Source organism: Sarcophilus harrisii, chromosome 2 (genome assembly GCF_902635505.1).
Source record: "Sarcophilus harrisii chromosome 2, mSarHar1.11, whole genome shotgun sequence".
Taxonomy (NCBI): domain Eukaryota; kingdom Metazoa; phylum Chordata; class Mammalia; order Dasyuromorphia; family Dasyuridae; genus Sarcophilus; species Sarcophilus harrisii.
In genome coordinates this window covers 307,648,847-307,793,025 of record NC_045427.1, presented here as the reverse complement: position 1 = coordinate 307,793,025, position 144,179 = coordinate 307,648,847, and the positions used below count along the sequence as shown (strand labels likewise).

The 144,179-nt window shown below is 34.8% G+C and overlaps 2 protein-coding genes across 4 annotated transcripts; both read left to right on the top strand.

The window, feature by feature from the left end:
• Nucleotides 1-4,920: 4,920 nt before the first annotated feature.
• RBM25 (RNA binding motif protein 25) lies at nt 4,921-52,777 on the top strand. Its single transcript, XM_031949297.1, has 20 exons — nt 4,921-5,199; nt 6,346-6,515; nt 17,732-17,852; nt 21,787-21,836; nt 26,240-26,407; nt 26,841-26,898; nt 28,300-28,460; nt 30,798-31,016; nt 32,484-32,537; nt 32,785-32,955; nt 36,485-36,719; nt 41,564-41,781; nt 41,904-41,993; nt 42,931-43,004; nt 44,099-44,249; nt 45,145-45,469; nt 46,013-46,287; nt 47,181-47,279; nt 49,643-49,690; nt 51,031-52,777. The coding sequence occupies exons 2-20, from the start codon at nt 6,513-6,515 to the stop codon at nt 51,121-51,123; spliced, it is 2,613 nt and encodes an 870-aa protein (XP_031805157.1). The 5' UTR covers nt 4,921-5,199; nt 6,346-6,512; the 3' UTR covers nt 51,124-52,777.
• Nucleotides 52,778-65,279: 12,502 nt separating this feature from the next.
• Nucleotides 65,280-143,924, top strand: PSEN1 (presenilin 1). Of its 3 annotated transcripts, none has more exons than XM_023502310.2 (12): nt 65,280-65,396; nt 77,684-77,776; nt 80,188-80,333; nt 95,251-95,507; nt 96,270-96,411; nt 112,922-112,989; nt 114,912-115,132; nt 118,767-118,865; nt 127,243-127,329; nt 128,538-128,714; nt 139,743-139,861; nt 141,775-143,924. In XM_023502310.2, the coding sequence occupies exons 3-12, from the start codon at nt 80,247-80,249 to the stop codon at nt 141,928-141,930; spliced, it is 1,413 nt and encodes a 470-aa protein (XP_023358078.1). In that variant the 5' UTR covers nt 65,280-65,396; nt 77,684-77,776; nt 80,188-80,246; the 3' UTR covers nt 141,931-143,924. The 3 variants fall into 3 exon arrangements, with proteins under 3 accessions (XP_023358078.1, XP_003756315.1, XP_023358081.1); XM_023502313.2 differs by lacking the exon at nt 65,280-65,396 and adding an exon at nt 65,508-65,922; XM_003756267.4 differs by lacking the exon at nt 77,684-77,776.
• The last annotated feature ends 255 nt before the right edge of the window (nt 143,925-144,179 follow it).

The window sequence follows — 144,179 nt, the reverse complement described above, 5'->3', positions numbered from 1 at the left end:
AACCATTACATTGAATTCCCAATCCCTATATTTATGCACACCTGCATTTTTGATTTCCTTCACAAGCTAATTGTACAATAATTCAGAGTCTGATTCTTTTTGTACAGCAAAATAATGTTTTGGTCATGTATACTTATTGTGTATCTAAGTTATATTTTAATATATTTAACATCTACTGGTCATCATGCCATCTGAGGGGGGGTAAGAGGTGAAAAATTGGAACAAGAGGTTTGGCAATTGTTAATCCTGTAAAGTTACCCATGTATATATCCTGTAAATAAAAGGCTATTAAATAAATAAAAAAAAAAGAATAGTGTAGTTCATAGTAGTATACGGAGAATAGTTAGATGGCCAATTTCATTGGAAAATGCAGGAAAAGGAATAATATAAATTAAGACTGGAAAGGTAGATGGAAAGCAGATTGTTGGGGCCTTAAATTCGATAATGCTCTACAGTGTGTGATACAGCCAGATTTGTGTTTCAGGAATATCAGTTTGAAAGCCATGTGGAGGATAATGAGAGAGAGAGACTTTAAATAGGGAAAACAAAATTAGGAAATCCAGAGAAAAGGTGATGAGGATCTGAACTACTAAGGCAGTTTCATGAGTAGACTACGTGGGAGATATGGGGAGGCAGGGAAGGTGAAAAGGAATAAGCATTGACATACTATGCTAAGTGTTTTTAACACATATTTGATCCTCAGAACAATCTTGAGGCAACTGCTATTATTATCACCAATTGACACATAAGAAAATTGAAGAAGACTGATTAAATGCTTTGTAGGGTTACATTACTAAGACCAGATTTGAACTCAGGTCTTCCTGACTCTGGGACCAGTGCTTTATCTGTGCTATCTAGCTATTTTCAAGATTTGGTGAATTATTGGCTATGGAGAGGAATTAGAAGTTGCAAATATGGTGCCATTGTAATAATGGAGATGTTTCTAGGAATAATGGAGATGTTTCTAGGAGGGAACTCATTTCGAGTTTCATTTTAGAAAAGTTGACTGTGAGATGTTGAATGAGATATGCATGTGGAGATTTCCAGGAAGTAGCTGGTAATAAGAGTTAGATTTCAGAAGCGAAGAACTGAATATATAGATTTGGGAGTCATTTATATAACAATGATAACTGAAATGATTATCAAAAGACAAAGACCATATAGAAGAGGGAATAGTTTTGGGGAACACAGGGTTAGAAAGAAGAATATAATGGCGCAATCAGACAAGTAGAAGAACCAAGCCAAGAGAATATCTAGAACAATTTTGATAAATGCATTTAAATATAATTGGTTTCTTTTGTAATTTTATGCATTTTATCAATTTAAACATATTTTGAAGAGGGGGGGGGATCCATAGGTTTCACTGGCAATTCATGATACAAAAAGGTTAAAAACTGATCTAGTAGGAAGTACTCAACAGTATCAAAAAAAAAAAAAAAAAAAAAAGATCAATAAGGAAAAAGTTAGAAAAGATCACTGAAAAACCATAGAATTTAAAAGTACAAGGGATCTCAGAAGCCATTTAAGTACCAACACTGAAAAGGAGTCTCCCCAAAAGCACAAGTGACAAGAAGTCATTCAGTCTTTCACAGAAGTATGTTAAGGAGGAGGTATCTAGGACCATTTTCAAGGAAGGCCATTCAACTTTTGGACAGCTCTAATTGTTAGAACATGAAGGTAAATTTGCCCCCAAGTAACTTCCATCTATTCTAAAGTCTGTCCTCTGAGGCCAAACTGAACAAACTTTGTGAAAAGTACTTTTTCTACAAAGCAGCCTTTCAAATACTGTACTTGAAGATTACCATCATGTCCCCACTAGCTTTTTCTCTTTTCCAGGCTAAACTTTAATTAAACCTCCTGTGAAAAGGATATTTACCATTCTGTTTGCCCTCCTCTGTATTTTCTTTAATTTATCTATATCTTTCCTCAATCATGGTACCCAAAACTGGACAAAATCCTCTAGATATGATCTCACTATGGCAGAGTACAGAGGGGTCATCACATCCTAATTCCTAAAAATTACTCTTCTCTTCATATAGCTCAAGAATGCATTAGCTTTTTTTAGTTGCCTCATTACATTGCTGGCTCATACTGAATTTGTAACTCATGAAAATCCCCAGATCTTTTTCAAAGTGCTGCATAGTCATCTCTTTCCTATTCTGTACCCATGTTGTTTTATTTTTAAGAAGTTGCCTGTTGATGCTGCAAAGGATTTTCAATAGAAACAGGATGGAAGCTAGATTACATGGGGAAGAGTGGGTGAAGAGAAGAGAATATAAGATTAGCAGGGAAGAGAAAGGATTATATATAGCACAGATATTATGAAAGAATGGCAAGGTCATGAAAATGCTAAGGAAGATTTAAATTAGGGAAGGCATTAGGGGAAGAAAGAGTTTGTAAAGGAAGAGACTTATCAATGGAGTAGGCAGAAGGGGAATATTTTAACAATTGCCAAAATAATTTTTATGAATTACAAGTCTTACCCCCATTTTTAAAAATCACACCATCTTCAACAATTATCAGTGGATCTTCCTTGACTCTAAATGCAAATTGTTTATATTGGCATTCGTAGTGCAGGTAATCTATAAGTCTAACCATCCAAAATCATTATTCTTTGCATATTCTAAGTTCCAGATGGTATGATCTACTTGTTCTTCATTCCCCAAACCTAATATTCATTTAGCTATTTACCATGCCTACAAAGTAGCCCCTCCTTAAGTCTGTCTCTTAGAATATCTAGAGATATGTTTCACATTCTTGTCAAACTATCAAATAAATGTATTTACTCCTTGAGTAAATGTAAACTCCTTGAGATCAGGAACTACTTTTTGTTTTATCTCTGTATCCCTATTATCAGCGAGTGCCACATACTAAGCAGATTCTTAGTAAATGTTCTTTGAATTGAATTAGATCAAAGATATAAGCAGTAATTGTTGTTTGGTTGTTTCTGTCATTTCTAACTCTCTTAAGATCCTTTTTTTTTTTTTTTTTGATAAAGATCCTCAAATGGTTTGTCATTTTTTTTAATCTACTCATTTTACAGCTGAGGAAACTAAGGCAAACAGAGTGATGTGACTTGTCCAGGATCACACAACAAATAAGTGTTTGTGGCCAAATTTGAACTCAGGAATATGAGTCTCTCTGACTCCAGGGTTGGTACTCTATCCACTACGCCACCTAGCTTCCTACAAATGACAATAGCTAGCATATATGTAGTAGTACATTTAAGATACGCAAAGGACTTTATATGTTATCTCACTTGGTTTTTACAAAACTATTAAGGAATATAGTTATCCCCATTTTATAACTGAGAAACAGTTTGGCTCAGTTCAGATGATGAGACAAAAGTGCTAGTTCAACACCCTCTCAAAAAGAATGTAAGGGAGGGGTAGAAACCACATTCATCAAGGTAGTGAGTAGAACTGCTAAAATCTGAACTAGGTCCTCCATTTCCATTGTACCACTATGCAACAGGATCAAAGGAATTGAGACTTTGAAGAGATCTTAGATGTTGGCTGTATTTATGGGTAAAAGGGAGAGCTAATCAATTCAAATAAATAAAAAATGTTTTCCCATCCTCAAAGTACTAAATAAGTACCAACTATGATTAATCTTCTTAGAGTTGGAGAAAACTCAAGAGAAAAGTTAACTAGGTAGAGCACAGGATTTGAGCCAGGCCTGACAAATATTAATCAGCATGATAAGGAGAGGTGTCTGGAAGGTGTGACATCAACATCAGCTAAAAGAAATGATAATATTTATCTTGGAGAAGAGATTTGGATTAGGACTCGGGGATAGGAGGAATTTTCTTCAAGGATTTCTTGACACTGGGGAGTGGAACCAAGAAGCGATAGATCAGCAGAAAACCTGGAGTTGTGACTGAAAATTTCCTGGTAATTACTTTTAAATATCCTAGTCTCTCATTCTCTATTCACTCCCCCCTAACCTATCGGCATAGTCTATTTTGAGTGACGTTTAGTAGGACAGTTCACATTCCGGTTCTATGTAGATTGATGAAAGAAATAAAGCCAGTAGAGAGTAGGAAGCAACACTACCAAGGAAAATGTCCGCTCTCTTTGCCCCTCAAGAAAGAGACAAAGAATTGACAAATCTTAAGCAAATATCACCATTGCGGTAGATGTAATTGATCTTTTAATTAAAACACTTACTAGCTGTCTGAACCAGGGAAAGTTACATTTAATTCTTCAGTCACCTAGGCAACTCCCTAATTAGACTAGGGATCTTGTCTATAATGGGAGAGAGCGCACAGAGAAATTACAAGTCCGGCTTACTACCACCTCCCCCTCCCCCCAACCCCCCAAGAGCTCAGTCATTAGTTCAACACCGGAGCCTACTTGTTGGCCTATGGTACAAGCGTATGTACTTCTCCGGACCCGGCCCTCCGGCCAGTACGGACAGGCCTCCCACAGCTGACCAAGGCCTCTAAGACCCCTTTCAGCTTTGATCCCAAAGTTGCACTACTTCCCCCTACGCTCTTTCTTTCTTTCTTTTCACCAACCACAACCTGGGGTAATTACTTCTGGTAGAAGGAACATCTCAGAGTAGCCAAGGCTTTGAGTTCGGGTTGGGATCGCCGGCTCTTGGAGTTCAGTCTTGGGAGTTATCGGCAAGCCCCCTTGGGAATAGTGTCCCAGGGGCTATAAGAGAGCGCTGCTTTTGGAAAAGGAGTCCGAATTTCGCGGAAATACTCAACGGCCCGGGTAGGGCCCAATGTCACGCGTAGAAAAGAGAATCCTTCAACAGTTGATCCCTCCAGCCACTTTGACCTCAAGATGGCGTCAAGCCGTCGCAAACGTCAATCGGCCCCAAGCAAAGATGGCGGCGAGAGACGGAAGTTACCGCCCCCTAGATCCGGGTCTTTCTAGCTTTCCCAGGCTTCTCTATGATTATCCGCCTCCTGCGTGGTGAGGCGCCGCTCAACGGAGGCGACTCTTGAAGACGCTGTTCTCTATGGTTCCCGCCTCCAATTCTTTTGGGCCGCAGTGCACGCCGGCCTAGCGGAGGACGTCCGAGAGCACCCCGCGCAGCGCGGCTGGCTCTGCGGCCTATGCGAACAGGCCGGCGCCTCGGTATCAATCACACGGGCGAACGGCGCGCAGAAACCTCGGGACCGGTCGCGGCCACTCGTAATTCGGAGTCCTAGAGGCCGCAAAGACGGTACCATTTTCTCAGCGGCGGGTGAGTGGGCTCCGCGGAGCGCACGGAAGGGGAGGGGAGCTGAACAGAGCGGAGCGAGGCGGGCTGGGCCCGGCCCTGGGAAGGGAGGCAGGAAGGCGGGCGGCGGCGGCGGGTGTCGGAAATGGCCCGGGGATAGGAGAGTAGACGGGCACCAGATAGTCGTCTCTATCTCTACCACCTTAAGCTAGCGGCTTCGCCTCGGGCCACACAGCCCCTGTGGAGACCCTAACCCTCCTCGCAGGGTCTTGCAGCCCACTTGGCCTGGTGCTGCCCGGCCTCGCCGCCGAGGGCCCGGCTGCCCTGCCACGAGGAGATAGGTAGGCAGGCGAACCCCCCACCCTGTTCTCCCCCTCCTCTCCCTCTTCCCCACCCCCGCCCCTCAGCTTGCCCCACACACGCCCTTGCACAGTGTATGCCCGCTGCTACCAACGGACTCCCCTCCCTGTGTTTCTCAGTCAGGGATCTGAACCCCACCCCCATCTTGCCACCTCCTCCCCTTCGTCCCCCCCCTTCCGCATAATAATATTTCTCCCTCCCCCACCTCATCTCTTTCCCCGAACACATACAGTGATCCCGAGCAGGGCCTTGTACGAGCCATCAGAGTTGATTTTGATTTGACAGAGTTCTACCCTTTAAACTTGATCCTATCTACCATTCATTCGAGACACCTGCCATTCTCCAAAATGTCCTGGTGTTTCTCCTTCCTTGCCCCCTCCTGCCCAAAAATCCCCCCTCCCCTTTTCCTCTCACCACCTCCCTTGTCTCCTTTCTTTGGTCAGGAGTCTAGTGTGACATCTTTAAATATTTAAGGCATATATGTATATCTACATATAGGTGTCAGTCAATATTAAGTGCCTACTATGTGCCAGGCACGGTGCTAAGTCCTGGGGAGACCAAGAGAGGCAAAAGGCAGAACCTGCTCTAGGAGCTGGCAGACTAACGGGGAGATAACCTGCAAACAACTGAGATGATTAGCTCTGAAGTGGTGGAATTTAGATGTATCACGTGGAAATTTTGGGCAGAGTGTGAGGTGGACACCAGAAGCCAAGAAGTGCTTACCTCTTGGGCTTGTTTTCTTAGAATCTTAGAATTTTAGGCTTGGAAGGGACCTTAGACATCATCTAGTCCAACCTCTTCATTTTACAGATGAGGAAACAGAGGCCCAGAGAGGCAAGTGGCTTGCCCAACATCATGCAGCTAGTTAGTGGCAGAGCTGAGACTAGAGGCTAGATCTGCTGACTCTGTCTGCTCTTTCCACTACACCAGCTCCTGGACCTGACTGCCACAGTAGGATGAAGTAATATGAATAAAACATGGTAATATCAAGTAGTTGTTAACATGGGAGGGGACTTCTTTCAATAGAAAATAATCAATGGAGGGTTTTTGCAAACATTATCTTGACATTTTGAGTTTTTAAAAGGTTATATTGAAAGATAATTTAAGCCTCTCTCTGCTTCCCTCCCAAGAGAATTCATTAGGTTATCTAGTCCTATCTTCTACCATTCAGTTACAACATACTCTATTATCACCTTGTTATCCTTAAGTATCTCCAAGAAAGAACATAATTTTATTATATTCTTGACAACTCAATTGGTAGCCTAAACAGACTTTTAAAAAATAAATTTGACATCCTTTATTTACACAATTGAAATTTATCATTGCTGAACTTTAATTAATGGTTTTGTGTCTTTGTTAATGTTGCTTTTTGGTCGGGAGAGGGAGCAAAGGATAGAGATCAGTTTCTTTTTTTTTTTTTTTTTTTTTCCAATTTAGTTGGTAATTTTTTTTAGTAATTAGTCATTTGCTTGACCATGGAGACAGAATCAAAAATGAAGTATTTCCCTTTCTTTAGTAAATTTATATGTATCAGCTAAATGTATGGAACTTATGCTAATTTCTGGAGATTGAGAGGTGAAAATGGAATACTACTTTTTCTCAGTGAGCTTTTTAAGAAAAACTTGTATGGAGATAAGTATAGTTTTTAAAAATTGTATAAAATAAAGTAGGGTAGAAGGCCATCTGGGGGAGCAGTGAAAGAGGGGTGAGAGGATTAGAGGATGAGAGCAACCCAGTCCTTTCCTGTGAAAAGCGGCTTGTAAAGAAAACCATGTATTTTGTGTGTGTGTGTTAGGAGTGGAGGGGTTGGTGGTGAGGGATTGCTGTGAGAAAGGAGTGCATTTCAGTTAGTGCAAACTTAGGACACTGAAGGTGAAAAATCTGATGAACTATAGGAAACTGGTCAGTAGAATGTTTGAAAGGGAGCACTGTGTAAGAAGACCTGAAAGTTAGGAAGTGGCTAAGTGGGTTGATCTAAAATGCCAGTGTACCAGAGGCAGCAGGGTTTAACCAGGAGAGAAGATGAGAAGATTCAGCATGTTCACATAAGCAGACATAAGGAAATTTGAGGGGGAAATAGTGATTTGAGGGGAAGGGAAGGATTATTTGTATAGGAAGTGGGCAGCTCAGCTGAGCTTAAGCACTAGTATGAAAAATGATCTGAGGTCGTCTAGTATGAATTTTGAGATCTGGAGATGAGAGTGTATTCCAAGAATGAGGGATGGTTTACACAAATACAACAGATCATATGTTGAATTTCGGGAACAAACAACTAATATTCCAATTTGGTTCAAGCATAGAGTGCACAGAAAAGGAGAAATGTGAAATAAGGCTTGAAAGACAGATTGGACTGAGATAATAGAGGTTATAATGCCAGACTGAAGAGTTTGAATTTTATTTCAGGTGAAAAGGGTAAATGATTTGGACTCTGAATGATTTGAACAGTGAAGTGACATGGTTAGGTCTCTGATTTACAAAAAAATTTTTGGCAGCATTGTTGGGAGATGAATTAGAAAGAGTACAAACTAGAAATAGACCTACTATGATGTTGTTGCTGTAGTCCAAGAGAGGTGGTAAAGACCTGAATAGAATAGAGGTGGAGTCATCAATTGGCTATTGGTGGAATATAGGGAATGAGAGAGGGAAGATATAGGGATTATTCTGAGGTCTTGAATTTATGTGATCTGAAGGATTGATAACACTTGACAGAAATAGGGAAGTTTAAAGAGGGGCAGCTTAAGGAAGAAAGATGACAAATTCTGTTTTGGACATACTGAGCTAGAGATTTCCTTGAGATATATCCCAAGTGGAGATGTCTAGGAGGTAGTTGATAATGTAGAACTAGTATTCAGGAGAGGACTTTGGAATCATTCTAGGAACCATAGGAACTTGGGACACTACCAAAGGAGAGAATAGAGAAGACCCAAAACGGTCTTAGAGGCATCCATATTAGGAACTGAGAGTTGGATGATAGAAAAAGGAGGCAGAAAAGCAGTTGCTGAATAGACAGAAACCAAAGTTAGAGTGAATGTCTAGGATCTACAGTGTAATAGGCTTTAGAGACTTTCAAGAGGAACAGGATTGAATATATTTTTATTCTGAACTTAAGAACATCAAATAAAATGAACTTTTATGTATACAAAGTAGAATAGAAAGGACTGGACATGAAATCTTGAATATCTGTTATATACAACTTTTCCTTATATTTATTAATATCGAGATATCAACTTCAATAGGTAACTTTCAAAATTATCTTGACTATCTGTATTTGATTCTGAATTTTCCTTCTCTTTTCTGTGCATTAAAAAATAACCCTTCAATGATTCTTCTTTTTGGGGGGGAAGTGGGGTAATTTGTCTCTAATATTTGGGGGAAAATCCCTTTTAACGAATCTATCATCAAGCAAAACAAATTTCTACATTGGCTTTGTTCACAAATAATTTGTCATTGCACATCTCTGTTAGAAGGTGGGCAATATATTCATCATTAGCCGCTGGAATTGCACTTGGTTCACATTGATCAGAGTTTATAAGTCTTGTGTCATTATTGTATAAAATGTCTTTCTTCTCATTTCATTTGGCATTAGTTAATACAGGTCTTCCCAGATTTCTCTGAAACTGCCCCTTTTGTCAGTTCTTATGGTACAATATTCCATTACATTGAAAACCACAACTTGTTATTCTATTTACCGAATGATGAATTCCATTAGTTTCCAATTCTTTGCCATTACATTTAAATGTGTGTGTGCTTAATAAATAAATAAATGTGTGTGTGTGTGTGTGTGTGTGTGTGTGTGTGTGTGTGTGTGTGTGTGTTTTAGATGGGTCCTTTTTCTTTTTCTTGATCTCTACTGTTGGGTCAGAGTTTGTCAAACTGTGGGTCAAATGCAGTATTTGCTGACTTTGGGTGCATATTTCCAAATTGCTTTCTAGAACATTTGGAGCAATTCATGATGCTAGTGCATCTGTGTACCTGTTTTTATGCAGCTACTCCAACATCTATCATTTCCTTTCCTTATCATTACCATTCTCATGAGTGAAAGGTAGAATCTCAGTGTTGTTTTAATTTACTTTTAATAGTGATTTGGATTGTTGTTGTTTGATATTGCAGTTAATATAGGTTGAATTTCTTTGAGAACCTATCTGTTCATAGAGAATCAGATTCAGCAATTAAGAAATTGGTAACCATGGAGAGAGCAGTTTCAATAAGTAGGATAGGAAACCTGATTAAGGAGTTCACAAGTATAAGTGGGAAGAGAGGAGTTGAGTCTGGAACATTCGGAGTATTGGATTTGGAGTCAGAAGACCTGAATTCACATCCCAGTTCTAATATTTAATGCTTGTGTGAACTTTGGCAAGTCCTCTAACCCCTATTCATCTGTAAAGAGAAGCACTTGGACCAGGTGACCTGCACAGTCTCTTCCAATTCTAAATCTGTGATCATAAGTGAGGATAGCAAGAGTAGTTTGCTTTCTTAGCAGCTTGGCCCATGAGAGGATTGCCTTTGTTGTAACTATATTAAAGAAAGTGTGAAAGAACAGGTGAAGATGTTGAGGTTTTGAGGTATGGCATGGATGTAGTGAAGTTGAATGGCCTTGGCTTTTTTCAGTAAAGGAAAGGAAAGAAAGAAACCAAGCAACTACATATTGCTATAAGCTATTATCTCCTATGATACAAATCCTGGGAGGTAGGTGCTATCATCCCCATTTTACAGTTGAGGAAACTGAGATTACAACTTGCTCCAGGATCACACAGCTGCTAAGTGTCTGTGGCTGGATATAGATTCAGTACTTCTGACTTGAGGGCCAACCCTCTAGCCACTACAAGTGCCTTTAAACAAAGTGGAAAGCCAGATAAGGTAAGGATATGAGCAAGCAGATTTGGAACTAGAAGGATAGAGCCTTATATGTGATCTAGCCCCCTAGTTTTAATTTTTCCTTTAAAAAATTAATCCAGTTTTCTATCAGGCATTTTTGAACATACTTTTCTTTATAATAGAAAACGAATTAAACAGAATCTACCTGATGCAGTGAATATGTAACATTTTATACCCATAGCATTTCACCTTCACCAAAAAGGAAATGCTTCCTCATTTCTTTTACCAAGAATATTATTATTTTATTAATAATAATTAATATATTTATTATTATTCATTTTCATTTAGTATTTGGCTTCATTTTAGTTTGTTATTATTGTTGTAGAACCTTCTGGTTCTGTTTACAACACTTTTATTTCTAAGTTTATTATCTCTTTCTCTCCCTTGCCCAGCAAACCATTCCTTGTAACAGATTTTAAAAATAATGGGGAAAATAAAAGCTGTTTAGTAAAATCAGTCACTAAATAATGGGTGTTGAACAATATATGCAATATTCCATAAGCTTAATCCCTTACTTCTTTAATAAAGAAGAATTACTTTTTTTTTAGCAACTTTTTTTCCAGGGCCAAATTTGTTCATTATAATTATAGTTCTGAGCTTTCCCCCATCCCTCTTTAAACTGTTATTTTCTTGATTCTGTTTAATTTAGTTAATGTGGCTTTCCCCTTTTCTGAATTTTGCATATTCATCATTTTGTAGAGTCCATAGATATTTCATTATAGTTACAGACTGCAATTTCAACCCCTCTCTTTTTAGTTCATAGAATCTTAGATATAGATCTGAAAGGGGTTTCCAAGGCCATGGTTTTCAATTCCTTCATTTACAGATAGAGAAACTAAGGCCCAGGGAGAAGTGACTTGCTTTGGGTAATTAGTGGGAGAGATAGTCTTTCATTACAGTTTACTGGAGAGTTTTGAAACAGTTGGCTATTGGGATAGAAGATTAGGAATAAAGAGATCATTATAGTGATGGGAATCCATTGAGGATAGCAAACTTTTGTATTGTTAACTGGGGAATATGAAAGGAGAAGGTGAATGGTGGGGGAAACTCAGAAATAAAAATGTATAGGGCCTAAATAGCAATTGAGAATGTTGGGGAAAGGGATTGGAGAGTGAATGATGACATTGCAGTTGTAGATAATGTTTTCTTGGTTCTGCTTATATCATTTTGCATTCGTTCTTATTTATATTCATTACTTTATCCCACAGTAATAGTCAATTACATTCATGTATAATGTGCTTAGCCATTCTAAAATTGATGAGAGAACAGGCTTATGGTAATAGATCTAGATGTGGAAGGCATCTTAAAGTCCTGGATCTAGTCCATTTCTTCATTTTTAAAAAATGAAAACTGAGATGCAGAGAAGAATTTCAAAGATGAGATTTGAAACTCTAGGTCCCCTAGAGCAGAGCTGTGATACTTAGAGCTGAGTTGTAGTAAACCCACAAAATTCCATAGTGCATAGGATCTAGATTACAATGTAGTTGGGAAATGTTTTAACAAAATTAATAAAAATACAATACAATAAAGATAATGTCATTATGCTATCCTTCAAGGGTCCCTTTCTGTTTAAGTTTGACACAGCTGCTCTAGAACAAGGGTATCAAATCTTATCTCAAAAATCCTTGGTGGCCTGTAGTCTTCCTGTAGTGAACTGGGCAAGATTAAAATGTAATTGGGAAATATTTAGCAAAATAAAAATAAATAGAACATAAATAATGTTAATATGTGGTTTTCTAAGCTAGTAGATGCCCTTTAGCAGGGATCCTTATGTATGGTTTAATATTTTTCATTTTTCCCTTCTCTCTTTAATCCCTACTCCCCATTTGATTTTTCATATCACTTAAAAATCTGGCAGATTGCATGTTGATTTAGACAACATTTAGATTATTATTATCTGTGTTCTATTGAATTTTTATTTTGTCATACATTTCCTAGTTAGACTTGAATCTGGTTTGGGCACATCTCAGAGGAGATTTTAGTTGCCTTTACCCTACTTTGTTTCCTATTCTTTGCTATCTGAAAAAGGGTTATTATGCTGGAGTTGTGAACAGATCACCCATTCTGGAGAGCAATTTGGAAATATGCCCAAAGGGCTATCAAACTGGGTATACCCTTTGATTTAGCAGTGTTTCTACTGGACTTTTGTCCCAAAGAAATCTTAAAGGAGGGAAAAGAGATTTATATGTGCAAAAAATGTTTGTGGCAACCCTTTTTGGAGTGGCGAGAAACTGGAAACTGAATGGATGCCCATCAGTTGGAAAACGGCTGAATAACTTATGGTAGATAAATGTTATGGAATATTGTATTAAAAATGATCAAGATGATTTCAGAGAGGCCTGGAGAGACTTACATGAACTGATGCTAAGTGAAATGAGCAAAACCAGGAGATCATTGTACACAGCAACGACAAGACTATATGATAATCATTTCTGATGGACATATCTCATCAACAATGAGGTGATTCAGGCCAGTTCCAATGGTTTTGTGATGAAGAAAGACATCTGTACGTAGAGAGAGGATTGTGGGAACTGACTGTGGACCACAATATAGCATTTTTATTTTTTGTTGTTATTTGCTTGCATTTTGTTTTCTTTTTCATTTTTATTCCCTTTTGGATCTGTTTTTTTCTTGTGCAGCATGATATTTGTGGAAATGTATAGAGGAATTGCACATGTTTAACATATTGGATCAGTTGCTGACTGGGGGAGGGAGGGAAAAAATTAGAACATGGGGTTTTGTAGGATCAAAAATTATACATATATATTTTGCAAATAAAAAGCTGTAATTTAAAAATAAAGGAAAAAAAACACATTTTTAATAGTATAAAGAAAAAATAAATAAAAAGGGCTATTATGAGTGTTATTTGCATGTATCTGTCTTCATATGCAAGAAACCTTTCTGTCATTGATCTCAAAAGATGTATTTCTAGCACTGTGGTCTTTGGGTTAAAGCATAAAGACTTTCCCCTCACTTTCATTTTATATCACAGTCATTTCAAATTTTATTACTCTTCCTTCTCTTGTCCAGCTCTTGTAAGAAGGAATTTTTAAAAAGCAATTTGTAAAACTAAACATATCAACCATGCCTGCCTATTCATTGTTTTATGTCCATAATCCCCTACCCAAAGACCTGGAAGGGAGTTATATATCCGCCTCTCTTTCAGAGTTAAGCTTGGTCAGTCTAATTATAATTAGATGTTTGATTTCTTTCTTTTTTAACGTTATTTCCATTTTCATTATTGTAGTAAAAACTATCTGTATATATCTAGATATAAATATATTTATGTATGTGCCTATTATATAGCTTGTCTACCTTTGTGCTTAGTTCATCTGGGTGTGTGCATGTTTCTCTGAATTGCCAATATTTATAATTTCCTTATGTTGCACTAATATTCCATTATATTTATATGCCACAATTTATTTATCTTTTTTCCAATTGATGGACATTAACTGTGTCCACTTCTGTGTAGCTTATAGTATATGCCTAATAACTGACTCTCTGAGTTAAGTCCACAAACATTTATTAAGCACCTAATGTATATGGATATTATAGTCAAATTTGTTTATTTTTTTAAAAAGCAAATTATTTTCCTGAATGGCAGAACTCACCAATAGTGTATCAGTAGTCTTGTCTTCCTTATGGTGTTTTCAGCAGTTTGCTTTTAAGATTTACTTGTGTGGTTTGTGAAATAAAAGAATTACTCATTCAAATCTGAAGTGCTTTCCTTTTTTTAAGGAAGAAAGATACAATACAAGGAGTTCTAAACATTGTCATATTTAATCTTAGTATACAAAGAAATGTCTATAATGTATATATTTCTTTAGATAATTTAAAGCATTTAATATTCACAAAATTTGACATATATTTAGCATATTTTGAAAATAGAGGTTTTATTAGTTTATTTTCCAGAAATATATATATATATATATCTCTTATCTCTTGAACAATTTCTTACAAGGAAGCTTATTTAAAATTTTGTTTGTCTATGTTTGTTTACTCAGTTTAACAATACAGTGCTTTACATTTGGTATATATTCCTTTGTTGAAGGGACTGATTTGGAATAAATTAGCTTTCATTTTGGTAGGTAATATCTTAATGCTGAGTTTATTATAATATTCTTTTGTGGGAACTAATTGATATCAAATTTAGAATTAATGCTTTACTAAAAACAAAATTTAAACTCAAAAAGACTATATGAGTAACTTTTCTTTTTATTACAAATAATGTATATAATTGTATTTTGTAGGCTAATATATTCTTAATCTTTTTTCATGACTTTAAACTTAGTTTTGTCAGAGTCCAAAATTTAAAAAAAAAATCTATATTGAAATGGATGATTGCCTCCTACTTTAAGATTTTGAAACAAATACTTTGAGGTTAATGGTTTTCATAAATTCATAACTTTAGCTAATTGAAATAAAAATAAATTTTCATAAAAATGCCAAATGAACCAAGATATCCATTTGTTTCATTTTCCTACTATCTCCAGCCTTGAACTTTCTCCTTATGAGATAATCTGCAAGTCCTCTTAGAAGAGCATATTTGATGGCTGTTCTCTTAGAAAATCTTTTTGTGAAATGAAATATCTCTTAAGTTTCAGATTTGGGTTGGGTAAGGGGAATCATTTTTTCTGCAGTTCCCTGAAGTGTACTTGTACCCAATTCCCCGGACCCCAAACAAACAAATGTATATGTTAAAAGCATAATGTTTAAGGGAGAAAAATGACTAAAGGCATAGAGATAAGGTTTCCAAAAAGAAAATACTTGCTTAAGTAATAAGGAGACATTAAAAAAACCTTAACATGAATTACAATCTAAACACCAAGAAAAAGAAAATCTTTGTTTTAGTGTAATTAGTATTGAATGTTGAAGGGAAAAATCTTAAGTGATTTGTTACTTTGAATTTTTAGAAAGATTTGATAAGTTCTATTCCTATATTTTATACTAAGTTAAAAGATGACTATACTTTTTTTTTCCTGACTAGGAGTTGAAAAAAAATATTGATAATGCCAGGAGTTATTAAAATATTGTTGGGAAGAGCAAAGTGATTTATTTTATAGCTATTTCAGTAGCAACCATTTTTAAATGTGAGATACCCACAGCAGGGGCTTTGCCTGTAGAAAAAGTTCAGAAGTATGTACCAAAATTCAGATTTTAAAAGTGGGTATATGTATATATACATGTGTGTGTATTTGTGTATGTGTCTGTGAAGTGACTGCTGTTTTCCAAACTTTCTAAACAAAAATAAGTTGGAATAAAATGGGATTGAGCAGAGAGTTCTAGGAAAAGTGGTAGTTCCAAATGAAAAGGACATTTTTTCTTTATCTTAAATTTTCTTATAGCTATAAATGTCCATGTAGTTTTAATAGGAAGATTTTCATAAATATCTATTCTTAATTCCTCCTGATAGTCAAAACACTTTAGCGGGACCAAAATATATTTTTTGCAGTCAACTATGTGTTAAGCTACAAAGCTGTCTTCTAACCCCTCAGCTTTGTTTTTTAATCCTTTCCTACTAGTCCTGTCTTCTGAATGAAATAAGAAAATAGGAACTTTTATCTTTGTACTTTAAAATGTTTTTGGTTCTTATATTTACTTTATTATTTATTATTATTACTTTATTAAAAGTGCATATATACTTTAAAAATTTTTAAATAATAGATTTTTATTTTCAACATATATGCAAAGATAGTTTTCAACATTCACCCTTGCAAAGCCTTGTTTCAAATTTTTCTCTTTTCCTTAGATAGCAAATAATCCAATATATGTTAAACATGTGCAATATATAATTTCCACAGTTCTTGTTAGACTCTGCTTTTAAGAAAAAAATACATGAAAGCTTAGAGTTGTTGAAATGATACGCTGGGATCAGTTTTAGAGCCAGAGAATAGATGCTACAGGTCATCCCACTTTGTTACAGCTGAGGAACCTGAAACCCAGGCAGCTTACGGACCTGTCCAAGGTTACACTGGTAGTAAGTAGCAGACTCAATGATATTACATCTGAAGCAGTGTTAGTGACCTAGACATATCTAGTAGAATCTTAGAAGGGCCATCCAATTGAACCCAAATCTGAGCAGGAAACCTTTGTAAATTTTAAATAGGGACAGGAACAACTACTTGATAGGTTAAAAAAAATTTGGCCTGTAAATAATAATAATAGTACTTGTATAGCACATGAAGGTTTACACAGTTCTTGACATATATTATTTTATTTAATTCTCACAATCCTGTGAGATAGATGCTATTTTACAGTTATGGAAACTGAGGCTGCATAAAGTTTTTTTTTTTTTTTTTTAATTTAATAGCCTTTTATTTACAGGATATATACATGGGTAACTTTACAGCATTAACAATTGCCAAACCTCTTGTTCCAATTTTTCACCTCTTACCCCCCCACCCCCTCCCCTAGATGGCAGGATGACCAGTAGATGTTAAATATATTAAAATATAAATTAGATACACAATAAGTATACATGCCCAAAACATTATTTTGCTGTACAAAAAGAATCAGACTGAAATATTGTACAATTAGCTTGTGAAGGCAATCAAAAATGCAGGTGTGCATAAATATAGGGATTGGGAATTCAATGTAATGGTTTTTAGTCATCTCCCAGAGTTCTTTTTCTGGGCATAGCTAGTTCAGTTCATTACTGCTCCATTAGAAATGATTTGGTTGATCTCGTTGCTGAGGATGGCCTGGTCCATCAGAACTGGTCATCATATAGTATTGTTGTTGAAGTATATAATGATCTCCTGGTCCCTGCATAAAGTTATGATAGCTTACATTTATATATAGCCCTTACTGTGTTCCAGGCACTATGCTAAGTTCTTTATAAATATTATTTCATTTGGCCTCACATTGACGTAGGAGGTAGTAAGTGCTATTTTTGGCACTATTTTAGATGAGGAAACATACTGAGCAATTATATGATTTCTCCAGAGTCTCATGCTAGGTTCAAGTTCAGAGTTTTCTGAATCCCAAATCCAGTGTTCTCACCCATTCTTGCTTTCCACATAGGTCTATCAGTTACTGAATGACTAACTGCAAAATGCAACTTTTTCGGCTATGATTTTTTGATTTGAATCAGATTTAAAGTTTTACCTATTGATTGTGTTTGAAAATCTGGAACATTTTTTCTTCTTGATTTTGAGCTTAGAATGTATACTAATGTTTTAGAAAAGTATTAAAATGAAAAGAAAAAACATAATTTACTGACACATTTAAGGTGACTTTGGAATAATGTTAATGGAATATGAGGGAAAATAGTTGCAAGTATTTTGAGATTTTTATTTATTTTATTTATTTTTTTTTTAAGATTTCTCCAGTCAGAATGTCTTTCCCTCCTCACTTGAATCGACCTCCTATGGGAATCCCAGCTCTCCCACCAGGTATCCCACCCCCACAGTTTCCTGGATTTCCTCCACCTGTGCCTCCAGGTAAGCTGGTTCTATTATTGTGGAATATTTTTGTGACCATTATAGAACCAATATTTTCTGGAGTGTCAAACTCAAATAAATTTCTGATTTGAATCTGCTGATTTTGAAAGCTTTGTGGTATTTATGTTAATCCAGACTGTTAGAGAGTTTATCAAAAAATGTTTGTGGATTTTTTAACCTCCTCTAGAACATAATTTTATCATAACTTCTAAGAAATTAAAGGCTCATTGTGTCATATTTTAGATAACTACTCCAGACCCTGACAGTAAGATAAAAATAGTTGATAATTAAGACTTTTTTAAATACATGAGAGCTTTCTCTACTAACTTGCATAAAGTTAGTGTTTAGGTAGTACATTTTATTGGATAATTGCAAAACAAAGAATTTAATTGGGTACAGTTCTTTCCCACACAGACCTAGTTTTGAAGTTAGGAGTTATTCTAATTTCTTTATAATTACTAGTTATCTCAACATTTTAGAGAGGTTTTAAATCATATTTTAATTAAGTTGGAATTTTATATAGTTTCCATATGAATGTTTTATTGACAGCTCTGTTGCTTAGCAAACTGATAATGTAACTTGATACCTGTATTCACAAAGCGAGTACAACATGATTTGATGTTAGAAACTCTGCAAATCTGAGATTCAACAGTTATGTACCTTCTCTTAGAAAGCCAACCAGGTTAAGCCTGATCTATTAAAACTGGGGGAGAGGGGAGCAGATTTGAACCATAACTGAATATTTGAACTCTGTTGTATCTCTGTTAGAAGTTAGTGTTGTCTCTTTTGGAAACCAGACTCTGGAAATCAACTCATTTACGTATGTGTAACTGAATAATGTTGTAATCCTCACACGCTTACGTCATCCATTAGATGACCAGTATGCTAAGCAACAACTTTTAGTTTCCCAATATGAACATAAACTACTCCTGGAAGATAATCTTCTTAGCTTATTATCAGTTCCTTCTAGGCCAATCTTCTTACACATGCTTTCTGTTCCCAAGGAAATAAATTTGTTAGTCTAATAATAAATGAAGGTGATATTCAGTATCAGAAATTAACATTAAACATCGAATTAATAGTGTTATATTCAGTTGCACAAATGTATTTAGAGTTAGTTCGTCATTCTTGAGGGCAAAAGTGGAAAATTAAGCAGGAGTTTTCCTAGCTTCATACAACTAGAAAAAAACATGTTTTATCACCTAATTTTTTCATTAACCTAAATTTCAAATCAAAAACAATCATTCCACTTCATCAATAGATTTAGAATGGAAAATATGAAAGATATGGTTTGGTAGGAATGTTTGAGGAACTAAAGGGGAAAAGAAAGGTTAGGGTAAATAGGATGATTGAGACAGTAAACCCTTCAGTGACCCCCTAATTAGTAATTAAAATAGTTCTTTCTGACCTAACCTTATTGGATGGTTTTAATGAAGGATCTAACCATAATGCTCTTAAATAAAATTTTGTACTTGAGGTGTATTTAATATTAATATTCTTCTGGATCGCTTTGTGAAGATGCGTACATATTGAGAATTAGGGCTTTCTGGATGAGTGTTCAGAATCACAGAAAGGTGACCCTTGGGGAATTAGTGTCTTAAGTATCCTTGGTCTAGGTAAATATTCATTCTATATCTTATAATGTTTTTTTTTTTAATGCAAATGAGAAATTTTGAATCTCTTTGAGATGATGAGGAAAAATAAAATTAAGTGTAATGTATTTTTCTGATGAACCCAATACCAATTTAAAAAGGGAGATAGAAGGTAAGTAGGGCATGCTTTTCTTTCAAAGAAAAAAAAAAACTGAACTTCATTTTCTTATACTATGGGTCAGCATACCCCCAAACCAGATGTCCAATTCAAATCCAATAAAGTTAAGTCATTCTTATTTCATTTAAGTAGTAGTAATTCTGTTACATTTCCAATTCCAAGAGGGACAATAATCATTTCTTCTAGGAAACAAATTTTACTTAAGTGGCCTCTATATAGTTATTATCAGCGTTTGCTGTATTCCTAATTAATAGATAAAAATGTGGAAAACTAATATACTAAATTAGTATAAGTCAAAACTGAAGTACCTGATTTGACATGTACAATCAGTATAAAACACTAATAATTGATCTAGTTTAACACTTATATGCAAAAGGTATAAAATATTTAGTTGAAGTATTGAAACATTTCTTAAGGTATTGAAATTGACTTGAGAAGTAGGCACAGTTTCTTTTAATTATTAAATTTTATTTCAAATGAAATGAGTAGGTTCTTGGGGGGAAGACATACACCCTTAATATTTTTAGATTATTAAAAAAGAGGAAATGAATTTTTTTCTTCTGTCTGCTGACATTTTATATTTTATGATGTGATTAAGTATGATGCTTACGTGTTTTTAAAAGAATAATGTTTAAAATCTTGGGATGTAAAGCAATTCTTTTGCTTTTTGTTTTTTTTTTTTTTTTAACTTATGTTTTTGATTGGGGAGTTTAAGATAAGAATTCAGTGCAAAAGTTGGTCTCTAATTTAGGAGTTTTATCTGGAAAATTTTTTCATAAATCATAAAAGCTGCTTTATTTCGTGAATTTTTAAGTCATGCTTTTGAAATGCACTAAAATTTTTATAAAATAGATTAATAAAATATATTATTTCTTATAAAATGTATTAACTTAAGTGAACATAGTCTCTCTTCTATATCTTAATTTCTAGTTGCATTGATAAACATAATACAACAATTTGCACCAAGCTCACATGGAAGTGAATCCTTAATATACTCCTTAATCCATAATCCTTGGTATAAATGGTCAAGGTGAAGGCTTTTAAGATTTTTTAGAAACAGTATTTTTTAAACCTTCCTGAAATTGGATTTAAAGTTTTACTGCTGTCTTGTTTTTTTTTGTGCCAAAACAATTTTCAGTTTAACCCCTCTTTTCTCTCCTTTATAAGAACAACAAAAAATCACTCCAACCAACTACTCTGTAACCCTTTTTGTCAGTATTAGCAACATTAAACATTTTTAGATACTCACTGCATCCCCTCCCTTCTCCAATTTCTCCTAATGTTTCATAATTTAGTCTTTGAAACCAGTATTGGTCATTGTATTACATTTTGTATATATTGCATATTTAGAGTATGGTTAACTTGATGGCTTGCCTAGTAGATGGTTTTAAAAATTGGCCTTTGGAACAATTTATTGTATTGCTAGATCTAATTAAAACTTTTTTGATTTATCAGTAGTCCTTAATTAAAGCTAGCAGTCATCACTTAATAAATTAAGAACAGAAATATCAATACACAGAATTTGTTGATTCCTTATGAATGTTAATCTGTTAATAGACTTGATTTGTCATAACTTTTATAGGCTTAGAAATGCCTTAAACATAGCAAAATCTAAGATTTTCTTTTTTATTAATGGCTTTTAGACTAATCTTTGGTCTTTTGCTTGATTTTTTTTTTTTTCTTGATACCATATACTATATTCTTTTAGTCAGTCCAAATTAATTTCTTAGTGGCCTCTTTTTTTTTTTTTTAATTTAAAAAGAAAATTCTATAAGTACTTTTAACACATAGGTGAGCCCACATTTATAAAATAGGTTGATTTAACCAAACATTAGTTTTGGGGGCTCTGCTGAACCTAGTAAATTGACAATAAAATGCTGAATTTCAATCAATTACTACAAAGAAAACCGCATGTTGTAAAACTGCTTGCTTTAAAATTTTTTGCTGCATGTAATGCCATTTGGATTTGCCTGGTGGTAACTTGCATTAAAAATGATAGTATTTGTATGACTGTTGCCTTTTCATTAGTTATATTTCAAACAATATATAGAATTTTAGTAGTGTGACAATTTTCTGAGTGATATTTTCATTGCATGTAAAAGATAAAGATTTCATTTTCTAAGAATTTTGTAGATATAATACTTTTTCCTCTTCTTTTTTTAAGGGACCCCAATGATTCCTGTACCAATGAGCATTATGACACCTGCTCCAACTGTAAGTATTATTTAAGGAGGAGTAAGAGAGTGCCCTTTTTTAAAAATTAAAAATGTTATTAAATAAGGTTGATTTTTGTTGTGCTTACACATACTTTAAAAATAATTGTCATGTATGATTACTATAATTAATAAATATTGTCAGGTGTGGGCATATATAATGTCTTTTTTTTTCCCTCTTTTTCTTAAAAAAATTTGTTATGATATGGCTCTTTGGGGGGAAGGGAGATGATTACAAAAGGAAATTTAGGCAAGGACAAAAACAAAAGATAACATTTAAAATTTTATTTGAATAAAGAATTAGTATTCTTAACTGAAAGCTGTCATTTGTTTGTATCAATTTATTTAAGTAAGCATAATTTGTGTTTAAGTTATATAATAATAGTTCACTTTTACGTAGTACTTTTAAGGTCTATAGACTTTTATGTATTATTTAATTTAATTTTTATGAACCCTATGAAGTAGTTGCTATTTTACAGATGTGAAAACTGTCTGAGAAAGGTTAAGGGACTTGCCTAGGGTCATAAAGCTAATAAGTAAGTTTTTAAGATGTAAAGCAAATTCAAGATTTGAACTCAGATTTATTTCTGACTTTTTTAATCCAACATTGAACCATCCAGATGCCAAATTGTAAATGCTAGTTAGTGCATGTGTATAAAATAATTCCATAGATGCCTATTGTGTGCTTTGAACAGCAAGTTCTTGGTCCATGAGTGGCTCTCAACCTTTTCTTACTTCACATTTGGAAGTGCAGCTGTGGATGGGAGGGTCTTATTGCACAAAACTCCCAAGAAATTGAAATGAGAAGTTTTTTGTCTTGAATGCTGTTCAACATTTCTCTTCTCCTACCTCCTAACTCCCATTGTGCTTGTCTGTCTTTCTCTCCCTCTTTCCCTTTTCTTTTCCATAGGAACCCATTGTCTTCATGCAGGTCCTTGGTTATCCAAAGCACACATTCACCTATCCTTTACCTTCCCCTTTTCCCCCCTCTAAATTTATTGTTCCAGCTCAGACTTTCCCTTTTCCATTGAGTTCCATGCTCCAAAATTGTTCATCTTTACCACTGTTCCCTTGCCCTAAGTAAGTAAACATTTTCTATCCCTCAAAGCATCTCAATTATGTGAAGATATGAAAAATTTCTCATAACCTATCTACCTTGGCTTAAGTAAAAGGATAGTTGTTTCTTTTTTTCTCCTCATTGACTAGATATCAGCATCCAGAGAGGAAATGGGTAAGGGAAAAAGGGATAAGGAGAGTTTGTGTGCCATAGGTGATATCTTCTGGGAAAAATCTAATTTCCTGTGAATTATGGATCTAGAATTTCAGCAACTTTCTGTTCTGTTAAATTCTTCCTCTTTTCCCCAGTTAATCCCAGAAATCCTTGGCTTGACTAATTATATATAGGCTATTTTATCATTTACACCTTTTTCTTGTACAACAATATCTAGTTAATTAGTAGCTTAACTAATACATTATATTTGATAACGGCTAAATTCTTTTTTTTTAAGTTCATATTTCATAGTTGGTTGCCTGTAGATTATTTCTTTTTTCTTTTTCTTTTCTTTCTTTTTTTTTTTTCCCCAAGGCAATTGGGGTTAAGCGACTTGCCCAGGATTACACAATAGGAAGTGTTAAGTGAAGTGTCTGAGGTCAAATTTGAACTCAGGTCCCCTTGACTTCAGGGCTGGTGCTCTATCCACTGCGCCACCTAACTGTCCCCTTGGAATATTTAAGTCTTAAGTGCTTCACACTATTTTAGGAGTCAGTTTGATTTTTGAACCTACCTCCCCCTCCCCCATTCAAAACAAATAAGAATTTTTTTTCCTTTGTTGACATAAATAAGTCATTTGTTGAAAGCTATAACTTGTCATTTGTTTGATTCAGAAAATAATTGGAGCAGAAAAGGATGAAAATAGCAAAAGCATAAGACACACCATTTGTGAATCTCAGGAATATGTGTACATACTCATCACACTAGGTTCATTTACTCATAATTTAGTATAAATTGTGGCAGTGCAAATTCCAGTTATAATTTTAGCTCCTGATTATAGAGTGCTTCAGTTTCCAAAGCAGTTTCTTTGCCATAGTCCCACGAACAATGGGGTAGTATGAACATTGTTTTCTTCATTTTACAGATAACCTTAACTGAGGCTAAGAATGGTGAAGTGATTTAAATTCATAGGTTGGTAGATTTAGAGCTAGAAGTCACTTTATTTAGTCCAGCCTCTCCTTTTACAGATCAGGAAACTGAGGCCCAAAGAAATTAAGTGTCTTGCCAAGACAGCTAAGTAAGTAGAGAAGCTGGGTTTTAAACCTAAGCTCTTGGATGTCAAATTCAGTGTCTTCCAAGTTTATATGGCTAATAATTGGCTCAGCTGGGCTTTTATTCTAGGTCTTCAGATCCCAGTATTTTTTGTTGGTTCTCACTATGCTGGCTCTCAATAGAGTATCTTCCATGATAGAAACCTGGTCAGAGGTATCAATAAAACTTAGATTAAAAAAAAAAGTCAGTATTTAAAATTGTATAATGATACCTTCTAAAAATGAAAACCCATGTCTGAGTTGAAAATATGTAGTAATGATTTATCAATCAGTAATAATTTATGTTTTATAAAGGGGAAATGGATTAATTTGAATTTTCCTGATGAAAAAAAATAGAATCCTGTTCATTTTGGTGCTATAGGAGTATTGATGATAATTTTGTACTATCCCTTTTGCTTTTTTCCTTTCCTCGGTGCCTGCTTTACTTTTTTCAGGTTTAAGCATTGATTGAACAAATATTATATGTCCACCATCCCATTTTCCTTTAAAATTCTTAGGTAAATCATTCCCAGAATGGATTTTGACTTCATTCTTTTCCTTTCACTTATGTATATCGTTTTATGTATTTCTGTAAGTTGTGATGTGGAAAGCTTCTCTAATTATTAGGCACAGTTTGCTACAGAGTTTTAAACTATTCACTTCTTGGAACAAATCTTCATATTAACATGAATAATAAGAAATCATGTGTACCATTAGTTTCTAATTTATGTCTGAATTATATTCAAAAGTTAATTTTTAAGTGACTTGTTTGGAACTTGGGTCCCATATTCCTAAAGAGACATTGGAAGTGAGGGTAGAGATTCCTCAGCCAGACTTAATAGCTTATGACATAACCAGGCTGTAGTACTAACAATAATAGTTGGAGTTCTGAATCCTGAAAGGAGAAGAGTTCAATAAGGGTTTCATTTTTTCTGAGCATAGAGTCACCTCTAAGCAATATTAGAATAGATTAAGGTTTTCTTTTTGTACCCTCACATTCCTCCTTGTACATACTTTTTCCCTCCTTATTCATGTGCTCAGTATTTTCATACTAGCCTAAACTGTGGCATCCTACCCAGGCTTCTCCATTCTCTAAAAATATACCTTCTTACAAACTCCAGAATTGGTATACACCTTTCCTTCTCTCCTAATTAGTTTCCATTTTCAGTCCACTTCAGGTGTTAATACCTCACACTTATGTCTGTTTTAAGGTTTTATAAAGTGCTTATGTCACTGTACCATTATGAAATAAGTAATGCAAGCATTGTCATTTTAGATATCAATGTTAAAAGGAAAGTAGTCTAAATTAATCCACAGATATGTAAAGTGATTGATGAATATATTGAGTGTCCCTTAATCCTCCCAGATGAAGCAAATCTATACATTTCTATAAGAGATGATTGGTTCCTAGAATTTTAGGCAATGGGAGGGAGGGGGGAAACTAAGGATATTAAGTTCTGCAGTTTGATCCCTTGATCTGTTTTTGCTTTTTGTTTTATGATCTTCTCCCTTCTTCCACTTCAGAAGTTAGAGATTCTCTAAAATCCCCAAGTGCTCCCCTGCAAAGGATTCAAATTTAAAGAGATTTGAGCTGGCAGTGGGAGTGCTGCTTATGAGGCAGGGACCTGACCTGCACCAATCCTTTTTGTGAATTTGGGTCATTTTAAACTTGGGGACTGCTTGTACTGTTTCAATTAAACTCCTGAATTCTCCTGAATTGGTCTACTGTTTGATGAATCATTGGTTTCTCTTTCTGAACTAATAGGAAATTGTGAAAAAAAAATTCTTAATCTTGTGCTTCTTTTTGGGGGGAGGGTCAGAATTAAAAATTAGAGGTATATACAACTTCTGTTGAAAATAACATGCTTGGTTTAATGAAAAATGGAATAAACATTCCATAGAGGTTTTAGGAAGACATTAATTACCTTGTTATAAAACAGTAACTAATAATAACTATAAAAAATAAATTGTTTATATGGTAAATTATACTGCTGAAGCTTTTACATTAGTTCTTGTTAAAACTGGTAAACAGTTGTTTAAAACTGGTAAACAGTTGTTTGAAAGGACAAAACTACATTTTATTGTTTCTTTTCCCCTCTTTAGGTTTTAGTACCCACTGTGTCGATGGTTGGAAAGCATTTGGGAGCCAGAAAAGATCATCCAGGCCTAAAGAACAAAGAAAATGATGAAAACAGTGGCCCCACGACTACCGTTTTTGTTGGCAACATTTCTGAGAAAGCCTCTGATATGCTCATTAGGCAGCTTCTAGCTGTAAGTTGTAAGCTGTAATAGTTAGAGCTTATGTTTATGAACCATTTATATACTCAATTGATCCTCACAACAAGTTTGTGATATAGGTAGTATAACTTTTATTACCATATTATAGAGATTTAGAAAGATTAAATCATTGACGCATGGTCACATAGATTGTATCACAGAAATGGGATATCAGTTTTCTTTAGATTAGTTTTTTTTCCCAATACCTTATTCTTGAAAATGATGATAGTAAAAGTTGTTTAATTTTTATGTCATACTTCTAAACAGTTTTAATAATTAAATACCACATTAATTTAAAATTTGTTGTTTTTACTTTTCTGAAAATTAAGTCTTTGTACTTTTTCTGTTTTTCTTTATTTTAGTTTTATTATATAAACTTTCATTAAAAATCTAATGTTACAAATTTTATTTCTTTTTTTAAATAAAGAAATGTGGTTTAGTTTTGAGCTGGAAGAGAGTTCAAGGTGCATCTGGAAAACTTCAAGGTAGATGAATTTTATTTTATTTTATTTTTTTTGCCTTTGTTATAAGTTAAATGACTAATTCACTTCTTTTGGTATGCTGGATAGATATAATTCTTTATAGGAATTTTCCTCTTTGGCTTGTGATTGGGAAGGGAGTAACTAAGGGTTGGAGCTAGAGGGCAAGGAAAGTGATTACATTCATGTGGAGGCAAAAGAAAAAAAACAAAACAAAAGATTACTTTATTATTTTTGTGGGGTTTTTTGGTATTTTTCTTCCTCTATCAGAAAGTTGTTAAGCAATGCTGGGTTTGAAAAGGTTTTCATGATCAGGATCGAACTGTTGAAGATAAGCAGCAGCCAGAGTTTCTTGGTGCTCTGGAATACACCAAAAGCGAACCAGTTGTCTCTTTGTACTTTTCAGTGGAAATCTAACCATATAAGAGCCCTTTTATTTGATTTTCAAGGGTTCTAGTGATAGTAAAGTTGTTTTACCAGCAAAAAGAAATTTATCTTTTTTTTTTAATCCCATGAAACTCAAGAAATTGAGGAAATAGTAAACATTCTTTGTTTTTAATCAGAATTTTTCATTTTACCTTTTTATTTTCTTTTATTAAAGCTTTTTATTTTTAAAACATGCAAAGATTTCAACATCCACCCTTGCAAAACCTTGTGTTGTGATTTTTTTCCTCCCTCTCTTCCTCCACCCCTTTCCCTAGATTGCAAGTAATCCAATATATGTTAAATTTGTGCAATTCTATAGATATTTCCACAATTGTGCTGCACAAGAAAAATCAGACCAAAAAGGAACAAAATGAGAAAGAAAAAAAATGCAAGCAAACAACAACAAAAACAGTGAAAATACTATGTTGTATTTCATTCAGTCCCCACAGTCCTTTCTGGATGCAGATGGCTCTCTCCATCACAAGACCATTGGAACTGGCCTGAATCATCTCCTTGTTGAAAAGAACCTTTTAAAAAATATGGAGAGAATTTTCCCATTTCTCCATGAGCATTTTAACAGTTTTTTATTTCATTTTTTTCCCAATTGAAAATGTTTATTTTTCTTATGTTTAAACTTCAGTTAGCCCTCAGTTATTAATAATAATGTGGAGAACAGGGATATTATGAATTAAAATCCATAAGTGAAATCAAACCCTCATTTTAGTCATTAAATTCCACTTCCAACTATAATTTTATCAGTGATTAACATAGTAAATCATCTGATTTGAGTTTCTTCTCTCCCTCTGCCCCCTTTCTTTTGGGGGGAAGTGCTAATAAATAATGAAGAGTCCATAAAAGGGATTTATAAGACTGTGAGCATATGCCCATAATGAGTTTGCTTTAATTATGTATAATACTCTTTTAAAAAGGCATTCATTAATACATTGATATTTTCATGTATTCCTTTATATCCATTGTTAGCCTTTGGGTTCTGTGAATATAAAGAGCCTGAATCTACCCTCCGTGCCCTTCGGTTATTACATGATCTTCAGATTGGTGAGAAGAAGCTCCTAGTTAAAGTTGATGCGAAGACTAAGGCACAGTTAGATGAATGGAAAGCGAAGAGGAAAGCGTCCAATGGGGTATGTGTCTCAGTGAGTCACTCCAGTAGGTCAGCTGTCCTGTTTGGAGTGAAATGTTTCTTTTCTTGAAATTTTTATGTAGAGCTTCAATAGGTCATATTGATCTATAGTTATGACGAAAGTACATACTAAAAAAAAAAAGTATGCAGATATTTTAAATATTGTATCCATCCATAGTGGGTGGATGACTTTTGGTTTGCTTGTTCCAGGTTGGGATGAAGGTAGGAAGGGGAGGCTGGACAGTGTTAACTTTCCAGAGAAAAATTGGTACAGACTATTCCAAACAGAACTAATTCAATAAGACATCCTTATAAGTAAGTACGAATTATAATTAAATCTACACAATTAGAAGGAATTGGTCCTCCCTTTTAGAAGTACACAGGTTCTAAAAATGCAAATTGTTGTAGTTGTTATTTATACTTAGTATTACTACTACTTGTCTGACTTAAATTATTAACCTTACCAGGTAAGTAGGTGGAAGACCTATTCAAGGGCATTTAAAGGTACCCTAAGAAGTGGGGATGTTGAGTGTAGGATTTTACTTGAAGATAGGGGGTAAATATCTTTCCTCTAGTCCAAAATTTAAACATCTAGTTCTTCTGTTTTAGTTATTTTGTGATAGTAGATGTGATTCTGTTGTGTGTTCTACCATTTTGGCTACAATCTCTTACCCAGCCTTGTAAACATGTATCTTTTGGCTCACAAAAATTAGCCAACCTGTAAATAATGCTTTAGCTCACTAATCTTTGTATATTACTTGCCCGTTAGGAGTAATATACTTAGTATATATTACTACCATTTTTCCTATTAATCAGCTAAGGAAATAAGAGTGTTCTGCATGGAGCAAGTGGGCTCAGGGTTTCTCCACAGATTTGTCTGTTGTTCTATATCTACTACTAGCTTTTCTCTCAGTCCATGGCATGTGGGAATGAGTTCCTTGTATGACTTAACTAAGGCAAAATGTTGTTTGGTCATGAAAGTATTTGAGCCTAATTTTTAGATTTTCAAAACATCAGCGTATACTATATATAAAACCACGAATCTTAAGGAAATCATTTATTTTTAGATATATTTGAGCAAAGCTAATTACCTGACATTGGAGCCATGTCTATTAGCATACATATAATGACTAAAAATTAGTAAGTTATGAAAGAGGCTCAAGTTATTAGAAAACATGTAGTTTGTATCTTTGTGTTTATCACAACACTTTACATAGATGCTCAGTAAATACTAATCCAATTAATAATCATTATTGATTTTTAGTTATAGATTTAGACCCTCAGCTAGTTACAGCCTTTTGAATGCTGAAGGTAGAATTAAATGGTTCCTGCTTTTTTTTTTTTTTCTTTTTTTAAATCAAATTTATCTTATCAAACTACATGAGAATATGAGTGGTGGAGCATGAGACATTATGATCAAAGTGTTTATTCAGGAACACCATCATGGCTTTTGGTTATAACTTGGAGTTACTGTAAGCCACGAGTGTAAGGCAGATAAATTGCTTTGTACTTTATACTTTTAAGAAACAACAGTACAGTAGACATAATTTGTTTTATGTTTATCCCACTTATCACTTCTTCCTCACCAAGTTTTGAGGATTCTATGACAAATGGAAAATTTAATATTGAGAGCATTCTCCAAATTAATATTTTGAAAACATAACTAATTAAATAAGCATTAATTTTTGTATAACACAAATCAGATTATGTCCTTAACTTGTAGGTTTAAAATTGAAACAAATGCAATTCAAGTGCAAGAGTTTTAGGGACAAGGTTTTTTTTGTTTGTTTGTTTGTTTGTTTTTTTAAATAGAAGGAAATGTGGTGTTAAGTAACTAGGCCTACCTTGAAGAACAACCTTGAAATAACTCCGGAAATATTGATTTATATTGGAGAAACAATAGAATATGTGGATTTTAAAAGTGAAAAGTGAGCTTTAAACAATAGTTTTTCAGAAATATGGAGATTTTGGTTTTTAAAAAAAAAAGCTTTGGAGTTTACCTAACTTTTAAGAAAGAAAACATCGGGAACTGTTGTAGAAGCTTTATTTATTTATTTATTTTTTTAAATACACAAGGTATGTGGATTGATCATATTGAGATTTGATTTTTTTTTTGTGGCAGGCTAGTACCTAGCATTCTTAAGTATTAAAAGGGAAAAGGAGTGGGAAGAAAATGACAAGACGAAAAAATTCCAAACATTAAGCCATATTAAGTCATAGCCTAGTTTTGCTAAGTTGATAACAAATAGTGCTTGCATACAAGGACTCCCAGACAAGTGTTTTGGAGAAAACACTGGGTTTTACCAACTCTTGCTTCAAAATAAATTTCACTTTCTAGGTTGGTGATTTTTCTGAATTTGCCTTGTTTCCCAAGAATGCCAGGCCAGAGACTACAAATGATGACGATGAAGCCTTAGATGAAGAAACAAAAAGAAGAGATCAGATCATTAAAGGGGCCATTGAAGTGTTAATACGGGAATACTCCAGCGAGCTCAATGCCCCCTCCCAGGAATCTGACTCTCACCCCAGGAAGAAGAAAAAGGAAAAGAAGGAGGACGTATGTGTTATTGATTTCGGACAAAACAGATTTATTTCTTCAATTTACTTTTTATGATCTCTGTTATCTTATACAGTTGCTCTAATTTCAAACTTCTGATGGGAAAAGAAACTGACTAGTGTTTATATCAGAATTTAGTAAGCTTTTATTGCTTTATTTCGATAATACCTTGGGAAGTTGGCTTCCTAATTTTTGTGACCACAAATTTCATATTTTTGTCATAGAAATACACCAGCATGGAGGCTTATGCCTATGTATGGGGTCACCCTTCTAGTTCTGTTTTTTTAAAAAAATTGTGTCATGAAGGGTAAACCAATAACTGATAATGTGCAAAGTAAGTTTTTCTGTTATGGGGGCTGGCCCTAAAGATCTTAGAATGGTGATTACCTCACTTTGCCTTATCCCCTTTTCATGGTTGTTTTTTTCTCTGCTCCAAGCGGGAAACCAGGTCTCATTCACTGAGGATCTTCACTCACCTTTAATTTTCAGCTGCCTTTCCTTTAGAAACCTTGCCTCATTCCCCTCCATGGACAATAATGCTGTTGAACATCTATCTAGCTGGAGGAATTTGAAAGAGCAGCGCGAGATGAAACACTCCTCCCCAGGGTCTTGAGTGTCACATCCCTACTTTGTTCTCCACTTCAGTTAGTCTGAGGAATAGGAAATCCAGGTTGAAAAGGAAATATTCAGGTCTTTTCCTACCCTTTTCTTTGGGCATACTGTTGAGAAACGTTGAATGGAAATAACTATTTACATTTATGGGAAATACTTTATATGCATGAATAGTATTTTATGCCATTTTAGAAGCATTGTAAAACCTTTATAATGTGATTATTTACCAAGTCACACTTAAGGTTTATGTTATTCTTTGGATTTCAGTTCCTCACAGATGATCTTGAGCAGTTTTCTATGTGGCTAAATGCCTTCATTTTCCTTGGTCAGTTCTTTCTGATCCAGCCTTAAACAGGGCAGATATAATAGAGAGCTACTAGGCCCTAGTGTGCTGGTCCCTGGGTTCTCTCAAAGACCCAGTGGAAGCGGGACTGTTGGGTTGACTCCCTTAGCACGCCTTCCCTTAATGGGGAGGGAGAAAAATACTCAAAAGCTTCCACAATTTGCTTGGGTTGGGAGGGAAAGAAAGAAAACCTGCCATACGGAAAGAATTATGGGAGAACTTTGCTTATATCAGGACCACTGTTTCCTTGAGGGGGATCAGGAGAAAAAGTTCTGCTTAATTGTTAGTCACTGAGTCCCTCCCTGTTCCATTGAATGAGGGGGGTGGGATTGTGGGAGGGGGAGGTGTGGAGAGTGAGTGAAGTCTTATTTTTTAGTATCAAATAACTTTGACAAGGAAATGATATCACAGCAATACAGTATTGCTTACAGTACAAACATACAGAACATTGTTTTTCAGAGTAGTGTGAACTCTATTTTTAAAAAAAAAAATCTTCGTGGATTTTTCCGCAGATTTTCCGCAGATTTCCAGTGGCCCCACTGATCCCTTATCCACTCATCACCAAGGTTCGTTTACATTGTAGGCTTTGACAATGACTATATTTACTGCTAGTTGCCAGATTTGTGACTCTTGTCCATCTGATTTTTCACTCATTAACATCAGATTGTCAGGTTTGATACTGCAGAAGGGCTTTTTTTTTTCTCTTACAAGACTGGTACAAAACCTCTAACCTTCGACTTTTCTCTTGTCTCTTTGTATTGATGTTGATTGACCTTCATTCTTTTTTTCCCTCCTGTCCCCCTTGTCTTTTAGGAAGATATAAACGCTATAGAAATGGAAGAAGACAAAAGAGACCTGATATCACGAGAGATCAGTAAATTCAGAGACACACACAAGGTAGTATTCTTATTTTTGCAATTGATTCAAACTAGCCTTTTTGCAGAATCCAAAAAGAGAAAAAAAGACCACTTAAAATCAACATTACATTAGAATTCATTAAAAATGCTATTTATATTAGGTCTAGTACATAGTTAGAAAACAAGAATCAAAGAGCAGTACCACATTAAAGTGGTCCTGTACATTTTGTTTAGTTCTTTCAGTAATTTAATGATTGCTCTGCAGTCATTTCACTTTAATATGAATAAAGAATATTTGTTTTCCATAAATTTCAACCTAAACATCAGGTTCAGGATTTATAACAATTCAAGGGGGCAGCAGGATAACATCCACTATAGTGTATTTCTGTGGGCAATTGTGTAGCTTAATCAGAAGAAAACAGTTTGATTTAGAGCTAAATTTAAGGGTTATTATTTACATAGATTTAATTTCAGAGGGGGAAAATTTTAAAAGTAGCTCAGTGGTTACCAGACTTACCAAAATTTAGATGCATGGAAGAACTGTAAATTCCCATAAAGCTAATCTATTCATTGACCCCCACCATTATGATAGAGATCATATGGTGACTAATGCAAGATGAAACTCTCAGCTTGGAAAGTAACAAGGAATAGGATGTAAGTATGAGCTTCTGTTTTTTATTATATTTATGGATGCCCCCTCAGAAAAATATGCAAAGGGGTAACTGGCTTGGAAATGAATATTTGTGTATAGTAAATCCCTTTTATAAGCCTTGCCTACAAAAGCTTCTCAATGTTAGCGCATCTGTGAATGTTTTCTGGTTTTGAAGGTGATGCTTATGGACCATTAAAAGCAAATTCTGCATGAAATGTATTTTAATGTTTAAGTGGTAATATGGTACTAGCTCTTCCCCTAGGACTGAGTAGCCAGTAACTCACCAGTAAAATGTTGATAAGTGTTTTTTTTCTTCACATAGTCATGTTGTGGGTTTTTTTTTTTTTTTTTTTTTTTTCTCTTCAAAATTCAAAGTTGGAATTTGGTGAAATGGTTTAACCCCACAAATCCAAGTCATCTGTTGTGTCGAGCTCTAGCTCACTTTTGTATTACTTCATTCAGTAATTACAACTATGACTAGAAACATGTTATTTTTTTTCTCCCAAAATTAATTTTGGGAATGAAAAAGAGGGGAAATAAGGGTCTTTTTTGGCAAAGTTCAGCATTCAGGTTTGGGGACCAAGTAAGAGTGAAAATGTTATAGAAGTGTGTGTGTGGTTTCCCCTTTCCCTTCCCCTCCCCTTTTTTGTCATCATTGATTTATTCAGTAAGCCCTGTCATGTCAGTAGCATATTAATGCTAAAATCATGTGGTTAAAAAATCAATCTAAAATATATATGCTTCAGAGTTTGAGAAGCTGTCAGGCATATTACTGCCTTAGACATATTTCATTGGGGACTATTTTGGACTTCCAAAAAGATTAAAAAATAGTTGTTCCTTTATTTGGGTGGTATGGTTAAAGGGGTCTTTTGGAACATCAGTGAAAAAGTAATGAGCACAGTGAACCTTTGCATGTTTTGGTATGAGTTTATTAAATAAGCACAGACTGTCAGGGTAATCAGCGTGGCAGGGGGCGTCCATTTACAGCACGGACGAGTCTGAAGAGAACACAAGGTAAGATTGATGATTCTTTTACCTCTCCTTTTCTGTTCCTTTCCTACATCTGTGTTTCTGTTCCTAGCCCCATTTCATTTTTCTCTAGACCTTTTATCTTATAGAAATACACTAGATAAATACCTTTTGTAAATTAGATTTATCTGTTCTTCCATTGGCTTTGCAAGAAGAAAACTTTTGAAATGAGTCCTAAAAAAACTAAGCCTAATTTACATAAGCCAAAAGATACACTAAAGAAAGAATTAGTACACTGAATAAAGTGTGCTTTGAGGAGAAAAATCCAGGAATGCTACCAAAGAAATTACTATTGGAACAGCTAAAATAATCTGTAAGTATTCCTCCTCTCAGTATTTAAACACATTTCTTTATATATAAGTATATGAAGTTGAGGTAAGTTTACTTTCAAAGTTTTCATGTAGTCTAGCCCCATCTTGTAAATTAAGACGATATTAGGAACTTTTAAAGGATGAATTTCCTTGCCCCTTTAAATAGGATTTCAGTTTTGTTTGTCTCTGTCAGCTTTCTGCCATTTTTATTCTCTTCCTTTTGTAATCTCAATGTATTCGGTGCTGGGTTTGCCTGTATTTCACATTAAATACAGGGTAGCACAGTAGCTGGATAGATTGATCCCTTGTGAATTAGCTTTATTTCATAATTCTCTGTCAGTTCTCTGATCCATGGACAAGAGGGAAGAGTGTCTAACAGGTAAGATTGCTTTTTAAAGTTTTAAAATGCTTTACATGATGAAGAAAAGAAAAATGCACATTTGTTGTTGAAGTTTTCATTTCATTGCAGTGGCACTAAACATGGAGCCAAAGGGATAAACGTGGTTTTTTTTTGTTGTTGTTGTTTTTTTTTTTTTGGTTTTGGTTTTGTTTTTTGTTTTTTTTTTTGGTTTTGTTTTTTTTGGTTTTTGTTTTGTTTTGTTTTTGTTTTTTTCCTGTTGGGGTTTTTTTCTGCTGAGTATGTGTAAAAACCGTGTGGTGCACTGGCAATCTGTCAGGTTGACAAACTTTGTCTTTGTTATTTGGTTTATTTGTGAACCATGTACTTGCTCTTCCTCCCAGAAACATAGCTTATAGGCAAGGTTAATCCAGTGTTGGCGGTCCATGTCCTAGCACAGAATCTGTAAGTTAACACACAACAATTGCTTCCAAGGATGGATTTATCATTATCTTGATGTATTTTTATTGTCTTATAGGAATTCTGGGCATAGATATGTTGCTTTGCTTTTTATTTTATTAAATGGAAAAATACAGTTTATAGATATTTCAATAAAACTGTAGCAAATAACCCTTTTTAGCCTTTGTTTGAAATAAGTGATTTCCAACCTTTTTGATACTTTGTGGGCTGTCCATCTTGTAATGGTGGGAATAAAACAGATAATAGTATACAGCTTTTGACTGGATGTAGTTAGATAGCTTTCTGGTGGGTGGGAAGACCAGAGTACAGTAAAGTATTCTGGTTGTTTTGTGTTGGTATTCATGATTTATTTCCATTCTTTTCCAAAGCCCCCACATTACAGTTTTTTTGGGGGGGTTGGGAGTTCTTTGGGATTACTATTTGTATTTTCCAGTTTTCAAACTGCTTTATAGTTATTTGCACAAAATACAGTTGTTAGTCAAGTGATGTGTGATTCATTGTATTTTTGGAGACTTTTGTCTCAAGCTTTGAATCACCATGCTTTTTGTTTGCAGTGTAGCCATTACATACTTATTGAAAGGCCGGCCACACTCATACAATCTCCCAGCATCCAAGGTTGGAGATTGCTGGTCTATTTTAGAGTCTATGCTTTTGCACGAATTCTAGTTTTGTGATTGCTGCACTTTGATTTGTCATTTATAAGATATAAAGTTAACATGTTAAATATCTAATGTTAAAGCACCACTGGTTTTGGTGCATCCATTCCCATTATTGGGCGTTGCGCCGGGAAAAATCTTTTAACTGCAGCTGAAGAATTAATTCTGAAAGTTCTCTTATTGATTTTTAGAAACTGGAAGAAAGAAACAAAAGGAAAAGGGCAAAATTGAAAAACGGAGAAAAGAGAGGAAATGAAAGGGAACAGAAAAGGCGAAACGGGGACGAAAGGAAAAGGGTGACAGAAAGGAGAAGGACGGGGGCCCGGACAGGCGGGATGGGACCAACCGGAAAAAGGGGCCGAGACGGGATAGAGAGAGAGAACCGGACGGGAAAAAAGAACCTAATAAAAGATCGGAGTCGATCACGTGGAAAAGGATTCCTTGCACTGGTGGGGGTTTTTCCTATTAATGAAAAAGAAAGGCACATTGGGTTCATCATCTTTGTTTTAATTTCTTTTCTCTTGTTTATTTAGAGCTTGGGTTAATTATTTCTAAGTCATAGATTTGATCTCCTAAGAGGAGTAGTTAAGTTCACAGCAAAATAAGAGTCTTTTAAAAAAATTTTTTCAATAGTATTTTGTTTTTCCAAATACATGAAAAGATAGTTTTCAACATTTGTTTTTATAAAACTTTGTGTTCCAAATTTTTGTCTTTCCTTTTCTTACATCCTCTCTCCCCAAGACAGCAAGCAATCTGATATAGATTAAATATGTACAGTTCTTTTAAACATATTTCCACGTTTGTCGTGTTGTGTAAGAAAAATCAGACCAGAAGGAAAAAAACCATGAGGAAGAAAAAAATAACAAGAAAAAAAGAGGTGAAAATACTATGCTTCGATCCATACAGTCTCCATATTTTTCTTTCTGGATATGATTGGCATTTTCCATCCCAAGGCTATTGGAATTGCCTTGAATCCCTCCATTTTTTATTTTTTATTTTTTTTAATAGCCTTTTATTTACAGGATATATGCATGGGTAACTTTACAGCATTAACAATTGCCAAACCTCTTGTTCCAATTTTTCACCTCTTACCCCCACCCCCCCTAGATGGCAGGATGACCAGTAGATTTAAATATATTAAAATATAAATTAGATACACAATAAGTATACATGACCAAAACGTTATTTTGCTGTAGAAAAAGAATCAGACTCTGAAATATTGTACAATTAGCTTGTGAAGGCAATCAAAAATGCAGGTGGGCATAAATATAGGGATTGGGAATTCAATGTAATGGTTTTTAGTCATCTCCCAGAGTTCTTTCTCTGGGCGTAGCTGGTTCAGTTCATTACTGCTCCATTGGAAATGATTTGGTTGATCTCGTTGCTGAGGATGGCCTGGTCCATCAGAACTGGTCATCATATAGTATTGTTGTTGAAGCATATAATGATCTCCTGGTCCTGCTCATTTCACTCAGCATCAGTTCGTGTAAGTCTCTCCAGGCCTTTCTGAAATTATCCTGTTGGTCATTTCTTACAGAACAGTAATATTCCATAATATTCATATACCACAATTTATTCAGCCATTCTCCAACTGATGGGCATCCATTCAGTTTCCAGTTTTTAGCCACTACAAAAAGGGCTGCCACAAACATTTGTGCACATACAGGTCCCTTTCCCTTCTTTATAATCTCTTTGGGATATAATCCCAGTAGTAACACTGCTGGATCAAAGGGTATGCACAGTTTGATAACTTTTTGAGCATAGTTCCAAACTACTCTCCAAAATGGTTGGAATCCCTCCATTTTTTAGAGGAGACAAGTGTGTCCCAGTTGATCATCACACAATCTTGTTATTACTGTGTATGGTGTTTTTGATTTTGCAGCAGCAAGATGTATCCTCATATAACCATAAACTCATCTTCAGTCTGACTATATTTTTAAAAAATCATATGTATATAGTTGGTTATAAGATGGATTTAGTCATGCACCATCCCCTCTTGCCCTCTGCAAAAAGCTCAGGGCAGCTGTCACACTGCTGAACAGTTTGTCATGCCTTAGTGATGAAGTGCCTCCTTATTATATATGTGCATCTGTATGTTCACATGTGTATAGATGCACACAAACATATAACTATTTGATAGAATTTGTCTCACTTTTTTTTTTACCATATTCCCAGTGCTTTAATGATCACAAACTGGGGAATAAGCTTTCATCTCAGGTGCTACATTTTAACACAAAATTTTTCTTAAGAGGTGATTAGAACATAGCTAAGTATCTCGTTCTATTTAGGGCACTTGTTACTGGCTTAGCTACTGTTGTTTGTCCTTTGTTCTTAAAGAGGACTATGACATCTGGCAGGTGATGACATGCAAGTGAAGTGGTTAAGTGAGGGAGACCTGTACAGAGCCATCTATTTCACTTTTTCCCTGCATAGCCATCTGAGTCCAGTGGCAAGATATAGATCAAGATGTTTGGAAATGGCCTTGAATGAAATGGGAGACCTTGGCTTTTTTAAGCTAAAGTCTTCAACAGGTCTCAGTTTGATTGAGGCTGCACCCATTCATTGATTAAGGCTAGGTAGAAATGGAGGCAAAGAATACTGTCTTAGCATGTGCTGGTATAAAAATAAAAATAGGTAGGTAAGTATTGGCTCCTGAGGTATTAAATTTGTTATTTTGTAATCATAAATTTTTAAAGCTAAAATGGATCTTAACAGTAATCTATGAGAATTCTTTGTTTCACCAGTAAAGAAGCTGAGAAGTTGACTTACCTAATTTTGGGTATGTGACCACATACATACCTCATTAATGAAAGCCCGGACAAATTTCTTGATTTTTACTTCTGTGCTCTCTTCATTATGATCTCTCATATTCTAATAGCATATTAAAAGAAATTTTTTAAACCTGATTTCAGGGATTTCTGTAAACAGTTAACCCTAAGAAAGTAACTTCTGTGATCCTCTTTCCTTGATAGAAAGTTAATCTTTTTGACAAAAGAACTGAATACTATCCTGTTTAAGTTAATTTAATTCAACAAGCATTTATTAAATGTTTACCTTGTATAATAAGGCAGGAAAAGAGAGGTTAGTTACAGCTGAGCTCCTTTTGTTTCTTTTTCCCACCATCAATAGCAGTTACCTTTCTGTTGATTACAACTCAACACTTCAAGTAGTCCAGTTATCCAATAAATAAAAGTTAAGGTACACAAATCTTTTAAAATGCATAAACCATGTCTAAAAATACCTGTGATCCTGAAATAGGGGGGAATGAAAGTGATTTCTGCTTGTTACATCCCCACTATGTTCACCTTTCCTTTTATACTATAGAGATATCTATTAGCTCTTTTTCCTATATCTGTATGACAACACATGAATTTAAGTGTCTTTAGGTGGATCCAGGTAGTGTCAAAGATGAGTCACTTGAGACTCACAGAGGTACCCTGGATCTTCCTGACATCTGGTCATTTAGCCTCTTTTTCTCATACCCAACTTCATAAGAATAAGAAAGTACTTTTTAACAAGGTACTAATTTTTGACAGGCTTCCAATATGGTAAACAATCTGGTTGTAATTTAAAATTTGTAGTAATTTTTTCTAGTAGCATTAGAAAGAAGTGTCTTCTACCATTTCATTAGTCCAAATTAGTCATTACTGTCATTGTGTAACTTTAAGCTATTGAGTATTTATGAGAAATAATATATAGTTGCTGATTAATTTTTTAAATGCTACTTTTAGAATCTTTGGAAAGCTAGGATTTAAGGAGATCTACAGAACCTTTTAGCTATGTTTTCTGTTTGAGGCATAAGTAGTTCATTTATATAGGAAAGTTGTGATATCTTTCTAGATTTCTATAGTGTTAAAAAAAAAAAAACCTAAATATGTTTACATTTTAAGATATTTTGATTAATTACATACAGGATTAACCAGAACTGCCATCTTCCCATAAGCCATTATTGATGAAATTCTTTTACATTAAACTTAGTTGTTTTGGTATATTAAGTTTATTAAGTTATCTACTTTTGATAATTTAATACCTCATTTGATGGTCAGAATAATTATTAAGGCTATCCTACTGCTACAATGAAGTGTAAAATATAAGATAAACTGAAAGAATGATTATTGGTTTTATTAAATTTCAGGAAGGGGATGGGGCATGTGGTTTGTTTTTATTGTCTGTTTCTGTCTCCTAAAATAGGAGTATGCTGAAGTTTCTTCACTTTTACAATCTGACTTATTGACCATTTAAGTTGCTCATTTCTGCTCTTCTACTCTATGGTTTATATAGAAAATACCATCATTAGACTAATCATTATACTGTCTTCCAAATAAAGAGATATAATAAGTATCATTAGAGAATAGTGAAAAGATGCCTGGATTTAGGTTCTGACAAGATCTTGATTTAGGTTTTTTCTCTGTTCTTTACCAGCTTGGTGAACTTTCAGGCAAGTTATTTCTATTTTCTAAGCCTCCGGTTGATTTGTAAAATTATAGAAATGAAGTAGAGCAGCTGTGTCAAACTCAAATAGAAAACCACAAATTAACAATATCTATAGTTATGTTATAGTCCTAATTATTTTGTAAATGTAAAATTATTTACATTTCCCAATTACATTTTAATCTGGTTCAGGCCACACTCAGAGGGCTGGGAGTTTGACACTTCTGGAGGAGATGATCTCTAATGCCCCATGTAGCTTTGAGTCGTATTATCTTAAATAGAGCTATTATAATACATTATCCAACTGGTTGGGATCTTCCATGTACAGTTTTACTGAGTAAGTTATTTTGTTCTCTTATATACTCTTATCTACTTTTAATGTTTGATGTGAAATTATAATGCAATAGTGTGATAGCTGTTACCTGAGAATCAGGAAAACTTGTGTCTTCAAATCCTTTCCAAGTGATCTTTGACAAATCATTTAATCTCTAAGTGACCAGGCAACTTGGTAAAACTATAAGTTGCAGACTGTTGCAAATTTACATTGTTAGAAGCATTTTTCTCATAGGGATTTCCTTTTCCCTGAATCAGTGAATCAGAGGTCCATACCAAAAATGTCAAGTGAAATTCTTGCAATACCAAGACGAATGCTAATAGAATACTCATATTGATTAGAATATGGTCCAGGAATGTAGCTTTTCCTCAGTATTATTGATGAAGTCAAGTAGTAAAAATAGATTCCATTAGAATTCCACCAGCTGTTTCTCCTAATTTAAACGATTCTACCATCAGGCTAGTTTTTAAAGAAATGAGAATGATTTTTTGTTACATGTTATATAGAGAGAAGAGCAGAGACCGTGAACGAGAACGGGAGCGAGAAAGAGAAAGAGAACGGGAGCGTGAGCGGGAAAGAGAACGGGAACGAGAACGAGAGAGAGAAAGGGAACGAGAGAGAGAAAAAGACAAGAAAAGAGATCGAGAAGAGGATGAAGAAGATGCTTATGAACGGCGAAAGCTGGAAAGAAAATTAAGGGAGAAGGAAGCTGCTTATCAAGAGGTAATGGGAGGAGTGAGGGCACTTTTTTTCTTTCTCTCTGTTGCCAAGGGGCTTACTCTGTCACAGTCAAGGACAAGGTCATTTTTTTTTTTTTCTTTAATACTTCTGACATCTTCCTCTAGCGACTTAAGAATTGGGAGATCAGAGAACGGAAGAAAACTAGAGAATACGAGAAAGAGGCTGAAAGAGAAGAAGAGAGACGACGAGAAATGGTAAGCATCCGTGCCCAAGAACATTAAATAGGAGCTTCTGTGTAGTAAAGATTGATATGCCCATTTGGCACTTTTTATTCATTGTCAGGTTTGAGAAAAAATTCTGGTACAACAAAAGAGTTTGTGTGGTATCTTAGAATTCTTTAACTTCAGATGACACAGTATCCTTTTCTGGCTTTGGAATTGTTCATATCTCTTTTCTGTTTACTTTTTTAATACTGTGTAAAACAGTCATAAAAATAGATGCTGTCCTGTATTTAAAACTCATTTGATAATCTGTAATCCCAAAAGGTTTGTGATACATGGAGCTTTAAAAAGTAAAAGGTTTTAAATTTTAAAAATAAGTTTTAATTTGTTTTACTAATGTATTCCATGTGTTCTTTCTTTACTTTCTTTAATTTTTTCTTTTTATTCTCCTTTTTGGAGAATGTTCTTATAGTAATTCCACTTTGTGTTTCTATCTGTTATAGAGGTGATCCAAAAGTCTTAATGCAGTTTTAAGTTATTGAAGTTCTAAAATAGCTACTTAGATTTTCATAACTTAAACTTGCACTAAGATTTTTGGGACTCCCTTACCTTAAATTCTAGAGAGAGGAATAAGAAATCAAGGTTTAAGTTCTGTTTTATTGATAAAATTAGTGGACTTGGCTTCCAAATGAATCTTTTACAGATGACTTTTGTGTCTAATATTGTATTGTATAGCTAATTCACTATACTTCCAAAGGTCTCCCTCCTCATAAAGTTAGAGTATATATTTAGAAATTATGGGGTGGTATCATACATGATTCTTTTTTTTACTGATTGTCACCTTGTATATTCTGGTCTGACTCAGAATTTAGAAAAATAAATATAATTTATTTCAGTCTTATCAGAACTTTATGATAATTGTAAAGATTTTATTGTATGTGTGTGTGTGTGTGTGGTTTTTATTTTGAAGGCAAAAGAAGCCAAACGGCTAAAAGAATTCTTGGAAGATTATGATGATGACAGGGATGATCCTAAATATTATAGGTAAGTACATTTCTTGAATAAGCTTATAGTTTCATCTATTTAGAAATTAATAAAAATGAGCTTTGTTTCCCCAGGGAAATCTAGGGATGTATACAGACACCTCTGTCGCCAAAGTTTTGAAAAATTTGAGCATAGAAACCATGTGAAAAACTGTTGCCTACCTATGGCGCCTGAAGCAGAATCTTATCCCTATCCATAAAACCAGGGGACTTCCTTCTGTAGCATTGACAGTCATCTTTCCAACCTGTAATTCAGAGTTTTTGACAGATTTCTTAACACGTTTTATTGATGCCTTTTGGTTTTTTATATTACTTGCTGACACTTCAACTAGGAGCATCTCTGATACCGTGTAGAACATTATGTATCTGTGGTCTCCCTGCTTGAAAGGAGGAAGGTGGCAGTCTTCTAACATCCTTAACCTGATTTCTGTTAATCGTAACAAAATGGAACAGTACAAGATTGTATTCCATAATGATATGATGCATTTAAGTTTGATATGCATCATGTTAATTGATGCAGGTAATATTATATGAAAACAAAGGCAGGGATGATATTACAAGATTTGAGTAATTACTTGATTATATACTGTTCCCATTTTTTGTCCTGCATAGCCTAAGGAAAAAATCTTCATCAAATAACGTTTTAAGAATTTTGCTAATAATAAGGTAGCAGGTTTATGGTCGAGACTATTCAAAACTGCTGGTAATTTTCATAGTATTGGTATCGTGCTTTAGAATCAATGAGAGGTAGAATTATGTTATATTCCTAGTCAGTTTGCCAAGAAATGGCCTTTCTCTCATTGATGATTGAAAACCATACTAGATGTTGCTGTCTTCTAACAATTATATGGGCTTATTTTTTTTCTTAATGTAGCTTATCTTTAAGAAGAAATCCTATTCTTGGTGGTACTTTGTTGATGAATATTAATGTATGTTGTGATTCTTTTAGATGTTTTAGGAAATATCAAAGAACTTTTAATCTGTGGCCCTTATTCTCAGGAATATAACTTTTGTTTTTATTTGGAAAATAGGGTTATTTGCTTATTAGCTTTGGAAGAAAAACAACTAAAGCATTGAGACTCTTCTCTTTTATAGGGGTAGTGCACTTCAAAAAAGATTGCGTGACAGGGAGAAAGAAATGGAAGCAGATGAACGAGATAGGAAGAGAGAAAAGGAAGAATTGGAAGAAATAAGACAACGTCTTCTGGCAGAAGGACATCCAGATCCAGATGCAGAGCTTCAAAGAGTAAGAAATAAACTGCAATATTTGAGAAAAGAAATATTTTAAGTGTTCCTTCACTAAGTGAAATCAACCAAGAAAGAATTCAGTTCCTGTTTAACAGCAATGGTGCATGTTGCATTCTTTGCAGTAATTAAAAAAAAAAAAACTATGTAGCACTTTAAGACTTTATAAAATACTTCCCTCTGTGGTAATTAAACTATTACACAGCTCATTTTACAGATGAGGAAATTGAGATTACTGTGTCTTTCATGTCTTAAGTATTTGTTTCTAAAAACTAAGTTAAAAGAAGTTTCTAAAAATTGTCTTTGTAAAATTCACAATGTGATCCACAAAAATCATACTTTTGAAGTGATTTTGCAGAGAAATTTTGAAAACTTCTGTTATTCTTGCAATATCTTTATTTGTCATACTTTTACTGTTTCCTATAAATCATATTATACATATATGATTTATTTTTATCTGTCATATCTGTTGTATTCATTATAGGTAGTTACTCTGTTAACTTTATTCTTGGTAAGCAAGGACTGAGCATGAATAAATCAGTTGAGATATCCTATTATAATGGGTGGATCACTGAATGTAATACTTTTGGTCATTAATTTTCTTTATTTTTTAAAATTTTTACGCCTTAATTTTCTAAATGAAAGTTTGAAAACAGTTGCTTTGTTCTCCTTTCAAAGACAACACACTAAAAACTTTGTTTTGTAACATTTCGTGTAATGCTTGGCATAGTTCTTTGTGCAGCAGAGAAGGTATTCTCACATTATCTAATATAGAAATTATTACTTTTAAAAAATTCTTGCCTTAAATGTTCCATTGTTTGGGGGAGGAAAGAGAATTTGAATTCCAAACTGTTGCAATTCATTCTCATCAATCTATTTTTTACTTGGTTATATAGATGGAACAAGAAGCTGAAAGGCGTAGGCAACCACAAATAAAACAGGAGCCAGAGTCTGAGGAAGAAGAAGAAGAAAAGCAAGAGAAAGAAGAAAAACGGGAAGAGCCCATGGAAGAAGAAGAGGAACCAGAGCAAAAACCTTGTCTTAAACCCACCTTGAGACCCATCAGCTCAGCCCCATCAGTTTCATCTGCTAGTGGCAATGCAACCCCCAATACTCCTGGGGATGAATCTCCCTGTGGTATTATCATCCCCCATGAAAACTCACCTGATCAACAGCAACCTGAGGAACATAGGCCAAAAATAGGATTAAGTCTTAAGCTGGGTATGTTGATATTCTTTTTGATCTCTTAGGATAAAGGATCCAAGAACTTAAGAGTTATCACTGCCACTTCTAAATTTTATCCTAGGCTTATAGAAGTAATTAGTGATTTTTAATTGATTTTTAATCAATTTTTGTGTACATGGGTAAAATGCTTTTCTAATTCACTATTTTCATAATTTTACTTAGGCATCTATATCAAATTCTGAGAAATGAAAAGGGTAATTATCTGGGACTTGTGAATCGCAAATTTTTTCTCAAGAGCAGGACTTCTTAATCTGAGATTTTTGAATATGATGCTTTAAATATTTTGATATAATTGATTTCCTTTGTATTCATGTGTATTTTTTTAATTTGAAAACTGAGAAAGTGTGCATAAACCTCTCCTGATAGCCAGTCCATCTCATAGCTCTGCTGTATTTGGATCTTTCTGTGGGAATTGTGCAGGCTGTTATAATATGCATTATTATTGAGGGAGAGAGAGAGTGGTTTTATAAGGAAGCATTTTTTTCCCGGGAGTTTTACTAAATCATCCTTTTTCTTTAGGTGCTTCTAATAGTCCTGGCCAACCTAATGCTGTAAAGAGAAAGAAGCTCCCTGTGGATAGTGTCTTCAACAAATTTGAGGATGAAGACAGTGATGATGTGCCCCGGAAAAGGAAACTGGTTCCTTTAGATTATGGTGAAGATGATAAAAGTTCCACCAAAGGCACTGTTAACACAGAAGAAAAGCGCAAACATATCAAAAGTCTCATTGAGAAAATTCCGACAGCTAAACCTGAGCTTTTTGCATATCCCCTTGATTGGTCAATTGTAGATTCTGTGAGTTGCAGTTTTATGTTGTTTATATCTGGCATTAATCAGTTAAGGTCTTTGGTTTTGATTAGTGGAATTTGTAGAGAAGTTCATATAGTTCCCATATTAAGTATATGTTTGTGACAAGGTGGTCAGGTAAAATCTAGTAGTTAAGCTTTTCAGTAGTTTTTCCACACCCTGTGAAGGGGAAGTGTATATATTTACATAACCATATCTGTTCTTACTGGGAAGAAAATTAGATAAGAATTTCAGAGATGTAATGTAATGGAAAATTGTGTAGTAAGTGCTTATTCTATGCCAAAAATTGGGACACATGGAAAAGTGTTTCTTTTCTCAAAAAATTCACCTTCTCATTAGTGGACAAAGCATCATTAAGGAAGCTTCAGTTTCATGGCACATGGAAAGACCAAGGAAAGGAGCAAAACCAGAGTATTAGTTCACAACCAATCATTGTTGGGACTGTAATATACACAAAGTGAATAGTGGGTTGGGACTCTGGACTATCTCCAATGAAGGTGCCCCAGGGATAAAGGAAAGCATCTAAGTGTAGTAGGTGTGGACATTGAGGACAGGGAAAGTCAATGCAGTTTGGGACAAGAGAATGGAATAGTTCCCCAGAGTGCATTGCTTCTAATGGGCAGTTATGATGGGCTGAAGCAAGGTACTCAATGAGTAACATTTCACCATTTCACAATACCACTGAGGGAAATGATAGTAAAGTGTATAGTAGTATTTATGATGATTAATTCTTACATAGTTGAATGAAAATCATATAGTTTATGTTGAGATACTATTTTTGTTGTCCCATCTGCTAGTATTTAATCTATCTATTATAAGTGGCATAACAAAGATGAAAATGTTGAAGTGATTCAAATAAACATTATCTCTTTTTAATGCAGACATTAATGGAACGTCGAATTAGACCATGGATTAATAAGAAAATCATAGAATATATAGGTGAAGAAGAAGCCACATTAGTTGATTTTGTTTGTTCTAAGGTTAGTGCTTTATTCTTTCATTCTCATATCAAGATTCCAAGGATCCAAAGTTTGTATTTTGTATGTGATCTTTAAGAATTGCTCTGAGGGGCAACCAGGTGCCACAGTGGAAAGAGTGCCAGCCCTGGTATCAGAAAGTTCTGAGTTCAAATGCAGAGCAGAGACACTTAACGCTTATTAGTTGTGTAACCCTAGGCAAGTCACTTAACTCAAATTATCTCATCCCACAAAAAAAATTTTACTCTAACTGGAAAATTGATCACCTTGAAGTTAACTTAGTGATGTACTTCTCTGAGCTCAGCGAGGCTGCCTTTTCAGCTTCAGTTGTATCTGTCCATGCTTATGCTCTGCTCTTGAGATCTCAGGGTCACCATTGTGTCAAAATAAGGTATTTGATAGCAATATCTGTATGTTTGTTCAATCCTTCTCAGGCCACCAGCCCTCCAATCAGCACACTCAAAAAATGCATTTGCAACTATTTTTGCTATTTTTTTCCCTTGTGGTTTTTCCTTTTTGTATTCTTCTTTCATAACGTGATTAATGTAGAAATATGTTTAGCACAATTCTTCATATATAACTTTTATTAGATTGCTTGCCATCTTGGAGAGGGGAAAAGGAAGGGAGAAAAATATGAAATCTTATAAAAGTTAATGTTGAAAACTTTACTTACGTGTAATTGTGGAAAAAAGATACTATTAAGTGGGGGAAAATTCATGTACTACCAAGACTTAAAGCAAACAGGATGATTGGAGACTAGACTGCCTTGTCTCTTATTTTTGTATGGTGGTGAGGAACAGGAAGCATTGTGTGATTACACCGTAGACCAGGTCTACTTGACATTGCTTGTTGGAATGAAACATGGAAGTATAGTCTCTAATTACAATTGAGAAACATTTTTCACCACAAAAAATGTTTGGGTCTTCTAACACAACATCTGATTATGGGTATATAACTATTCTTTTTTTTGTTTTTAATTAAAGTTTTTCATTTTCAGAACATACTATGTATGGATAAATTTTCAACATTGACTCGTATAAAATCTTGTGTTCCATATTTTCCCCTCCTTCCACCTACCCCCTTCCCTAGCTGGCAAGTAAGCCGATATTTGTTAAAAATGTGTAACTATTCTCTTCAGACAAATGTTACTATTTTTTTCTAAAAAGTTTTTATTTAACAAAAATTCCCCCTGTCCCATCTTAATTTCTATCCTGAGTCCATGTAAATCTTCCTAGGTTTCTTTGAAACTGATGCCTTCATCATTTCTTACGGCACCATAGTAATCCATTCATAAATGATAATTTTTTCAACTTTTATTTGTTTGATGGGCACTCTTGTTAATTTCAAATCCATTGTCCATTGCAAAAACTGCTCAAAATATGTTGTACTCACAGGTCCCTTTTCTCTTTTCTAATTTCTTTGGGATATAGACCTAGTAGTGGTTTCTCTTAAGTTAAACAATCAATAAATGATTTTAAGTATCTGCTACATGCCAGTATTAACCCTGTGCTTAGGGTTAATAAACAGTTTTATTTTGCATCAACAAGATCTGCTTAGTACAATAAAAGCATCATTCTAAAACTGTGAGTAGTGGCATAAGGGGAAGATACTATTATTTTTCCATCTGCCTGTTTAGATCATAAGAGCAAGATGGAGCAAGCCTGGACTTTTATTTTCATCTGTCGGTACTGCAAAATAAAAAATGAAGTTTGTTTTTGTGGTGTGTGTGTGTGTAAATAAATTTTCTGAATTCTGAAATTTCTGAGTAAATAAACTGACTGAAGGAGTCAGTTTCCAAAACACCTAAGAAGACTTATTTGAACAGATTCAGGATAAAGTCAACAGGAAAACAACTGATGGCCTTTATAGTTAAAGAATTACCACCCATTAATTACTTAAGTACCATATCCCCATCTGGAGATTTCTCAGAAACTGGTCTTAATGGCTTAAACATTTTTTATTTTCCTCCAGTTTGTTCAGCTGGAGGTCTTAAGAGCTTAATTTTCTTATGAATAATGTATTTCCTTAAGTATAAATATTTTTAAAATAAGTTTAAATTTATGTTTTTAAAAGTATGCTGTTGTAAGTGGCATTTCAAGGATACTAAGTAAGTGTTCATTACTCATTTCTAGAGACTTCTTAAAATGAAGTATATTCATGTAGGATGTTTTCCTGCATGAATGTTGATTATATTACCATTAAGCCCTGAACTAGAGTCAGATAAGGAGGATAAAATCAAATACCTACAAAGTTAAATTCAGTGGGAAATCATTTAAATTATTTTAGTATTTTTTTAAAACTCATTAATATTATCATCTTTTCCTGTCTTAAAAGTTTTAAGACTAAAGGATTTTTATTTCTTTCAGGTTATGGCTCATAGTTCACCACAAAGTATATTAGATGATGTTGCCATGGTAAGTTGGATTTTCTTATCTATAAATGTTTACTTTTCCCATTTCATTGGTTTCACAAAATTTCCATCTTTGAACACCATGTATATAATGAATTTCACTAATTGTTGACATACATACATCTAAGCTGCTTTAAGATTTGCTGCAAGCATCATTGCATATTACTATATATAGTGAGGAATTTTTTTTTCTTACATGTTAGTTATATTTGATACTAAGGCTGATCAAATTACTGGTCCATTTGGTTCTCTTCAGTTTTAGTCTGCTGTAGTTTAGTCAGTTCTCATTAATTAGTGATATCATTTTTTCTGAGCATGTACTGCTCTTTCTTCAGCTTTCTTTTGACTATTTTACTGCTAAGCAGTATTTCAGGGACAGGGCAAAACAAAGAAAAAATACTAAATTCCATCACATTTGTCTATTCACAGCATCTCTAGAAAAAGTTAAGCTTCACATTTTCTGTTGTATGAATTTTATTCTCAACTTAAATAGTAAAAGTCATTAGGTTGGAAGTATAATTTTATAAAAAAGGAATACCTTTCAACCAGCAGGTAGGAAAAGATAACTATTGTTGGCAAAGATATTTTCTTAAGTCATCAAATGTTCTGTTTCACTCATCTGCCAAATGGAAAATAGCATTTATTTTTTGTGAGTGTTGTGGGAGAGATTAAGAAACTATAAATCAAGAACTTTGAACAAAGGAATCTTTAAGCCAGTTTGGCAATAGTTTCTTCCTCTTTGGATAAGTTTTATAAGCCTTTTTTTGTAACACATACATATTTTTCCTATATATAAATAATTTATAGAGCCATAGCCCCTGTAGACAATTATAATCTGTCAGTGCAAAGAAGGCCCATAGTGCCATAATTCTTAAGTATCTTATTAAAAGTTATTATTGTTAATATCTGTGGGTAGCCCCTATGACATGAGAAAGTTCTCACAAGTCTGCCACCAGAACTTAGGCTCTGACAGGTCCTGCTCTTGGCTGAACTAAGAGTTCAGAAAAAAAAAAGAGGCTTCTTGCCAAGTTGGCCACAGGATAATGAATTTTGAGGACACAACCACTATTAGAGATGATTTATTAACTTATAAATAGATTTCAGTTTGTCTCTATTGAAAGAGTACTCAAAGGAATGAGAGTATAGTTAAAAGTAGTAAAGTATTAAAGTACTGTAGATGATTTATTCTGATGTTAAAGTACTTCTTAGGCAGTTTTCCTTTTTAAGTTATTGCCTGAAAATAAAATATTTCAGTGCATACTCCTTCAAACTTGTGATGGCTATCACTACTGAAGATTGTGATTATTTGTTTTAATCAAATGTTGTGTTTTTTCTCTCCTGTAGGTACTAGATGAAGAAGCAGAAGTTTTTATAGTCAAAATGTGGAGATTATTGATATATGAAACGGAAGCCAAGAAAATTGGTCTTGTGAAGTAAAACTGTTTTTACATTTAGGTTCCATTTCAAATTTTTTCCCCCTTTTCCGCCATTCAAAGGACTTTGAATTTTATCTGTCCTCAAAGACACTTGTGAGATCTGTAATTTTTTTTAATGTAGAAAATGTGAAAAAAAAAAAAATTTGGTCCTCTGCTCTGTTAAGACCCCTTTGTTCTCCCTCGGTTATAGAGTTATCTGAATCCTACATTGGTTCTCTTTATAACTCACCAGGTACAATTACTGGTATGTTTTATAAGCTGCAGCTACTGTACAACGCCTCTCTGATAATCTTGTTCTGCTAATTTGTTCCTTGTAAATATTAAAGTGACTCCCTGGTTCTTTTGCAAAATTGCACTTAATGTTGAATTGTACCTGTTAGAAAACCAAGATAATCATTTTTTATTGCAAGAGTATCAGCCATCTTTTATACCTCCTCCCCATTCCCTTTTTAATTTAAAAACTGATCAAAAATGGCAAGTCCTGTTTAAGGTATAGAATTTAGAATGTAAGAATGTGTCAGGTGGGCAGCCCACTTTTCTCTAAACTATGTATGTGTGGGTGTGAGTGAATGTTTGATTGTCTTCTCCCTCCTCCCCTCCCCCCCATTTGTCTTAGGGGCAGCTGCCTTAAACATTTCGTGATTCAGGATCCTAAAGGGAAAGTAGTGATATTGTGCCAACCTAAATGTCTTGGACAATTGAATTGTCAGTGTCCCAGTGCATGGGATTTTATTATGGTGCAGCATTCTGTTGAACAGGATGGGGTTCCCTTGTTTATCTGGCTCCTTCAGCTTTTCTCTTAAGGGAAAATGAGTCATGCAGAGCTTTTTACATTTCTTTAGGCTGATCATTAATTTCTAGAACACATTATTTTTTACATTCATTGGCTTTAACTATTATAGTTCCATTTAGTATCTCCTTGTAATGACCTCTTTTTTTTTGATTTTTAAAAAATTGTTCTTTTAAAGAAAAAAATTATTTTAAGAAATTTTTTTCTTTAAAAAAACAAAAGTTAAAGCCAATTTCAGTGGCTTTTTGGGAGAAGTAGTACAATAGATTTGGGCATAACAGTTCAGAAAACAACATTTTGGCATCCATTTAATACCATTTTTTGACCACTCTTGATTTTTCTTTTTTGGCCACTCTTGATTCTCTCCACTCCCCACTCCCCCTTTTTTAAATTGTAAGGAGACTATGGCTTACCTTTTTTTTTTTTTTTTTTTTAATACATAAATGGAGATTTAGTTTTACCTCTTCTACATATCCAGGTTAAAAATATGATAATGTGCATAAAAACATACCATGGGCTGTCTTTACTGTAGGACATAACTTAACCAGGGAGTGAAACAGGTTGACCTGTTTAGAAGAGTATAACTGTGACCCTGTTACTAGATTTCTTTCATCTTGAGGGGACATTTGAAAACACTGTTCTTAACAAATGGGAACGTGAAAAGGTTCCACCATGTAAATATTTCAAATATTAAAAATGTATATATTTGATCTGGGGACTCAGATTCTTTTAGAGTCTTGTTAAATAAATGGCATCATGTTATAATTGTGTGGTGCAGACTAGAAAACTTAATTTGAAAATATGGGATGAGTTTTTGTGGGGTTTTCATGAACATTTTATGGGTACTTAGTAAAGATAGAAGCAATACCTTGTTTTGATTGGACCTTCTTTACATGTGTGGAAATGCCTTTATTGTCATAATGATTTAAATTCTGGTTTCTTAAAGAGTGAAAACTTAAGGAAGATAGCCAATATTAATTATTAATTTCAAAATAGGATTTCTAGAAAGGGCCTCTTTTCCTCTCTATTCTTCAACCTTTGTCTCATTTCAGTGATAGAAATTGTTTGGATAATAATTATAACTATATTCTCTTAATTAACACCTCTTTAGACATTATATTGAAGAATTATTTATAGTTCATTGGTCCAGTATGTCAGTTTCAAAATTTTATCTATTATACTTGAAAGATCTTGTTTTTAATTTACTTAAATTTGATTTTCATTTGTATCATTCTATTCCAGTTATTTATCTTTCCTTTCCATACTTACTATATATAATTGCCCTTCTAGAAATGTTTGCTTCATATCCTTTGGAATATTGGGGGGGGGGCAGAAGCTGCACACATGAAAAACATGAAAGATCTAAGGTTTTTAAAACTGATAGTACATAACTGAAAAATTTTAGATAGAAACTTAAGAAAATTTTTTCAAAAAATGTCAACATTAAGAGACATATTTAGAAGTGTTTTTTTAATATATTATTTAACATGCTTTTATTTTGTGTGTGTATTTCATGTTCATTAGTGGGGGGTTTTTGTACTTATTAAGAATTTTTTTTCCAATTACATATAAAGATAATTTTCAACATTCTTTTGGGCGTGGGGCACAAGGCATTTGGGGTTATGTAACTTGCCCAGGGTCACATAGCTAGTAAGTGTTAAGTATTTAAAACTGTATTTGAACTCATGTCCTCTTGACTTCAGAGCTACTGCTCTATTCACTGTGCCATCTAGCTGCCCCCACCGCATTCATTTTTCCAAGATTTTGAGTTCCATATTTCTTTGCCTTTCTCCTCAAGACAGCAAACAGTCTGTTATAGTTACATGTACAATTATTTAATATGCTTTTATAACAGGTACTATTTATTATTTTATTTGACACAGCTTCCAGAGAAACATGCAAGCAATTTCCTAGAAATGGATTGGACTTCCTGGATTATTTTCCCAATTAGAACATGCATTCATCACTTTATCGATTTTTATCATAGTTGTATAATTCCACATGAGGGTTCTGTGAAAGTTACACTGCTTTTAGTTAAGCAGCTGCTATGGGAAATATAGTATAACTTTTCTGCATAATTGTAATTTTTGTCACCAATACCCTTTTCTCTCCTCTCAGCATCTAAAAATGATAATTTTAAATATACAATTTCTGAAAAAGCATATTTTGAAAAATTCCCTCGTATTCCTGGTTGAATTCCCAATGATAGAAACTCTCAAACATTCAAAAGTAACAATATTGAAGTGATTGTTACTGTTACTGAATCAAACTTTACTCTGTAATAGTTCCTTAAAGGAGGGTTTAATGCTATATAAGTTAATATCAAATTTGTTTACTTGTTTTTCATCTCTATTTGTTTCATTTAAAGTCTTCATTAATATCTAGATACTAGTAGTAATTGTGTATGATCATAGGACCATAGATCTAAATTTGGAAGATATCTCAGAGATTATCTAGTCTGGCCTCCTCTTCTTTTTACCAGTATGGGAACTCTGAGGTAGAAGATTGTAACTTTCTTGAGTTCATACAGATCATAAATATTAGAAGTGAAATTTAAATCTAAATCTTCTGACCTCTGAGCTAATGGAGCTTCTGCTATACTTTGCTACTGGCTAGAGGTTTAACTTTAGCTCAATTCAGTTCCCCAAATGGTTTATTTAGTGCCTTTTATTTTCCAGACAATGTTAGCATCTGAGGATAAAAAGACAAAAGTAAATGGAGCCTGTGCCAAATAAAAGATGGAATATAGAGGCTGAGGAATAGTTGCCAGGCTAGTGTGGCCACAAATTTTTTTCCTGCTTTGTGTACTCTGCATTACTTTATACAAGTCTTCTTATGTTTCTCTTGAGTTCTTCATATTTGCCATTCCGTGTGGTATAATGATGTTATTTTACATATACACCATTACTCCCTAGTCGTGCATTTAAGAATCCAATTTTTGCTATTAGAAATAATACTACTTTAAATATTTTCATGTAAGTAGATCATTTTTTTCCTTATATTGTTTCCATGTATGTTCATATAAACCCATTAGTAGGATTGATGAGCCAGAGTTTTGAGAGGTTTGCTAATTTTGCCAAACAAAATTTTACATTTTGATATTATAAATTAAGATGTGGATCAAATTCATTTAAAAATTAATGATTTTTATGAGCCCCTTTCAGGAATTAAGATGCCTGTTGAAATGATAGTGGAAGATTTTAAAAGCCTAATTGAGATGCTATTTTTTAAAAATTATTTTAAAGAAAAGGTTAGTGGTTAACAAATCAAAACTGTTGCTTTAGATTTAAGCTATTAATATTTTAGTTCAGATAGTTTAAAAGCTGTCTACCATTTTCAGCTTCCTCAGTAGTCACACACAAATTTTCATTTTCAAGCAGAATCTTTTTTCAGAACAAGGATAGTCAGTCCTTATTATCTTTAGCATTTGGCACTGTCTACATGATAGGTTTAAAACATTTGTTGAATCAAATTTGTTCCTCTTATACACTCAACCTCTTCTCTGCCTCAGTATCCTCAACCATAAAGTGAGGGTAATAGCACCTACCTCACAGGGCTGTGAAGATCAAATAAAAAAATACTTATAAAGTGCTTAGTATAATGCTTGGCACATGATAGGCAAGTAATAAATGCTTGTTCTCTCTTGCCCTATCCCAAATTTATATCTTCAACTTTCATTGATAAATGATAGCTGGAAGCTAATTATATGTGGTGATTGGCTGATGCCATTTCCTCTAGTACATACCACCGAAATTTAGAGTCAAGATTAAGTGCTGCTTTCAAATAGAAACCAATATGTGGCAACAGCTGTGGAAACTTTCAGAAGGTAATACATCCTAAGAGAAAGATTGTGAATGTGTTGGCTTTTATGCTGCTGTTTTAGATCTTTAGTTTCTTTAAAAAGCTCCATCATTTGTTACTTAAAATGTTACTGAAAGAAGATTAAACTTTAATCTAATTTCAGCATTCTCATTGAATATAGCCTTTGCTAATTTTTTTCCCCAGCAAGCTAACTTTCTCCACTGGTTGGGGATCCAAAGATGTATCCTTGCTCTTAGGAATTGTAATTCCTATGTCTTTCATAGGACAATATGTAATTCCTATGTAATTCATTCTATGTCTTGTAATTAACATAAGTATCAAGAATTAGCTGTATGACCTTTAGAAAGTCACTTCATTTCTCCTATCTGACAAACTTTGGGTTGTCTTAAATGTTTTGGAAAAGTATAAATTTTGGTGTTATTAATGTTTTCCATCAACAAAATATTTTTCTTTCTGCTCTCTTACCTCACCCCCCATGTTTTTTTTTTTTGGGGGGGGATTTCTTAGCAAATATGCATAGTCAAAAGAAATTGCTATTTCTTTAGCATTGTCCAGTGAAGGGGCTGTTTGGTTTTGCATTGTACAGACCAAAATTTTTAGAATGAAGAAATAAAATTGATTAGGTAGGCTAACATGGTTTAAAAGGAATATCTTACTACACTTAACTCCCCTTGCTTTGATTTAATTGCTTGCCAAGTATTTTTTTTTTTTGAATGAATGATAAAATATAGGAAGAAGCATTGAATTGTGAGTCTTAAGTTTGTCTCAGCTCTGCCACTCACAAAACCATTTATAAAATGAGATAGTTGGACTAGATTTATATAGACCTTCCACAAAGTTAACATTCTATAATGAATTTCTCTGCTATCATGCCAGATAGCATGATTTTTAAGCATGCTTAAGATTTTAGCATGAGTCAGTTCCTCAGAACCTGACCCACCATCATGCAAACTGTCTGATTGAGTTATTAGACCTGCAAGATAGTGGATCAAACTCCACCTTCATAAAGTCACCTTTGGGGATTGCATCCTTTGTTCCCAAGTGAGCCCCAGTGAAATTCAGCCAGGAAAAGCTTGACACACTAATTCCTTACCATCTTAAAGACAATAGCACTGACCAAGATTTGATTATTGTAATAATCTTTCCATAACTAGACATAATAATTTAGCAGGAAAACTGAAGGCAACCCCATGGTCAAAGTGGTTCTAATCAGCAAAAAGTCTTATACACTATCATAGTGACTCTTAGTAAATCATTTGTATCCCTCAGTCTTATATTCTAGTAATTGACTTTGTATAGCACTTTATAATGATATTTGATCCTTAAGAATGTACAAAAGTTAATTATGGATCTTTGTAACTAAAGATATTAAGAAGTTACAATAATAGAGTAGAAAACTAGATTAGCATTGAAAACACCTGAATATTCATTCTGTACTGTCTATCACTGCTATGTAGTGATTTGGAGTGGTTTAAGTATCCTTTATGAGGATAGTAGTATTTATCTATCTCAAATATGTACATACTTAACTAAGAGAAATGGAAATTTATAACTGTTAATTTTCACTTGAAAATAAACCACATTTTTTTCTGAATCTAGGATTGTTTTGAGAAAGGCTAATGTCATTTTAAAAAACATCAATTATGACAAATAATAAAAATACTAGTGAGGAGAGTAGCATTTCTTTTTTGTTTATCTTTTCACATCTCAAACCCTATGAGGTCAGGACCTTGAGGCTGGGAAACTTTAATAGTAGGTGTGTGATCTTATTGGTATATGGATTATCTGTGAGAAAATTTCTTTTACAAATGCAAGTGTTACCAGTTATGCATTTATGCATTGTGTATTACTCTTTTCTACATTCTTATGATCATCAAGACTATTCAGCTTTGGCCTTTATCAGGAATGTTTGGAGATCTTCTATTTCATTAAAGGTCCATTCCCCCTCCTTTCCCTGCACTTATGCATCTCTATTCCCACCGCTCTCCAGCTATTCTGCCTTTCCTAAGAGAATAATACTGAGTGTTGCTGGGTAAGTTATTGACTGTAAGACTATATCCTTTGTCTTTTGTAATTTCATATTCCAAGTTCCCTGCTCTTTTATAATGGTGACGTAAATAATTTATGATCCTGATTGCTACTCTTTGGTATTGAATTCTGCCTTTCTGGCTGCTTGTATTTTTTCTATGATGTAGAAGCCTCTGGATTTTGGTTCTGATGTTCTGGGAATTTTCACTTCATAAAAGATCATTAGATTCAGTCTCTATGTCAGCCAAGAAATTCTTCTGGTTCAGAACAACAGAACTTTTTGCTTATTTCTCTGCAGTCTGGAACAGATTTCACTTCATTCCTGACCTGAGCTAAAGTATTGCTGCTTGCTTCTGAACTTCTTTCATACACTATATTCCTATCTAGGAATGACACCATGTGGGTCCTTCTCAGTTTGTCTTGCACTAAGAACTGGATATGAATGACAAAATTTCAAGTTGGCATCTGTCCCCTCCCCAGTATGGGCACTATATGATGCTCCATATAGATCCTTTTGCCCAGGTGCACAGCCTCTCCATATGCACCATTGTTCCACAGAATTAGTGTTCCTGCCTTAACCCAGGTCCCAATGTCAGCAGATTTGTCTCCCTATGCTGACCTGGATTGAGAAAAGAAATCATTGTGACTTTCTGGATTTCCCTATCAGGATTCAGTGCATTTTTTAGGTTGAAAAAATTTTGTGGATAGGTGCTTGGCTACATTGCTTGCTATTCCAACATTTTAATAGCATTTTGATGTTATGTATGTTGATATGAAGAAATTCAGGAATCAGAGGGGGAAAATAGTTTCAGTGAAGGTCAAAGAAGACATTTATTTATTTATCTATCTATCTGTCTATCTATTTATTTGGCTTTTTTGACAGAGCCCATGCCTGGAGAATTTTTTTTACAACATTATCCCTTGCACTCACTAAAGAAGACACTTTTCACTGGAGGATGTTAATAGAGCTAGACAAAGAAAATAAATGAGTTTGGGGAATATCACAAACCTAGCATAGAGATATGCTTTAATAATGATGAACTTAAATTATTTAGACATCCGTTGAAGTTATCGGTTGTTAGACATCTGAGAAGTTACCAAAAATAATTTCTTGATTTGCTTTAGTGATAATTTCATCCTTTAAAAGATCATAGAACCAAAAAGGAGAACTCATTCTGAATATGATTCTCTTTAAATAGGAGTTGATTGCTGGAATGGATAGATGGGAAGCTTCAAGAAATGTGGCTATTCCAACCAGGATGTGGAAATGTGGGTACTGTCTAACTCAAATTTTGGAAAAGCAGGTTTTAAAGGATAGATAGTAGTGATTAGTTGGATCTCATGAATAAAACTGCTTCAAGGGAAGTCAACCCTTGAAAGAAGAGATGCTCAAAAGTAAAATTCTGAAGATTCTATGGGAAACTGTTCCAAAGTGGGGGGAGAGGGAGAGAGGAATTTGAATAAATAAATGAGAATACACAGGGAGTTCCTACCTACTAGCTTAGATTCACTCATTTTATTTAGATGTACAGAAGATGGGAGGCCATGTAACAAATGAAGATGAGTAAGTGACATAAGGAATGTGAAAGCTCAGAATAAGCTGGGTGATCCAAGTATACCAAGAAAGTCTAGCTACATTGTGAGGGGAATCAAGAAGGATAGGATTTTGCTTTGGGATAGATGGGATCATTACTGAGAGGGTAGAGCTGCTTGATTCTTTTGATGCTTCACTGACAAGGGCCTTGACAAGTAAAAAGGCAAAGTAAGAGAAATGAGCAACAAGGAGTTGAAGCCCTTCACCTAGAATTGTTAAAGGAGCATTTAGCAGTCCTAGAATGAATATGAACACCTGGCCCAGATGAAACACAGCTTGGAACGGCAGATATGATCACTGAGTGAGTCATCCATCAGTCATTTGAAAGATCATGGGTGGGACACCTAGTCACTAGAACCATAAACTGACTTCAAATGGAAACTGGGGAACACCCTAAAGTAGATCATTTAAGAGATAAGTGGTGAATATATATATCAGAAGAGGTGATTACAAAGAGCCACCATGGTTTCATCATCGGATCATACCAAATCTTTTTTTAAATGGGTTTATCAAGTATATGAGAATGCCTTGGAAATAGTTTACCAAAATTTTAGCAAAACTCTTGGGAAAGTGCCATGTTATTCTTATGGAGATAGAGAGCTATAGAACAGGAAATGATAATAGGTAGATTCAGAACTGGTTGGATTACTAATTAAGAGTAATGAATGTTTGGCAAAGTGACAGGTGGACTACCTCAGGAATCTGAACTTGACCCTGATTTGTTTGACATTTGAATAATGACTGATAGATAGACTTTTCAATTTAATAGATTACACAAAACTGGGAGGGATACAGGACTCAAAAGGACTTTGACAAAATTTAGGATTTTTTTTTTGGGGGGGGGTCTCTACTGAACAAAATACTAAATTTTAGCTAGATATTAGTGAAAACAAAAACATGTTTCTTTTCTTGAAGTTTACAGATTCCCAGAAATCTACATAATTTAAGACCCTCTGGATTAAAGCGTTGGGCTATATCTAATAAATGATTCAACAGAGATGTAAGGACTCACACTTAGAAAAAAATTCAACTTTACAAGTGTAATGTGTAGTCATGGCCAGATTGCACTTGTTATTAAGATTTTAAAGTACTAGTGAAATGCAAGCTACAATTCGAAAATTCCTAATGCAATTGTAGGCTGCATTAGAAAGGGCATAGCTTCCAGTAGTCTGTCCTGATCAAACTTAATCTAGCATATTGTGTTTGTGTCTTGGTGCCATATTTAAGGATATAGAAAAGGGAGATATGAACTCTGATTATTTGGAGGGATGTCACATGGAAAAGGAATTAGACTTCTGGTAGGCTCTAGAGGGCAGGATCAGTAGCAGTGTGTGTATGTTGCAAAACAAATTGAGTTAATGTCTGGAAAAATTTCCTAGCAAGAATAAATGTCCTAAAATGAAATGGGATTCTTCAAAGTAGTGGGTAATCCTTCAACAGAAATGTTTAAGCAAAACTTATGTTGTAGGATTCTTCAAATATGAGTTGGACTATGGCCTCTGAGGGTCCTTTCAACAAATTCCGTGTGGATACTTATTAGTTATGTGACCCTGGGCATGTCACTTAATCTCGATTGCTTCACCAAAAGTAAATAACATAAAATCAAATCTATGTGGCAATAATTAAAATAGCATTAAAAATAGTGGTACCGTGGAAATTTTCAAACAGAGCCTAAAAGATGACTTGTTGGGTAGTTATAGTGGAGATGCTTTTTGTTAGTTTGGACTAAATGATCACTGATCAACACTGTAAGTACATCTATGAACATTTATTAAGCATCTACTATGTGCCTTGCACTGTGCTAAACCCTGGGAATACAAAGATAAGTTTCTTTAGGAGACGACAGTCTAATGGGGAAGACCACATGCAAACAACTAAGTACAAACAAGGTACATAAAGGTTAATAAGAGTAAAATGGCTCTAGAAATAAGGGGAAATACGAAAAGCCTCCAGTAGAAAGTGGGATTTTAGTTGGGTCTGTAAGGAGTTAGCAAAACCAGTAAACAGCAATAAAAAGGGAGAATAATTCAAGTACACTGGATTAATAATAGTGAAAACATTGGAGCAAGCAGATTGATTATTTTATGTTGGGAATAGGAAGGAAGTAAACATCTGGATTACAGAGTTCATGGAGGGGCATAAATAAACGAAACACCAAGCAGGATTGTACAATTGATCCTGGTGATAGAAGAAACACTGAAGTTTACTGAGTTAAGGGAGTGATCTAGTCACACCTGTGCTTTAGAAAAAAAAAAAAATCACTTCACAGCTGGGTAGGAGTGGAGAAACTTGTGGGAGGCAGACCAACCAATGGATTATTTGAGTAGTTCAGGTATAAGATAATGGGGACCTGCACTAAGATAGTATCAGAGGAGGGGGGCAGCTAGGTAGCACAGTAATGGGGCACTGGCCCTAGAGCCAGAAGGACCTGAGTTCAAGTCTAAACTCAGATACTTAACTCCAGTGACCCTGGAGAAAAGTTAATATACTTGATGGCTTCCTCCTCTTGCCCCTCTTCCTAGCACAATCAGAGATTATTCAAGGGATATTACAAAAGTAAAATTAACAGGCCTTAGTAAGAGATTGGATATGGAGAGAGAGGGAAAGGAGTTAGGAATGACACTGGGTTGGAAACTTTTGTGTCTGGGAGGATAGTGGAATTTTTTTTAAGCTTTCTATTTTCAAAACATACAGAGAGTTTTCAAAATTCACTCTTGTAAAACCTTATGTTCCAATTTTTTTTCCTGCCTTCCTTTCCCCATCCTTTTCTCTAGATCGTTAAGTAATTCAATATATGTTAAATATGTGCTATTCTTCTATACCTATTTCCACAATTATCATGCTACACAAGAAAAATCAAATCAAAAAGAAAAAAATGAGAAAAGAAAAAAATAAACAAAAAAAAGGTGAAAATATTATTTGTGATCCAACTCAGTCCTCACAGCCCTCTCTCTGGGTGCAGATGACTCTCTTCATCACATAACCACTGGAACTGGCCTGACTCATCTGAAAAGAGCCACGTCCATCAGAATTGATCATCGTATAAGCTTCTTGTTGCCATGTGTAATGATCTCCTGGTTCTGCTCATTTCACTTAGCATAAGTTCATGAAAGTTTCTCCAGGTCTTTGTGAAATCATCCTGATGATTGTTTCTTATGGAATGATATTCCATAACATTCATATACCATAACTTATTCAGCCATTCTTCAACTGATGGGCATTCAGATAGTGATACTCTTGATAGTAAAGAGAAATTTCAAAGTAGGGCAGGGTTTTGGGGAAAAGACAGTTTAGTTATGAATATTCTGAGTGTGATGTCTGTGGAACATAACAGTTTGAGATTACTATTAAGTCAGCTGGATATGAGAGTCTGGAGGTTAGTGGAGAATTTAGGTCTGGATTAAGATTTATTACCAGCAGAGATGGAAACTGAATCTATGGGATCGTGATGAAGCCTGAAGTGAAACAGTATAAGGGAAGAAAAAAGGAAACAGGATAAAGAGCTGTAAGATTCTAAGGGCATAATCTGGAAGAAGACTTAGCAAAGGGAGACTGAGGAATGGTCAATTGTAGGGAGAGAACCAGAAGAAAGTCCCAAGGATCAAATTTTGTTATTCTAATGATAATTAGAATATGACACAGAAATGTCATAATTTGTTCAGCCCTTTCCTAACTGCATACATGGACACTTTCTCTTAGATCATTTGGAACATTAGAATAGTGAAAACATTACTGGGTGAAAGAGTGTGCAGTTTAGTTCCATAAATTTTTTCCAGAGTAGTTGACTTGCTTCACAACTCCAGTAGCAGTGCATTAGTGTGTATGTGTTCTCTTTTTCCTTTAAACCCCTGAAACAAGTGGATTCTTTTCTGGGGGGAAGGGTCATTTATTAATCGTAAAAGTTTGAGGAAGAACCATAAAGTTTCCATTTCCACTTGATGTTAAGTGACATTCTGTCTCCTGACTTTTTTCCGATACATTTCTGCTTCTTAGAGGATCTTGACTTTATTCAAAGCTTATTGTGTCATCTCCCTAGCAGAAAACTTTCCTGATTAACAGTGCCACTCCTGTCTCAATGTTTATACAGTTTAAGTTTATACATTATAACCTAGTTATGGCAGTTAACTTTTTGTGTTGTTTTTATTGCCTTGTACCTAGGACTATAATATGTATAAAATATATAATAATAATATTTCTGGATTGGGCTGTTTGAAAAAAAGGGATGAGGAGATAGGGCTTAAAAGAGGTTCAGTAATTTGCCTTGTCTGAGTCTGGCCTCTCCTACTTCACAAACCTAGGGCTCTTTCCACTGCCACAAGGGCAGAAATAGGTCCTGTTGACTGGAGAAAATGCATCAATTCAACAGACTTCAATTATTTGCAAGGTGTTCTAGTTCTTTGAGTTTCTGGACAGTTTCCACTTTCAACTTTTTATCCATATCACTTAGTAGAGTATTGCACACAGTTAAATTGGTCAAACTACTGTCCTTATGGTTCAGGAATATTTTAGCACTGTGTGAGGCTGAGTCTCTATTTTTGTCAAACTACTTTAACATACAAATTATTTTGCTGGTACTTTGCTTCAGAACAACTTAGGCTTGATGAAACAATATTTTGTCCTTCAGTTGTGATTTATTCTTCAATTGTCTGACTTATGACTCCATTTGGGGTTTTCTTGGCAGATACTGGAATGCTTTGACATTTTCTTCTCCACCTGATTTTACAGTTGAAGAAACTGAGGGAAAAGGGGTTTAGTGACTTGCCTAGGATCACACACATAGCTAGTGTCTGAAGTCTTTTTTGAAATCTGGCAAGATGAATTTTCCTGGCCCCAAGCTCAGCACTCTTGTGCCATCTAGTTGTCTGTGAAAGGCTTAGTGTTATAGTTCCTGGCTTAGGATGGGAGACGTGTATAAAAAGGTGCTACCCTGGCCTTTAAAAGTGTGTATTCTTATAGATTGAAATAAGCAGAAAGCACAGAACAATTTATATAAGGACAAAGAATTTTGAAAGACTTAGATCTGATCAATGAAATGACTATAACATTGCATTGAAATTTATGATGGGAGATGAAGCATATTACCTGCTTTCTAGTAGAGAATTGACTCAAAAGTAAAAAAAAAAAAAAAAAAAAAAAGCTTTTGGTGGAAAAAAGTGTGTATTCAGTCCCACACGAAATTATTAAACATCAGCGGAAAAGAAAAGTTTCTAACATATTAATAACTGCCTGTACAATTTAAAGCAGATTATTTCCTAGACAGAAACAAACCTTAGAGCTGAATGATGCATATGGGGGGCTAAATGACTTATCCATGGTCACGCTGACAAAGCTGTAATTCGAATTCAGGCTCTCTGACTCTAAAAAAGCATCTCTCATCCATTTTCAAGGTGCCCCTCGGCACGAAAATGTGCGTGGGGAGGTAGTGGAACGGGGCCGCCCGAGTTCCACGTGAGAATTCCAGCCCGGAACCAACCATTCGCCGAACTTCCCCACTGCACGTCCAAAACTAATATGTAAAAAGGAAAAGGTTGGGCTAAATGACCACCAAGGGCCCCTTGCCCCTGTTTAATTACGGGAGTACCCACAGCCTTTGAAAACATCTATAACTAGACTATAATAGACTAGCAACTCCCCAGGCATCCGCCGCACTCTGAACAAAGGGGAGCAAACGATGGGCGCCGCGGGGCGGAAGGCGGCGGCGGCGGCGGCGGCCTTTCTCTGCATCCAGGTCTAGAAGGCCGGAATGAAAAGGTGGCTTAGGGGATGCCCGCCGGCGGTTTCAGGGCAGGCGTGGCGGGAGGGAGGGAGAATGCGGGACCCAGAATGGCGTCAGGGTAACCCTCAAACACAACGGCCACCCGCCACGTTCCCGCAGGCACTGCGGCCGTGCCGGAAATTACGATAGATAAAGCGGCCGGGAGGCGCCCGGGAACCGGAAGCTACGGCGGCCGGGAGATCCCGTTGGAAACAAAACAAGCGACTCCTGTAGGGCGAGACTCGGGAACTGATTTAACCGAGCTCTCGTTGGAAGGAAGAGTAGGTAGGAGAAGGGAGTAGGGCGGGGAGTCTGAGGGGACTTGAGGGAGTGGCGAGTAGCCTCTGGGGCCGGGGCCAGCCCGAGCAGCCGCTGACCCGGAAAGGGGGTCGTGGCCCGGGGCTCGCACTGCTGTCGCGAAAGGGGTGCCGGGTGTCCGGGCTCGGTGGGGCGGAGAGGTCAGAGTCTCGTTCCCGGGCTGGGGGCAGGTGCCGGAGCACCGGCCGTGTGGGAAGCCCCTGCGTTCGAGGAAGCGGGAAATGTTGATATCAGCCTCGAGAGTCTCTCAGGGAAGAGGAGTAGTCGCCCACCGGCCCGGATGGCGCGAGCCCTCTGGATGGGCCGTCCTTCTGGAGGGGGGGCGGTTTCCGGGGGGAAACCGAGGAAGCTGAAACTTGGCGCTTTGGTTCCGATCTGCAGCTGGTGCAGAACTGCTCTCCTTGCGCCCCCCGTCTCCCCCTGTATCCTTGCTCTTCCCCTGTTCCCGCTCTCACCGCCCCGGCTTGTGCTGCCACCCAACCAGGAAACACAGGTTTATTGCTACTGGTTTAACTGAGTCACCGGGGACGTGTAGGCAATTTAAATTTTACTGTAGTCCAACCGCTGGACTCTGGACTCCTTAAGTCCTCGGGCTTTTTAGAAAAACAAGCGTATTTCATTTTCCTGTAAGGAAGAGCATCGTTGTCAACGAAGCATTTAGATAATACTTTCGTGTGGGGGACGTTGGTGCTGTAACTTTAATGAATATTTTCAGAAGCATAAAGTTTTGGGGGGAGGAAGGGAAACGCTGTGCATTTGTTTCTTTGAACTTAGAAAAGGCATAAGCAAAACATTGTTTTGTTTGTTTTTCCTGCCAAGAAGTTATTGGTGGTTTATAATATTTATATAGTTCTGTACGGTTTGAAAAGGTTACTTCATTTTATCTTCACAACAACCCTGGGAGGCAGGTGAAACCGAGGCAGATAAAGTTAAGTGACTTGCTCAGAAGTCACAGCGTACGAGTCTGAAGCTAGATTTGAACCAAGGTATTTGACTCTCCGAATTTAAATACTATCAACTGCGCCACCTATTTGCCTCCTGATAATTCCTGGATTATAACCTCGGTAGCAAGAATTATTTCTTATATATCTTTGTATCCCTTAGAATTCCTCATGGTATCTTAGGTTGATGCTTAATAAATTGAACCCAAGCCAAGAAAAAAGAAAACTAGAAAAAAATATTTTTTGTATGTGTCAGTCATTATCTCGGTTCCTTTAATGTTCAGTCGTGTCTGACTAGGATCAGACTTTTTTTTTTTTTTTTTTTTTTTTAAATTTAATAGCCTTTTATTTACAGGATATATACATGGGTAACTTTACAGCATTAACAATTGCCAAACCTCTTGTTCCAATTTTTCACCTCTTACTTCCACCCTCCCTAAATGGCAGGATGACCAGTAGATGTTAAATATATTAAAATATAACTTAGATACACAATAAGTATACATGACCAAAACATTATTTTGCTGTACAAAAAGAATCAGACTCTGAATTATTGTACAATTAGCTTGTGAAGGAAATCAAAAATGCAGGTGTGCATAAATATAGGGATTGGGGAATTCAATGTAATGGTTTTAGTCATCTCCCAGAGTTCTTTTTCTGGGCATAGCTGGTTCAGTTCATTACTGCTCCATTAGAAATGATTTGGTTGATCTTGTTGCTGAGGATGGCCTGGTCCATCAGAACTGGTCATCATCTAGTATTGTTGTTGAAGTATATAATGATCTCCTGGTCCTGCTCATTTCACTCAGCATCAGTTCGTGTAAGTCTCTCCAGGCCTTTCTGAAATCATAGGATCAGACTTGAACTTGAGAAGATGAGTTTTCCTGACCCCAGACCGGGTACTACCTGTTTATGTTAACATATATTTAGAGTAAACCAGGAAATATACAGTGAACAAAAAATAATAAAGTTCTCATTTGATTTTTGGCTACTAGTGGTTATATAAAAGACGATTTAGACTAGAAATAAGACCTAGAAAATAGGGTAGTTAAAAAAAAAGGAAACTTAGTGACTTCAACACTAGGTTTGTTGACTCAGCAAAGTTAGCAAATCTTTCCTCATTTCCTCAGAAGAGGAAACAAATTAGGCTTGCTTAATATCATAGAAAATCAGAAGTGACATTATAATCCAGGATTCATGTTTTGAATATTTCTATACTGAATTATGCTATCTGAATTTTCCATTCCATTAGCTTTGTTCCAGGCAAATAGTTCATTAGGGATTATTAATTTCTTTGGATTTAGGTTTTTGTTTTTTTTCCTCAAACTTGTAAAATATTTATAAGACATATGTATTAAAGAAGGTAGGAACCATTGTATATTACCCAAGCCAATTATATAATTTGTTTTAAATGCTGATTTTGTATCCTTGTCAATAAAAACTGAATAAAGAGCCCGTCAAATATAATATGCAGAAGGCTGGCTTTGGCACCAGGTAAACTGGAACTCTAATACACATTGGGTTAAAAAAGAAACTAACTTCACAAATATAAGATGAGAGGTAATAGTAAACAAAAGCTAATAGGAAAAAAGATACTGATGTATTTTATGGGCAAAGTCAGCAGAGGGACATGGTAACTAAGAAACAGTTAAGCTATTTTAGACCACATTAATAGAAACATAGGTCTGGAACAGGAGAAATAGATTGAATTTCCTTTGTGAAATTGGGCAGGTCTTTAAATGACTCCAAACTTGTTCTGAAAACAGACCTTTTTTGCATCACTTTTTCTAATGATGTTGTATCGGTGCAAGTCATGAAATACTAAGTAATTTCTGAAGATTGTAAGTTGAGAATAAACCAAAGGACAATGGAAAATGGCATGAATAGATTTCAGTACACTTATAATATGGAATTTATACAGGAAAAACTGTTTATAAGGTGCCATTAGACAAGTTATGATATGAAAAGATGGGTTGGTTACATAGTGGGCCCCATTTGTATAAAAAAAAAAAAAAAGTAAAGATAACATGAGATTTTTAATACATTGTAGGCAGCATGTGGCAGATTTATACTTCCAATAAAAATTGCACCAGTTGAGCAAACATGTATAGAAGCACCCGGTTGGTGAAGTGGATAAAATGCTGAGCCTAAATCAGACCCGAGTTTAAATCCAGGCTCAGACATTTAGTAGTTATGTATAACATTGAAATAGTTATAACTGTTGCCAAATTTCCTCAACTATAAAATGGGATTATTAATAGCCTCTATCTCCTAGGCTTGTTGTGAAGATAATCTGGCACATAAGATACTATATAAAGACTTTTGTTACTATTAGTTGTATCTGCTTTGTTGAAGGATACTTTCATCAAAATCATAACCTATTAGAGTATAATACCCAGAACAAAGAAGACTACTTTTGATAGTCTGCCCTGGTCCGACGGTCAGACCACTTCTGAGATATGTTCAAGTTTAGAGTCCACATTTTAGGAGACATCGACAAACTTGGAGGATGTTCAGTTGAAACCAGTTAGTTCTGGTGAAATAGCCAGGAACTATGCCAAACAAGGCTCACTTGTGAATAGGCAGTATTTAGCTTGGAGAAGAGAAGACTTACTAGTCAAGATGGGAAAAGAATATGATTTAGCTGATTTCAAATATTTGAAGGGTGGCCTATTGAAGAAAGACTAGATTTGTTTACCTTGGTCCCAAAGATCAGAATTAGAAGCAGGGGGTGGAAACTATAAAGGTAGATTTTAGTTGAACATAAGGAAAAACTTCATACCAATTAAGAGTTGCCCCAGAGAAGGTAATAATTTCTCTATCACTAGAAGTATTTCAAGTAGAAGCTGGATGATGAGGGGGGGATATTATGGAGAAGATTCCTGTTCTGTCTGGATAGACTGAGCAAGATGATCTCTGAAGTTTCTTGTAAGTGTAACATTTTTGGGTTGAGACCAGCTAAGCTAGTTGAGACAATGAATTAGAGTGTTGATCTTGAAATGAGGAAGACCTGGAATCAAATCTTGTCTTGCACACTCTCACTTAATTTTATTCCATCTCAGTTTCCTTATCTATAAAATAAGGATAAGAATAGCACCTATCTCATAGGTTGATTGTGAGGCTCAAATGAAATAATATTTGTAAAATTAACTCCTCATCTTTTCAAATGATCCTACTCCAATCCTCCCTCCTTAAATAAAGTGCCCCCTCTGTCATCTCCTTTCTTTCATTTATTTTTAATCTCTCTCTAACATTGGCTCATTTCCTATTGCCTACACAAATCCCTATGTCTTCTCTATACTGAAAAAATCCTCATTTGATATTTTCATTTCCACTGTCATTCCTTATCTCTTCTTCCTTTTGTAACTAAACTTCTGGACTTCTGGAAAAGGTCATCTGTATTAGATCCCTCTACTTTTTCTCTTCACTGTCTCTCATCCCCACCCTCTCCCATCCAATCTGTTGCCTGGGCTTTGTGTTTCCACCTCTGCCACATTTCTTGACTCTAGGGCAGATCCTGTCGCCTCATGCCTGGATTATTTCAGTAACCTGCTAGTGAGTCTGCCAGCTTCAAGGCCTATTCCAATTTATCTTCTATTCAACCTCTATTCAGATTTTCTTTAAACAAAGGTCCAATCTTTTCTTCCACTCCACAAACACTCGTCTCTCCCCACACTTACCACCCCTTTTACCCTTTCTCTTCTCATACTTTATTCTTTAACACACACTCTTCAATCTAGTGTCACTGCTCTCCTGTCTGTTACACCCTGATAATCTATCTGGATTCCATACATTTTCTCAAATCTCTCATCCCTGAAACGTTCTCCCTCCTCTGCTCTTTACTGCTGACCTCCCTGACTTCTTCAAAGTCCAAATAAAATTTCATCTTCCCCAAGAAACCTTTTCCAGCCTCTCATTTCCAGTGCTTTCCCTCTGTTAATTATTTCCTATTTATCCTGCATGCAGCTTTCTTTGTATGTATTTGCTTGCATCTTGTCTCCCCCATTAGATAAGTTCCTAAAAGTCAGGAATTGTCTTTTTGCCTTTTACTTTTGTATTCCCAGTACTTAGGACAGAACCTGCCACATAGTAGGGACTTGGTTGATTAGTTGATTAGAGCACTTTTAAAACTTTAAAATGCTATGTCAGCGATGATTATTATCATTGGAAGAAAGATATTTAAGTACAAAATAAATTAATTTTCAAAGTGAAAGAACAATGAGTCATTTTATTCAGGTCCAGTGTTTAGTCATGCCAGAAATCTTATGAGATCAATTTGTAGATTTTGTCTCTTCTAGAAATGAAATCTTATCTCTGTTAATGAAGAGGGGGAAAAAAATCCAATAACTGAGAGAAGTATAGCATAAGGTCCTTGAAGTTAGGAACTATTTTCTATTTTGTCTTTGAATCTCTAGAACACAGCACCGTTTTGTTCTGGATCTATGATTTTGTTGGAAAGAAAATTGATGGGAAAGAGACTTTGTGAAAATTTTATTTGTTGAGGCAGATCAGCAATTTTTTAGTAACTTGTAGACTTAGAGAATTGCCCAATATTATTTGTTGTAGTTCAGCCTTGGTTTTCCATAAGGTCCAGAGACATCACAGGGTGATATCTTGACTTGCAATGAAAAGATTTAAATGATCAGCTGTAAGGACACATCAAATATGTATCAGAAATTTTAACCCAGACCATCATTATTCCAAAGAGGGACCTCTGTCCACTATATAATAATGCTTTTTAGTAAGTCTTGATAAATATTTGTAGATTGAAATGAGTAATATGTGAAATTTGGATTTGGGAAATAGGTTCAGCCTAAGAAAATACTTTAATCTCTCACTTTCTTGATTCAATATGTAATAAACATACTTTTTTCTTTTTAAGTTTAATTCCCACCCAACCATCCTCACACCATCCTTATCCCTTATCAATATCTTTTGATGATTTATTCAGTAGAGACAGCTGATTTTTTTTTTTTTTTTTGAAAACACCATAACCTCCTAAATACATCTTTTGGCTTTTTGTTTTTCTTTAGATAAAATGTGGGACCAGAAATGCATATACTTACTAAAAGATGAGGTGTTTTTTGTTGGGGGTTTTTGATCTAGTGATTGATTTAGTTGACCAAATATCTTGAGGAAAAAGAAATGAATGGAAATGAATTGAAGTGTTGTACTAAGTCTCAGAGACCCTAGCAGAAGTCTTGGTTTTCTCACATAGACATGTTTTTCAAATCCTATTTGCCACATGCAAAAGCTCTGCTTTCTAGTAAGCCTTCTTCCTTTTTTCACATTATAACAAAAAGAATGTTATAAATATTACCGTTGCTAATGCCACGTCTGTTGAAATAGTGGGATTTTTGAATGTCCCATTATATGTTATCTAGATGTCTTTTCCTTGTTACTAGATCATAACCAATTTGAGTTTGCCTGCCCTTTTCTTCCTTCTCTTCCTATCAATTTATTTCAGCCCTCTCCCCCCAAAATTGTTGGTTGGTTTTTACTATATTTGATTAAGGATGTACTATTTGCAAACACTGGTTTCCATATAAAGAGAACTTCTATATAAAGAGAAATGTTGGCCTTGAGATAATTGTGTTCTTGACAAAAGGCTTGTTTATAGATCAGTGTTATATGATTAATTCAATTACAAGCATTAAGCACTTCCAACTTGCTAAGCATTAGAAATGCCTATATAAAAATGAGACAGTCCCTGCTCCCAAAGACCTTACATTTTTAAAAGAGGATATAATTCACAGATATCTCAATTCAGGATGTATGTAGAATAAATACATAAGGATTTTTATGGAGTCACTAACATTCTTGAAGAAAGTTCTTGAGTTGAACCTTGAAGGGACTGAGGGTTTCCAAGGGCTGGAGGTGAAGAAAGAAATTATTCTAAACATGGCCCCATGTAAAGACATGGAAGTAGATGTTAGCATGTTGTTTTAGGGGAATAACATATGAGCTAGTTTAGATCATATATATATATATATATATATATATATAGTATTGTGAAATCATTTCCCTTAGATTTGATGATCATTTCTGTGTTCTCAGATGAATTATATGTCTCATAAACATCTTAACCTCAACATGTCTAAAACTAAACCCGTTATCTTTCCTCCCCAAAACACTTCTCCCTTTCTGGACTTCTTTATTACTATCCACTTAGGCTCAAAAGTTTGGTGTCATTCTTGACTCTTCACTCTCTCTTCCCCCTTTATATGCAGTCTGTTGACAAGATTCATTGATTTTTTTATAACAGCTATCAAGTATGCTCCCTTCTTTCCTCTGCTGCCATTCTGGTATAAACCATCATCACTTCACACCTTTTTTGCAATAGCTTATTGTTTGATCATCCTCAAGCCCAGCTATGATCATGCCATATTTATAAAATCCCATTTGGCATTGAGCCCATCTTTACTCTTTTCTCCTTTCCCCTCCCTTTTCCTTAACACCTTTCCCCCCTCCCTGCCAATCTTTCCATTCAATACTCCAGTAACACTGACCCATATGATAATATCCTTTCTTCCAATTCTGGGCATTTTCGTTGACTTGTCCCCTGTGCCTGAAATGCTCTCTCTTCATCTTTATCTTATGGCTTCTTTCAAGTTCCATTTAAAATCCTATCTTTTAGAACAAATCTTTCATGTTCATTCTAGTGCCTTCCCTCTGTTGATTATTTCTATTTATAGCATGTTTGTACAATTTTTTGCATGGAAGCTCTTTGAAAGCAGAAGTTGTATTTTGCCTTTCTGTGTATCCCCAACACTTAACACAGTGCCTTTTGGGCTTATACCTCCTAGGACAGTTATATTTTAACACTGAATAAAATACCTTATAGCAGCAGTTGCACAGGACAAATTCCTCCAACTTAGCAAGCCCTCCTCCCCCTTGGAAAGTTGGGCTCTGTTGTGTGTTAGTGACTTGTGTATGAGTCCTACCTCCTTTCATTTTAAGTGCTACTGATATGGTTCTTAGGGAGGATGTATCTAAGACTCCCTGGCCTTAACAGTGCTGTAGTTCTTGTTTGGGACAATACCCAAATTGACTACTATAGAGATCACTTATAGAAAGCAGAATTATTTATCAGAGTCTTGAAAAACAGACCCCATCCTGGTCTGTGAGCCAAATTTCACAGCAGGATAGGGCCAGAGCCTTGAAAATGCTTACAGCTTTTATACATTTCAGACAAAGAACCTCCAAAATCCTACCCTCTGTATGTTGTGATTAATCACATTGATGAGGTTTAGATTTAGGGTACCCAAATGAAAATAGGATTTTTGGTGATCAGGGAGTTAAATGAGGTCCTGGTCCCACTATCTCTAAAAATAGAGTGTGACAAAAAGAGGCCTTTTTGACTAAAATGCAGATACTCTCCACAGGAAAATACTGCCCACAGCCCAGACCCGGTCTGGGTGCCTAGAGATAGGGTCAGACAAAAGAAGGAATATAGATATTCTTCCCGGAAGAATACTGCACAAACAGCTAAAAACCCAGATTGGTTCTGAGTTCAGTCGCCAAATTATGTCTAGGTTTCAGGGATTTGGTCAGGGAACCAAAATGATAGGTTTAGATTTGGGGTATCCAAATGTAACTAGGGTTTCTGGTGGTCAGGGAGTTAAGTGAGGTCTAGTGGTGGCGCAAGTGTAGAGAGTTCTGAGGATTCCATTTCTGGTGGCACAAGAGTCCCCTGTAAAGGAATTTACAGACCCAAAAACCTAGATTGATAAAAGAGGTTTATTATGGGGATTGGAACTAAGGTTAAGGTGTGGTTAAAGTCTAGTTAAGGAAATAGGTAAGGATAAAAAGAGGAGGGCACTGGAAACAGTATTCCAGTGGGCAGAGACCCTTGGCATGCCAAGCATAGGGCTGCCATGTTTGGAAGCTCTGCAAAGAGAGGGTTTTAGTTTGGCTCCTTTTATAATGAGAGATTTAGCTTAAAAGAGGCCCGTGGGTGGAGATGTGAGAGCCCAGGTTGGTCAGATCCTGTGGGGACTGGGACAAGCCCAGATCTCCTATTGGAATTCAAAGGGGTGCTTTTGATCAGGATTTGTGAATCAAAGGTCCTAGCTTCTTGAATTGATAATGCATCAGCCAAGAGGGGTTGAGAGTAATCTGAATCACAAATCAATTAAAGGATTGAAAGGGTCACAATTGAAAGGATCACAAATCAGTTTCTTAAAGGGACCATAACCCGCTTCATCATAAGCCTGTATTCCCCTATTTGGTCAGTGGAATGCAGTAGATAAGGTGATGTACGGCTTCTTTGGCCATATATATGTTTTTAATCCCTTCTTTGGACAATGGAATGTAGTCCAGGCCTTATCTAAAATCACGTGACTCTGGAGAAGCCTAAACAGGCCTGTAGGCTTGATCTACTTTAGCTAACAGTCTCTGATCAATATGTGCTTAATCTGCAAGTTTTTCACCTTTCCACACATTTTGATGAGAGTAAAACTCTGCTTGATCTGAGTGAGCCCTGTAAAATTATGTAAAATCATCAAAAAAAAAAAAAAATGTCTCCTTTGATTTACAAACCCAAATGCTCTTGCATCCTCTCAGAGCAAGATAAGCTTTCTTGGAGAAAGTCATGACCCCTGCAAGATTTCACATCCACTGGAAAATTCCCTTAGACTCATGTATAAAATGGATTTTCAGAAAATGACTCTTTGCAGATCACTTCTCTCTCTCTTGAGAATGATATGCCTGCCAAGAGAATCCCTCTTGGTGTTTCTTTAACAATAAAGCTTTTTTTACCATAGCCTTTGGGTTTAGTGAATTCCTTCTCCAGAACTGGGGCCTTGGAGAAATCAGAACCTCACCCATTCCTGCCTAACCTCTTCTTTGGTACCCTCATCCCTCATCAGTTCCACAAACAATGCTAGCTGTCAGATAACAATCTCTTAGTTAATAATAATAAAGTTTCTGAGACAATCTAAACCATGGAATTCAACAAAGGGTTGCAACTCATCTCTAAACCATAGAATTGTGTGGGATGCAAAGATCCTAACTCAAATTGACTGCTCAGAGGCATTGTATAAAACAGAAAGTTTCTTTATTTCAATTCTCAAGAGAAGTGGACAGTCCCTTCACCAGAAAGTCTGGAGCAGGGAAAGCCAGTTTTGTAGTAGTAAGGAACATAGTTGTATAAAGGTTTTACAGAAACTATCTGCCCCACCATCTTCTCTTAATCCTTCTAAAATTGTTGGTAAACTCAACCTTTATACAGGTGGGTACCAGGGTATTGGTTAAGCAATAAATATTATTAAGAAAAAAGGGTCTGTTTTCCTTCAAAGATTAATAATCAATTAAGCCAGAGGGACTTGAGGCAAGTAATCAATTAGCTGATAGAGATAGTCAGTTTGGAGATTTCTCTGATATCTCCAGGCTATTAAACAATTGGTCAGGGTTTTCTCATTAAGCAGTTGAGTAAAGGTCCAGGTTATCTCTTAAATGTTTTCTGCTGGAAGAGGAATTTCTTGCTCTTCTCCCAGAGCCTAATGATTAAACAGATCCTTGGTGCTGAGTCTTGAATTACCTAAGGTTATTATTCTGAGAAGTCCTCAGTTTCCCATTTCACTCAGAATTAAGGCCACTCCTCAGTTCTACCTCTTAAACCATAAAATTTCTATTCCTATAGCACCTTACCTCTTCCAGTGTCCCAGGGAGGGTGAAAAGGTGGCAAAGATTACCCAGGTAGTAGGGAACTATCCCAAGAATTGCAAGAATTCCCAAGACCAGGTAGCCTTAGTCAAGGAAAGTTTGCTGAGCGTGGAGCTCCTGATGACCCAACAAACCTTTCTGGGGGCTTAGCATGTTCCAGCTATAGAATAGAAGTAGAATGGGGGGGAGAGGGGGAGTATCTTGACAAGGAGAGGGTGAAGCCAGGGGAGACCAGATTCTCTGTGTATGGGCCACCAAATGTCGAGATTCAAAGGAGATCCCAAAAAGATTGGAGTTCCAGATCAGTGTCAGGAGATGTCTCAAAAGAATTTGGTATCCATCTCTTAAGTCAAGAGGCAAAGTTTATTATAATTTTAACGCCAACTAAAATGGACCAAGTTCCAAAAGAATTTAGCAAAGAACCAGTAACAAGAAGATTTATAGGAATTTATAGGAAAAAGAGAAACCTGGTGCTTCATGTCACTGATATGCTAATTTTATGGCTTAGAGGTGAATTTGAGAAGTGGTCTGGTATGTACCTCATTATTGTCTCAGAAACTTTGTTGTCACTGATCAAGATTTTTATCTGACAATTAGCATTAGCATTGCTTGTGGAACTGTTGCACTCCCAATACCAAGTATCCTTAGGGTTATTGTTACATCTTCCCAAGAACAGCTACACTACATCAGTACTGTGAATTTTACTAGATGAGTCTGCATGGATGAAATTATATTGTAGCATAGATTTCATTATATTTTCTCTAAAACCTATTTGGTTTTTACTCTGTATCCAAACTGGACTATCAGAGACCACGTCTAGAGGGAACTAAGGCACTTTGCTATGCATTCCCTGGAATCATTGAGCCTTGTTCATCCTGGCAATTTTTGGCCTTGCAAAAATTGGGGTAGGGGGGAGGAGGTTTTCTTTGAAAACTACATAATCTAACATATTCTGTCATTATTATTTTGGAAAAGATGTCAGGTGATTATCCTTTTGTTCCATTCATGATTGTCCTGTTCCATTTATTATCTTTGTGACTTTCCAGACCATAATGTGTTTCCCTGGCCACCAACAAAACAAACAATTTGCTTTAATTATGTATTAATTATGTAGTCTTCTCTCATTATAATGTAAACTTCCTGAGAACAGGCCCTGTTACTTGTATGTGTATGCACAGCATTTAGCACTCTGCTTGGAATATAATAAGCTCTTTAAAAAAGCCTCTTCCTTTCCAGTTTTTCTTCCTTTCTTTTTTCTTTCCTTTCTCTCTCCCTCCCTTTCTCATTCATTCATTCACCATATTTCTTAGAACATGCATAGGGATTTTTAAAAGATAATATATTCAGTCACAATGTTCTCTTGATAAATAGTATTATTATTAATTTTAAAATAAGAGCTAAAGGATTTCTGTACCACTAGTAAAGTTACATTCTTTAAAAATTTTTATTTTCATCTCATTTAAAAGTGTCTTATTTTTGTATTACATATATGATATGTACATAAATATACATATATTGGAGTTACATGCTCAAAAATTTTTACTGATAGAGTGAACTAATAAAAAGAGAACATTTTATTTAAAATGCACAATTACTAGACCATCCAACGCAGTAGCTAGTCCTAAATAATTTGTTTTTTATTTACAGATTATTGTATTACTTTAGAATATAGGACCTGTGATTGCATGAGGAAACCCTCTAATATTGCAAGACTTGGAACCAGGTCTACCTGATTCTGAGGTCAGCTTTCTATTTACTACCCCATGCTTCCCATCTTGTATTATTTTAATAATCATAACTTATTTTTATAGTCTGTTAATTAGTTATGTCCTGATAGTTAATACTTAAGTAAACTTGTGATCTGATCAATCTGGGTATATACTGTCTGAATGGATACAGAATGCAGCCTTTTTATCTGATATGATTCTTGTTCATGGCTTTCTATAAATCCACCCAGCATACTGGAGACCTTCTTCTGACTTGTTTAGTATCTTAAGGTATTCCATTGTAGCATTCAGAGTTAGTTAATATTAAGATTTATTGATTTGATATTAAAATAATTATTATTACTATAGGACAAGATATTGCTGGTGATCTATTATTGGAGATTGATACCTACTCTGTGGCCTATTGATTTAGAAGGTGGTCTGGATACTTACTGATTGAGAATCAGTGTTTTGCCCAGTCTCTCAGCCAGGACAGGCAAGCTTTCTATATGCTTGCTTTTCTATATTTAAATTATGCTTGGTTTAAAAGCACAGGTAATATTAAAATTAGTTTCCAACTGGTCGTTGGGTCAGGTAGCATAGAAATATATTTTCAGTTGGCAGGGAAGCTAGTCGAGGACAAAAAAATTGTGATGAATAATCTATATACTAATAACTAAATTTAGTTATTAAGCTAAATGTAATTCTGTCAAATTGTCATATGGAAAAGAACAGCTGCTTTTATGTAGTTTGAGTGGAAAAAAAAGATTGTAGTGATTCCTTATGGTAAGTAAATCCTGGAATTGGGAAATTGTTGAGTGAAATAATTCTCATGTGTATCAAACTTCAGTGGTCAGAGCTCTTTCTTTGAGTTTGCAAACTAGACTTTGCTGGAGCTCCATAAACTTTCCATGACAGATTATTTCTTGTTATGAATAGTCTCTTTACTGATGCAACTCAAAAAGCTTCCACAATTTAAAGAAGGTCATTGAGTTTTGCTGATAATCCTGCATCTAACCTGATAATTGAATTAGTCCTTCTAAACCTACTATGAGGCCCAAGGCTTAGGATTTTTGCAACATAATTTTTTCTTAATCTTGTGTTTTGCTGGCATGATCTTTGAGAATCAGAATTCCTCATCATATTATAATGAAGTATCAAAATAGGATTTTAGTGGAAGATTAAAAATCTTAAAAATGATAGATCCTGTATAAGTAGAATTTCATAATAGTAAATGTCTGGGTGAGTTATATCTTCTCAGTGCCATAAGGAGGCCTCAGAGGGAAATTAGGTTAAAAGTTTCTGATTGGAATGAAAATAAATGGTAAAATCAATTAGAGGAAAATTTGAGTAGTTATCCCTTCCATGTTGTTGTAGGAGTTAAGGGTGATCTGGAAAAATAGTTTAAAATTTTTTGACCTTCCCTTTGTACCAGAGAAGAAGTCTGAATTTTATCTTTTTCTTGTATGGGTTGTTTATAGTAGTAGCTTATGGTCAAATATAAGTCAAATATGGTCAAGTATTTGGTTATTTGGTCTGTCATCAGCAAAATTCCCCCCAAATTCATTTAACGTCTTATACCATGCCATCATATATCAGAACCTCAATGGTAAAAGTCATGATAGCATAGTATAGAGGAAAGAACCTGGGGCACCAGAGAAGACTTGCTTGGCTCTTTCCCTTCTTTAACAGTATGAGTTTATGGAAATCTCACTTCTGCATTTTTTCCCCTCACCTGTCACATGGGAATAATAATATCTTCCTTAGCTCATTGTTGTTAGAAATATCATATGAGATAATAAATGTAAATAAACTTTAAAGATTATTTTTAAAAAGGACACCTATCATGGAACCCAGGTAAAAGAGTAGTTCAAGAGTAAAAATTTACAGCATTGACTCAAGGAGAGAAGACACTTTGATTCTATGTTACTGTTTCTGGTTCTTTAAATAGATAATAGAGATGGGTCCCTAATTAGTTTATTGTAGCTTAAAAAACATTTCTCTAAATATTAGCTTCCTTTACCCTAATTTTACATTCATTAGCCTTCTGATCTTACAAGTTTTATTTTGAATAGACTCATTAATCACCTTCTACTCAAAGTACATTTTTAATTTTATATTAATAGAATAATTTTCTGCTTATTGCCTAATGTTATGAGTATTTGATTAGTATGGGTTTTGATTACCAGGATGAATTGTTCTGCCCTAATTGAACTGATAGAATCCAGTCTGAGAATCTTGGTATAATCTGAAGGTATGCTTCAGGTATCATATATATACAATAGTAAAAAACTCAGTAAATGCATCTAAATAATTTGGGTATATTGAAGAGTACATTTAAATTAAGAAAAAATTTTTAAGGATTACTTTTCTAACATGTAACTTATGCAAGGTGTTTTTAAAGACCTTAACATGTAAGTATATTCTATTTTTTCCCTTTTTCAGCATTGCAAGAGGTTTTGTGTTTTTGTGGGAAAGTGAAGTGTGTCCATAAGGCTGCTCTAATGACGGAGCTATCCGCACCCTTACCCTACTTCCAGAATGCACAGATGACAGAAGATAGCCATATGAGCAATACAGTACGAAGCCAGGTATAGTGAAAAATTTTCCTTTAATTCTTTCAGTTTTTTCTTTCAGTTTTTCAGAAGATTATAAATTCATTTCTCATGTAGGTTTTCACATGCCCTGAAGGAATACAGGGGAAGGAGGAAGCCAATTGCCTGTTACTACCCTTTCTTACAGCTCATGATACTCCAACAGTACAAAATCATAGCCAGTCTTGAGTTATGTGGTGCTATTATTTCTACAGGCCTGCTCTTGTAATCATTGTATGCCATTTTTGTGTCTCCCTGCTTTTGGTTACTTATTCTTTATCCACAAAATTTCAGGACTGAAGCTCTTGATTTCAGGATTGAAGCTCTTGCCATAGGGAGTGCATGGTTTGTGTGACATCTGCTGCTCTAGACTTTGTTCTCCCTAAGATAGTGACTTCAGTTTTAAGGTTTTCTCATTTATAAAACACTGTCTCCCTTTATTTAAATGACATCACAGAACAGTCCCTATGATGAGAGTAGGTATTTCTGCAGCTTTGAGAAAACATTTTACCCGTCCACGTGGTAGCTTCTATCACTACTATAGCTTTAGCAAGATGGCCTTAGGAGGCAATTTAGTCTACAAACTAAGATGGCCTTAGGAGCTGGTTGGAGGTGAAGGATGAATAAATGAGTGAAAAAAACATTTATCAAGTATTTATGTGACACACAGTGTGCAAAGCACCATTGTGCAAAGTACTGTGAATACAGAAATAGAAATTCAAACATTCCGTTTTCTCAAGGAGCTTGCATCCTACTAGGAAGAGATAGCATCTTTTGGAGGAGTATTGGATAGGGAAAGGAATTTTGAGTAAGAAAATAACAGGAATAATGAGTTGATTTATAGAGCCTTTACCAACAGTAATACTATTGTAAAGTAATTTTCTTTAAATACAGAATTTACTATGACTTCCCTACTCAGTAAATGATTTCTCAGTAAATGATAAAAAATAAACATCTCTATTTAACTTTTAAAGCTCTCTGTAACCTGGGCTAACTTTTTTATTTCCCTCTCCACACTCGGTGATCCAGCCAGATATATCTTTCTCTATTCCTTAGATATGACATTCTGTTTTCCTTCCCCTTCTGCCTTTGCTCTGGCTATCTCCCATGTCTGGCATGCGCCCCTCTGCTTACCCTCTCTTTTTTTAAAATGCAACTCAGCACCCTCTTCTGTAGAAAGCCTTTTCTGCCTCTCACTTCTGCCCCTTAATCTGCTAGTGCCTCCTCCCAATTACCTTGTATATATTTGTATTTATTCACTTTATTTGTATATGTTTTTATTTATTCCCTGTTAGAACATAAGTTCTTTTCAAGTAGGGACTTTTCATTCTTTGTACTTGTATAAAGTACAAACCCAAAAATATGAAGTGGGGTCTGTGATATAATGCCCTAGATAAATTTGCATTCACTCAGACCTTAATCAAGCTGGCTGGGATCATGCATGGGAATTCCATGAATAAATGAATTAACTCAGAAAATGGAGAGTGATATATTGCAGACCCTTCTCCTTCCCATACAGAGAGAAGGAGGGAAGAAGTATTAAATAAATGCCAGTGCTTTTCAAATGTGAACCCTTTCAGTTCTCACAGTAATCCTCAGAGTAGGTGCTGTTATTATATCTTATCGTAGGTACTGTATATTTTATGCTTTTTTGTATCTTCCACAGCACCCAGTCCAGTGCTTAGTCAAAAATATCTTGTGACTAATACTGTGGTAATTAAAAGCTTCAATAAAATAACATTTTCTGTGGGAAGGCTATCTAACTTATTCTATTTCGTTCTCATGACATACTGGAAATGGAAGGCATCATCTTTTAAAGCACTAGCCAAAGCTTCCTCCCCTTCTCTCTTAACTTGCCATTTGTTTCCATTCAGTTCAGCAAAAATTTATTAGATATTTGTTACATGCAAAGGACCAGGCTAGGTTCTGGATATACAAAGATGAAATTGGAAATGGGTTATTTTGTGGGGTTAGATACAACATGAACACAGTGTAAATTGAGATGAGGACTATTGGCTGGAACAATTGTAGACGCAGAGATGTAGAAAGTTGTGCTTGAAGTGAACCTTGCATGAAGATTGTGAGAAGGGAACTGCTGTGTTTCACACTTGGGCCTGCCTAAAGACATACATAGAGTCAACAAATGTCGGTGCTAAGTTTAGAGAAGAAGAAGCAAATCATCTAGTAGACTCTGTACTTACAGGTAAGGGAGGCATATAAATGTTTTGATGCTAAAGGCTTTTGCTAGTAGTTTATTTTGAGTATCAGTAACAAGTGTTAACTCATATGAATAGCTTAATAAATAGCCTAATAATAAGTAGCTTAATTTTCCTGGCTTTTGACAAGAAAATAAGAGTAAAGAAGGGACATGATAATGTCACTGAAGTTAAGAACAACTAACTCTCTTTATAGCTTAACTCCAGTATCCGCTGGAAGTTGATAAAGGTGTACTGTATTCCTTATAATTTGATAAGAATAAGAACATAATGAAGGCAAGTGAAGACACGTCTGATCTTGAAATCAGTAAGAACTGGGTTCAAGTATTGCTTCTCACATATATGAGCTTTATGACCATGGGTGATTCACTTACTGACAACTGTCCAGGATTATCAATTAACAGTCATATTGCTGATATGGAGTTACATAGGGTCCACACACTGGGAGATTTCCTACATTGATGCAATCACATATCTGTACCAGCCAACAAACATAGTCAAAACCCCACACAAATCATACATATTACATCCATATTACTGAAGTTTTGCTCTGAAACCTTGTTGTTATGTGAAGGTGACTCTGAGTTCTCAAAGGCTTTACCAAGAGTACATGTTTTTAATGTGTTGGAAATACTTTGAATATGAGCTTAGCAATATGTCTTTCATCAAAGGACAGAGTTGGGAATGCTCATCCTTAGAGGGTTGGCCACTGCGTGATTTATTTTTTCTTTTCTATATTGGGAAGAGAAATATCCACACTGATTTTTGAAACTGAAAAACATACACATGTTCCTTAATGATGTCAACTGTGTTCCACTTTCACCTTTAGAATTTATTGGTTGTCACATGTCCCTAAATAGCTTAATGTAGACCTTGATGGTCCAGAATTAAAGTAAGCCAAACTAAAAAAGCTTGTGCCTTTTTTTTGTTATTGACAAAAAAAAAAATTGTCATAAATAAAAAGTTGAGTGGATATCATATTGATTGTCTTTAAGCCTTCTTACTCTTTCTTTAGGGGACTGCTCTCAATTGACTATTTTTTGTCCTCAATAGTATCTTATTTTTCCAAAAATATGTAAAGATCGTTTTCAACTGTCATTTTTGTAAGACTTTGTGTTCCACGTTTTTTTTCCTTCCTTCCTCCTCTCCTCTTTCCAAAACAGCAAGCAATCTGATGTAGGTTAAACATGTGCTATCCTTTTAAACAAATTTCCATATTTGTCCTGTTGTACAAGAAAAATCAGATTAAAAGGGGAAAAAAATGATAAAGAAAAAAGCAAACAAAAAAAAAAAAAGGTGAAAATACTATGCTTTGACCCCTTTTCAATCTCCATAGTTTTTTCTCTGGCTACAGATGGCATTTTCCATCGTAAGTCTCTCAATTGACAATTAACTTTATTGTATTAGATAATGAATTTGAGTGCTATTGTTGCCATATTAAATGCTGTAGTTGAAATTATTCACTGTAGAAACTATAGTTTCTAACACTTGTGTATGCTGGTGTTAAACCTTTGGCTAAATCTTTTAATTTTTGTTTTCAATCTCCATAGTTTTTTCTCTGGCTACAGATGGCATTTTCCATCGTAAGTCTCTCAATTGACAATTAACTTTATTGTATTAGATAATGAATTTGAGTGCTATTGTTGCCATATTAAATGCTGTAGTTGAAATTATTCACTGTAGAAACTATAGTTTCTAACACTTGTGTATGCTGGTGTTAAACCTTTGGCTAAATCTTTTAATTTTTGTGTAGATCTGCCAGTATGACATGCTTAAAGAACAAGGTGAAAAATCTGTCCCATTGCTTTTGTGTCACCCAGAGTCTCTAACCATCCTTTTTTTTGAATAATAAACAGGTAGGATTTGCCCTCTACCTCCCATAAAGCAGTTTTATGTGGCATGTCTGTGCAGCTTGTAAATAGTTGTTAAGTCTATCTGGAGAGATGGGAGACTAGTAGGTAGAAAGTTTAATGGTTTGATTGTCAAAGAGCAAAGTTTTTTATGTATTTGTTAAGTTATGAAAAAATTAAGATTTTTGGTTCCTGAACTTCTTTATGTATTTGGTTTAAGTACCAGATTTTTTTTGATGAAATGCTTTTTCTGTTGAGACGGTCATGTGATTTCTGTTGGTATGGTTATTGATATACTCAATTATGCTAAGTTTTCCTAATATTGAACCAGTCCTGCATTTATGGTATAAGTCCAGTTTGAGCATAGTGTATTATCCTAGTGATAAATAGCTGCAATCTTTTTGCTAGTATTTTATTTAAGATTTTTGCATCAATATTCATTAGGGAAATTGTTCTATAATTTTGTTTCTCTGCTTTCACTGTACCTTAAATATCAGATATTAAAATAGTCTTGAAAACAAGGACTTAAGGTTTTTCATTTCGTGAGCTGCTTGTCTATTCAGTCAATCAGCCCAGTTTGTATGAATTTATTAAGTACCCTCTATATAAGGGGCACTGTTCTAAACAGTTATGACAACAAAAAAAATATAACCTATTTCTTCAAGGAGTTTATATTCTAATGGGAGAATATATAACACATAAAAAACCTGAAAACTGGGAAGGTATGTTACATGTGAGTGACATGATGGTAGAGAATCTGGATTGCAATCTTATGAGAAATGGAAAGCCCTGGGCACTCTCCTTAAATGGAGGGTCACAAAGGAATTGTCCAGATTCAATCAAAGAAAGGGGCACAGGGACAGAGGATACTTGCAAGGTCTGATTTCCAGAGCTGAAGTATTCTCTGCAGATTTGCAATAATTTTGTTTTCCTATATACTAATATATACATCTGTGATAGCGTATGTAATATTTTCTTTTCAAGGTGCTTGTTTGCTAGATTGAAGCTGTTAGCAGAGAACAGAACAGTTATGTTACATTAGCATTGGCCTCATTATAGGAATATGCACATACTAAAAACCAATTCCCAAACAATACAATTGTACTCCTATCTTCTAAAACTATGGATGGTTGAATAATAGGCTTCAGAAGAAAAAGGTTAGAATACATGTTGGAACTTTTTGAATTGGTACAACCTGATATGTTGTCTTGAGGTATTTTATTTTCACATCGATACAGTAGCAGCTTGGTGGTCCAGTGGATAGAATGCTGGACCTGGAATCAGGAAAATCCAAGTTAAAATCTGGACATTTAATAGATGTGGACCCCTTCCCTTCCCTCCCCTCCGCCCCCCAGTCAAGTCACTTAACCCAATTAGCCTCAGTTTCCTCATTTGTAAATGAATTGGAGAAGGAAATGGCAAACTATTCCAAATCTTTATTAAGAAAACCTTCCAAAGGGGGTTACAAAGGATTGGAAAGGATTAAGCAACAAAATGGGGATAATGATAGATAATATTTAGTTCCCAGAGTTGTTATAAGAATCAGATGAGATTTTTTTTTTTGGCAGCTAAATGGATAAAACATTAGGCTTAAAGACTCATCTTCCTGACTTCATATTTAACCTCAGACACTGCTGTGTGTGACCCTGGGCAAGTTACTTACCCTGTTTACCTCAGTTTCTTCTCCATAAAATTAGCTAGTTGAAGGAAATGGCAAATTACTGTAGTATCATTGCCAAGAAAACCTCAAGTGGAGTAAAAGAATTGGACACTAAACAACAGCAGCAGTAGTAGTCTGAAGTCAGGTATGTTTGTTTTTGTTTATTTTCCTCTCATATTTATGATTTGTCCTCATGGACTATATCAGAGTGAGATAATAAAGGGAAAGTGACTTTAGAAAAGATCTTAAGTTTAAAAATTGAACCCCTGTTTTTGTTACTAATTTTCAACTTTTCTACTTAAATTTTTCAAGTTCTTTTAGGAATAAATTTTAGGTAGCTTGATTTAGTATAGATGAAAGGTTTTTTATCAAAGTGAAAAAAAAAGAAATTCTTCTAGGCATAATCCTGCTTGGGAAACAGATGTTTTCAGTATTTGTCTCTTAAGTCAGTTTACAAAGAATGTGTGTATGCTAACACATGTTTAGCCGTTAATAACTATTTTCCACTAAAATATGTTTGCTTTTTTGTAAACAAAATCCATCTGTTACTTTCTCTTTGAATATGAAACAATGAATTTCCCAAACTTCATTAACTAATTTTTCAGCAAATAAATTATTTTCTTTTAAAAACGAATAATAATGAAATTTAAAACAAAGATAGCTTAATAAAATGAATGGACAGATCTTCTGAGTCTTACCAAACATGTAGTGTTGTTGGTACCCACAGTCCCCTGCTCTTATTTTTCAAACTGGACTTGGATCATTATCCATAATCATAGCATATTCAGTTTCATGTTGTTGTAATTACTCTTTACATTGTTTGTCTTTGGGTTCCTTTTTTATTACTGTTTTTATCTTTTTCTGGTTATACATGAATATTAACTGTGTAAATACACATTTCTTTATGAATCATGTTGAGAGAGAAAAATCAGAACAAAAGTTAAAAACCATGAGAAAGAAGAAGGGGAAAAAAAAAACAGAAAAAAAGAAGTGAACATAGCATGTGTTTACATTAAATTTCCATAGTTCTTTCTGGAGGCAGATGATGTTTTCTAGCCAAAGTTTTTAGGATTGCCTTGGATCACTGAACCACTGAGAAGAGCCAAGTTTTTTTTTTATATTTGATCATCGTACAATCTTGCTATTACTGTGTACAGTGTATTCCTGGTTGTGATTAGGGTTCTTTATTTTAAAAAAAAAATCTTATTTTAGGGAGTGAGGAAAGAAGAAATCATGAGAAATCTTGGAAAATTGAAACAAATAAAAAATATAAAAACAAACATAAGTTTGAATGGTGTATTTGTAAGATGATAACTTTGGAGAGAGAAAATTATGATGGTATTACTCTAAGTCGATTGAATTATAACCAGAGCCCCAATTAATTGCTGAAGGTGATTAAAAATATTATTATTATTTTGTTACAACTATAAATGACTAATTTAGTAATGTCAAAGAGAAAGGAAAAATAAAAAGCCAGGTTCTGAGTAATCTTCAAAGGTATAAGCTACAAATCATAAATGTTAGATCATAGTGATCTTGATAGTTTTGTAGACATTTTAAAACTCAAGACTACACACTGACAATTTGTAAAAGTTCAGTAATGTTTTTAACCAGTTATTTTAATGGCTTAAAAATGTTATCCTTTCCTAAAAGTATAAAAATAGACATTTCAAGAAAGTCTGTCTTTTGCAATCCTGTTGTAAAAAGATTGCTTTTAATGAATAAATGTTTTAAATTTTTCATTTGACATGTCAGGTTTTTATTTAGGATTCTACTCCAGAATAAAGAATATCTCAACTCTAAAGGCTGATCAAACTGTATTCTGTACAGAGAATGTATAAACTTTTTTAAAGATTGATTTAACCCCTACTAAATTCAATTCAAGTAAGCATTTATTAAATGCCTACTACATGCTAGGCATGGAAAGGCAAAAATGAAACAATTCTTCTTTTCAAGGAGGCAAAGCAACATGTGCGCAAATGAGTGAGTGCAAAATATTTAGAAGATAGTTTCAAAGGTTTTTTTTGAGGGGGTAAGGAAAGTACTAACAACTGAAGAAATCAGGAGGGAATTAGCAATTAGGAGCAGCCTGATGTAGAAGAAAGAGGAATGGATTCATTGTCAGAGTATCAAAATCCAAATCCTAGTTCTATTACTTATAACTCCTCCTCTTGGAGTTTTGTTTCACTGCTGTGATCTCATCTTTCTCATCCATAAAATGAGGAAGTTGGGCTACATCACTTGTGGGGTCACTTTCAGTTTTACATCTATGAAGGAAGGGGCACTTGAACTGAATTTTTAAGGAACTAGGGAGTCCAGGAAATGGCCATAAAAAGGGAGAACAGTCTAGTCATGGTGTTTAAGCCTGTTCAAAATCAGGGAACTGACAAATAGAAGGTTGTAATTAGGGAATAGCAGAAGGAGAACCTTGTAGTTGGAAGACAATGTGTGTGAAGGAAGAGGAATGTAAAACTCTATTTGGAAGATAGTATCATAAGCCACCTAATCTAACTCTGGCCCTTTACAGTTGAAGAAACTGAGGCCCTAAAGGTGAAGTGATTTCCTCCAAGCTTGAGAGATGGGGTTTAAAATCAGGTCCTCTGATTCCAGGACCAGTACTTTTTGCACCATACCATAGGCTGGAGCCAAATTTTGAAGGCCTTTAAATGTCAAAGAAATGTATTTTATGTTAGATGCAGTAGGGAACCACAAAACTTCTTGAATAGGATAGTCACAGTATCAGGCCTGTATATAAACATTGTAGAGCATGGTTTAGAGAAAGGAGAGAATTTAGACAAGGAGACAGCTTAGGTCAGGGGTCCTCAAACTTTTTAAATAGGGGGCTAGTTCACTGTCCCTCAGACTGTTGGAGGACTGGACTATAAAAAAAAAAAAAATTTGTTTTATGGGCCTTTATAAAGAAACTTCATAGCCCTGGGTGAGGGGAATAAACGTCCTCAGCTACCACATCTGGCCCGCGGGCTGTAGTTTGAGCACCCCTGGTTAGGTTATTGCTTTGCCCAAGGGAGAAGTGTGAGGGTCTGAACCAAGGCAGTAGCCAAGTGGAAAAGAGGGACAGTTGCTGGAGATGTGGTAGAGAAAAAATTGACACAATTTTGCTACAATTGGTTATGTGGAATGAAGGAGAAGAAAGGGTCAAGGACAGCTCCAAAGTTGAGAATCTGGATGACTTATTGGAAGCATGGTAATGTCATCATCAGCTATAAGGAAATGAAAGAATAGGGAGTACAGAAAAAGTTCTTGACTAATGTTTTGGATGTTTTAAGTTTAAGGTGCTTATGGGATATCTGGGTGAAGATGTCCAGTTGTAGTTAGTGATGTGGGACTAGTGCTCAAGAGAATCGAAGGTGGGATGTGTAAAATATTTGGAAGTCATTGCATATATAACTGTGTAGAGATGGAAACTAATGAAATTGTCATAAAGAGATTGGGGGGAGAAAGAAAAAGGGAGAGAGACAGAATGTACGCTCAGGACAGAGCTCTGGGATATATCTATAGGGTTGTGACATGGATGTTGATTCTGTGAAAAACAGAAGGCTTTCATTTTTATATATAAGAGAAGGAACTTGGAAAAAGTAGTCAAGAAAATCTCGAGAAAAGAGAACATTTGGATTAGAGTTGGAGTGGGGTGGGAAAGGGTAACCACTGGTGTCAGGTACTACAGAGGACAGGAGAGGATTTTAATCAAGTACTGAAGTCAGGTTTCAAGGGGGTTGAGCAGTAGAAGTTGAAAAGGAGGAAGTAATGTGGTTTTGTGGCTTTTTCTAAGAATTTGGTTGTGAATATACATTAAAATAACTTAAAGGGAGGAGAGGATCAAATGAACTTTGTGGATTTTTTCCTAAGGATTGCAATCTGGGCATATTTCTAGGCAAGAGGGAAGGAGCAAGTAGACAAAAATTGAAATTAGGGAGTGGTAGGGTGAAATGGGTCACGTGTTTGGTGATGAGATAGGATCAGATAAATAAAACTTTATCTAAAATCATCAGCTACAATTTAATTACCATAGATTTCTGCTTCTTACAGCATGAGGGCATTGGGACCTTGACTCATGGCGCCTACTCTGTCACTCCTTGCAGCAGAATGAAAAAGGAGTTGAGAAAGGGAACAAAAGTGAATGGTCTTCTTTCATAAGGAAAATAACTAAAACCTTGGACCCTGGGAATCCTGATATCATAAACAAATTTGCCAACAAGATTTAAATCTTCTTCAAATATCTTCTCCCTATCTGAGATGATATCATTTGTGTGATGAGAAGTCATTTATTTTAATTCTAAAATCATTAGAAATGAGTCATTTGTTTCTTTTTACTTATATTTTCAATTTTTGCTCCTGAAATGGTCAATACAGCAACATGGTCTTTGCTCTAAAATCATTGACACTTTTAGTTCTCAGTTACCGTCATTCCTTGAGTGTCAGTACCATCCACGTCTTACTATGTCAGGTTATAACTCTACCACAGGTGACTTTTGCCTCCCATTCATTTATTTCAGGATTTATGTGCTTTTGTTAAGAATAGTAAAGTAATATTTTTTTATTTTACTAGCTTCAGAAATTATAGGGTTTTAAAGTCAATTTAAGATTAAGACTCTACTGCAAAGGGAGAAAAAGGTCATAAAGAAAGTAGCTTGTCTAGTAGTCAGGGTGATTAGGAGCTGTTGTATATAATAAAGATTTCTTTGATAAGAATTTGGCAAGGAAGAGGAGGACAAACAGGCTGGAGCTATCTCATACCATGAGCTCATTGTTTAATTTTGAAGGGATGAGTATACCTCAAAAATTGACAATTACACATGTACATAGGGGGTATATAGTTTTGCTGATTGTCTAGATTTCAATAAATGATGGAGAAAATGTTAATAAAACTGCTTAAACTTTTTTTTTAATTTATTGAATTTATTTATTTATTATTATTATTTTTTATTTAATAGCTTTTTATTTACAGGTTATATGTATGGGTAACTTTACAGCATTAACAATTGCCAAACCTCTTGTTCCAATTTTCCACCTCTTACCCCCCACCCCCTCCTCCAGATGGCAGGATGACCAGTAGATGTTAAATATATTAATATATAAATTAGATACACAATAATTATACATGACCAAACCGTTATTTTGCTGTACAAAAAGAATCAGACTCTGAAATATTGTACAATTAGCTTGTGAAGGAAATCAAAAATGCAGGTGGGCATGAATATAGGGATTGGGAATTCATTGTAATGGTTTTTAGTCATCTCCCAGAGTTCTTTCTCTGGGCGTAAAAACTGCTTAAACTTAAAGTTTTATCATGAGTACATTTTGTCCTCCTTCGAGATCCACTTTTTAAAGACTTACCAGCATATTCCTGAGTATAAGATAAATAAGAATAATAACAAAAAAGATAAAAAAGAAGACAAATGTTCTTGACTTCTCAGGGCTCAAACAACATTCAAGTTGAAGTAAAACAAAGGCAGGAATGCTGGCTTTTCTTTAGGTGGAGGATATTGGGTTTGGGGTGGGGGGAGGGTTTGGGAAATAACTTCTCAGTGACAGTAGTTGCTCTAGAATGGCATGCTTTTTTCTTTGACAGGTTCCCTCCCTTACCAACCTCTACCAACTGGCAGAGGTAGCCGGTTGGTAAATTTCAGTTTCCCAGAATGGAAAAAGGTTTAGAAAAGTGGCTAAAAGGAAGTCTGGGGATCATATTGTTTGGGAATACAACATTGAATAGGAGGAAAAGGTTTTGTCTTTTTTGTTTTTTAAAGGTAAGCTCAACCAATCTTTCCCCATCTAGATCTTTGAAGTAATTTTTGGAGAAGAGGATTATATTAAAAGACTATTAGGAAAGATGTTTAGAGTTTGGAAAATTTGTTCTCTGCCTTTTTCTTCAACTCCCCTGCTCATCTGCAATATGTAATCCCTATCTAATCATGTAAGAAGAGGTTAAGTTTGTATTTCTCATGGGAAACTAGAAAAATGGCCGAGTTTAATTTCCAAGGAATAGTAAGTGTGACTTGGTTTTAGATACTTCTCCCATTTCTTTTTCAAACTAAAGTACAATGTTTGAAGTGGGGGAAAAGAGGAACAGGAGTAGACTTTAAAGTCAGGAAGCTAGGAATTCAAATATTCTCCTAAAATCTTACTAGCTTGGTGACTTTGGGCAAGTGACTCACCTTCTTTGCCTTAGCTTCCTCATCCAGAAAATGAGGCAAGTAGTACTACCTTTCTTATATGTTGTTATCTAGGTTCAAATGAGATAATGTAGATAGAACATTTTTATTTATTTATTTTTTTATTATAGCTTTTTACTTACAAGATATATGCATGGGTAATTTTTCAACATTGACAATTGCAAAACCTTTTGTTCCAATTTTTCCCCTCCTTCCCCCCACTCCCTCCCCCAGATGGCAGGTAGACCAATACATGTTAAATATGTTAAAGTATATGTTAAATACAATATATGTATACATGGCCATATAGTTATTTTGCTGCATGAGAAGATTTGGACTTTGAAATAATGTACAATTAACGTGAAGGAAATCAAAAATGCAGGCAGACAAAAATAAAGGGATTGGGAATGCTATGTAGTGGTTCACACTCATTTCTCAGAGTTCTTTTGCTGAGTGTAGCTGGTTCTATTTATTACTGAACAATTAGAACTGATTTGGTTCATCTCATTGTTGAAGAGAGCCACATCTTTCAGAATTGATCATCATATAGTATTATTGAAGTATATAATCTGGTCCTGCTCATTTCATTTAGCATCAGTTCATGTAAGTCTGTCCAGGCCATTCTGAAATCATCCTGCTGGTAATTTCTTACAGAACATAACATTATTCCATAACATTCATATACCACAATTTATTCAGCCATTCTCCAACTGATGGGCATCCACTCAGTTTCCAGTTTCTGGCTACTACAAAGAGGGCTGCCACAAACATTCTTGCATATACAAGTCCTTTTCCCTTCTTTAAGATTTCTTTGGGGTATAAGCCCAGTAGAAACACTGTTGGATCAAAGGGAACGCACAGTTTGATAACTTTTTGAGCATAATTCCAAATCACTCTCCAGAATAGTTGGATATATTCACAATTCCACCAACAATGTATCAGTGGATAGGACATTTTTATTAAGGAAGTATGTTATGCTAATTATTATTATGGTGCTTATTTCATATTCCCCAAAAGCAAAATTGTAAAACCATTATCCATTATACAATCCCATTCTGTTTAGCTGTATCCAGAATATTAGTCTACAACAATTTTTAATTTCTATTTTAGAAATATTTACCCTTAATATTATTAGGGTAGCATTATAGCATTAAAGATTTATTCCATGTCCTTATATTGTAGGTAATCCCCAGAAGGGTGTGCTAGTAGAGAATAAGCTCTAACACAGTGGATAGAACTTGGGGCCTACATTCATATGCAGCCTCTGACACTAACTTTGTGACTGTGAGCAAGTCACTTAACTTCTTTTTTTTTTGTCTTTTTTTTTTTTTATTATTATTTAATAGCCTTTTATTTACAGATTATATGCATGGGTAACTTTACAGCATTAACAATTGCCAAACCTCTTGTTCCAATTTTTCACCTCTTACCCCCCACCCCCTCCCCTAGATGGCAGGATGATCAGTAGATGTTAAATACATTAAAATATAAATTAGATACACAATAAGTATACATGACCAAAACGTTATTTTGCTGTACAAAAAGAATCAGACTCTGAAATATTGTACAATTACCTTGTGAAGGAAATCAAAAATGCAGGTGGGCATAAATATAGGGATTGGGAATTCAATGTAATGGTTTTTAGTCATCTCCCAGAGTTCTTTCTCTGGGCGTATCTGGTTCAGTTCATTACTGCTCCATTAGAAATGATTTGGTTGATCTCGTTGCTGAGGATGGCCTGATCCATCAGAACTGGTCATCATCTAGTATTGTTGTTGAAGTATATAATGATCTCCTGGTCCTGCTCATTTCACTCAGCATCAGTTCGTGTAAGTCTCTCCAGGCCTTTCTGAAATCATCCTGTTGGTCATTTCTTACAGAACAGTAATATTCCATAATATTCATATACCACAATTTATTCAGCCATTCTCCAACTGATGGGCATCCACTCACTTTCCAGTTTCTAGCCACTACAAAAAGGGCTGCCACAAGCATTCGTGCACATACAGGTCCCTTTCCCTTCTTTATAATCTCTTTGGGATATAAGCCCAGTAGTAACACTACTGGATCAAAGGGTATGCACAGTTTGATAACTTTTTGAGCATAGTTCCAAACTACTCTCCAAAATGGTTGGATTCGTTCACAACTCCACCAACAATGCATCAATGTCCCAGTTTTCCCACATCTCCTCCAACAATCATCATTGTTTTTTCCTGTCATCTTAGCCAATCTGACAAATGGGTCACTTAACTTCTTACCTAAGTTTCTTCATCTGCCTTCCAGGGTTGTGAAACTCTGAATATAGAGAATATTGAGCATAATATAGAATATATGAAAATAGAGAGAATATAGAACATATAAAGCACTTTGTAAACCTTAAAGTATGATTGTTGTTTGTTGTTTTTCAGTTATTTTTTGATTATGTCCAATTATTTGTGACCTCATTTAGGTTTTTTGGTAAAGATTTGATTTGCTGTTTCCTTCTCCAACTCATTTTGCAGATGAGGAAACTGAAGCAAACAGGGTTAAATAATTTACCTAGGGACATATAGTTCTAAATGACTTTGTCTAGGGTAAGTATCTGAGACCAGATTTGAATTCGGGTAAATATCTTATTTCTGAAATATTCTATGATACAACTAAATTTTGTACTGTATTATATAATACCCACCTTGAAAGTGATATAAACAAAATGCTATAGAAGTTATAGGTAAAGTAATAAAGGAAGGCTAAGTGTGCTGAGTAGATTTCATAAGATGAGAATTTCAGTAGACCAGGAACAGGATGGGAAGCATATTTGACCAAAAGAATGGTCTGGGCAGAAATATGAAGAAGAGAGACAACGACATACATGAACAATTTGGGTGAATAATCTAGTTTGGCAAGTCCTAATCTCTTAGAGTTTTCTTATCTTTGATGCTTATTATAATCATTTTGTTAACATTGATTCTTCCAGCTTCATGACCTAAGTTTACTAAGAATGAGTTTTATTGAAAAAGGATTCTTTGTGTTTTTTAGAATGATGGCAGGGAAAGACAACGCCATGAACATAGTGAAAGGCGGCGGCACGGTAACCCTGAGTCAGAGACCAATGGACAACCCCAGGGTGGCACAAGGCAGGTGGTGGAACATGATGATGAAGAAGATGAAGAGTTGACTTTAAAATATGGTGCCAAACATGTGATCATGCTGTTTGTGCCAGTTACACTCTGCATGGTTGTGGTTGTGGCCACTATCAAATCTGTCAGCTTTTATACCCGGAAGGATGGACAATTGTATGTATGATATAATTTATTTTATTATTCTCTAAAACAGGGATGCTTTTTAAAGATTCCATTATCACTTTTAGAGGCCTCCTGTAATAAAGGTGACTTAATTGTAATCTTCCCCTGATGTTCAAAAGCAAATTGTTTCTTGATAAAGGGAAGAGATGTTTTGGATCCCAGTCAAAGAAGGAGGATGGAGAGGCTGTATTGGAAATCTTGAAAATATTTTTGCTAACATTAGTCACTACAAGATTAATCTTTGGAGGAAGTGGCTTGAAAGGAGGATCAATAATTAAATCAAAGGCTAAAACTTGAGAATTTCTGCTATAGAGAATTCTCTATTGCCAAGTAAAATGAATGCCTTGTAATATTATCTCAGTGTTTAATTTAATTTTCAGTCATGAAAACAATTCCTTCTTTTAGAGGTGAAAATCAAGAATTAAAAATGCATTTGATCAACCTTAGCTTGTTTATAGTGTAAATCTATTTGTTTTATTTATCAGCAAGTGAATGAAGACCATTTGATTTAGATTTGTATAGAGAATCCACTAGGTGGAGCCAATACCTTTCTTGAAATCATAACTTTGAAAATCATTTTGCTTGGTAAATATTGTGCTTTAAAAAAATTACTGTAATAGGTGAGTTGGGAAAAATGTTAATTTCTAAAATTAACTGAAAAAATATAGTGTCATTTTGTATCATGGAGGAGGAAGACAGAATTATGGTTTGGGATATATTCTGATATAACAATGAACTTTTATTTTCTTTTAGAATTTATACTCCATTCACTGAAGACACAGAAACTGTAGGACAGAGGGCACTACATTCCATTCTGAATGCTGCCATCATGATCAGTGTTATTGTGGTTATGACTATCCTGTTGGTGGTACTTTATAAATACAGGTGCTATAAGGTGAGTTGAAGAGCATAAAAACCTGGCTTAAATGTCAATGACATTTTTTTTAAATGAGTATTTTCCTTCCAAACTTGCCTATTTGTCTTATGCTCCTCTCCATTTTAGACCAGAAAAAGTCAAGTCATAAATTTTTTTAAAAGCTAATTAAAATTTTTCATTGATAGGTTTTGTTTTTATATCACTCTTATTTTTGAATAGGTTCTTCCTTCCTTAACTGCCCAGCAAACTTATCACTTATAACAAAAAATTAAAAAGAAAAAGGGGAAAAATCATTCCATAAAACTTAACCAGTAGATCAGCGAATCTGACAGCATATCAATCTACTAATACTTGCACTCTCTTAAATATAAGGGATGCAGTTCCATTTTCTCATCTTTTCTTTGAGGCCAACTTTGCACATTATCATTTCAGGAATTCTTCCCTTCTTCCCCCCCAGACTTACTTATTTTGAATGACTTGATTTTTTTTTTCTCAATAGTATTTTATTTTTCTAAATATATGTAAAGATAGTTTTTATTTATTTATTTATTTATTTTTGCTGATTTGTGTGACCCTAGGGTCACACAGGTAGAATGTGTTAAGTGTCTGAGGCTATATTTGAACTCAGGTTCTCCTGACTTCAGGGATGGTACTCAATCTACAATGCTACCTAGCTGCCCCCAAAGATAGTTTTTGACATTAATTTCTGTAGGACTGTGTTCCAAATTTTCTTTTTCCCTTCCCTCCTCCCCTCTGATATAGATTAAACACATACAGTTCTTTTATGCATGTTTCCATATTTGTCATATTGTGCAAGAAAAATTAGACCAAAAGGGAAAAAAACCACAATAAAGAAAAAACAAAAAAATAAAAAAGGTGAAAATAGTGTGCTTTGATCAACATTCCCTCTCCATAGAGGATACCTTTGGCGTTTTCCATCCCAAGTCTAATGGAACTGTCTTGAGATCAGTTGAATTGCTGAGAAGAGCCAAGTCCATTGCAATGTGTTCTTTCCATTTATATTGTTGTCATTGTATATGTTATTTTCACTTCTACATTAGTTCATATAATAAATCTGCTATTCTTCTCCATTGAAATACAATACATTGATCATTTCTTTTTATTATTATTATTTTTTAATTATAGCTTTTTATTGACAAAACATATGCATGGGTAATTTTTCTTTTCTTTTTTTTTTTTTTAAATAATTATAACTTTTTATTGACAGAACCCGTGCCTGGGTAATTTTTTACAACATCCCTTGCATTCACTTCTGTTCCGACTTTTCCCCTCCTTCCCTCCATCCCCTCCCCCAGATGGCAAACAGTCCTATACATGTTAAATATGTCACAGTATTTCCTAGATACAATATATGTGTGCAGCATGGGTAATTTTTCAACATTGACCCTTACAAAAACTTTGGTTCAAACTTTTCCCTTCCTCCCCTCTACCCACCTCCCCTGGATAGCAAGTAGTCCCATACATGTTAAGTATGTTAAAGTACATGTTAAATACAATATATGTATACATATTTATACAGTTGTCTTGCTACACAAGAAAAACCAGATTTAGAAAGAAGGTAAAAATAACCTGGGAAGAAAAACAAAAATGCAAACAATAACAGAAAGAGTGTAAATGCTATGTTATGGTCCACACTCATTTCCCAGTGTTCTTTCGCTGAGTGTAGCTGGTTCTGTTTATTATTGATCAATTGGAACTGAATTGGATCTTCTCATTGTTGAAGAGGGCCACTTCCATCAGAATATATCCTCATATAGTATTGTTGTTGAAGTGTATAGTGATCTCCTGGTTCTGCTCATTTCACTTGGCATCAGTTCATGTAAGTCTCTCCAGGACTCTCTGAAATCATCCTGCTGGTCGTTTCTTGCAGAAAAATAATATTCCATAACATTCATACCACAAATTTCTCAGCCATTCTCCAATTGATGGGCATTCATTCAATTTCCAGTTTCTAGCCACTACAAAAAGGGCTGCCACAAATATTTTTGCACATGTAGGTCCCTTTCCCTTCTTTAGTATTTCTTTGGGATATAAGCCCAGTAGTAACACTGTTGGATCAAAGGGTATGCACAGTTTGACAACTTTTTGAGTATAGTTCCAAATTGCTCTCCAAAATGGTTGGATCCGTTCACAATTCCACCAACAAGGTATCAATGTCCCAGTTTTCCCACATCCCCTCCAAAATTTGTCATTTTCTTTTCCTGTCATCTTAGCCAATCAGAGATGTGTAGTGGTATCTCAGAGTTGTCTTAATTTGCATTTCTCTAATCAATAGTGATTTGGAACACCCTTTCATATAGGTAGAAATAGTTTCAATTTCTTTGTCTGAAAATTGTCTGTTCATATCCTTTGATCATTTATCATTTGGAGAATGGCTTGGTTTCTTATAAATTTGATTCAGTTCTCTATAAATGAGGCCTTTATCAGAACCTTTAACTGTAAAGATGTTTTCCCAGTTTATTGCTTTCCTTCTAATCTTGTCTGCATTAGTTTTGTTTGTACAAAAGTTTTTTAACTTGATCAGATTTACTAAGGGTTTGTCTATTTTGTTGGTTTTTTCATAGAACCAACTCTTAGTTTTATTAATTAATTCAGTAGTTTTTTTACTTTCAATTTTATTGATCTCTCCTTTTATTTTTAGAATTTCAAGTTTAGTGTTTGACTGGGGGTTTTTAATTTGTTCCTTTTTTAGCATTTTTAGTTACAAGCCCAATGTTGTTCTCTTTTTCTATTTTTGCAAGGTAGACCTCAGGATTGAAATTTCCCCTTATTACCCTTTGGCTCATCCACAATTTTTGGTATGATGTCTCATTTTGTTTTCTTGGGTGAAGTTATTAATTATGTCTATGATTTCTGTTTCACCCAATCTTTTTAGTTGGGTTATTTAGTTTCAATTTTTTTTTGGTCTACTTTCCCTGGCTTTTTTGTTAGTGTAATTTTTTATTGGTCTGAAAAGGATGCATTTACTATTTCTTTCCATTTGAGTTTGGGGTTTTTTAATGTCCTTTATGGTCTATTTTGTATAAAGTTCCATGAACTTCTGAAAAGTGTATCCTTTCTGTCCCATTTGTTTCTCGGGGATCTATCATATCTAACTTTTTAATATTCTTTTACCTCTTTGACTTCTTTTTATTTTTTTTGGTTTGTTTTACCTAATTCCCAAGGTTCAAAGGTTGGATCTCCACTATTATAGTTTTTATCTTTTCTTCTTGCAGATCTCTTAATTTCTCTTTTTAAAATTTAGATGCACACCACTTGATCATATATGTTTAATATTTGTTTTCATTATCTATGCTACCCTTTAGCAAAGATATATGCCCTTCCTTATCTCTTTTAATTAGATCAATTTTGTTTTTGTTGATCTGAGATCAGGATGGCTACCCCTGCACTTCACCTGGGCTGTAGTTTTGCTCCATCCTTTTTTATTCTGCATGATCTCCCTGCTTCCAGGTTGTTTCCTTAAAACATTTTGAGGATTCTGGCTTTTAATCCATTCTTTAACCTTCCCTCTTTTGGGGATTTCCCGTTCACATTTATGGTTAAAATTACCAATTCTGTATTACTTACTATCTTCTTCCCCTGTTTTCTTTTCTCCTTCTTTCCCCTTTACCCCCCCCCCAGTATTACTTTGGAGGCATCACCTTTCCCCTCCCTTTTAGTTCCCTCCTCCCCACCTTAGAGTTGCTCCCCCTATCTTCTCCTTTCCCTCCCAGTTTTGTTTCCCCTTCTGACTTATTCCCCTTTTCCTTTTCCCTTCTCCTTTTTAATGAAATGGGAAGTTTTCCTTCTTGAATATGTCAAATTTTTTCTCTTAAAGCCAATTCTGATGGCAGTAAAAATACCCCTATATTCATCCCCCTCCATTCTTTCTCTCAGATTTAAAAGGTTTCCTTTGACTCTTAAATAGATATGTACCCTCACACCCTTTTTCTGGTACAATGTCCTTTTCCTCTAATTTCTGAACAGGGTATACATGTATTTTTACATCTTTGCAAATAAGTTAAAATTTCTTTTCCCTTTTATTTTCTTGGTTCTATATTTGTAGATCAAACTTTTTGTTAAGTTTGGTTTTTCACCAAAAAATGGTGAAATTCACTTTTGTTGAATGACCATCTTCTTCCCTGGAAAAGATGTTCATTCTGGTAAATAAGTTATTTTTTGGTTGCATAGAGTTCCTTAGCCTTTGGAATATCATTTCCAGGCCTTGATCTTTTAATGTGGATGCTGCTAGATCTTGGGTGTCCAAATTGTGGCTCCTCTATATTTAATTGGGTTTTCTACCCACTTGGAGTATTTTTCCTTGTTTGAGGGGTTCTGGCATTTGGCCCTATATTTCTTGTGTTTTGATCGTGAATCCTTTCAATTCTTTTTACCCTCTGTTTCTATGACTTCTGGGCAGTTCTCTTTGATAATTTCCGGAAAATAGTGTACTCTTTTTTTCATCATATTTTCTGGGGGTCCAATAATTCTCAGATTGTCTCTCAGACCTATTTTCCAGGTCTGTTGTTTTCCCCGGAAGGTATTTCACATTTTTCTCCATTGTTTGATTTTTTTGGTTTTTATTTCTTTCTTGTCTCCTGGGTCTGTTCCATTTGCTCATTCTGATTTTTAATATTTTTTCTTCATTCACTTTTTAAATATCTTTTTCTAATTGTAATTTGTTCTATGGAATGTTTTTCCATTTTAATTTATTCTTTAGAAGAGCTATTTTCTGTTTCCATTTTTTCAAGGTTTTTTTCTTTACCATTCTGTCTTTAAATGGGTGGACAATTTCTCCAGACTCTCTTGCCAAGCCTCCCTCTCCTTTTCCCATTTCTTCTAGCTCTCTTGTGAGAGCCTTTTTAATTTCTTCTATGAGATTCATCTGTGCTGAGGAACAGATGATCTCCTGTGGAGATTCACCTGGAGATAATCTGTTTTTAGTCTCCTCAGGGTTTAGAGTCTGCTCTCTGTCCGTATAAAAGCTGTCAATCATTAAGGTCCTTTTTTTTTTTTTTTTTTGATCATTTTGTCAGAGAAGAATCGGAGACAAACTAGCAAAGAAAAAAAAAAGGAAACAAAAACCCAAATGGAATCTGCTTTTTTTTTGGGGGGAGGGGCTGGGTGGTGTTACCGAGCTTCCTCTACAGCCTGCAGGGCAGCAGCAAGGCACTAGCAGGACTGTGCTATGCCTGCGCTTTGAGACTCTGAGAGTGGGCTGAGATGCTGTGGGGGAGGGGTGGCCAGGTCCCGAGAAACTCCAGCTGTTTGGGGGTGAATTCTTCACCCCCGGTGTTTTTAGCTTCTCTGCTGGGCTATTGACTTGCTTCCAGGGCAAAGTATCCAATCCTGTAGCAAAGCTCTCCCCACAGAGACGACTGAGATCACACCCCAACCCCTTCCGGTCTGCTGGGCTGTGAGCTGCCTGCCAAGCTCTCGCTGCTGCTGCCTGCCCTCAGCCTGTGCCCGATCTAAAACCATCCCGCCCTCGAGCAAAAACAGACCTTTCCTGGCAAATCTCAAGGATGTCTCCTCTTGGTAACTATTTGTGGGTTTTTTTTCAGTCAGGCATTAATTCAGAAACTTGTAACGAGATGGATTCTGAGAGAAAATGCGGAGTTTACATAGCTGTGTGCCTCCTTGCTGCCATCTTGGCCGGAAGTCCCTTTTTAACTTGATATAATAAAAATTTCCTATTTTGTGATCAATAATAATCTCTAGTTCTTCTTTGGTCACAAATTCCTTCCTCCTCCACAGATCTGAGAGGTAAACTATCCTGTGTTATTCTAATTTATTTATAATCTCATTCTTTATGTCTAAACCATGAATGTATTTTGATCTTATCTTGGTGTATGTGTTAAGTGTGGGTCAATGTCTAGTTTCTGCCATACTAATTTCCAATTTTCCCAGCAATTTTTGTCAAATAGTGAATTCTTATCTCAAAAGTTGGGGTATTTGGGTTGTCAAACACTAGATTGCTATAGTTATCGACTATTTTGTCCTGTGAATCTAACCTATTCCACTGATTGACTAGTCTATTTCTTAGCCAATACCAAATGGTTTTGGTGACCACTGCTTTATAATATAATTTTAGATCAGATACAGCTAGGCCACCTTCATTTGATTTTTTTTTCATTAGTTCCCTTGAAATTCTTGACCTTTTGTTCTTCCAGATGAATTTTTTTTTGTTATTTTTTCTAGGTCATTAAAATAGTTTCTTGGGAGTCTGATAGGTATAGCACTAAATAAATAGATTAGTTTAGGGATCTTTATTCTCTTGACCAAGAGCACTTAATTTTCTTTCAATTGTTTAGATCTGACTTTATTTGTGTGGAAAGTGTTTTGTGGTTTTGCTCGTAGTTCCTGACTTTTTTTTGGCAGATAGATTCCCAAATATTTTATACTGTTAACACTTCTTTTAAATGGAATTTCTCTTTGTATCTCTTGCTGTTGGATTTTGTTAGTGATGTATAAAAATGCTGATGATTTATGTGGATTTATTTTGTATCCTGCAACTTTGCTAAAGTTGTGGATTATTTCTAATAGCTTTTTAGTAGAATCTCTGGGATTCTCTAAGTATACCATCATATCTACAGAGTGATAATTTGGTTACCTCATTATCTACTCTAATTCCTTTAATTTCTTTTTCATCTTTTATTGCTGAAGCTAGCATTTCTAACACAATATTGAATAGTAATGGTGATAGTGGCAACTTTGTTTCACTCCTGATTTTAGTGGGAATGGTTCCAGTTTATCACCATTACCTATATGTTTACTGATGGTTTTAAATAAATGCTACTGACTATTTTAAGGAAAAAATTGATCATTTCTTATAGCACAGTAATATCCTATTATGTTGATGTGTCACAATTTGTTTAGCCATTCCATAATTAATACATGTCTACTTTGTGTCCAATTCATTGTGTGGACATCATAGTCACCTTCTTAACAGAATTCCTAATTGCTAACCAAACTAGTGGGACCAGCTCACATTTACCAATAGTGTATTATTAGTGTGCTCATCTTCCTGAAGTCCCTATTTTATTTCTATTTGTTCTTTCCCAGTTTTCTGGATGTGAGGTGAAATCTAAAAGTTCTTTTAATTTGTATTTTTCTTTTCCTGTGGTTAGTCTGGAGCAATATTACCCCATGGTTTATATAGTTTGCAATTCTTTTCAGAACTGTTATTCTTAAGTTGACCATTCTACTTTGGGGGGAAAAATAGAGGGTTTTCTCTGTTTCTTGACCTGATTAAGTAGAGGAGATAACTTGACTGAATACTTGTACTTGTCTCTGTATTTGCAGATGAAGAAAATTTAAGAGAGTTGTGGCCTTAGGTTGATTTGGGGAGGGAGGGAACTATCCACATCTTTGCTTCTCAGGCTTTATTTCTGTCTCCTTATGAATTTGCATGTAGTTGTTTGCCTGGAATCAGTCTTTATTTGCATTTCTCGCCTCTTTTTGTAACACTATATCTGAAATATATCCTTTTCTAGTCTTTATGTATTTCATATCTTGATCTTTCTTTGTAATTAAGGCCACTAGATGGGGCAGCAGATAGTCAGGAAGGCCTGAGTTCAAATGTGGCCTCAAAAATCAATGGTATCACCTTGGGCAAATCACTTAGCTTTTACTGGTTTCTGTTTCCTCAACTGTAAAAAGGAGACAATATTAGTGCTTACCTTTCAAGGTTCTTATGAAGATTAAATGTATTTGTAAAATACTTAGCACAGTGCTTAAACACTATGTAAATGCTAGCTATTGCTATTAATTTTAGAATAAAGTTCTCTCTTTTACCTTTTTATGTGTTCTGTGATGTTGAACTTTGGATTTATTTCCTTCTGTTTTAAACATACATGGGTCTTCCTAATGTCTTTCAGGTGGGCTTACTCCATTTCATCATAACTTAGGTCCCTGAACGCTGATTTCCTTTCTTATCTCTCCACAGAAATAATTCCTGTTGAAGTATTTAGTGACTTCTCTTTATAAAATTTTTCTTCTCCTGTCTCTTGATTTTCTGTCTTTGACATTCTCCTCTCTTCCTTGACATCAAGAGAGACTGCTCTTTCTGCCCCTTCTGTTACTACTTGATACCTTCTGTTCTTCCTCTCCTGATGCTGTTTGAGTAGTCTAGATTCCTGGTGGTCTAGAGATTAGCGGCTATAAGAGAGTTATTAAGAATCCCCTTTAAATCGGTTGCAGGTTTAGGAGTGAAAGAATTCACTCATTCCCAACATATTAGTTGGAAAATGAAAGTTTATTGTCAGATAGAAATCAGTTTACCAAGAGCCTGACTTCTATAGTGCCAGATCTATGGAAAATGGAGTTTTGCACTGAGAATACAGTTCTCAGTGGACAGAGGGGTCCTGGCAGTAAAGGGAGCTACCAAGTCCATCTGCAAAAGACCTTAGTTGATGGAAGTTATATATTGAGTGTCTTGCTGGGGGTTGGGAGCAAGTCAGACTCAGCGGGGGCTGAGACAGCCCAAGCAAATCAGACTTAATTGGGGCTAGGACAGCCCAAGTTGGCTCAGACCCAGTGGGTGCTGGGATAGCCTGGATTTCCTATTGGAATTCAAAGGGACGCTTTTTGACCAGGATTTGTAATTGAATCAAAGGCTTTGGCATCTTGGAAAGATAACTTGTCTGGGGAGGATATATCTTAGCCAGGAGGGGCTGAGAATCTGAAAGGGATCACAGATCAATAGGAAATACAGTTTCTTAAAGGGCCCACAACTGGCTTCACTACCTACCTCCCTCTTCTTTTCTCCTACCTATCTGGGAAAATTCCCCCTTGATGTCTTTTATGTTCCTCTTAATACTTCTTCAAATATACTATACTTTTTCATAGTTTGAATTACTAGTTGCTCTTAAATCATCATCTCTAGCCTGGTATCAGCACATTCTCACTCACATGCTCCTTATTCTCTGTAGAAAATCTCTTCTTAGATAGCTGCTAATATCTAAAGTTCAGACTGAGATTGAATTTACTAATCTTTCCTTTCCTCAACTCTTAACCACTTTCCAGTTTCTCAATTATTGTCAGCTAGGAGTCTTAATTAGTTGTTAGTATATATATAGTTATTACTTTATTAGTTATTAGTATATATTTTGTCTATAATAGAACTACTGTTTTGAATACTGGGATACAAAGGCAAAATGAAATGGACTTTACCCTCCAGATATTCATGTTCTACTGAATAGTAAAGATGATAATTTTATTTATTTATTTTAAAAATATTATATAAAACTTTTTATTTTCAAAACACATGCATAGATAGTTTTCAACATTCACCCTTGTAAAACCTTGTGTTCCAATTATTTTTTCTACCTCCCCTTCTTCCTTCCACTCCCTCCCTTAGATAGCAAGTAATCTCTAATGTATGTTAAACATGTGCAAGAATAGCTTAACTTTATGCTTAATTGGGACCATAGACCCTATTCTACCATCAAACTAGTATTTAGAGTGATGTTGCTCTAATCCCTGTATCACTCTTGGATGCTGTGATCTCACAAAAGCCACATATTTCAGTTTTACAAACACTAATTTAGCATATCCCTATCTTACCTTATTCTCATTACATGAGATAAGAGATAATTATATGCAAAAGTACTTTATAAATTATAAGGTACTTTACAAATCTAAGGAATTATTTATTAATAATGAGATCATTGTGGTTTACATGAAATGCCAGGCCAGGCTATAGTCAGCTTCTCTGGGCACCATTAAGTATAAATATTTTATAGCAACATATAAATCATTCCTACCTTCAATCAAGTAATAGATTGGTTTTTAGCATTAGGTGGTCAAAGTGCACTGTAATCTATATACCACTGCATATATGAGTTCCTATGATTTACTGCCCTATATTGATTAAGATGCATTGTTAAGATTAAAATGAAATTGTAGCCTATGCTGAGTATCCAAATAAAATGACCCTCTTATTGGGAAAATAAGGATTGTCCTTAGAGAAATGTATGACTAGAAAAGAAGGTAGTCTAGTCACATAGCATAGGTTGGTTAGACAGTAAGCTCTTTGAGGGCAAAGACTACTTTTTGTTTTTTTCTGAATCTCCAATTCTTAGCATAGCGTCTAACACACAATAGGTGGTTAACAAATGCTTGTTGATTGATTTTTCAAGGATCACTGATAACCCATGTGCACCCGATATCTGTGCATTGTCAAGAGAACAAGAGGAAGGTCTACACAATATGTTGAGTGTCAGATTTACAAAAGAATATAAAAAGGAAGCATATAGTATGATCAGACATGGCTGCATTACAGTCTGGATCATTACAGTATGTTCTCTGTCATTAAGATCACAGGTCTATTGTAGTATTGGGTGAATAAGAATTCCTTGCCATTAAAATAGTATCACCAACTTTCTTGCCTATGGCTATGGGAGACCTGTGAAACTTGTAGATAATTTAAAAATTCATTTATGCTAATCATATTAACCTTTGGTGCTACTATTATAGCTTTTAATTAAAAAAATTTTATTGGCATTTTTTTGTTTTTACATTGTCTTCATTTCCAAAAAATTTCTCTTCCCTCTTTTATCCATTAAGCCATTTCTTGTACCAAAAAATAAAAAAGAAGGAGAAAGTGCAAAATTAAATAGTATATCAAACAGGTCTAATAGACTGCAATATTCCCTTTGTACAAGCCCTTACCTCTACAAATAAGGAAGGAATTTGCTTCTTCTCATTTCTTCTTTAGGGCCAAGTTTATGTCATATCTGTTAAAAAAATTTATTTTACTAATTTTTTGTTTCTTCCCATTAACCCCTTCCCCAATTTCACAACAAAGAAAAATGAAAACTTTCATAACAATTGTGCATAGCCTAGCAAAAACATATTGACCATGTCCAAAAATGTACATCTTGTTCAGCATCTGGCATCCTCTCTGGTAGGACATGAATAGCAGTGTCATACTTTTTTTTTTTTTTTTTTTTTTTTTTTAAGTTGCCAGGTTAAATTTTGGAAGGATAACTAGCGATCCTGAGAGTAGATTATAGGATTTATAGGATTTACAGCTGAGTGAAAATTTAGAAATTGTTCAGTCTGATCTGTTCATTTTGTCAACAAAGAAACTAAAGCTTAAGAAAGTGATTTTATTTGTTTGAAGGTACATGGCTATTATATACCTCATTTGGGATTTCATCCCAGGTTTCCTGATTCCTAGTCCAGTACCTTTTCCTTTAATTCTATTAGTTAACTGAACTGGTTAGTTAAGTTTCATTTCTCTCTGACTTTAGAGCATATATAAATGAAAAGGAAAATGGCCCAAGCAGACTGCAGAGGCGGCTAGGCAGCCAAATAATCCATAAACTGGATTATTAGTCCTTGAACCAACTGAATAATTTTGTTTCTAATAGTGATTTTAATGCTAAGTATATCCTGTTTTTTCTTTTTTCTTTTTTTTTTTAATAGTCTTGCTATTTTAGACCACACATTTTCAGACTTCCTAAAAAAAATTGTATACAGCCAGAAATGCACACTTATTTTATCTTTTTTTTTTTTTTTTTTAAATGTTGGCATCTAAATTTGTTCAGGTTTTATTAAGTAAAATTGACTGGAGAAACAAAACACTGTGGGTAGGATTGTGAAATGAAGTATAAACATTTGAGTCTCTGAAGTTTAGAGACTTGCCATGACCTGTTCTGAAAGTCACCAAATAAAGGCTTGAAAAGGTTTTGTAATGTCCTTGTAAAAGATACAGAACTTAAAAGAATTAAAACAAGTGGAGTATGGAAAAAAACTGATAATATATCCTATGCACTTTGTTACAATTCTGTTCAAATACTTTTTACATACTAAAGTTGCAAAAGTTTATTAATGCAACAATGTTTCTGGGAATACTGTTGAAGGAATGTTAAAATGAATTACTCCTTTGTGTTAGAGTAATGGCTTTTTTTGTGTGAAATCAGAAACAGTGACTACATATCCTATTATGTGGGAAAGCTGAGGGGACTTGACAGGAGTTTAGTTACCTATCTCTGATTCCAAAAGAAAATGTTATGTCATGGACATAAAAGGTTTTGAATTTAGAGGCAGTTAGATGGCACAGTGGATAGAGAACCAGCCCTGAAGTCAGGACAACCTGAGTTCAAATCTGGTCTCAGACACTTAACACTGCCTAGCTTTGTGACCTTGGGCAAGTCACTTAACCCCAATTACCTGAGCAAAAAAAGGGAAAAAAAAGATTTTGAATTTAGATATACTGTCTTCTATTCTTTGTTAAGCTATTATTTACTTTATTATTATTCACATTACTTAAAAATCTTCACTAGGTCATTTAAAGTACTATTATTTCTTTTTATTAGAAACACAGTTGGGGAGCAAAAGTAGTATGATAGATTTTGGGGTCTTAATTACATGTGTTTTTTTGTTTGTTTGTATTTTTAAATTATAATAACTTTTTATTGACACAACCCATGCCAGGGTAATTTTTTTTACAACATTATCCCTTGCACTCACTTCTGTTCCGATTTTTCCCTCCCACCCTCCACACCCTCCCCTAGATGGCAAGCAGTCCTATATATGTTGAATATGTCGTAGTATATCCTAGATACAATATATGTGTGCAGAACCAAACAGTTTTCTTGTTGCACAGGGAGAATTGGATTCAGAAGGTAAAAATAACCCGGGAAGAAAAACAAAAATGCAAACAGTTTACATTCGTTTCCCAGTGTTTTTTTCTTTGGGTGTAGCTACTTCTGTCCATCATTGATCAATTGAAACTGAATTAGGACTCTTTTTCAAAGAAATCCACTTCCATCAGAGTACATCTTCATACAGTATCGTTGTTGACGTATATATTGATCTCTTGGTTCTGCTCATTTCACTTAGCATCAGTTCATTTAAGTCTCTCCAAGCCTTTCTGTATTCATCCTGCTGGTCATTTCTTACATAACAATAATATTCCATAACATTCATATACTACAATTTACCCAACCATTCTCCAATTGATGGGCATCCATTCATTTTCCAGTTTCTAACCACTACAAACAGGGCTGCCACAAACATTTTGGTACATATAGGTCCCTTTCCCTTCTTTAGTATCTCCTTGGGGTATAAGCCCAGTAGTAGCACTGCTGGATCAAAGGGTATGCACAATTTGATAACTTTTTGGGCATAATTCCAGATTGCTCTCCAGAATGGTTGGATTCGTTCACAACTCCACCAACAATGTGTCAGTGTCCTAGTTTTCCTGCATCCCCTCCAACAATCATCATATTTTTTCCTGTCATCTTGGCCAATCTGACAGGTGTGTAGTGGTATCTCAGAGTTGTCTTAATTTGCATTTCTCTGATTAATAATGATTTGGAACACTCTTTCATATGAGTGATAATAGTTTCAATTTCATCATCTGAAAATTTTCTGTTCATATCCTTTGACCATTTGTCAATTGGAGAATGGCTTGGTTTCTTTTTATTTATTTATTTATTTATTTAATAGCCTTTTATTTACAGGATATATGCATGGGTAACTTTACAGCATTAACAATTGCCAAACCTCTTGTTCCAATTTTTCACCTCTTACCCCCCCACTCCCTCCCCTAGATGGCAGGATGACCAGTAGATGTTAAATACATTAAAATATAAATTAGATACACAATAAGTATACATGACCAAAACGTTATTTTGCTGTACAAAAAGAATCAGACTCTGAAATATTGTACAATTAGCTTGTGAAGGAAATCAAAAATGCAGGTGGGCATAAATATAGGGATTGGGAATTCAATGTAATGGTTTTTAGTCATCTCCCAGAGTTCTTTTTCTGGGCATAGCTGGTTCAGTTCATTACTGCTCCATTGGAAATGATTTGGTTGATCTCGTTGCTGAGGATGACCTGGTCCATCAGAACTGGTCATCATATAGTATTGTTGTTGAAGTATATAATGATCTCCTGGTCCTGCTCATTTCACTCAGCATCAGTTCGTGTAAGTCTCTCCAGGCCTTTCTGAAATCATCCTGTTGGTCATTTCTTACAGAACAGTAATATTCCATAATATTCATATACCACAATTTATTCAGCCATTCTCCAACTGATGGACATCCATTCAGTTTCCAGTTTTTAGCCACTACAAAAAGGGCTGGAATGGCTTGGTTTCTTATAAATTAGAATCAGTTCTGTATATATTTTGGAAATGAGGCCTTTATCAGAACCTCTAACTGTGAAGATCTTTTCCCAGTTTGTTGCATCCCTTCTAATCTTGTTTGCATTAGTTTTGTTTGTACAGAAGCTTTTTAATTTGATGTAATCAAAATTTCCTATTTTGTGATCAATAATGATCTCTAGTTCGTCTTTGGTCACAAATTTCTTCTTCCTCCACAAGTCTGAGAGATAAACTATCCTATGTTCCTCTGATTTATTTATAATCTCATTCTTAATGTCTAAATCATGGACCCATTTTGATCTTATTTTGGTATTAATTACATGTTTTAATAACTTTGGGAAGCAGTTTCTCTTTTAGATAATATAGTATGAATCTTTTATTATATAAATATAGGTAAATGAAAATAAAAGTAATTGAAGAAAATTGAGTTTCTGCATTTCATAACAAACATGACTGCTTGACTTGCAGTAAAAATGTCTTCTTCCTTTTAGTTGCATCTCATGGTAATGAAACACTTTTTAAGAGAGGTGGATTTATCAATATAAATCACTTAACACTCCACATGCTTATTAATGTGAATGGTGTTAGAATACATTTAATGTGTGTGCCATTAAGAATTTCAATTGAACTTAATTTTTCGTCAGTGTTTCTAATAAGTTGATGCACTTGTTACTTGGTTTACATCTGAAGATAAGCATAGATGAAAATATTGCCTAAGCATCTCAAGAAAGATTATTTTCTCATAAGATTATGAATTTTGAACTAGAAATACCTTTAGTATATTTCCTTTTATGGAAAAGAAACAGGCCCCCCAAATCCTTTTAGAAATGTTTATTTGTACTTTTAAAAGAGTAGAAGGATTGGTGGCCAATTATTATCATTTTATTGATAATAATTATTACATTAATCAAACTAAAAGTAATAATATAATGGTGTGGAGTAGAAATTGAGGACTGACCTTTGAATCAATCAGAAGGTCCTGAGCTCTGCATCTGCTAATGGAGCTGGCTGTGTGACTTTAGGCAAGTCATTTAATTTCTCAATGCTCCCAGGCAACTATCTTGAGTATTTCCTTGTTATAGATGAGGTAATTGAAGTTCAGAAATAGTTCTTCACACATCTTCTGACTTTTCTGGGAGATATATGACATTTTAATGTTCTAGAACCAGGCCAATTTAGAAATTAAAAAGTGAACACTGAATATAATAGGACAGAATTATCTAGCCAAGTCCTAGGCAGAGAGCTACAATCTGAAAAAATGGCTGCTCACAGTAATCACTATTCTACTTTAGGTCTTACTTTGCAAATTACTTAACAGTTCTTGTCTCTCTCTTGTTCTTGATTTTTTTTACATGTAAGAAATCCCAAATTTATCTTAACTAAGCTTATTGATTTGTATTATTTAAGTCTGATCAGTTTGTTTCTTTTGGGGAAAAAGTTCATCCATTTTCTGTATTTATGTTGAAAAATCAAATCGTGCTTCATACTACTATGAATTTAAGAAGGAATACATGAGTAGTAGAATTTGTAAAATACTTGGTAGAATGCTGCATAAATTTTGTGTAATGATAGTAAATTGGTAGATGTGTTTTATGGAGCTCATAATATGATTGCTTGTTATTGAACCATATAATAAAGAAATCAAGTATTGGAAGTCTTCTCCCTTCTCCTCCCCCCCAGGCAATTGGGATTAAGTGACTTGGCCAGGGTCACACAGCTAGGAAGTATTGAGTCTGAGGCCAGATTTGAACTCAGATCCTCCTGATTTCAGGGCTGGTGCTCTATTCACTGCATCATTTAGCTGCCCCCTGAAAATCCTAATGATATTAATTTCAGCCTCTAAATTTTTTATTGTCAAATTGATAGCTGACTTGCCCTGTCCTGTTAAGGTGTAGTACTCAGAAGTCCATTTATTAAATGTTCCTTTGATTTATATTTGCAATGATGCATTGGGCTCATTTCAGAAATAAAATAAAGCTTCAATATTTCAAACATTACCACCTTGAGTTTTAATGGCATGCATAGCTTCTGCTAATGATTTGTTAAGTTAGAGCCCAACCCTTTTTTAAAACTTTACCACTTCTGAAGGAAAAAATATACCTCTAGGGCATAAGCTAGGGAGAATCTCCATATTCCAGTGAGTTTTCTACTGTATATAGTAACTAACTCAATGTTTGGTCTCAAATTTTTAACCAAAAAATAGTGTTTAATCAACAACACTGATTCTAGCACATGTGAAGTCAGTCTTTGCCCAGATATGGTTTATAGGCATCATATACAGTTTTACATTTGGAGCTCCAGCTGTCTTTGATTAAGTTTTTTTTTTTTTTTTTAAGGCAAAAATGGAATATGAGTTTTTAATGAATATTTCTGTTCATGATAAAAATGAACTTCTTTATTTTTCAGGTGATCCATGCCTGGCTTATAATTTCCTCTCTCTTGCTATTGTTCTTCTTCTCATTCATTTATTTGGGGTAAGTACCTAGAAACCTAAATGCTTTTCAGAAATTTCCTATCTGCTCTTGTAGACTTTACTTAGGCCAATTTATGTTGTTTTGGGGCCCTTATAAGATCTAACTAATAAGTTCAAAACATTTACAGGATCGTTTGTATCTGTGTTCCTAGTCACTATACCTTTCTTCCTGCCTGTTTTCTGCAACTTGGTTGAATGGACACAGTGATACAATCTTAGATTCTGCTAGCTTGGATTTATTATTTTAAAATGTTTATTAAACTTAACTTAATTTGACTATTCTATAATGGACTTCTCTTTCTTGTCCAAATCTGTTATGCTTTTCAAATTTATTCAAAAATTGGAAAGCTGGATGATCTTTGCTACATGATCAATAGTTTTGAAGTGTTGTATAAAGTAGATTAAAGATTGAGTTATACATCTCAAGTTGTGATTAGTTTTAAACTACCTAGGAGATTTTTAGAAAGAAAGGATGAAAATTTCTTCACAGTCTCTTTCTCATTTGTTATTTTATGTTTGTAGTGCTCTACTGGGTACTTAAAGGGAGAAAAAGACTGGACTTGGTGGTGCATGTTTATTATCCCTGCTACCAAAGAAGATAAGGCTGGCAGTTTCTTTGAATTCAGGAGTCTAAGTTACAGTACGCTAAGTTGATTGGGTATCTGTGCACTAAGTTCATCGTTAATGTGGTGAGCCCCTAAGAGCAGGGAGAAGCCACCAGCTTAATTAAGGAAAGCAAATTACCCTAGAGGAGTTCAGAACCTTCAATACTAATTGTAGAAGGACCAGCCTTTGAATCTTCTTCTCTTTCCCAGGCTGAATAGGGTAACTCAGTCTTTAAAATTAAAGAAACACAAAACTTCCACATGGTCCCTTGCCTCAAGGAGCCAGATTCTCAGGTGGAGTTTTTCCTTCTTTTCCTTTTGGAAATTAACGTACTATTTCAATAGAACTCAAGAATGACATTACATTTAGTTGCCCTTCTCTTAGTATGACTGACATTATGATTACTGATCTTTCTACTGATAACCTTCGGTAGCTAAGAGGGCAAGAAACAAAATTGTTGGAAAATAGTTTTTCATGTGATTGTCAGCATACAGCTCAAACATATTGTGTTAATATTTAGTGATTATAGCTAATTGCTAAGCATACAGCTAATGGGCAAATAAATGGATCATAGAGTGGGTGATTGAGATTTGCCTCTCTTTCCTTACCCTCTTTATAATTTTATCACAAATTTGACAAAAGGTAAATTAAACCTAGACGGGGCAGTGCTTTTAATGAACTCTTGAATGTAGCTTGGAATTTTCTGCTACAAAGTTATTGTTCCTTGAAGTCTGGAAGGAGTGTGGTTGAATAATAATAGAATAATAAGAGAAACAAGCTTGGGTGTTAGCAAGACAGGATCAACTCCTGCCTTTGACACAGAATCTTTTTGTGACAAATTTACATAGATAAATCACTTGATCTCTCCATACTCTAGGTTAAAGCTTCCTAAACTTTTTCCATTTTTTATTCCTTTTCGCCTGAGAAATTTTTACGTGACCCTAGGCATATAGCATATAATCAAATAAAGCATTTACTGATAATAAATCATAATTTTTTTTGACATTCCCCCCACATTCAGTTGAGACCTCAAATGGGGTCATGAACCATAGTTTAAGAAGCTGTGCTCTAGGCAACTAAAACTCTACTTGCACATATGTTGCCAACCTGTGGGGCTGGGTGGAGGCAGTTTTCACAGTGAGATGATCCAACAGTGATGGAGTCACAGGTTTGGATTTCAAAAAATAATGAAGCTGTAAATTGTCCCTAATAGTATGCTTTGCATGCTTTGCCTCTAGAAAGTGGTTGTGTTTTGTTTTCTTCACTTATTCAGTACATTTTTGCACTAGATCCTTTGTTTTTAACTCTGCTTTTCAGTGAAGTATTCAAAACCTACAACGTTGCCATGGACTATATCACTCTGGCACTTGTGATTTGGAATTTTGGTGTGGTAGGAATGATTTGCATCCACTGGAAAGGACCTCTTCGGCTCCAGCAGGCCTATCTCATTATGATCAGTGCTCTCATGGCTCTGGTATTCATAAAGTATCTTCCTGAATGGACGGCATGGCTCATCTTGGCTGTAATTTCGATATATGGTAAAGTTGTATAAAAACATACTGCTCCTTTAATTATGATGGTTCTACTTTGATTTGTTTTATCCTCCTTGTGTTTAATAATTTTTATTTAGGGACAAAAATGACTTGATGTAACTATGGGCCACTCACTTGTCTGAGCCTCAGACATCTCTCTTAACACTTATTCACAAGATTATAATCAGATTGCATCTTGTTTCAATGGAGGAAATTCCCACACAGATGTAATTGTAATTTCTTGTCTTATTAATTTTATGCCATAATCGTTCAGTAAATAATAATTTAATATTATTGGTGGTAATAACTTAGTCCACATACTAGATTGAGAGAATGCAAATTGTTGTGCACTCTAGATTATAATTTTACCAGTCATGAAAGTGAGAGTTTTTATAATTTGTAAAATATCTTTAAATCTTTACAAGAGGGTCTATAGAAATATAATTTTCATCACTTTGGCAAATTTAAGCCAAATAGTATTAAATACAATATGCTCTTCTGATATTATTCTATTGCCACCTTTTCATTAAGTAGTTTATGTAGCATTGTTTCTTTTTAAAAGAATACTTCAGGCAAGAACAATGCCCACTTCAGTGAAGCTACTCCTTCAAACCATATAAATATTGCTGTATGTATTTTATGATAATAATGCCTTTCCTATTGGCTGTTCCAATGCTGATCGCTTATGTACCACTCATATCACATATTGCCCCAGTTTGATTGTGAAAGAATTTGGTTATTTCAAATTGCACTATTCTTGTACTAGGACCACAGGATAGGATCTTGAAAAAATGAAATTGAGCTTGAAATTAAGATCTGTCGTTTTTATCTTCAAATTTAAGATATCTTTAGCATAGTTGGAAGTCTTGTACCTGCCTTGCCTTCCTACTTCTCTGTGGCAATGTTATCCTTTGCCATTTGTCTTCCTCATTGATATGCTGAGGAAACTGATAGACATCTATGAATTGCTTTGAGCTTCTGGGGGAAAAAAAGAGCTTCTCTGCCTTGCTTTTGAATTTCTAATCTATTGAGTCAGCACGAAGAATGTAAAAAAAATTCTGAAATTCTTAAGCTACCACTAATTTTAGTGTAGCTTAATTTAAAAAATTAATATCATCACATTTCAAGAAAGATGGTATATCACAAAATCAATCACCTAGTAGTATACCATAGAAAACTAGCTGCTTTTTAGAGTGGGACAAAACCAATCCTTTTTTTTTCCTTTACTGGCTAATAAATTATGCTGACAGTGGGAAATTGTAGGGGTTTTTTTCTTCCCTAGTCCAAGGAGTTAGCACAAGATCTCTAAACATATTTTCCTCCTCTAGATATTTTGAACATTTATTTTTTTAAAATAATAATAGTTTTTTATTTTTCAAAATATGTGTAAAGATTAGTTTTTAGTATTCATTTTTGCTATATTTTGTGTACCAAATTTTTTTTCCTCCTTTCCCCTCTCCCCTGCCTCTAGATAGCAAGTAATCTATTATAGATTAAACATGTACAATAATATTCCTTAATATTCATATGCCATATCTTATTCAATCATTCTCCAATTGATGGACATCCACTCAGTTTCCAGCTTCTTGCCACTACAAAAAGGACTACTACAAACCTTTTTGCATAGGTAGAGTCTTTTCCCTTTTTTGTGATATCTTTGGGATACAGACCCATTAGAGACACTGCCTGATCAAAAGATATGCATAGTTTGAAGGTCTTTTGGGCATAGTTCCAAATTGCTCTCTAGAATAGTTGGATCAATTCACAACTCCACCAACTATATATTAGTGTTCCAGTTTTCCCCTTCAATGGTTATCATTATCTTTCCTGTTATCTCAGTCAGTCTTAGAGTTGTGTAGTGGTACCTAAGAGTTGTCTTAAGTTGCATTTTTCTAATCAATGGTGATTTAGAGCACTTTTTCATATGACTAGAAATGGCTTTAATTTCTTCATCTGAAAATTGTCTGTTCATATCCTTTGTCCATTTATCAGTTGGAGAATGGTTTCTATTCTTATAAATTTGAGTCACTTCTCTATATTGTAGAAAGAAGGCCTTTATCAGAAACTTTGAATATAAATTTTTTTCCCCAATTTTCTGCTCCCCTTCTGATCTTGGCTGCTTTGGTTTTGTTTGTACAAGACTTTTTTAATTTAATATGATCAAAATTATCCACTTTGCATTTCATAATGTTAAACATTATTTAAAAAAATTATTTAGCACAAATATCCATGCTTTGAATTTTGAATTACATTTAAGAAATATAAAGATTAATATAATACTTTGAAATGCATTGTGAAAAATTTGCTCTTGGCTTCATACTATTTCATAGTTGGATGTCTTTGTATAAAAAATTTATTGTTACTTGACATTTGTTGGTCTCACATGCTTTTTATGAGAATCTAATTCTGTAGAAGGCATGTCAGTTGACTGCCTTTTTATTCCACTTGACATCTTCACCTCCCACAACATAATTTTCTTCCTTAGCCACAACCTCTATAAGTGCTTTATCCTCCATAAGGATGTTAAACTCTTGAGCTCACAATCTTTCATTTATATTAGTATTTCTAGTGCTTACCACAATGCTTGGGGCACAGAAGAAGTGGCTTGATTTATTTAATAAAGTCTTTTATGTTCTACTGATAACTACCTGTAGAAATAAGACTTTATTTTGTGCTTTTCCTTTTGTTTTTTTCTACTACCCTCTAATTTCAAGATCATTAAGTTCACATGTAACAGAAAAAAAGGAATAAGACTAACTTGTTTTATTCTGTTCATTACTATCTTGAAACAATCCATCAAAATCCTTTTCATTAGACTTATTAAAATATATTAATTTCATATTTGGAGCTTATAAATTTGATTTTTTTGTGAGAAACAACTTAGTGGCCTTATTTCTATTTATGGTACGTTGACAGCTTTTGGAGAAGAGCTTCATCTTATTATCAAGACTTTTTCTTTTTTTTCCACTTAATAGTATTTTATTTTTTTTCCAATTACATGTAAATAGAGTTTTCATTATTCACTTTTGTAAGATTTTAAGTTCCAATTTTTTTCTCCCCTTCCCCTCCCCAAGAAAGGAAACAATCTAATACAAGTTATACATGTATAGTCATTTTAAACATATTTCCATATTCATCATGTTGTAAAAGAAAAATCAAAAGCGAAAAACCACAAGAAAGAAAAGTGAAAATTCATTCTGTATTCAGGCTCCATAGTTCTTTTTCTGAATGCGGATGGTATTTTCTGTCCCAAGTCTTGGAATTGTCTTGGATCATGCATTGCTGAGAAGATCTAAGTCTGTCATAATTAATCATCACATATTCTTGCTGTTACTGTATATAGGGTTTTTTTCACTTCCCTTGTGACTATCTTTCTTGCAATATGGGAAGATTTATTCAGAAAATCCAGTTAATTCTGCATACTATGTAGTAAGTATAGTGAAGTCAGTGCCAAAATGGAACATTTATAAATATTCTATTATTGATTTTTTATTTTGGAGTCATTTTTACTTTTGTCCTTCACATCCTATTAAGAAACACCAAGATACCTAGGTTTTCCTTCCCCTTTGTCCGTACAATCGACCCCAAATCATAGGCAGTGTCGTTCAAAGTATTTTTTGTTTTTTTTTCTCTTTTTCAGATTTGGTAGCAGTTTTGTGTCCAAAAGGTCCATTACGTATGCTTGTTGAAACAGCTCAGGAAAGAAATGAAACTCTCTTCCCAGCTCTTATTTATTCCTGTAAGTATTTCATAAAGACTTTTGAGTTAGTTATCATTTATTTATTTATGAGAGGCCAAATCCAGTTACATTGACTGTCACAATGATCTCTTCAACTTTTAACTTTAATTTTGTCTTCTGATCCCTTTCCTACATGGTTTGGTCCTTGACCTAATAATAATTTATTTAGGAGATGGTGTGGAAAGAACCCTGAATTTGCAGGCAAGAGACGTGGGCTTTTTATTACTTACTATCTGTGGGACCTTGGGTGAACCATATCATTATTTTATGACTCATTTTCTTCATTTGTAAAATTTGAAATAGGATTAGATGATGTGATAGCCAATCTTATTTTTTTTAAGTAATATTTTTTTATTTTCAAAATACATATAAAGTAACATTCACTCTTGCAAAACCTTGTATTCCAGATCTCTCACCTCCCTCCCTAGATGGCAAGTAATCCTATATAGGTTAAATATATGCACCTCTTCTATACATATTTCCGCAATTATCATATTGCACAAGAAAAATAAGATCAAAAAGGAAAAAAATGAGAAAAAAACCAACCAACAACAAAAAAGTGAAAATACTCTATAATGATCCACATTCAATCCCCACAGTCCTCTCTCTAGATGTGGATGGCTCTCTCTTGTAAGTCTATGGGAATTGGCCTGAATCACCATATTGTTGAAAAGAACTATGTCTGTCTGATAGTCAATTCTAGACTTAAATCTAAGAATGAGAATAATCAGTTGAATTTAGGCTTTATGTGGTACTCACTGAATTTTTTTTTAAAGCAAGAGAATGATCTAGTCAGAAAAATATCATCTAAAATGATTACCTGGCAGCATGTATGGGCTTAAGTTGGAATTAGATTCAGAATTAGTGTAGTGCAACCAGGGCTATTGTTGTTCAATCTTTGTTCTCAAAGAGGACCATGACATTAGGAAGGTGATGTCATGATTTGCAAGAGAGTTGAATTTAAGTAAGAGAAGACTGTGTAAAGTCACTAGTCTTACTCTCTTCTGGAGCCAGTGGCAAGAAATAGATCAGGACGACTGGAGGTGGTCCTGGATGCAGTGGGAGACATTGGCCTTTTTAAGCTAAGATCCTTCCCAGATCTCAGTTTATTTGAAATAGCACCTACTCAGTGATTTAAAGCTTGGTAAAAAAAATGAAATAAAAGATGATCTGGTTTATTGCAGTAGCTTAGGTGAGAGGTGATGAGAGGCTGGCTGTATGAATGGAAAGAAACAGAAATAAATGAAATAAATGAGACAGAAGAAGATTTTGCAACCATAATCCTCATGCCAGAGCTCCAATAGAATCAGTTCTTCCTGGACAGAGGTTATGCTTCCTATCTCTCTTTGATGGTGCCAGCCTAATCCTTTGCCACCTTTTCCTCTCATTCTGTGACTTCCCCTTTTCCCCTTCCCCAACATCCCATGATCAACATCATTTCTTGAGATGTCTTTTTGCTGGGATGGAAAGGTTTCCATCTTCCTCCTTAATTCCATGAGCCACTTTTCCTTCATATCTAGTCATTCAATTAGTCAGCAAACATTTCCTTAGCAGTGACTATATGCTATACACTGTGCTAAGAACTGGGGATACAGACAGAAACAAAAATAAGACCCCTTCCCTCAAGGAGCTCCCATTGTACTGAGGGAGATTATATGCAAACTGTTATCTGTAGACAAAATATCTAAAGTGTAAGTGGGAGGTAATCTTTTTTTTTTTTAATTTTTAGTAGTGTTTTGTTTTCCAAATACATGTGAAGATAGTTTTCAACAGTCATTTTTGTAAGACTGTTCCAAATTTTTTTCCCTTCCTCCCTTATTTCCCCCCCCCCCCCATAACAGCAAACAATTTGATAAAGGTTAAATATTCTTTTAACAAATAAACAATTCTTTTAAACATTTTCATATTTGTCATGTTGTACAAGAAAAATCAAACTAAAAGGGAAAAAACCATGAAAGAAAAAAATAAAAAGTAAAAATACTATGCTTCGATTCATATGCAATCTCCATAATTCTCTCTGGATGTGATTGTCATTTTCCATCCCACATCTATTGGAATTGCCTTGAATCAATGCATTGTTGAGAAGAGCCAAATTCATCACACTTGATCTTCAAATAATCGTGGTGTTGTGTACAATGTTCTCCTGGTTCTCCTCACTTCACTCTATATTAATTCAGCTTGCTTATTGTTTCTTATAGAACAATATATTTCATAACATTCATATACCATAATTTATTCAGCCGATCTTCAACTCATGGGCATCCACTTAGTTTCCAGTTTCTTGCCACTACAAAAAGGGCTGCCACAAACATTTTTGCACATATGAGTCCGTCTTCCTTTTTTATGATCTCTTTGGGATACAGACCTAGTAGAGATATTGCTGGATCAAAGGGTATGCCCAGTTTGATAGCACTTTGGCTATAATTCCAAATTGTTCTCTAGAATGGTTAGATCATTTCATATTTTCACTATATGGGAGATAATCTTGAAAGTACAAGCAGTGGAGGAAGAGGATTGGGAAAGGCCTCTTGTAGAAGATGTAATTCTTTTTTTTTTTTTTTTTTTAAATAATTATAACTTTTTATTGACAGAACCCATGCCTGGGTAATTTTTTACAACATTATCCCTTGCACTCACTTCTGCTCCAATTTTTCCCTTCCCTCCCTCCACCCCCTCCCCCATATGGCAAGCAGTCCTATACATGTTAAATATGTCACAGTATATCCTAGATACAATATATGTGTGCAGAATCAAACAGCTCTCTTGTTGCACAAGAAGAATTGGATTCAGAAGGTAAAAATAACCCAGGAAGAAAAACAAAAATGCAAACAGTTTACATTCATTTCCCAGTGGTCCTTCTCTAGGTGTAGCTGCTTCTGTCCATCATTGATCAATTGAAACTGAGTTAGATCTTCTTTTTGTTGAAGAAATCCACTTCCATCAGAATACATCCTCATACAGTATTGTTGTTGAAGTATATAATGATCTCCTGGTTCTGCTCATTTCACTTAGCATCAGTTCATGTAAGTCTCTCCAAACCTCTCTGTATTCATCCTGCTGGTCATTTCTTACAGAATAATAATATTCCATAACATTCATATACCACAATTTACCTAACCATTCTCCAATTGATGGGCATCCATTCATTTTCCAGTTTCTAGCCACTACAAAAAGGGCTGCCACAAACATTCTTGCACATACAGGTCCCTTTCCCTTCTTTAAAACCTCTTTGGGATATAAGCCCAGTAGTAGCACTGCTGAATCAAAGGGTATGCACAGTTTGATAACTTTTTGGGCATAATTCCAAATTGCTCTCCAGAATGGTTGGATTCGTTCACAACTCCACCAACAATGCATCAACGTCCCAGTTTTCCCACGTCCTCTCCAACATTCGTCATTATCTTTTCCTGTCATCTTAGCCAATCTGACAGGTGTGTAGTGGTATCTCAGAGTTGTCTGTCTTTGCATTTCTCTCAGAGTTGTCTTAATTTGCATTTCTCTGATTAATAATGACGTGGAGCATCTTTTCATATGGCTAGAAATAGTTTCAATTTCATCATCTGAAAATTGTCTGTTCATATCCTTTGACCATTTATCAATTGAAGAGTGGCTTGATTTCTTATAAATTAGAGTTACTTCTCTATATATTTTGGAAATGAGGCCTTTATCAGAATCTTTAACTGTAAAAATGTTTTCCCAGTTTGTTGCTTCTCTTCTAATCTTGTTTGCATTAGTTTTGTTTGTACAAAGGCTTTTTAATTTGATATAATCAAAATTTTGTATTTTGTGATCAATAATGATCTCTAGTTCATCTTTGGTCACAAATTTCTTCCTCCTACACAAGCCTGAGAGGTAAACTATCCTATGTTCCTCTAATTTATTTATAATCTTGTTCTTTATACCTAAACCATGGACCCATTTTGATCTTATCTTGGTATATGGTGTTAAGTGTGTCCATTCCTAGTTTCTGCCATGCTAATTTCCAGTTTTCCTAGCAGTTTTTGTCAAATAATGAATTCTTATTCCAAAAGTTAGGATCTTTGGGTTTGTCAAACACTAGATTGCTATAGTTGACTATTTTCTCTTGTGAACCTAACCTATTCCACTGAACAACTAATCTATTTCTTAGTCAATACCAAATGCTTTTGGTGACTGCTGTTTTATAATGTAGTTTTAGATCAGGTACAGCTAGGCCACAGAAGATGTAATTCTTGAAGGATGTCTGTTCCATGAGAGCCAATGCAGAATCTTTCCCAGATGATAATAAATTGAGCTCTGGTGGTCCCTCGAGTTGTTAACCTTCTGTATCCCAGAAAAATTCTGTTGTAGTCCAGTAAAAGGATCATTGGATTTAGAGTCAGTACATTTGAATTTGAACTTTGACTCTGCTACTTTATTAATGGGATGTGAAGGAAACACATTTTCCATATTTCCTCTGTGAGTTTCAGTTTCGATATCTATAAAATGAGGAAATTCTACTTGATTACTTCCCAAATGTCTTTCAGCTCTAAATACATGATCTTGGATTTCTTCCTTTCATATTCTTTCAGATTTCTGCTGTACACAAAAATCTGACTTTCTTCTTCATCACACCCTCTAATAGACCAAGAAAGAGAATTGTCATCCTCCTTAGTTTTTGGTTATCATTTTTAGACCCACCAGCACTTAGCATTAATTTCTCCTTATACAGTCACTTTATCCTATATGGATATTTGTTATTATCATCTCTCTACCTCCTAGTCAGTCCTTGGCTTGTGGTCTTCTTTGACTTAGTTTCCCTTCTTAGAGTAGTCTAGCTTCCACTGCCTCAAACGGTTTACACAGGAGTGGTCAGAGGCTAGGTTTTCCCTCAGACTCCACCTCTATACCCACTCTCACCATCCTTAATGCAACTCATTTGTTCCAAATACCACCATTCCTAGAGAAAGCAACAGTTAGAGGTCAAGAGAAGCTGGATACATTTTGGACTGTTGTAATAATCCACCAAAAGGTAACAAAGATCTAAAAAAAGCAGCAGCAATGAAAAAGGGAAGAAGCAGGTGATTGCCAGTGATAGTGGACATTAAATCAACAAGATTTAACAATTGATTGGATATAACAATTGATTTGAGAAGCTGAAAGAGTCAAAGACACTACTGATGATCTGAGCCTGAGTGATCAGGAGATATTAACAGAAATAGGGAGAGGTACTGATTCAGCAGGAATAGAGGATAAGGTCAGTGTGGCTATCACAGGTTTTCAAGGGGTAGGAAAATTGCAGGCAGACATTTGGAGATGAAGACTGAACGGCAGGTCAGGCCAGAAGATATAATTCTAGGAGTCATTTTAATAAAGCTTAGAACTGAAGCAGTGGGAAGTCATGAATTCACTACTGAGAAGAAAATTGAGGACAGAACCGTGGCAACTCTTGCATTGAGGGAGCAGGAGGAAAAGTCATTAAAAGAGACATAATTATCCAAAGGTAGGAAGATGATTGAAATGATGATGAGTATTGTAAAAACCCAGTGATGGGAGAGCATTTGGGAAAAAAGAGGAGAAAGATGAACTCAGTCAGATGTTACAGAAAAGTCAGGAAGGAAGAGGACTAACAAGAGGCCATTGAATTTTTTAGTTAGGATGTCATCTGTGCAAGGTCACAGATGACCTTGCAGAAAGTAAGTTCAGTGGTAAGTGACAGAACAAAGTTAGAAATCAATGGATGGAGGTAAAAGAATAAATATAGATTTTGCCTTTAAAGAAATTTGGCAGTAAAGGGAAGAGAGAGGGTTGTAGTAATAGCTAGAAAGGGCATCATTCTTCAAAGGAAGGTTTGTATTTAGTGTGGGTGAACCTTGACTATGTTATATTTGTAGACAGAAGGAAAGGATATATTAGAGAGGAAATTGTTGAAAATACTAGAGAAAGCAGAGATAATTTAAAGGAGCAAGGTTGTAGAGGAGGCAAGTGGCTCATAGAGAAGAAATTAGTCCTGAAAATCAGGATGAAGTTTGCCTCTTCCTCAAAAGTAGAGAAAAGAGAGGTAGGTAAAGGTAGAAATAATTTTTGATATGTGAGAGGTAAACATTGAGGGTGGTTACATTCCATTGCTATTAATTAAGTTGGAACTGAAAGCACCATTTGAAAGTAAATAGAGTTGCATTAGGGCCTTGAGATTGGTAAAGATTTAGGACCACCATTCTGGGGAATGCAGAGATATGTGTTTTGCTTTTGAGTTATGGACTTCATATAAAGAATATGCTTGTTTTCATTTTAACAGAAAAAGACTGATCCTGGGGGATTAATGATTGTATCTCTGCTAAAGGACATTAGGATATAAACTTCACATATGATATTTCTAGGCATTAAAATAAATCATGCATAAATATATTTTTAGTTTGTTTTAAATCTGTGAAAAAATATCAGGATAATGATGATATATATATATATATATATATATATATATATATATACAACCTCACCTTATTTGAAAAAAATTGAATAGAAAACTGCACTTTGTTTGTCAGGCTATGTTTTAACATGAAAAAGCCTTTTTTCTTGTAAATTGCCAAATCTATATCACACAGCAGTATTACAAACCACTGGGGAGTCAGGATTTTTCTGATAGAATATTGATTAACACTTTTCCTTGATGTTAATAAACATTCATCCAAAAGTGCTTAAAGCAATTTTATTATTTATTAGCTGCTTTTAAAGATAGCCACTTTTTGGTTTTTCAGGGGTCATTGAAGTAATAAGTAACAAAATAAAAATTTAAACTTGGGTCTTTTGGCACCAAAGACATTACAATATCGCAACAGGTCATAGTGGCATTCTTTCACTGTATCATTACTTTATTTGGTTCAGGGAGGTTGCTATTCCTTTGCTTCAAATGAATAAACAGTTTTTAAAACTCCAAAACAAAATCTACTTTTATGAGCTTTTTGCTTGTTTCATAGTAGCTCTATTATTCAGGGAACAAGATTTTTTTTTTTTTTAAAGTGCCTTCCGTGTTTCAAGCACTGTGTAAAATGGAGGAGATTAAAGACATACGTGAAATAATTGCTGCCTTCAAGGAATTTATATTCTGTAGGAGATAAATAACATGGAAACATACATAAACTACAAAATCCACAAAATTAGTAGAATATAATTGAAAGTAGAAGAGGAGGCACTAGCATATGAGGTAATTAGGAAAGAACTAATAAAGGAGGTAGTTTGAACTGAGTTTTAAAGGAAATTAGGAATTGTAGGAGTTGGATGTGAGGGAAAAGTGCATTCCAGGAATGAGGAAGAGCCTATGCAAAGACATAGTAATGTCAGAGATAAGATTGAATGAAGAACTACAAAAAGGAAAAAGGGTTCCCTTCGGAACAAATATCTATTAAGTGGTTACTGTGTACCAGGCATTGTGCTAAATACTTTATAGATACCTCATTTGATTCTCACTACAACCCCAGGAAAAGTAGGGTGCTAACTGAGACAAATGAAGCTTCATTTCTATATTTTTAAGATTGAATTTGAACTAATTTTCCTGACTCTAGACTCAGTGCTATATCTATTGAGTCACCCATCTACCTTACTTGGTCAATATGACTGATTTATAGAATCATAATGTATAAGACCAGAGCCAGATTGTGAAAGGTCCAGTTTGTAGCTTTTTCTAGAGGTAATAGCCAAAGGAATTTGAGTAGGAGAGGTATTACCCTAGGGAAAAAAAAGACTTCAAGAAAGTGTTTTCTCAGATATTGATAATAAAAGTATATTTTTCACCTATAACAATATACTTCAAAATATTGAATGATTAATCAAAAAGATACCTATGTATTATCTTTTTATAATAGGAAATCTGAAAAATCTCAAATGTCTTTTTTCAGGTGTAGAGAAACTTAAATATTTCTGAGCATAGTAATTTTGTTTTCCCTTCCATTCTCCCTCTTTTGATACAATTCTTGACTGCTTTATTATTGTTATTCTTTCTTATTATTTGTTATTCTACCCTTTGGCCAGTAACTTGCCGGGTTATTTTATTATGCCATCAGGGTGTTTAGCTGGCTCATTCAGCTGTTAAAACACACTAACTTCCAACAGTATATAGAGAACTATACTTGTTGGGGGAGAGAGTTTAGTTAAGGCATGATACCTTCCTTAATAAAAGTTTTATAGTATACTGGGGAGTAGAATGTAGCATACAAAATAACTTTAATGCTGTAACTTATGTTAATAAGGGGTAATACTTCAGAGAATGATAAGTAAAGTCATGTTTCTTTAATTGTAAGCTTTCTTTTATAACTTTTGTTCAAGAAATTTTACAGATGATTTCAGTAGTAAAATGGTGCCTTGAAGTCTGTCAAGTATTTGTTTGAAATACTTACCTTGACTTTCATCTTTTTTCCAACAGCAACAATGGTGTGGTTGGTAAACATGGCAGAAGGAGACCCAGAAGCTCAAAGGAGAGTTTCCAAAAATTCTAACTACAATGCACAAAGTAGGAGAAACTTTAGTCTTCATGTTCATTTTTTTCCCCTAGCTTTTCTAATTTTCTACTTACATTGTCATCTTATGGTAGAATGATAAGCCATTATTAGAAAAAATTATAGTGAAATATGTGGCCACAAAGTTTTCCCCACCTTTTTAAAGTATCAAAAAAGAAAAGAAGTGTACCAGGAAAGAGAGAGAATGCCTCAGGGAAATTCTTTGGGGATAATCTAACAAAATTCTAAGTCATGGTTCAGGTGACCAGAGAGCTCACTTCTATTTGAATCTTAAGTCCTTGTTCCTTATTAAACAAAACTGCTAAAAGAGAATTCTGACATTGGGCTAGAGTTAGAAGGGTGGAGATAATATACTGGATCTCCTGTTTAGAAGTTAACTTTGGAGTTAAGGTGACTAATAGGATTTTACAATAATTTCTCTACATATACCTTAAGATCCCTTCATCAAATCAGTCTTTTGAAAAAAATAATATCCATAGGGCAACTAGGTGGTGCAGTGGATAGTGCACCAGTTTTGAAGTCAGGAGGACCTGAGTTCAAATCTGGTCTTAGACATTTAATACTTTCTAGCTGTGTGATCCTGGACAAGTCACTTAACCCCAATTGCCTCAGCAAAAAAATAATAGAAATAATATCCACATCTCTGTGACCCCATGTGGGGTTTTCTTGGTAAAAATATTGGAGTGGTTTACTATTTTATTCTCTAGTTCAGCATTTTACAGGTGAGAAAACTAAGACAAACAGGAATAAAGGACTTGCCCGGGATCACACAACTAGGTTGAATTCATCAAAATGAATCTTCCTGACTCCATTTCTGGCACTCTATCCACTATGCCACCCAACTGCCTGGGATCCCTACATATTAGAGTAAAATAGTCTAATCCATCCTTTATTTGCATTTTCTTTTTAAGATAACAATACCTTTCAGTTTTATGGATTTACTTTATTTCTAATTTAGGTTCCAGTCAGGTGAGTTTCATCTATATAGAAACAAACTTGAACCAGAAGTATATTGAAGAATGTTAATAGGAAAACATTCCTATTTATTTACAGTTTGTGTTTTTAAAATAACTAGTCTTCTCATACAATAGATGCCAGTTTAGAACAAAAGTTGATGAATCTTAACAAGTAGTTGCCTTTACCAAACTGATGATATCTCATAAACTAAAGGTATAATTTTTTGCTGCCATTTTTCCTAAAGCTCCAGTAAATCAGAATTCCAGCAATGTTACTGACAGTGATGATGGCGGTTTCAATGAAGAGTGGGAAGCTCAAAGGGATCGTAATCTGGGGCACCACCAGTCTACTCCAGCATCCAGGGCTGCTGTGCAGGAGCTTCCTGGAGGAGCATCCCATATGCATGATGATCCTGAGGAAAGTATGTATCTGCTTCCTAAATTAAAGAAGCTATAAGTCTCAAATGGGACACTATTAGTACCACCAAAGGAATCCCTGAATTTAAGGAATAATGAAGTAGCTGCTCAGATGTTAGGCATATTTTTCAAAAGTAAAGCTAAAGACATTTGGCCAGTGATATAGGCTGTTTCCGAAAAATGATAGTTTTACTGTTAAGCAAGTGACTATAATAATGGTAATCATTATTATCATTATCATCATTATTATTATTATTAACAGCCTATAATAATATCTTGATGTATTTCATGTTGCTGTTTTGATAAATTAACCAAATTCTGCCCTTAATTCTCAAATGCATGTTGTTAGTTTTTATAAATTTATTGTTATTTAGCATTTGTTTAAGAAGAGAAAAAGGCAAGTTTGGCTTTTCATCTTTTTTGTTGGATGTTGTGGGTTACAGTTTGTTCATTGATATATTTCTTTCCTATAAATGAAAGTCTATGTTTTAAAAGTTTTTTGACTTGTATTAATATTTGGTATTTCCTAAATTCACAACCCTTTTTTTTTCTGAGAAAGTTTTACAGGTACATAGAAACAAAAAATAAGTATACAAATCAGTTACTGATAACCATAATTTTGCGACCCCCACTTTGTTATGAGACCCCATATGGAGCCAGAAACCACAATTTAAAAAACTGGACTTTAGAGGTTATTCAGCTAGTTTTCTTTTTTTTTTTTTCTTTCTTTCTTTTTTTTTTTTTTTATTTAATAGCCTTTTATTTACAGGATATATACATGGGTAACTTTACAGCATTAACAATTGCCAAACCTCTTGTTCCAATTTTTCACCTCTTAACCCCCCCACCCCCTCCCCTAAATGGCAGGATGACCAGTAGATGTTAAATATATTAAAATATAACTTAGATACACAATAAGTATACATGACCAAAACATTATTTTGCTGTACAAAAGGAATCAGACTCTGAATTATTGTACAATTAGCTTGTGAAGGAAATCAAAAATGCAGGTGTGCATAAATATAGGGATTGGGAATTCAATGTAATGGTTTTTAGTCATCTCCCAGAGTTCTTTTTCTGGGTATAGCTAGTTCAGTTCATTACTGCTCCATTAGAAATGATTTGGTTGATCTCGTTGCTGAGGATGGCCTGATCCATCAGAACTGGTCATCATCTAGTATTGTTGTTGAAGTATATAATGATCTCCTGGTCCTGCTCATTTCACTCAGCATCAGTTCGTGTAAGTCTCTCCAGGCCTTTCTATTCAGCTAGTTTTAAGGAGAAGAAAAGGAATTTAATATGTCAGAAATGTAAATAGCCATGGATAACATCAGTATCACTTTGTAAGTTAAAGTTTGCAAGCAATGCATTCAAGACACTGTATCTCTTCTTTGATACTTCTAATGGTACTTATCTGGTGACTTGGTAGTCAGTAATTATTAAGTGCTTGCTACATGCAGCTATGTACCAGGGCTACAGAACAGAAACAGCCTTTGCCCTTCAGAAGGAGGAAGGAACATGTATATAGATAAGTAATATAAAATATATAAAAATCATTTAAGATGTAATACATAATATAAAAATAATAAAATAAAACATGTAAAAAGTATCCTTGCTGGGAGTGAGGTAGGAAGTTTTACATACTCTTTCCATTTCTTTGATCATTCCAGATTTCTTCTTTTTAAAAAAATCCATTTTTTACTGCTTTTTGTTTTTACATTTCAGTCATTTCTGGAGGAAAATAAAGTCCTTCCCCAACCTATCAGACTGAGCCCTCCCATATAATAAAGAAAAAAATTGATCTAGTACCAGAATGACCTCATCTAAAACATATGTAGCATTCTGCCCTAACAGACTGTCTCTCTGCCATGAAGAGAGAGGTATATTTTATTTTTGGTTCCCCAGGACCTCATTAGTTTTTCATTTTCCGAGAATTCATCTTTTAGTGATATTTGTTGTCATTTAATTCCTATAAATCATGTTTCTCTGAATTCCTCATTGTCCTCATATATGGCACAGTAACATGTTATTATATTAATATATCATAGTTCTTTCATCCATACCCCAATCTTTGGGCACCTACCTTGTTTCCAGTTCTTTGCTACCACAAAGAATTTTTTGGTTTATAATAGACTTTTATTTTCTCTTTTTAGCTTCCTTAGGGCATATATTCCATAGTAGGGTTACTGGGTTAAAGAGATCATTAACAGTTTTCTCACATGATTTCACATTGCCATATGGAACATTTGTGCCAATTCACAGCTCCACCAACATTCTTGTCTTCCTGTAGCCAATTTAACATTGACTATTCCCAATAGTACAATGGGAATAGTACGTCATCTTTGCTAGTTTACAAGAGGAACCTTGGAATCGTTTTACTTTGCATGACTATAAATAACATTTATAATTTGTAACATTATGAATTTGTAGCAATTTCAGAAATTTTTGGATAATTTGATACATCTATTGGGCCAGTGATTCTTCATGTCAGGATTTATGTCATCATAAGTCTTGGAAATCAGCTACACCCAGCAAAAGAACACTGGGAAATGAGTGTAGACCACAACGTAGTATTTCCACTTTTTCTGTTATTGTTTGCTTGTATTTTTGTTTTTCTTCTTAGGTTATTTTTACCTTCTTTCTAAATCTAATTTTTCTTGTGCAGCAAAATAACTGTATAAAAAATATACATATATTGTATTTAACATACACTTTAACATATTTAACATGTATGGGACTACCTGCCATCTAGGGGAGAAGGTAGGGAAAAAGAGAGGAAAATTTGGAATAGAAGGTTTTGCAAGGGTCAATGTTGAAAAATTACCCATGCATATGTTTTGTCAATAAAAAGCTATAATGAAAAAAAAATAAGTCTTGGAAATCAAACTTTTATTAGTAATATGATACAATTTTTTTTACTCCATAATTTTTCTTCTGCTATCTTCATTGATTTTCTGTTTGTATAAAAAAAACCTTTTTTTTTTTTTTTTTTTTTTTAACAAAATTAAATTGTCTATTTAATTTTGTCTTATCTCCTTTGTCCTTTGGTTAAGAGTTCTTTCTCCTGTCATTGTTACCTCTTCTTGTTCTCATCTGATTTTTTATGATTTTATTTATTCAGCTCACTTAACCATTTTGAATGTATTACAACATATGATATAACTGTTGAATTAAAACTGATTTCTAATTTCTGTTCATTGTTTTCCAGTTGATTTTTTTTTTTGGGGGGGGGGAGTTCTTATCAAAAGGAATTCTTTCCATTAGTAATTCTTGAATTTCTTAAAACAGTAGGGTATTTTTTTTTTATTGCATTTGATTCTTGTTTATTTAGTTTGTTCCACTCATCTACTCTTGCTTTTAAACCAGCATCCAATAGATTTGTTGACTACTACCTTGTAATACAGTTTGAGGTCTGCTGGCACTGTGTTCCTTTCCTCCTTTCCTAGTCTTCTCTCCTTTCATTATATGCCTTGAGATTCTACACCTTTTATTTTTCAAAAGGAATTTTGTTAGTGCATTGTCTAGTTCAATTGAATATTCTGTAGGCAATTTTATTATTTTATAATATTATTAAATCTGTAATTTATCATTTTATAAAATTACATTACCCAGTAATAAGCAGTGAATATTCTCTAATTATTTAATTGTCTATATTTTTGTCCATTTCTGTGTATTTCTTGCTGCTGGACTTCATTGGCAATATATAAAAATGGTGATGATTTATGTGGGCTTATTTTGTATCCTGTATCTTTGCTAAAGTTGTGAATTGTTTTAATAGTTTTTTAGTTGATTCTTTAGAGTTCTCTAAGAATGCCATCATATCATCTGCAAAGTGTGATAATGTGGTTTCCTCATTACCTGTTCTAATTCCTTTAATCTCTTTTTCTTCTATTATTGTCAAAACTAACATTTCTAATACAACATTGAGTAGTAATGGTGATAGTGGGCAATCTTGTTGCACCCCTGATCTTATTGGGAATGGTTCTAGTTTGTCCCTATTACATATGATGCTTGTTCATGGTTTTAAATAGATACTACTGATCATTTTAAGGAAAAGTCCATTTATTCCTATATTCTCTAGTGTTTTTAATAGGAATGGGTGTTGGATTTTATCAAATGCTTTTTCCTGCATCTATTGAGATAATTATATGATTTTTGTTAGTTTGATATCGTCAGTTATGCTATTAGTATTCCTAATATTGAACCAGCCCCTGCATTCCTGGTATAAATCTTACTTGGTCAGGGTGTGTTATCCTGGGGATGACTTTCTGTAATCTCTTTGCTAATATTTTAGTTAAGATTTTTGCATCAATATTCATTAAGGAAATTGGTCTATAATTTTTTTTCTCTATTTTCACCCTACCTAGTTTAGGTATCAGCACCATATCTGTATCATAAAAGGAATTTGGTAGGACTCTTTCTTGCCCTATTTTTCAAATAGTTCATATAGTACTGGAATTAATTGTTCTTTCGATGTTTGGTAGAATTCACCTGTAAATACATCTGGCCCTGGAGATTTTTTTTTTTAAGGAGTTGATTAATAGCTTGTTCTATTTCTTTTTTTAAAATGGGACTATTTAAGTAATTTATTTTCTCTTCTGTTAATCTGGGCAATCTATGTTTTTGTAGATATTCCTCCATTTCACTTAGATTATCAAATTTGTTGCTGTGTAGTTGGGTAAAATAACTTCTAATTATTGTTCTAATTTCCTCTTCATTGGTGGAAAGTTCTCCCTTTTCATTTTTTAGACTAACAATTTGATTTTCTTTTTTCCTTTCTTTAACTAAATTAGCTAAAGATTTATTTTTTTCATGAAACCAATTCTTAGTTTTACTTATTAATTCAATATTTTTCAATTTTCAATTAATTCAAATTAATTCAATTTTATTGTCTCCTTTTATTTTCAGAATTTCAAATTTGGTATTGCGTTGAGAGTTTTTGACTTGTTCTTTTTGTAGCTTTTTTTCCCTAGCCCAATTCATTGATCTTCTCTTTCTCTATTTAATGCAAGTAAGCATCTAGGGATAAAAAATTTCTCCTAATAATTGTTTTGGCTACATCCCACAAATTTTGATATGTTGTCTCATTATTGTCATTCTCTTGGATGAAGTTATTGATTGTGTCTATGATTTGTGTTCACCTATTCATTCTTTAGGATTAGATTAGGAATGTTAATTCTTAATGAAGACACTTGGATGCACTAGAAAATATTCTGTACCGCTAATCCAGGACTCCCAGTCCTGTTCTTAGTCTCTTCCCTCATTGCTCATCCTATTTGGTAGTATGCTGTTCTCTCTTTCAATCTGTAACCATCCTTCATTCTAAACCTCTAAGCCATCTCTGTTTCAACTATTTCTTTACCCATGATGTAGTTAGTACCTTTATATACATCGTCATTTTTTTAGAATCTGATCTTCTTAAATATCTAAACCCCATCAATATAAGTCAGTGCAAGTCCTTAGTCTTATCCCATTGCTTGTTTTTCTGTAGGGTCATTTCACAGTTCTATCAGATCATTCACTTCTAGGCAGCATTATCCAACTCCCATTTCTTTCTCTCTCTGATTCCTTCTGTCCTCTACCTTAATGTCCCCACTCCTATCTCACTGTGATCTTTGTTTCATCTTCTTCTCTATCCAGGAGGAATTCCTCTGTATTATTCTACCAACCAATTCTACCAACTAGTATTGATTGACTTATTAAAAAGAATAAGACTTTCCCCCTTGATGTGCTTAGTCATTTCTTATATGTACTTTCTTCCTGATTTTTCCTGTTACATATCTTTGATTTCTTTGGCCACATGTAGGATCTTTTTGTCTTCCTACAGGTGTTGTATATTGGCTTATTGTTTTACTTCCTTTTTAAAAATGTATTTGTTCTATTTGGTCAGTTTGCATGTTGAATACTCATCTTACCTCTGATTTATTTTGAAGAAATGATTCTAATTCTTCCCTTTTGTTTAAAACATATTATTCTTTTTTTAAAAAAATATTATAACTTTTTATTTACAAAACCATATGCATGGGTAATTTTTCAACATTGACTCTTGCAAAACCTTCTGTTCCAAATTTTCCCCTCCTTCCCCCAACCTTCTCCCCTAGATGGCAGATAGTACAATACATGTTAATTATGTTAAAATATATATTAAATCCTATATATACATATATAGTTTTCTTGCTACACAACAAAAATCAGATCTAGAAAGAAAAAAAAACCTGAGAAGGAAAACAAAAATGCAAGCAGACAAAAACAGAATTATTGGAAATGCTATGTTGTGGTCCACACTCAGTTCCCACTGGGAATAGCTGATTCTGTTCATTACAGAACAATTGGAACTGGCCTGAAATCACCTCATTGTTGAAGAGAGCCATGTTCATCAGAATTGACCATCCTGTAATCTCGTTGTTGCCGTGTACAATGATCTCCTGGTTCTGCTCATTTCACTTGGTATCAATTCATGTAAATCTCTCCAGGCCTCTCTGAAATCATCTTGCTGGTCGTTTCTTAAAGAACAATAATATTCCATAACATTCATATACCATAATTTATTCAGCCATTCTCCAACTGATGGGCATCTACTCAGTTTCCAGTTTTTTGCCACTACAAAAAGGGCTGCCACAAACATTTTTGCATGTACGGGTCCCTTTACCTCCTTTAAGATCTCTTTGGAATGTAATCCCGGTAGTAACACTGTTGGGTCAAAGGGCATATATACACAGTTTGATAACTTTTTGAGCATAGTTCCAAATTGCTCTCCAGAATGATTGGATCTGTTCACAGTTCCACCAACAATATATCACTGTCTCAGTTTTCCCACATCCCCTTGAACATTGGTCATTATCTTTTCCTGTCATCTTAGCCAATCTGAGAGGTGTATAGTGGTGTCTCGGAGTTGTCTTAATTTGCATTTCTCTGATCAATAATGATTTGGAGCACCTTTTCATGTGACTAGAAATAGTTTCAATTTCTTTGTCTGAAAATTGTCTGTTCATATCCCAAAGCATATTATTGTTTAGCAACTGATATTTATTTTTCAGGGGTGCTATATTTTAATTTTTCCTTTGATTGCTTTTAAATACAAAATAATCTGCTACTTTGATTGATTTTCTCAGGAATCTGAAAGTTGAAAAAGACTTTTCCTTTACAGAGTATTGTAAAGTTTGTTATTTGATGTTTGATTACAATTTCCTTAGGTGAATTAAAAATAGATTTTTCTATTGGCAGTCTATTCTTTTGGTTTGATGATGTTTTGGGAAGTTTATTCCACACAAATTGCTTGAAATTGGGTTTTAGGTTTTCTTTTAACTATTTTTTGGAAATCTTATCATTCTTAATCTCTTTAACCATCTTCTCAAGTTTTGGTATTCTTGTTTTAAAGAGTGTTCATCTATTCTAGATTTTTTGACCTTTAAATTGTCATTCTGCTCTGATATATTTGATCTCCAATTCTATCCTTTTTTAGACTCTCTGTTTTTAAGCAGAACATCTCTTTTTTCTTTCAATTTTCTAATCTGTTAGACTTACAGATTCCTTCCTATTTGAATTGTTTTTTTTTTTCTTGTTTCTTGCAAAATTTTCTCATACATCTGGGAGTTTTGAAATTTAGCAATAATATTCCTATGTATTTTCCACATAGAATTTTGTTGAGATGATGATTGATGAATTTTTTCTATTTCTACTTTCCCTTCATGTCTTTCACTCCAGGCTAATTTTCTTGGATTATGTCTTGTATTGTGTTAAGATCCTTTTTTTTTTTTTTTTAAATCACTTTCAGGCAGTCCAATTATTTTTACATTTTTTTCTTCTTGATCTAGCCTCTCCAGTTATATCATTTTTCTTACAAGATTTTTCACATTTTGTTCTATTTTTTCATTCTTTTATGATCTGTTTTATTATTTCTTGGTCTCTCATAGCTTCACTGGCTTTCACTTGCCCAATTCTAATTTTCAAAGAGTTATTTTTATCTTTGAGACTCTGTTGATTAACACTTTTTTTTTTCATAATTTTCTTATTTTTCTTGAATAGTTTTTAGTTTAGGTTTTTTTTTCCCCTCAATGTCTCATTTGATTTTTAAATTCTTTTTTAAGTTCTTCCATGAATTATCTCTGAGCAGAGAGCCATTTCACATCACTCTTTGGGGCTGAAGCTTTTATTTTACTTCAGTGTGCTCCTTTGAAGATAAACCCTCCCCCCCAAGCTTCCCTGTTCCCACAGTGTGTTTCTGTGGTGGGTTTCTTTCTTCTTTGCTGATTCATTTTTTTCCAATAAGAGGTATTAGTGTAAGTGCTTTTAATTCTGGGGTGGAGGTGGGAATAGGGGTGCTTCTGGCTCCACCTCAGCTCTCCCCCTCTGACCAGGAATCATTCTTGCACACTGGCTCCCACCTCTCCCCACTCTGCACTCACCAGGTGCTGGTTCCTTCTCACCCAGGGTTGTGTCTTAGCAGCACAACTGGGCCTGGCCGTTCTAATCAGTCGAGGTACACTGCATCTTCCTGGACTCAGACCCCAATTCTTTTTTTTTTTTTTTACATTGAATTTTTTTTTTTAATAGCCTTTTATTTACAGGATATATGCATGGGTAACTTTACAGCATTAACAATTGCCAAACCTCTTGTTCCAATTTTTCACCTCTTACCCCCCCCACCCCCTCCCCTAGATGGCAGGATGACCAGTAGATGTTAAATATATTAAAATATAAATTAGATACACAATAAGTATACATGACCAAAACGTTATTTTGCTGTACAAAAAGAATCAGACTCTGAAATATTGTACAATTAGCTTGTGAAGGAAATCAAAAATGCAAGTGGGCATAAATATAGGGATTGGGAATTCAATGTAATGGTTTTTAGTCATCAGACCCCAATTCTACAAATGGTCCAGGAGATGAAAGTTTCCGTGACTCCTGCTGAGGCTCCAGCCACACCCTGCTAGCCCTAGGACTAGTTTCTAGCCTAGCACTTATTTCTGTGGAGCTAGCCTGGAGGTGTTGGCACTTTACCTGGGTTAATCCCCACCTCCAGTCTTTCTTCCAACCTTCTTCTACCTTCTTTTTGGATTGTTTCAGGAAGACCCCTGTTTTACCCCATCTTTCACAATCTGTGTTCTCCCTGAAGTACAAATTTATTCTATTTGTGGTGGAAATCTGGAGAGCTTGAAATGTATCGACCTACTCCACCATCTTCCCAGAATCCTTTCTAAATGTGTTATTCCTGATTCTTTTGAGATATGTTCTCTCTTAAGCCAGAGCAGTCAACAGTACCTTGGAGCCAGATAACCTAAGTCTAAATCCCAGCTCTCCTTTTCTGCTACCTGAGTATCTTTAATCTCACTGGGCTTAATTTTCACATCTAAAAATTAGGAGGTTGAACTAGACAGTTTCTCTAGTCCCCTCCAGCTCTAGCTTCTTCACTACCATCTGGGTAGCCAGATTTTCCATTCTTGGTTTTTCTCTTTTCTTTTTTGAGAGTCTAGATTCTCGAGTGGAAGCCCAGTGCTTCCTTGGCATCTATCCTGGAATTTCTTTTATACTTTCAGTAATCTCTTCCTTAGCTCCCAAGGGTTCAGTAATCCTCTCTGTGTAGTTAGCTCCCAGGCATACACGGCTGTGTCATCACTACTTGGGCTCCAATCCTCTATTATCAGCTGCCTGTTGGACATCTCCATTTGGATAATGCCATAGACATCTCAAACCAGGCATGTCCTAAATAGAGTTCATTATCGTTCTGCCTGAAGCCACTCCTATACCTAACTTGTCTGTTTTTTTTGAGAATACAGTTGAGAAGTCACCCAGCTTCTTAAGTTGGTGTTATACTTAACTCTTCATTTTATCTCCCTGTTCCTCCTCTCTTCCTACCCCTAATTGAATCGGTTGCCAAGTCTGGTCAAATTTAATTCCACAACATCTGTCATATCTCTCCTCTTCTTTTTACTCACATGGCCACAACCCTCATTAAAGCTTTCTTTACTGCACTGTTGTATTAGCTTCCAAATTAGTCTCCTTGCTTCCAGTCTGACCCTCTCTAATCTAGCTGCCAAATTTATTTTCCTGGTGTTTAGATCTGACTGTATCACTTTCTTATTTAAGATGCTTCATTGGCTTCATTTTGCCTTCAGAGATGACATACAGATTCCTTTCTTTGACACTTGAGTCCTTTACAAAGTCTGCATGTATGTAATTTCTAGCCTGATTACACATTTTAGGTTTGCTTGCTGTTTACCATGCATAATATCACCGCTTTCATCTTCATGCTTTTTTGCTGATTACCATGCACTTGGAATATCTACCTCCTCACTTCTGTTTCTTGGAATCTTTATGGCTCACTTCAAATGTCATTCCCTACAGGAAGGCCTTCCTGATCCTCCAGTGCTTAATGATTTCTCTCCTCCCTCCCTATGAAGAATTACTTGAACATATTTAGTATCTGCGTGCACATTGTTTCCCTCTGGTAGAAAAATAAGCTCCTTGAAGCCAGGAAGCATTTTGTTTTCTCCTTGTGTCCTAACACTGTCATGCCTTGCACCACATGGACACTTAATAAATGCTTCTTGAATGGACTTGTCCAAGTCCTTCAGTTTCCTATTTAAAACATCATAATACAAATATGTTGCAGGTTTCTTCTGGCAGTGTCATTAATCATAATGCGTCAGATTGCATCTCCTAAAGCTGAAGTTAATGCTATGTATGTTTTCCATAGCATTTCACCCAAACTCTAAATACCCAGCCTTCTTTTTTTGTCTCCTAGTACCATTTTGTTAAGAGGATTCAGTTTTACTTATGTCGTTCATCAGTAACATTTTTTTAAAGAGGATTCAGTTTTCTTGTGTCATACACCTGCTCCTTACCCTTTTCCAGCTTAGTAAGCATTATGGATTTGATTAAATGACAACAAAGCATGAGTATCTAATTAAACAGAAATCCTAAAGTTTAAAATATTAAATTTTTTAAAAGTATATATTGTTTTTATATTTTCTGTAATTGAGACCTTTAGGCAAATATATTTCTTCATGTTCCTAATCTCTTCTTTTCAGGGGGAGTGAAGCTTGGACTAGGAGATTTCATTTTCTACAGTGTTCTGGTTGGCAAAGCCTCAGCAACAGCTAGCGGAGACTGGAACACAACAATAGCCTGTTTTGTAGCCATATTAATTGTAAGTATAACCTAACAAATTATATCCCTGAGGCTGCAACATAGTAGTCATGAGGGGAAGTAGCCATGCTAGAGAGCTATTTTAAAGAGGATAATCAGAAGTCAGTTATGTTCAGAGAACTGTGTTCTAAGCTTATTATAGTTCAAGTGGTGTCATTTTTAACAGCTTTGTGCCACAATTTTGGGCCAGCTTTTAGAACATAATGGTTATAAATCTACATGACTATCATTTTTTGATAGTACAAAAAGATGAGCACTGATTTTTTTTTTTGAGAAATAATTAAGGTTAAGTGACTTGCCCAGGGTCACACAGCTACTAATTGTTAAGTATCTGAGGCTAGATTTGAATTCAGGACCTTTTGACTTCAGAACTAGTGTTCTATCCACTGTGCCATCTAGCTGCCCCCTAAGCACTGAATTTTCCACTTGTATGTTTTGAGCAAATTAATTTCATATGATATTTTTGTTTGCTAATTTTTCTATGAAATATACCATCTTTGTTGTACATGTGTTAGCATGATGAGATATTATAGGAGCCACTTGTTAGTGGCTGCTGGGGATCTATTTCTGACCAGCAGAATAGATCCCTTCATGTGAGAGGATGATAACGGTACAAAGAGACTGAGAGGAAGGTGCATTCTCTGACCTCTCTCCTCTTCCCTCTTGCCTCCATTTATTTCATTCTTAATTCACAAGCAACATCTTCCTCAGTAAAGGCTGCTTTGCATTTCCTTCAAAGTGTTATGATTCACAACTGTGGGGGCTTTCAGAGAACTGCATGCCCTTTAATGGTACAGTCTCCTTTAACCCTTTATAGGCTTCCGGGTTTTACACTTAGGCATGGTTCCTTAACAATGAGAACCTTAATTTATATTATTAAATTTTGTTGTTGTTGTTGTTCAATCATTTCATCCATATCCAATTCTTTTTGACTCATTTTGAGTTTTCTTGGCAAAGATACTGGAATGCTTTACCATTTCCTTCTTCATCTCATTTTACACATGAGGAAATTTAATTGCTTACAGTCATATAGCTAGTAAATATCCAGGACTGGATTTGAACTCAGGTCCTCCTGACTCTGGGCCTCATGCCCTATCCACTGGGCTACCTAACTGCCCTCCATTATTAAATCTACTTTAAAATACCTACTATAATCACTAGGAATTTGTTTTTGGTTTTTTCTTCAGAGGAAATTTCATGCTGCATGCCCTTTCCCCCCAAATTTTGTATTTAACTTTTAAATAGCTAAGGAAGAGAATGAATTGTACAAGTTACTTTGACTTTCACAGAAAGCTTGATCGTTTTCTCTAAATATAAACCTTGTTTCTAATTTATCCCATTAGCATCACTTCTCCTTGTAACATAGAGCACAAAGAATAAAGCTTCTATGCTGATGGATTGCTCCAATAAATTCCAGGGACTGAAGTCTTTTTAGAAAAGAAGAGTCCATTTTTTTTACTGTTAGAAGTGGTAGAATTTAGTGATTTGTGTTCTCAAGCACTGAAATTTTATCACTTTTTACTTTAACTATTTCTTTCCAAGGCCAATCTGAAGGTTGTAAAAATTTCAAGTATTTTATGTCAATTAAAATTTTTTCCTTTTGAAAAATGTTTCAATTTTATTTTTGTTTAAAATTGTGTGTGTATGAAATAGACTGAATCATTGCAACTAGGTTGCTGTAAATCAGTGAAATGAGTTTTGTTTTATTTTATACTAGGTTCCTCAAAAAAAATTTTAATGACTTTCTTCCACAGTGTTAAAAATATTAGGATTTCTAAAATTTAACCAAAAAAAGTGTTCAATTGGTAAATGATTACATGAAGCAAAACCTCCCGAGTTCCATAACAACATTGAATTGTAAAATGGTTGGATAAGTACATTTCAGCTTATGGCTTCTTTCTATTTTCTCTGCAGGGTTTGTGCCTTACCTTACTGCTTCTTGCCATCTTCAAGAAAGCATTACCTGCTCTTCCAATATCCATCACTTTTGGGCTTGTTTTCTATTTTGCCACAGATTACCTTGTGCAGCCTTTTATGGACCAGCTAGCATTCCATCAATTTTATATTTAGCACATTAAAAATTGGAATCCCATGGATTTTTCTCCTCTGACTGTAGTAAAATCTGGAGAGGACAAAAAAATTTTCCTCCTCTTCATGGAACAGTTTCAAGATTCCCAGATGGATTCATTGCAACTTTCTCCCAGTTTTTTGTGAGAATTTGCCTCCCTGAACATTGAAAGGCAGTAAATGGTTTTAAATGTTGATTTTTAATTTTTTTTTTCTACAAGAAGCCACCTGGATTTGTGAATAGAAATAGGAGGAAGACAATAGGCTAAAAAGTTGTTAATGCTTCCACCAGCAATTTATCCCTTGGTAACAGGTAGATATTACCAACACTACAGACTCTCAGGACTACTATTGCCAAGAGGTTAAATGAGGGAAGTTGTTAAATCAAACAGTAATCTTTATCTGAACCCACATGTTGAAAAAAATCAACCTAATAAATCTGTGTTAGTTAAATGTTGAGCTGTTTGGGTGTATCATCAGGTGGACAGACATCTGCAGCCAAATGGAATGGAGAAAAGGGAGGCAGCTTGCCACTTCCAGATTTTTATGCTAGAAGTTCAAGCCATTTTCAAGTAAAAGAATCTCTTCCACCTTGGGTCAAGCCAGGTGCTTAGACAGATTTTAATGTTTTTTTTTTTTTTTTTTGGTTGTTCTGAAGCACTGAAGTTTTATCACTTTTCACTTTTACCATTTCTTCTCAACCTCAATCTAAAGTTTAAAAAAAAAAAAAAAAAAAAAAAAAAAAAACAACTAGTCCATCTCAAAGGACTTTGGTTCAAGATTCAATAGAGATTGTGGTAAGGGGACTATTCAAAGCTTGCTCCTCACCAGCATTCTCAAAATGCTTCGGCTGTTCAACTAAATTTCTGTCCGTCCTTGCTGTGATGGCAGCACACAATTAATCTTTGTTTTTCAACAGGTACAGCATTCCAAGTTCACTTTTCCCCACATACCTTCCATATCTTTCCCCTTCACTCCAAATTGCATGTAATTCTTCTAAGACAGATAATCCATCATAGCAATGGATGGGTGACCCATTTATTTTAGGATTTAACTCAAGCATGCTTATGAATTGCTGCAATTAACCTTTTTCTTGTAATTTCTTTATCAATATAAAGACTCCATCCAAAGTTTATGGCCAAAAGCTGGGGAATTAAAAAAAAAAACATGATGCTTTGTGATATTCTTTTTCTTAGTCTGATACAATATTTCTGGCAGCTGTTGAGAATTGGAATGCACTGCTGAAGGCAAATTATTTTTTAAGTACTTTGTGAATCAATTTTGTTTAGCAAAGTTAGAAAGTAGTATGTAGAAAGATACTATTTTTAGTCTAAAGCTTGGCCTATGGAGAACATGGGGTTAAGAAGGAGAAGTCACTGATGAGTGAAGAAGAGGCCTCAAACAGCAAATAGGCAAAATAAACCAAATACTAAAGAGCAGATACCAAATCATTTATCAAAGACCTTACAATTGGTTTTTTGTGGTTACACCTCTCCTATTGCAGGTTGTTCCAAAATATCTTTGTTTGAATTGAGGACAGTGAAGACTGTGAAAGCAGTGAAATCCAGATTCTGTACAAGTATGCCAAACAAAAAAAAATCTGATGACTGCCCTTTTTAGAGGTAATCTCTCTAAAGTCTGTGTTGTAGACGGCAAACTCTGTTGGCCTTCTTTACCTCAGAGAACCTTCAGCTTTAGTGATGAGATGATGTGATCAGAAGGCATGAGACAGTGCTGTGGCTCAGGAATGGCCAGTATCATCTCTTCTCCCTAACATGTTTCTAGCTGTAATATATTTTCTAGATTGGAGCAATTCCCTGGAATATATATGCCCTGCCAGTGGATGACTTCTCTGATTTATTATGGTAATAAGTAAAATGTGTGTATTCACCTGGTTTGGGATTTTATGTTTAGATAATGCCTTTGTATCTAAGTACTTGCTTATATTGGATTGCTTTGGGAATTTCAGTGGAAATGAAGGATGCAAAAAGAAAGAATGAATTTGAGAATGTTTGATTGTTTTACCTTTTTTTAAAAAAGTCTGAATATTTTCTTCACTTAATACTTTTCTCTTTCTTTCCCACTTAAATAATTTAAAGCAGGAATATTATTTCCTGTAGTTATACCTGTGATTCAGAAGCCACTTATATAATCAATTCATCATCTCAGGAATTTAAGTGAAGCATAAAGTAGGTTCTTTTAAACAAAGCTTCCAGATAACCCTATGTATTATAGATTTTGACTTCAAACTA

What these genes read in the sequence shown, in the direction of transcription:
- RBM25 (XM_031949297.1), top strand. An exon ending in CAGATGCAGAGCTTCAAAGA is followed by an intron (nt 44,250 to 45,144) that starts GTAAGAAATAAA and finishes TTGGTTATATAG; the next exon opens with ATGGAACAAGAAGCTGAAAG. An exon ending in ATTGGTCAATTGTAGATTCT is followed by an intron (nt 46,288 to 47,180) that starts GTGAGTTGCAGT and finishes TTTTTAATGCAG; the next exon opens with ACATTAATGGAACGTCGAAT.
- PSEN1 (XM_003756267.4), top strand. Translation starts at nt 80,247, where the DNA reads ATGACGGAGCTATCCGCACCCTTACCCTACTTCCAGAATGCACAGATG. An exon ending in GCATGATGATCCTGAGGAAA is followed by an intron (nt 128,715 to 139,742) that starts GTATGTATCTGC and finishes TCTTCTTTTCAG; the next exon opens with GGGGAGTGAAGCTTGGACTA. An exon ending in GTTTTGTAGCCATATTAATT is followed by an intron (nt 139,862 to 141,774) that starts GTAAGTATAACC and finishes TTTTCTCTGCAG; the next exon opens with GGTTTGTGCCTTACCTTACT.